This window comes from Ahaetulla prasina, chromosome 7 (assembly GCF_028640845.1).
Source record: "Ahaetulla prasina isolate Xishuangbanna chromosome 7, ASM2864084v1, whole genome shotgun sequence".
NCBI classification, from domain to species: domain Eukaryota; kingdom Metazoa; phylum Chordata; class Lepidosauria; order Squamata; family Colubridae; genus Ahaetulla; species Ahaetulla prasina.
The window spans coordinates 46,915,063-47,059,241 of record NC_080545.1 but is presented as its reverse complement, the minus strand read 5'-3'; the positions used below and the strand labels follow the sequence as shown (position 1 = coordinate 47,059,241).

General features: G+C 39.0%; 2 protein-coding genes across 7 annotated transcripts; both read right to left on the bottom strand.

Annotated features, from left to right (window-relative positions):
- Positions 1 to 36,488: 36,488 nt before the first annotated feature.
- TBK1 (TANK binding kinase 1) lies at positions 36,489 to 78,371 on the bottom strand. Of its 2 annotated transcripts, XM_058190387.1 has the most exons (21): positions 78,192 to 78,371; positions 70,575 to 70,683; positions 70,157 to 70,297; positions 68,634 to 68,763; positions 67,228 to 67,409; positions 66,433 to 66,593; positions 65,191 to 65,301; positions 62,213 to 62,392; positions 61,851 to 62,047; positions 60,917 to 60,975; positions 60,143 to 60,234; positions 56,548 to 56,649; positions 54,826 to 54,889; positions 52,062 to 52,183; positions 51,649 to 51,725; positions 51,048 to 51,087; positions 49,346 to 49,451; positions 49,143 to 49,235; positions 48,613 to 48,719; positions 47,620 to 47,691; positions 36,489 to 42,111 (listed from the first exon to the last, which is right to left on the bottom strand). In XM_058190387.1, the coding sequence occupies exons 2-21, from the start codon at positions 70,659 to 70,661 to the stop codon at positions 42,060 to 42,062; spliced, it is 2,175 nt and encodes a 724-aa protein (XP_058046370.1). In that variant the 5' UTR covers positions 70,662 to 70,683; positions 78,192 to 78,371; the 3' UTR covers positions 36,489 to 42,059. The 2 variants fall into 2 exon arrangements, with proteins under 2 accessions (XP_058046370.1, XP_058046369.1); XM_058190386.1 differs by lacking the exons at positions 36,489 to 42,111; positions 47,620 to 47,691; positions 48,613 to 48,719; positions 49,143 to 49,235 and having other exon boundaries at positions 49,310 to 49,451; positions 60,932 to 60,975.
- Positions 78,372 to 86,978: 8,607 nt separating this feature from the next.
- Positions 86,979 to 140,564, bottom strand: XPOT (exportin for tRNA). 5 transcript variants are annotated; one of them, XM_058191204.1, is made up of 26 exons: positions 139,948 to 140,268; positions 134,860 to 134,962; positions 133,331 to 133,458; positions 132,073 to 132,155; positions 130,563 to 130,619; positions 130,119 to 130,188; positions 129,756 to 129,974; positions 126,620 to 126,804; positions 125,891 to 126,059; positions 125,016 to 125,252; positions 124,856 to 124,894; positions 124,039 to 124,101; positions 121,009 to 121,133; positions 118,676 to 118,817; positions 118,467 to 118,586; positions 118,198 to 118,292; positions 117,769 to 117,838; positions 103,072 to 103,310; positions 102,119 to 102,404; positions 101,329 to 101,518; positions 95,003 to 95,119; positions 94,712 to 94,827; positions 93,990 to 94,037; positions 90,760 to 90,831; positions 89,876 to 89,932; positions 86,979 to 87,778 (listed from the first exon to the last, which is right to left on the bottom strand). In XM_058191204.1, exons 3-26 carry the CDS (start codon positions 133,388 to 133,390, stop codon positions 87,752 to 87,754), a joined length of 2,886 nt encoding a protein of 961 aa, XP_058047187.1. In that variant the 5' UTR covers positions 133,391 to 133,458; positions 134,860 to 134,962; positions 139,948 to 140,268; the 3' UTR covers positions 86,979 to 87,751. The 5 variants fall into 5 exon arrangements, with proteins under 5 accessions (XP_058047187.1, XP_058047186.1, XP_058047184.1 ...); XM_058191203.1 differs by lacking the exons at positions 134,860 to 134,962; positions 139,948 to 140,268 and adding an exon at positions 140,275 to 140,564; XM_058191201.1 differs by lacking the exon at positions 134,860 to 134,962.
- Positions 140,565 to 144,179: the final 3,615 nt, after the last annotated feature.

Here is a 144,179-nt window from a genome sequence, read left to right as displayed (position 1 = left end):
CCACCCTTTAGGACAAAAAGGATTGGGAAAAGCTGTGAAAAGATTTGCCCTGTAGTGTCAAGGGGTATCTCTGTTAGGAAAGTGATGTGCCACATTGTTTGGCAAAAGAAGAGCGTACCTGGACAGGTATTCCAAATCCTTGGAAAAATTAGTAGAAAGAATAACGTTTCTTGAAAATATGACTTTAGACTTTAAAAGATCCTAAAATTCATGCATGCTTGTAAGGCAAAATGCCATCTTTCAGTGGTCTCATATCGAATGGAGCTGTATCAGTCATAATTTTAATTTGCTTAGAAGCAGATAGGTAATCAGCATCATTGCTGTGAAAAGAAGTCATTTGTTTCTTATAATCATTCCCAACAAGACATTTTTTTTCAAAAATCTTATAACTTGTATGTTTCAATGGGACATAACTATGGCTTGTATGTCTACATCTCCAGGAAAAGAGCAGTTGCTGTGAAAATCTTTTGAAAACTGAACATCTGAATCCAACACTATAGCTGAATTGCAAATTTGAGCCTTGGACTCTAAAGAAAAAAGAAACCAGTGAAATCTTCATTCCCTAATCTGACTTCTGACTTCAAGGAATCAATATCTTTTCTACATTAAGCTTCATCTTCTTTAAGCTAGCTATGTCTGACCATACTTGTAGATCAGGGTAGTCAAACTCAAGGCCCACGGGCCGGTTCTGGCCTGCGGGGTGCTTAGATCTGACCCGCAGGGCTACCCTGGAAACAGTGAAGGACCGGCCCACAATGCCTCTGCCAGCAAAAACAGAACTCGTGAGTTCCATTTTCGCTGGCAGAGGGTTGCAGGAGGCCCTTGCAGCCAAAAACAGCAGCCCTCACAAGCTCTGTTTTTGTTGGCAGAGGGTTGCAGGAGGCCATTGCAGCTGAAAATGGAGTTTCAGAGGGGTGGCCGTTTTCATTTTTGCTCCATTTCAGCCTGCAACAAGTTGGGATAGGCCCACAGAGGGCCAAATGGCATGCCAGATCCAGCCCCAGAAGCTCTATTTCAGCCTGCAATGGCAGTCAATCTGCTGGACAAGGTCTGGGGAGGCCCAAACGGAACTGCAGAGGAACGCATATGGCTGAGAGGCTAGAGAGGAGACTGCTTGCTAGATTGTCACAAGGTAAAAGACCCAGCGCAGCAGGTTGGGTGGGAGGGAAGCAATTGTGGGGAGCATGAGGCCTGAATGGAGCTTCTTGGGGGTGGATCCACCCCTCAGAAGCTCCATTTTGGCCTGCAATCTGCCAGGCAAGGCCTCTGGAGGCCCAAATGGGCCGTCAGAGGGGTGAATCCACCCCTTGGAAGCTCCATTTTGGCCAGCAAAGTTCAGGATGAAAGTTTCAGAGCCTCTGAGGAAGGAGTGAAATGCTCCCAGTTCGGATCAGATCGGCCCATCCGGTAGATGGTGGCGGGTGGTTCAGAGAACTGGTAGCAAAAATCTCTGGACCCCCACCCATGCCCACCCAGTGCCCAGTCGCTCGCTTCCCCACTTGCCGCTTCTTTTAAAAAATGCTTTTAAAAGGTAAAAAAAAAAAGAGGCTCTGATGATCACAGCTGAGCCGTGTTATCATCAGAGGCTTTTTTTTATTTTTAAAAGCATTTTTTTAACCATCTATTCGGCTGAATAGGTTGTTTAAAAATGCTTTTAAAAGGTAAAAAAAGGCTCTGATGATCCCAGCTGAGCTGCCTGAGTCACCTTGCAGGGAATATGGGAAGTATAATAATTTAATAAATGGAAATTGTCAGGGTATGTAGATTTAATAGCTGTAAACTGATGTAAGGTTGTAAGCAGCGGCAACTGAAAGCTGATGCAATGGGAATGAGGCAGCAAGGTTACTGCCACTTTAAGAAGCTGGGTAAGAAAGTGCCTATATAAGGGAAGCCATTAGAGGGCGTCTCCCTTCTTCTCATGTTCTCTCTCATTGTGTATCTCATTGCTCTCCTTGTGTTTTTTTTTCTCCCTTGACAGACCCCAGGGCAGGAAGGAAGAAGGCAGGAGAGAAGGTGAGTGAGCAGGAAGAGAGAAGAAAGGATAGTAGGAAGGAAAAAGGTGGTTTCAGCCCTTCGGGTTTATTTTTCCCCACACCATATGCTGCTCCAAGAGATTGAGATAACAACAGTTTTTTTCCACCCTGTAGTTATTATTATTATAATCTCAACTTTACAATTAAAGACAATGTTATACTGTACATGGTTATTCAGAAGCATTCCTAAGAAAGTTGAGATAGGTTATATGGTTAATTGTAGAAGTAGGTTTCTGTTTGTTAACCTTGTAGCCTGAATGTTAAAGGAAACAAAATGCAACATAAAATGGAGCAGGAAATGTTAGTTCTATAAACTCTGCTGTAGCATAACCTATTAGACCTTTTCATAAAACATTGACAATCAAATGGGCAGGTGCCAAGCTATTCTTAAAACATTAAAAGAGTTTACATGGAGCCAAGCTCAACTTCCTTTGAATCAGTAACTAACTATAAACTATAAAGTTTATAAACTATAAACCATGCAACAAATTCTCAAGGCCAGGTTCTCTTTCAAATACCAAAGTTTTGCTTACAACCTGTCAGTGTGAGGCTGGCAGGACTTCCTAGAGAGACAGTCCTGCCTCTGGTACTGAAAGGGCTCTTCAGACAGATTATCCAGGAGATCCTCTTTTTTTTTTACAGCTGATTGACAAGTATAAGGAAATATTCAGACCATAGTTACTCAGTATTGTGTATATAGTACAGTTTTGGGGCTAACCAGAGTAATATTTTAAATTTTCTTACTGTGCAGAAGTTTTCAAAACACAGTATTCTTTGCAGTAAAAATACATTTGTTATTTTATTAGGGTATAGTGATTGAAATTTGCAATATTTTCACAAATAGTTAAAGCTAATCCTTTCTCCTGCTTTTGGGGATAGCAAGGAAATCTACAAATTGTATTCCAAACTTTTTTTTTATTAATTAGGGAATGGAGATCTACCTTCCTACAATCACCTCCAGGCATATGTATGACCCCTGCACATCATCTTCTAATTCAGAAAGCACAAAGAAACGTAGTTGAACATTATGACAATATTGCTAGCATCATACATCAAGACAACAGTCACTGCAGTTTAATATACAAAGAGAGAAACAATGAAACTTCATAGCAAGACTTCATAATTGTCCCCAAGTTATTCCTAGTGATAAGAAAGATAAAGAACCTGGATTGTTAGAATAGGCTAAAACATTTTAAGACTATAAAGAACCATGGAACAAGAAATTGGACCAATCTAGTATGTGAATCCTGGTGGCACGGTGGTTAGAATGCAGTATTGCACGTTACTGTGCCCATAGTCTGGAGTTCAATCAAAGCTGACTCAGACTTCCATCCTTCTGAGGTCGGTAAAATGAAAACCCAGATTGGTGGGGGAAATTTGCTGACATTTAAACCACCCAGAGCAGGGGTCTCCAACCTTGGTCCCTTTAAGACTTGTGGACTTCAACTTCCAGAGTTCCTCAGCCAGCTTTGCTTTGCTGGCTGAGGGACTCTGGGAGTTGAAATCCACATTCTTAAAGGGACCAAGGTTGGAGACCCCTGACCCAGAGAGTGCTGTAAAGCACGATAGGATAGTAGATAAGCCTAAGTGCCATTGTTATGAACATGGATTTAAATCTAGAAATTAATCAACCAAATTTATTTTCTACCTTTTTATGCATTTTTAAAAAAAAGCTGATTGGTGAAGATATACCCAAACTACAATTTATCTGTTATCCCTGCCTTCTTTGGAAGACCTAGCCAGTGAGAGTAGCTATTAACTCAGTATTTATTTAAAATTTCAGCCTTCAGACATATTATTGTCTCTTCCAAAAGGATGTACATAATTCTATTCCATTATATATATTTAACAATCCTTCAGTTTACACAGTCAATTCTACCTGTTAAATATTACCAGCCATGGAAAGCAAAGAACAAGAGGCCAGGAGCCTGGCCTGCTATTGATTGATTGAATTATTTTTCTTCTTGTCATCCCAAAATGGTTCCCAAACATCTTAGAAACAGACAATGAAAAAAGACAGATGCTGTTTACAGATCCGATCAGGCACTGCCACCCTCCTTTATCTCTCATGATCAATGAAAAGAAAGGGAGATTGCCTCCTGTTGCTATAAGTGAGAAAGAGAATCATGAGAAAAAGCAGATAAAGAAGAAGTCTGGAATTATGAAGAAAATACAAAAGTGCCTCAAAGAAACTCCCCCCCCCAATCCCATTGCAACAGCAGCAGTACCGGAAGGAACCAAAATAATATGCCCCAGATCAAGTAGTTCCAATATATTTGGTCCTGAAAAGTTATTGCCAAAACAAGGGGAGGAATATTTGCACTTTCTGTGCATCATCCCACTCTGTTCCCTTTTCTTCTCTCTAAAGGTTGGATAAATGCGCAACACCTGAAAAGTGATCAATAAATATTTCTCAACTGCTTCTAAATGGTACCGAATCCACATATCCACAGAATCTATTCAGCTGAGCAAAAAGTGAAATATTCAAAAACTGCATTTTTGAAAAGCGGGAAATATTTACTGAAGCAAATAAAAGATTCTCATGGTCTCTAGATTCATTTGTTGGAACAATAAATGAAAAGAAAAGCTGTACCATCTTTTAATACACCTTTGTAGATCTTGCATTACATGTGCATAGCCTTAAGATATAAGAGATGGATTAAGAGATGCATGGATTTCACCTCCCAGAATTCCCCAGACAGCATAAGAAACACTGATCTCTTCTAATATTTATATTAAAAAACTTGAGTGGATGCCAGCTGCTCAAACAAATATCTATAGATCATGAGATAATTCACTTTATGGTTGTAGGAGCGGCCTTTTGGTTGGTAGGACCTTTTTGAGGACAAAAGGTTGATAGGACCTTTTTGAGGAAAATTTAATGAATGAATGATTCAGTGGCGTTTTCTTCATCAACATCAAATACTTGCTTTCCACTTGTATATTATTATTCACAGATTTGGTGCCTGTAAAGATATAGATCCATTTTATGTTTTATTTAGGGCACAATACATAGAATTAACGGTTCTTTCAGTAAGGCTTTCAGATCTATGCTACAAACATCTCAGCCAGCCATAGTTGAGTTTACTTAACATTGACTTATTTTAATAGGATTTAAAATTTTAAGTGGATGTAAAATATTCTAAGATATAGATTTATATCAATGTCATTTTGATTTTTTACTCAGTTTTACAACAAAAAATCACTCAGAGAAGCTGAGTGGTTTTTTTAAAGGAAAATAATATTAACTATATGTTTAGGATTACATAATATGCTAAACTATCTGTGTTTAACAAATCATAATTGTGTTCAAATAACATCCTATTTTCAAACCAATAAGCCATATGCATTTTGCTTAAAATGGCTTGGTTCCATTTTAATCTAGTCTAACAATTAATACACAATACAGTACAATATATAGCTAACAGAAATGAACACAATCAATTAATCAGAACACATACCGCTGTTACTCTCCTACAATGTTACAGCAGATAACAGCACATAAATTATATTGACTGATCTCAAAAAAGCTGCACAGAGGTGGACCTAATTGTACTTGGCTAGGAAACTCTCAGAAAAGTTAGTACAATATATTAACACATTAACACATATATTAACACAATAAAAGTTTCATCTCAACATTTCTCCCCTTTATATTATATAGCTGAAAAATGGAAGGAACAAAATCTGTAAGAATAAATGGTAATACCGTTCTAAGATCAGCATCAATTGATTTGTCACATCCAGAGCTACAATCCATCAATTTTTCATTTTGCTGATAGTCCAGGTGTACTAAGCCTCGACAGTGAGAATGGCACGTGTATTTACAATCTAAAAAACAATCAGAAGAAGTTTATATTGTTTTAATGCAATCATTGTCAAGACCCTTGTCATCACATCTGTGACTCCAGCACAAATGCTCATCTTCTTAAATAGGAGTTGCACACTCACTTCCCCCAGTCAATTTGTAATCCAGTTATCCCTTTAGCAATATACAACCCCACAACCAAACAAAGGGTGCTACTTTGAGGAATGGAGCCCTAGCTAATTTCTTTCACTCAACTGTCCAAGGCTGTACCACCTCCTAAGCCACAAACTAACCACCTGTATTTTAGCCTCAAGATTGTGCAGATCCAGTCACTTAATATCTGAAAGAAATATTCAAACCTGTTTAGGGTGAGACTATTTTATAATAATGTGCAGTACAAGTCAGAAAAACATTTCAGCTTTAGGAATGCATGAAGCTGTCCCTCCTTTCCTTAACAGTAAAGGGACTCAGTTCCACGAATATCATTACAGTATGAAAGAAATATCCACATCACAGAAAATAAAACTTCCAAAAAAGTTCTAATACTAGTTGAAGCCTTTTATCCTTCTAGAACTGTTTTATATTCTCCCATATTTGGTCCTTCCTTGAAAAAAAGTGATAGACTTAATGAGATACTTCTTCACATTAAGAGCATGTGCCTCTTGGCTTATTATATAGCGTTTTACTCAATGCTGTAGGTACCTGTACATGTACTGGAACTGGGGAGCAAGAATAAAAAAAATACTGGTTGAAGCAGAGAAATCTCTCTTTCATAGTATAAACTAATTGTCTGGTCATTTACAGACCAGTCTTGATAGCCCTAGGCTATTAATACTCCTACATGCTCCTTGTTCATGAAAATCCAATCAATACCAGGATAGGAGAGACACAGCTCTAGCCTTATGGCTTGAGAGCCAGTTTGTAGTAGTTTGTAGTAGTTAAGACTTCAGGCTAAAAATCAAGACAACATGAGTTTTAGTCCCAACTAAAACAAACTGGGTAACCTTGGGTTAGTCTCTCTCTCTCTCAGCCCTAAGAAGGAGGCAATGGAAAGCCTCTTCTGAAAAACCTTACAGGGACTTGTTCAGGCAGTCTCTGAGACTCAGATAAGATTCAATGGAATAAAAATAATTATGGCTCCATCTGAACATAATTTATCATAAGTAAATGAAATTTTGTAATTCAAAAGTACAATTTATCTTATTTGCAACAGGAAGAGAAATTTGGCTAAATTCCAGGAATCAGAAATCAGTAAGCTATCTGCCAGTACCTGTAAACCTCCTTTGATTGGGTGGTAACTCAGGGTTCCATAACTGGTCAGTGTATCACTCCAAACCACTCCCCCCCCCAATATTCCAGATCCCACGAACTCTATACTGTATGTTGCCTTCATTGATCTGAAGCAGCTGTTGACTCAATTTCTGAGATAAGCTATGGAAGAAACTTGCAGCCATATCAACTGATTGTTTTTTTTATGTTTTTTTTATTTTTATTTCTTTTTGTCACAACAGTATACACAAACAATTGTCATAGATAAAACAACATATCTTGAAGAATAAATAAATATATATTCGTGCTTCTGGGAGCAATGTGTGATCGCAGCTGTTTCTTCCTTTTAACTGCTAGTGGGGGTTTGAACTGATTGGGTGGGAGCTTGGCTGTGCTCTGATTGGATGGAGGTTTTTTTGTGCTCTGATTGGCTGGGGGTGTGTCCTGTTTGGGTGGGGGCTTGGTTGTGCTCAATTTAGTCTGTGTTGCAGGGGGATTTGAGCTGGTGAGCTGCATAGCTGTTGTTTGGCTTTGTGGTGGTGCTACATCTTCATAGTGGGTGTCAGTCTGCTGCATGTATGGATTGGAGGGGTTTGAAATGGCTAATGTTGCAGCTGCGGTCTGGCTTCTGGTCCTTGGTCGTGCTTCATGATCAGTGTGGGTTTGGGTCTGCTTTCTGGGTGGATGTGCGGTGGTGACATCCTGTGTGGACCTCGTGAGTGTGGGTCTGGTGTCATTCCTCGTGTTAGGGACTCGTTTGTCAATAAGGCGGGTTTCAAATGGCTGGTAGGCGGAGGTATCATCTCGTTTGTTCATGCTGTGTGGGCGTTTTCTATCTCAATGGCTTCTCTGATTATTCTGTTGTTAAAGTGTTCAGTTTTGGCGATAGTTCTGGTCTTTTAAAGTCAATATCATGTCCTGTGACTTTAAAGTGTTGGACCAGGAAGAAGTTGGTTCCTCTTTTTGAATGAGTTCTTGTGTTCTTCAATGCGTGCACTTATTCTTCTGTTGGTTTGTCCAATGTATGTGGTGGGGCAGGCGGTGCATGGGATTTCATATACTCCTTGATTTTCTAACTCAATTTTGTCTTTGGGGTTTCTTAGGATGGTGGATATTTTTGGTTTGTGCAGAATGCTGTCTTGATGTTGTGTTTGTGGAGGATCTTGCGATTCTGTCTGTGGTGCCTTTTATATATGGGAGGAGGGCTGTGCCGTTTTCTTGTTCTCTGTCTTGGATTTTAGTGGGGGGTTCTTTTGGATTAGCTTGGTAATCTTATTTCTTTGGAATCCATTGGATGTTAGTACGTTAGTGAGAGTGTCTAGTTCGGTTTTTAGGTGTTGTTCGTCAGCTAAGCATTTTGTTCTGGAGATGAGTGTCTTGGCTACGGAGTTGATCTGTGCTGGGTGGTGGTGTGAGAGTGCGTGCAGATAGCGGTTTGTGTGTGTTTTCTTCTGGTAGATGGTGTGTCCTAGAGAGCCATTGGGTTTCCTGTAGACTAAGACATCCAGGAAGGGAAGTTGGTTGTTAACTTCTGTTTCCATGGTGAACTGCATTTTGGGGTGTAGGCTATTGAGGTGTGTGAGGAAGTTGTCAAGTTTTTCTTTCCCGTGTGGCCAGATTATGAAGGTGTCGTCTACATATCTGAGCCAGAGTTTGGGTTTGTGATCAGATTTTTCTAGAGCTTGGGTTTCAAAGTGTTCCATGTAGAGATTGGCAATGACAGGTGAGAGGGGTGATCCCATGGGTGCTCCTTCTACTTGTTTGTATTTTTGTCCATTATAGATGAAGTATGTGTTGGATAGGCAGTGGTTGGTCAGATCTAGGATGTGCTTGGGGGGGGTATATTTGTTTTGGATAGCTGTCAAGGCTTCTTTGATTGGCACTTGGGTGAAGAGGGATATGATACAGCCCAGCGACCTACTCGTGAGCTTTGATGTCATATCCCTCTTCACCCAAGTGCCAATCAAGAAGAACACAAGAACTCAGTCAAAAAAGAGGAACCAACTTCTTCCCTGGTCCAACACTTTAAAGTCACAGGACATGATATTGACTTTAAAAAGACCAGAACTATCGCCAAAACTGAACACTTTAACAACAGAATAATCAGAGAAGCCATTGAGATAGAAAAACGCCCACACAGCATGAACAAACGAGATGATACCTCCCGCCTACCAGCCATTTGGAAACCCGCTGTCAGCCTCCACTCCAATCTTCATATAGTTTTGAATGATTATATCAGTAGATAGAATGTAAAATGTTTATTTCTGTATTATAAACTGTTAAGGAAATGAGATGTATCATGCCTCCGTCCAGGGTGAGGGAAAGGAGCCTATTATGTGTGTCGGCTGACATAACAGGGGGGAGGGATGATTAACTACTGAGTGTTATCAGCGCGCGCTTTTCTAACCGACACTTCATTCCTAAGTTGACTGACATCCAGAGACCTGTGGAAGAAGATTACCACGAGGGGCCGTGAAGGAGTTGGCATTGGACCAGACCAGCCTGACCTCCTGGAGGAGGAGGGACAATTGGGGGGATATGATATGTTAGCCATATTTTGTCTCAGTTCCAGCTTTGCTTGGCTGCTATCAAGACTGTAAAAGTAAAAGTACTTGTTTTCATTCCAAATGAAGTCAAGGTGAATTCTTTCCTATTTATAGTCGGAGGTAGCCTGACATTAAGCTGGAACTCACATCATGTCTACCAACCAGGATTGCAATCGCAATACCGAGGGGGGAGAAAACCCAAATGTGATGGAAGGCCTGCTGCCGGCTGAGCTGGGGGAGGCGTCCGGAGGAATTTCTGCTGACACTTTAACCCTGAGCTGGAAGATTGCAGAGCTCGGTGGGCAGAGCAACTAAAACTGGAAGAGGAAGGTGGAAACCAAGCACAAAAGCTTCCTCTGGAGTAACTAAAAGGAAAAAGAAAAAGGAAAAAGAAAACTTTCGGAAACAGAACAAGAGATAAGGGACAAGCTCCAGTTGGAGGAAGCCTTACGTCTGTTCCGTGAAGTGAAAGTGAGGCAAGCAGCTCGCCGAAGGTATGAATCCCCTATTGGGTCCTCCAGGTGGGAGAGAGAAGAGGAGGAAGAGAATACAAAGGGGCCAGCTAAGGGTGATTTCCAGGGTGGTGAGATTTCTGAAGAGCCAGGGCTGGAAACTCTCTCCCAGAGGAGGCTGAATTGGATGAGGCGGCGCCACCTGCTGACCAAGCAAGGCCACGAGGGAAGGAAAAGCCAAAATTCCCCCATATCAGAGAAATTTGATGGAAATGCAAAGGAGTTGGGACTGTTCCTGGCGAAAGTGAATGACCACATGATAGACTGGGGGGAAGATTATTGGTCACAGGCAGCACAAGTGAGAGCTGTGACTCATAATTTGACCGGAAGAGCAGCTGCGTGGTATGTGTCGTTACATACAAACCACTCCCCCTTACTGCAAAACTACGAGCATTTTATGACTGCACTGAGGAGGAGGTTTGAGGACCCCCTGGCAGAGCAAAAGGCCAAAGGTCGGATGAAAACCATCAGGCAAGGGAGGAGGCCGGTGGCTGATTATAACCAGGAGTTCAGTGATTTAGTTCCCTTGATGAGAGGGTGGTCGGAGGTGACCCTTGTAGACATTTTCAAAGATGGTCTGAATGGAGATCTCTATGAACTGTGTCGAGCACGAGCCTCTCCAACTACGCTGTATGGCTGGTACACCCTGGCAGCAGAGATGGAAATCGAGTTAGTGAAGGACCGCGGCAGAAGACAGCGCATTGGAGGGCCATCCCTTGGCCGTTTTCCAGAAGGAACTTATAGGGACGTCCCTAGATTGGAGGGAGGAAGACCACGTTCGTCTGCGTGCTACAGATGTGGAAAAGAAGGCCACCGAGCAGCCGACTGTAGGGTTAAGTTGATGCCAAGCGCGACCTCTGGTGGTGAAAAGGAACCAGTGAAGCCAGCGGCTAAGGCGCGTAAACCAGCAAAAGTGGGGGAGGGCGTTGCCAAGAAGGGCACGCCCATCAAGGAGGATGGCAAGCACCGATACTGATGACAGCAAAACCACGCCAGAGTCCGATGAAGACCTTCTGGTGAGTTGGGCACGGGGCCCTTGGACATTCCAGTTAATCTACATGTACCCTCTTCGGGTAATAAGGGGACCTGCTAGCACTACTCGATTCTGGATGCACTAGATGTATGGTCAGTCCCGAACTAGTAGAAAAAATGGAACTAAGGTTGAGAACCTTAAGTAGGCCCATAGCGTTTGCACAGTTAGATGGCTCTGTGGCAGGGGGAGGGCCCGCCCATTTCATAACGGAACCCCATAGAAATGATAATAGGAGACCACCGAAATTCTGAACTTCATAGTAGCCCCAGGAATGGACCAACCCCTGTTGTTAGGCTTGTCATGGTTGCGAAATGGAACCCCATATTAACTGGAGAACGGGAGTCCCTCGTTTCCGTTCCAAAACCTTAAAAGGGAAAAGGAAACCCAAGAAGGGACCTACCGTGACCTTGCACCAGGATAAGTTAGGGGCAATGATTGAACGGATAGACGGGGAAGAGAGAATACCCAAGGAATACTGGGACTTGCGAGAAGTCTTTAGTGAGAAAGCATCAGACGTACTTCCTCCCCATAGGCCTATTGACTGTGCCATAGACATCCTTCCGGGGGTAAAGCTTCCAAAGCCAAAAGCTTATCCCATGACCCAAAAGGAATTGGGAGAACTACGTAAATTCATAGACAAAAACCTAGAGCGGGGCTTTATCCAACCGGCTAGGCCTCGTGGCGGCGCCAGTGATGTTCGGGAAAAGAAAGATGGCTCCTTTCGTCTTATAGTTGACTATAGGAACCTAAACGCAGTGTCGAAAACATATATCCCATGCCACTCATGAAAGATATGTTAGCACATTTAGCGAAGGGAAAATTCTTCACCAAACTGGACCTGCGAGAAGCCTACTACAGAGTTCGTATAAAAGAGGGGGATGAATGGAAAACCGCTTTCAACTGTCCACTAGGATGTTTCCAGTTTCGAGTACTGCCATTTGGACTGCAGGGGGCGCCCGCAGTTTTATGCAACTAATAAATGAAATACTCCATCAGCATTTATTCAAAGGGTTCTTGTCTACCTTGACGACATACTTATCTATACAGAAACAATGGAAGAACATATTAAACTAGTAAGAGCTGTACTCAAAAAGTTATTATCTGCAGAACTATATTGCAAGCTATCCAAATGTGATTTCCATCAAACCAAAATAGACTACTTAGGGTATCGCATTTCGGCTGATGGGTTAGAAATGGATCCAGAAAAAGTGAAAGCTGTCTTGGAATGGGCCCCCCCATGCACACGCAAACAACTCCAAAGTTTTTTGGGATTCGCAAATTTCTATCGTCAATTCATCCCCTCCTTTGCTCAAATTGCTTTACCAATAACTAACCTCTTAAAAACTAAAGGAGACACGAAACCCAAACCATCATTACCCCTCGAATGGACAATGGAATGTCAGGCAGCATTTGAAAAATTGAAACGACTCTTTGCCGCTGAACCTATTTTAAAGCACCCTGACATGGATGTTCCTTTTGTAATACAAGCTGATGCAAGTGATGTAGCAGTCGGAGCCGTCCTGCTCCAAAACAATGCTGATGGTAATTTACAACCCTGTGCTTTCACTTCTCGAAAATTGACTGAAACTGAAAGACGATGGGCTATTTGGGAAAAGGAAGCATTTGCAGTTCATTGGGCTCTACGGACATGGAGACAATTCTTAGAAGGTTCAAATCATCCTTTTGAAGTTTGGACTGATCACAAAAATCTAGAAGCTCTAAAGACTCCTAGAAAACTTTCACCTAAACAAGCCCGCTGGGCTCAATATTTTAACCGCTTTAATTTTACTTTACATTATATTCCTGGGGGAAAAAACTTCTTAGCAGATGCTCTCTCACGTTTACCCCAATACAATTGCACTCGCTCCGAGGTGGTTCAACCAATACTTCCTGCAACAGTTGGCAGCCCCAGCAATAACTAGAAGCCACTCCAAAGCTGACCCTCACTCCCAGATGAACTAACCAAGTCGTTTAAAGAAGCTTTAAACACCGATGACTGGTACTTAACCCATTCCATGAATGCACACTCCGTGATGGACTAGCTTGGATTGGAACAAAACTATATGTTCCTCTATCACTCAGAGAAACCATCCTACAACGATGCCATGATGCCAAAATGGCAGGGCATTTTGGATTTGTGAAAACTTTGCATCTTCTTAAAAAGACAATTTTGGTGGCCAAGTCTTAAAAAAGACATTCAAGCATATGTAGCAAGTTGCCCTATTTGTGCATCATCCAAAAGGCCTCCAGGAAAACCTCCTGGACTACTTCAAACTGTAGCCAGGCCAGGAACCCCATGGAAAGAAATATCCATGGATTTCATAGTGGAATTACCTGAAAGTTCAGGCAATACTGTTATATGGGTTGTGACTGACCTTTTCTCCAAACAAGTCCATTTTATTCCATGTTCGAAAATACCCTCCTCAAAGACTCTAGCAAAGTTGTTTGTACAACACATTTATAGACTTCACGGAGTTCCTGATCGCATCATTTCAGATCGAGGAGTTCAATTCACTTCTCAATTTTGGAAAGAATTTTTACGACTCATTGGCTCCGCCCAAGGATTAAGCTCCTCCCATCATCCTCAAACTAATGGAAGCTGTGAACGTTCAACTCTGTACTAGAACAATATCTGCGATGTTATGTTAACTACCAGCAAGACAATTGGTCTGATCTCTTACCTTTTGCTGAAGTTGCCTACAACAACTCAATTCATAGTAGCACAGGATTTACTCCTTTAAAATAGCTTCAGGTCAAGATTTTGTTCCTATCTCGAACTCCCAAAGGAAGAAACTACTGTTTCCTCTTTGTCAGAATGGATAGATCAAATACAAAGCACATGGAAAATGACTACTTAAGCGATCGACGACGCTCACCGTGCGCATAAAAAAACAAGCAGATAAAAAAAGGTCCCCTGAGAACAAATATCAAGTGGGCGATAAGGTTTATCTTTCCACCAAATATCTTCAAACCACTCAGAAATCTAAGAAGCTTGGACCCAAATATGTGGGACCTTTCCCCATAGTAAAAATCAACCCGTGACGGTACAACTAGATTTACCAAAAACACTTAGGAGAATCCACCCCGTTTTCCATGTCAGTTTGCTGAAACCTGAACACACGTCTACTTTCCGTCCTAACCGTACACCCCCTCCTATACCAATTCTCATAGAGGGAGAACAACACTTTGAAATAAAAGAAATTTTAGATTCAAGAAAACATAGAAATAAAATTCAATATCTTATTTCCTGGAAACATTTCCGTTATCCCAAGCTGAATGGGTGAACAAAGAAGATGTTCGTGCATCGGAAAAGATAGCACAATTCTATAAAAAATATCCTGACAAACCCTAACTTCTCTTTTTCTTTCTAGGACTGACGTCCTTGTTGCAGGAGGGCGAATGTCAGCCTCCACTCCAATCTTCATATAGTTTTGAATGATTATATCAGTAGATAGAATGTAAAATGTTTATTTCTGTATTATAAACTGTTAAGGAAGTGAGATGTATCATACCTCCGTCCAGGGTGAGGGAAAGGAGCCTATTATGAGTGTCGGCTGACATAACAGGGGAGGGATGATTAACTACTGAGTGTTATCAGCGCTTTTCTAACCGACACTTCATTCCTAAGTTGACTGACATCCAGAGACCTGTGGAAGAAGATTACCACGAGGGCCGTGAAGGAGTTGGCATTGGACCAGACCAGCCTGACCTCCTGGAGGAGAGCTCTGATCTGTCTCTTCATGTGTGGAGGGTTCATACCCAGAATAGTCTTGTCCCATTCTGGGGCCAATTTACGGATCCCCGGGGCTATGACACATGCCAAATAGGTCACTGCAACTTTATTGGTGAAGCTTTATGCCCTCTCTCAGCTAGGGAGATGAGCAGATGATGGGTGTCAATTTGGTAATCTTCTCTGGATTCTGAAGCTAACAATAGGTCGTCCATCTAGTGGACTAGGGTTGAATTTCAGGGAAGGCAGATAAAGGAGAGGTCTACTTTCAGGATCTGGGAGAAAAGCATGGGTGACTTTTGCAGCCTTGGGTAAGACAATACCTGGTATATTGCTGATCCTCCCAAGTAAATGCAAAGAGATACTGGGAGGTGGGGTCAACTGGGATGCTAAAGAAGGCTGCTCAGAGGTCCACTACAGTGAAATAGGTGGGTGACACTAGCACTTCCATTATTATGGTTGTGTTGTGGCTCCGCCCCCCCGGGCTTGGCCTCCTAGAGCTGAATGACTCAGAGAGTGAGGAGGAGGAGCTGGCAAGGCCTCCTTCCCCCCCTGGACCCTCCTCCTCCCTGGCACCGTCCCAGATTCCAGCTGCAGGCCAGGAGGAGGAGGAGGAGGAGCTGACAAGGCCTTTTTCCCCTGACCCCTCCTCCTCCCTGGCAACGCCCCAAGAACCAGCTGCTGAGGATCAATCTTGGCTAGATGCGAAACAGAGACACCGAGATAAGCGTGCGCAGTAGAGGAAAAGGTGGGGCAGGCCCAGGGAGTGCTGAGTCATGGAGCCACACCCCACAGGGAATAAAAGCAGGGAGAAGGCTCCAGTAGGCCCTTGTGTCGGACAAAGTTACGGACTACTGGCTCTTTGACTGCTTTGGACTGAAGGCTGGGATTATTTGTGAGTACTTTAGATCATCCTGCAAACTCTTGGTTGCCCTGGCAACGGTCTGTTGGCACGCTGCTACTTGATAAGGACTTGGCTGGCATGTGAAGGAATGTTGCCAGAACTTTTGTTGCCAGAAGAAACCCGGCCAAGTGTAAATAAATTGCTGAAAGACAGCCTCGGCTGACGTATTGTTTTGGGAAGGAAGGGAGAGGACAGAACAGGTTGCTGGATTTGGAACTATGGGGGCTCTCGCTACCACATAGTTATTAATGAGTCTCAAATCATGCACAAAATGAAATATTGGTTTTGTCAGGCCTGGAAATCATACTAGACTTTAGGGTTCCAGACGCTGCCACATTTTTCCCCTGAGGGGAAGAAGGGGGGTTGAGGGGTATGGTAATATTTTTCAAGCGGTCAAGGTCGGATGGTGTTCACATCTGCAGGAAGAGTGGCGAGAAGATATTTGAATGAACTGGGAGAACGTGGGACCATGTGACCAGCAAAGGGGTCAGGGGGGTGGGACTCTTGGGGTTTGTATAACTGGGAAAAGAATCCGGAAGTTCAGTTTTGGAATTTCACTCATCGTGTGCCAGTTTCCTCATGCTAGTAAAGAACTCTGAAAGACAATGGCTTCTGAGTTTTTTTATGCAGAAGAGGTTTTTCTGGAACCGTGACATTATTCCAAAACTCATAACTTTCTTTTGCTTAATGGTACCCTCTCCTCCGCTCAGAGGGAGCCCATTAGGGGGGTGCTGGGCCCCAGCCTCCGCAACCCCCACAGCGGTGCAAAGACCCAGCGAAGATGGAAGGGCAGCAAGCTGAAAGCGTGGAAGTAGCACAGAAGTTTGAATCTGAGGATTTAGTTGAAATCACCTACTTCCCATCGGAAGATATGACTCAAAAACCCAAAGTGGTAGAGCCTGCTTGTCAGCTTGGTGCACGGCCCAAAGACTCCGATTCATGGGTAAGCTGTCGTTCGGGAGAAAACATTTCCCCGGGGCAGAATGGAGAGCCCCCTCCCTCTTCTCAACCTCACTGGAGGACAGTAAAACCCGGAGAATCGGGAGAGTCACTGGATTGGGACCTGAGAAACCCCCTGAACTCCTACAACCCGTAGCCGAACCCACCAGACCCTGGGAAGAAATTGCCATGGATTTTATTGTTGAACTCCCACCTAGTGGGGGAAATACAGTGATATGGACCGTAGTGGACTTGTTCTCTAAACAGGCCCACTTCACTGCATGCAGCGGATTGCCATCGGCGAGAAAATTAGCAAAGCTCTTCGTCAAACACATCTACAGACTGCATGGAGTTCCTAAAAGGATAATATCCGACAGGGGTGTTCAATTCACAGCCAAGTTCTGGAGGGAGTTCCTACGGTCCATTGGGTCGTCTCAAGGACTTAGTTCTGGGTTCCATCCTGAGACCAATGGGGCAGCTGAAAAATTGAACTCGATGGTGGAACAATACATACGGTGTTATGTAAATTACCAACAAGAAAACTGGACAGATTTGTTACCATTTGCAAAGGTTGCATATAATAATGCTGTACACAGCAGCACGGGGTTAACCCCTTTTCAAGTAACCACCGGCATGGACTTCGTTCCAATGCCTGAACTCCCTGTGCAACCCCCCACTTCCGTTTCCCTAACGGACTGGATGAATTCATTGAAAAAAGGTTGGAAAATTCAAAATAGGCCTTAGCTGTGACAGCTCGGAATTACAAAGCCCAAGCTGACAAACACCGTTTCCTTCAACCCCCTTTTTGCATTGGAGATAAAGTCTTTTTATCTACTAAGTACCTGAGGTTGAGAATACCCAGCAGAAAATTCAGTCCAAAATTTTTGGGTCCTTTCCCCATTGTAAAAATTATTAATCCTGTTACCGTCCAACTCAAGCTCCCTCGAATGTTGGGGAAAATACACCCGGTATTCCATACCAGCTTATTAAAACCTGCTAGACAGTCTGGTCTGAGACCTCAACCTGCCGCTCCCCCACCACCCTTGATAATCCAAGGTGAAACCCACTATGAAATCAAGAAAATCCTTGACTCTAGACTATACAGAGGTCAATTACAATATTTAGTCCACTGGAAGGGATATCCATTATCTGAATCTACTTGGGTCAAAAGTTGGAAAGTAAATGCGGACAATTTGATTAAACAATTTCACGACACTTTCCCTGACAAACCTAAAAAAACCTCTTGGAGGAGGGAGAGGGGGATAGAAGGGAAGTGTGGACCACTGACACTCTTCTTTATTTATTCTTTGTTTTCTTTCCTAGGATATAGCTTCTTTTCCAAGGGGGGACGCCTGTCAGGCCTGGAAACCATACTAGACTTTAGGGTTCCAGACGCTGCCACATTTTTCCCCTGAGGGGAAGAAGGGGGGCTGAGGGGTATGGTAACATTCTTCAAGCGGTCAAGGTTGGATGGTGTTCACATCTGCAGGAAGAATGGCGAGAAGATATTCGAATGAACTGGGAGAGCGTGTGACCATGTGACCAGCAAAGGGGTCAGGGGGGGTGGGACTCTTGGGGTTTGTATAACTGGGAAAAGAATCCGGAAGTTCAGTTTTGGAATTTCACTCATCGTGTGCCAATTTCCTCATGCTAGTAAAGAACTCTGAAAGACAATGGCTTCTGAGTTTTTTTTATGCAGAAGAGGTTTTTCTGGAACCTTGACAGGTTTGCTATCTGGGTCAAGTTATGGCTTCCAGACTGGAAAAATGGGAGTATTAGAGGTACATTTGGAGAGGTGCATTTGTGGAGAACTGCCTGTTCTAAATACATTTTTATTTGTTTCCTGATCGGCTCAATTGCGTCATCCTGGATTTTATATACAGGAAGGCATGGAGATGGTCCTGCCTTAGTTTGGTTTTTTACTGGGGTGGCTCCTTTTAACAGCCCCACCTCAATGTATTTCCATCCCCACAGTGAGGATGTGTTGTGCCTCGTCTGCTTTCCCTGCAGCCGGGCCCGTCTTATCTGCTTCCGAATGCTGAGGAATGTCCTAGCATGCCTCCCGGCCCCAGCCCTGGCTCCATGCCCAGACAGGCCGAAGAAGAAGAAGTGCCTCCAGCCCCCAGCCCTGGCTCCATGCCCAGGCAAACGGAGCAACTAGACCCCTCCCCCACAGCATGTGAGCCTGAGGAAGGTCAATTACCAACAGCTGCAGACTGGAGTGACCCTCGTTTCAGGAGAATTGATAGGCGGCGGCAACAGAAGGAAGGGAGGGGCAGGCCTGGATAAGTGCTGAGTCATGGAGCCACACCCCATGGCCTATATAAAGGATCTGCTTTCTGGCATTCTCTGAGTCAGGCAAAGTCTACCTTATCTTGCTGAAGTCACTTTCTGGTCTCCTGCCTGCATTGAGAACTTTGCTAGGACTTTGGCAGAGCTGCAGAGGCACGCCTGATTCGGATTTCCCTGACCCGGCCGTCAGCGGAGGAGTGGGACACGACAGGATGGCAGATCCCTTAAGTCTTGATGCAAATGATCTTTTCTGTAGCCAAGTGTGCGGATACAAGGTGTACATGTTTTGCTGGGATGTCTAGTATCAGTCCTTCAGGGGTGCACTTAATGGTGGCTTTGAGTTTGCACAGCAGATCTCTACCCATCAGGAACAGTGAATATTGGGGGCAAACAGTAAAGCAATGATCTAGAGTAAGGCTGTCAAACTCCCAGCCCACGGGCCAGATGCATCACATGCTGGCCATACCCACGCCCAGTTTAAGGAAGGGGAAAAAAGTCCCAATATGTTATGTGACACCACCATGATGATGTGAGTTTGACATCCCTGATCTAGAGAGAAAGGGCTGACCTCTACCTTCATTTGGTTGGTAAATTCAGCAAGGATTATTTTCCTCCCACCCCGATGATGTCCCCCATGTCCACCAGGCACTCATATGTTCTCCCTCCTATCGTGAGTGTAAGAATGGGTTTACCCTCTGGCCATTCCCTAAAGAAATGACAAGGCCAGTGAAGGTGGACTGAAATTCTGTTGCCCCACCCAATAGGGTGTCTGGAGGTCACACTTGAATTGCACCCAATGGGGTTGTTCTGAGGCTCTCCGTGTTGTGCCTCGCCTGCCCCCCTCTCCACAGCCGGGCCCCTCTCATCTCCTGTTATCTCAGCCAGGGACTGATAGTGCAGACGAATGGCCTGGCATGCCTCCAGCCCCCAGTCCTGGCACCATGTCCGGACAGACCGAGCAAATAAACCCCTCCCCCACAGCATGTGAACATAAGGAGCCTGAAGCCAGTCATGAGCTGGAATTGCCGGCAGCTGGAGGGTGGACCGATCCACGCTTCCGGAGAATGGAGAGGCGACGTCAGCAAAAGGAAGGGAGGGGCAGGCCTAGATAAGTGCTGAGTCATGGAGCCACACCCCATGGCCGGCTCCATGACCTATATAAAGGATCTGCTTTCTGGCATTCTTTGAGTCAGGCAAAGTCTAATTTGGATTGCTGAAGTCACATCTTGGACTCCTGCCTGCCCTGAGAACTCTGACAGAACTTTGGCAAAGCTGCAGAGGCTTTGTGGCCACGCTTGATACAGACTTCCCCGACCCGGCTGTCAGAGGAGGAGTGGGACACGACACTCCGAGTCCTCTGGGTTGGGAGGGGCTCCTTTGCAAATGGAGCTCTTGGGGGGAGGTTGTGGTCTTGAGAGGTTTCACCTACATTCTTGCCTGTAATGCCCCTCATTGCCACACTTGAAACAATGCCTATATTTTGTATCAAGCCATCCTTCTTCCCTACATCACTAGCATCTTATCCACCTATCAAAAGGCCATATTCTGGGTTGCCTTCCATTACTATGCAGGGCTGCAAATGCCTGCAAGTCTTCTTTCCTCTCTGACATCCTCCTCCTCTCCCTCTCTCGTTCCCTTTCAATGTCCTCTTTTCCTCTTCTCTTAATTTCTCACTTTGGTCAAAAATGAAGTTTGCAATCCTGCGCAACTTCAAAATCTCCAAAGTGAACTAGTTTCAGACTAATGTCAACTTGCAAAGCATCCGTGGCCTGCTCTCGAGTTGTCATAGGCTGGGGAGATGGGAAACTGACTAAATGGCACAACAGCCAAAGACAGATGCACATTCCATGCTTATGTCTCTCAAGGCTGTATCCCAGGGTTACCTACAGCAGTCAAAGGGGAGTGACCTCTACAGCCCATGAAATTGCTCCGTTGGCGAATGTGATTAATGACACACCCTGGTGGGAGGGGGGAAACAGGGTCATAATTGGAGCATAAATTATGAAGGGTCAGAGCTGACTTCACTTGGGAACGTGTCTAACAAATAACTTGATTTCTTTTGAAGCTTGGCTCGAGACTCATGATTTAATTAGGGCATCCGTTGGAACCTTGACAACTATTTTGTAAAAATGCCCTTTAATATCCTTAGCGGATTGATCAACAAAAACAAAGGCTAATATTCTCTGGTCCTTCTGCCAATTTAGGTGTAAGTGGGCATAAGCCACTCCTGCTTCTAGGAACCCAGAAAGCATCAGGCATTTCATTTTCCCCCTGAATCGTTTGTTAAAACTCATAAATTTAGAGGTTTTTTATTAAAAAAACCTTTTTATTTAAAAAAAACTATTAGAGCCCTATTTCTTGTAGAGCCTCTAATAGGTGATGGATTTTAGGGTATTACTGATTGGGTGTCTGACTTAAAAGGGGGAATATATTTCCTCCAGATTACTAGATCAGATGGGGAGAAAGGCATGTGGGTCAGGACGTACTCAAGTTGGCCCATCCATCTTGATTTAGAGAGTTCAGCCCAGAAATATCAGTGAAGTATTTGGGTTGGCTTTAGTTTTTGTCTGAGCCAACTGGTCATGGTCTGGTAAGACTAGCAGTGGGTCTGGGTGTGGCTAGGAAAGGCACAGAGAGAGTAGGATCCAGCTGTGGTTGGAGAAAGAGCCCTTTCACACGTACACATTCTCACATCCTTTCACTCCACCTGAGGTTTCCAATAATTTTAAATTTAGCCTCCTTTCCAATCAGTTATTGAGCGCAAGACTCAAAAACGCCCTTTACTACTCTGTGCCACCAGGGCAGGGTCTGTGGAGCTCATCCACAGATTAAGGAGGTCTGTTGCCAGCAGGGTGGTGACTCTCCGGGCCCAGTCCAATGGCTGGGTTAGCTGGGAGTCTCTTCATGGTCATCAAATTGATGGAATAAAAGTTATCTCATTCTCTCCATCCAGGATAATGCAATCGGTGCTGACAGACAAAATAAGAAGCTGAGAAGTGAGCTTCAGAAAGGAGGTTTATTTCGGAAGCCAGAGATTCTTCAGTGACAACAGCAATGGGTTCCAGATCAGCTAGCAAATTGGTTTAGTGAGTGCAGATATTTTTATACCTTTTACAGTCTGTCGCAATTTTGAGGTCTGACTTCATGTGCTTTTATCATTTAATTAGTTCTATTTGCTTTGTAAAGCTTGTGATTGGGCTTAAGCGTCTGCTTCCCTTGATTTTAATCCTGTCAGGCATGTGTAACTGATTTTATCCTATTGTCTATTGCCTCTAGCCTGCCTTTCTTAATGGACCGGCAGGCTTGAGTCATTGTTTCCCTTTTTCTCAATGAAAGGGGTTACTCAAGTTCAAGATTACAACATTTTTTTTTGATTTTTTTGATTTTTTAAACAAGCAAACATAAACATAGCAGTTTCTTTTTTGGTTTTTGGTTTATCCCTTACGACTTGCTGCAAAAGTTAAAAGGGGGGCTTTTTGTTAAAGAGGGGTTATGATTTTTCTATGATTCCAAAGGAATCTATTTCCTGATCTGGCCTACTTTAAAGAGTTGTCATGGAAACTTTATCTCCCAGAATGATCAGAAATGGCCATCCTAGCTGTCAGAAACTCTGGGAGTTAAATCCATACATTAGGCAACTAAGCTAGTTCAAACCATGATACATGGACAGACACTTTAAAACTGGGAGAAGAAATAATCATTTTAATTCTAGAAGTATTGAATGTCCGTGTGAATATAATTTCAAGATAAATGCTCCTGAAGAAGCAGTGGGGTAGGTTTTTTTGTAATATTGGAAACTTAAGCTTCATTTTGCTATTTAATCAGTAAGCATTTACTTCACTTTTTTAATATGTAGGATAACAATTAAATATTATCCTATCCCCTTCTCTCCCTCAGCCTTGCCCTATAGAACCCTCTCCTATCCTATCCCCTGGTTGCTGCTGTGAAAGTAAAACTGAAAGTGAAACTCCTCTCCTCTGCTTGTGTTTTGCATTTGGAACAGATTTCTTTTCAGGTGGGAAAGGGGAGTAGAACTCCTTAACATCAGAGGGCTGGTTGGAAAGTGAAACAGTATTTGCTATGTGACCAAGAAGGAGACAGGAAGGAGCCTGGCCGTGGGTTAGCTCAATTGTCCTGTATTAAAGCTGCTGCCTGCTGTGAAAGTAAAACTGAAATTGAAACTCCTCTCCTCTGCTTGTGTTTTGCATTTGGAACAGATTTCTTTTCAGGTGGGGAGGGAGAGTAGAACTCCTTAGGATCAGAGTGTGTTAATCATAATATAGGAAATACTAATGCTGTGATGGTTGTTTCAAAAAATCCTTTCTTAGTGACCATCTAGAAGCCAAGAGGAACATATGTGGCAAATTTCAAGTTTGTAGGCTTTATGGTTCTGGAGTTTTCATGATTACGGCGTGAGTAGTTTTCGCTTCCATATATATATATAGATTCAACTCTTTTTCCTAAACATTTCTGAAAACTTTGAATGACAGTTGAAGATGACCTTACTGCGATTCATAAACTACTAGATCAATAACAGAAAATGACCCCTTTGAATATTGAATTAATGTAATAATACTATGCTGTGGTAATTGTTATTCACGTATTTGATTCTAGACATACTAATAGGACATGGCTGCAATGTAGCAAAGCATGCCTCAAAGTTTAGTTCTACCGAATGACAAGGTTGTATTATAATCCAAAATCCAAGGAGAATTATGAGAAAAAAACCTGAAAACTGCCATTATAATTCTATATATACAACCTATTATATACTCCTGGAATGTATTGTAGATGTTCACCTTCAACTGTCACATACCTGTTACCTGTTTTTTCTTCATTTCTAGATTGATTTTGCTTGATAGTTTATATAGGGCTGTTCCCATCATAGAACATCTGTAGGGCTGTAGAGACAGGAACAGACACTTCCCAAGCAGAATAGGATAATTGAGCTTGCTGGTGCTAATAAAAACAATCAGATGCTATTGCCGCTGCTCAGCAACTGCTAATTTTATTGTAGTCTTTATGAATTTATGCAGTAAAATTCTGATTTGATTTAACTAGTTTGACGTGCCCATAAATCTGCATAAGGAGAGTAAGTATTAAATATGATTAAAACATATCTACCTCTGACATTTTGCTTATCTGATCTCCTGATATATTATTTAATGCCCATTCTCCAAAGGTTTGGGAGGGCAGCATCAACCTATAGAGATTACTGACACTTTAATGCTAGGGAGTTGAATCCCCTGTTAGAATCACCTCTGAAGGGTTGCAATGCAACCTTCAGTCACTTCTTCTGTTGCCATCAAGTTTATTTATTTATTTATTTATTATTTATTCATATTTTTATACTGCCGTTCTCCGAAGACTCAGGGCGGTGTACAGCAAATAAAACAACAAAAATCCAAAACAATTTAAAATACTATAACAAGTTTAAAAATCTAATTCGACCGCTGTATACTTAAAATATTAGCTAAAATTTTTCAAAAGCTAAAACCCTGTTAAAAACCCGCTAAACCCCCCCATATTAAAATCAATCAGGCCAGCCCCGCTTGGTGAAAAAAGAAAGTCTTGAGCTCGCGTTTAAAGATCCGGAGATCAGGGAGGAGACGGAGTCCCACCGGCAGCTCATTCCATAGAGCCAAGGCCCCCACAGGGAACGCTCTTCCCCTGGGGGCCGCCAGTCGACATTGGCTAGCCGATGGCACCCTAAGAAGACCCTCACTGTGAGAGCGCACTGGACGTACCGGACAATGGGAGGTAACTGGCGGCAGCAGGCGGTCCCATAAAGTTTAATTGGTACATTAAAATTAGAAGCTTTAAAGTCTGATTAAAATCAGAGAAAAATGAGTTGGAAGTTAATTTATGAAAAAAGTATGAGTTTAATAAAAATGCATTTTTACTATGAACATTTCTATTTTCCTGTTTGACCACACCTACTTTCCCCACTTTAGAGCCTCAACATTTCCACTAAACTCACATGTGCACTTTGTTTGCCCCCAGTTCCCCAAGTAAGATTATGCTTCAATGGAATACTGTTTTAGAGGACATAGGTGTCTATATCTATTTACACGTCGCAATTAGAAACAATAACATGACAACAGAACAACTTGATGCATTTGGTGACAGGCTTGATGTCACCAGTGTGCTACTAAATTCTGCCTTTTGTATTCAGTTGTTATCAGTGAAAAACCCACCTCCTTGCTAATTAACCAGGAAAGTACAAGTGGCTCTGTGCTAATGTCTTGGCAGATGTAGAAAATAGTTCATTTGCTGATCCTTTCCCTTTAGTCAACCTGCTAAAGATTACTCTTTGTGATCTGCTCTCTGAGAAAAGGTTTTACATTTGGTCTGAGAAACTGCCTAAGGGCTAAGCAATATTTTGGGACTGGTCATGTCTGCTATAGCAATTACCGTATATACTCGAATATAAGCCGATCCGAGTATAAGCCGAGGTCCCCAATTTTACCCCAAAAACTGGGGTAAACTGGGGACTCGAGTATAAGCCGAGGGTGGGAAATGAGGCACCTACCGGTTGGGGAAACCCTCCCTCCCTCAGCTGAGAAGGCTGGCGGCTCCCCCACCCCGCCCTCTCACTGCACCGGCAGGGCTTCCCCGCGCCGTCCGGTAAAATGTGAAAAAAAGAAAAAAAAAAAACTCGAGTATAAGCCGTATATACTCGAGTATAAGCCGAGGGGCTTAAAAAAAAAAAACCTCGAGTATAAGCCGTATAGACCCGAGTATAAGCCGAGGGGACGTTTTTCAGCACAAAAAACGTGCTGAAAAACTCGGCTTATACTCGAGTATATACGGTACATTTTAAATACAAGTGGCTATTGTATACATGTATTTTCAAAATTCCAATCCCTATCCTCATGTCAGACTTATAGGGGAAAATTCTAGAGCCACTTCCTCTCCTGAAACCAAATCCCTGTTTTTTGCATATCAGTAAATTAGGGACAAGAAGATATTTGCAATCAACTCAAATGTGCTCCCGTCTTGAAGGAAATGAGATAGAGCGTACTGGTATCACATAGAAATCCATTCTTTTCTATGCTATTTTGAAGGAGCTTTATCTTGTGCCTTTTTATCTTTATTGGTAGAAAGCAATTTTTTTATTTTATATATTCATTAAAATTACTTCTACATTTTGGGGAAAACAGGGTAATTGATATAACAATATTTGTAACCTGTCTCAGTTCTTACAGACTTTGGGGGGGATGGGGACAAATTGCTTTAAGAAGGAAAAATACACAATACCACCCAACCATTAATATAATCAATCTTTTAAAGGTGATCCTCAACTTATGACCACAACTGAGCCCAAAATTTATGTTGCTAAGTGAGATATTTGTTAAATGAGTTTCGCCCCATTTTATGACCTTTCTTGCCACAGTTATTAAGTAAATCACTGTAGGTATTAAGTTAGTAATATGGTTGTTAAGTGAATCTGGCTTGCCCATTGACTTTGCTTGTCAGAAGGTCAGATCACATGATCTCGGGATGCTGTGACAGTCATAAATATGAACCACTTGCCAAGTGACTGAATTTTGATCACATGACCCTGCTGCAATGGTTGCAAGTGAAAAATGGTCATAAGTCACTTTTTCAGTGCTATTCTAACTTCAAATGGTTATTAAATGAACTGTTGTAAGTTGAGGACTACCTGTATATTATTCTGACCTTATCCTATTTTATATTTGTTACTATATTTTATATGTTTATTTTATAATTAGTTTTTAAATTATAAACTATCTTTAGAAGCTGATGTAGCAAATACACTGTAGATGTTCATAAAAATAATGATTAAAAATAAGGAATAATGATTTTGTATTTCTTAATAGACTATATGAATTGTTTGAATGGAACATTCTGTTTACTCAAAATATGTTGTTTTATACAAACCATGATTTCTGAAAACTGACAGAACTGTTTTCTATCATAGTTCTAATCAGGATGGAACAAAGTTTAAAAATAGCATTTCCTTAATAGAGTAAAACTTTTAAATTATCAAAAATAAATAGCATGTTTAGTTTATTATTTATTGCCCCCTAGTGCTGATAAGCAACATGACAACAGAAGAACTGGATTCATTTTCTTAATAAATACCCATTTAAGATTTTAAAGAACAAAATTACATTTTAGAATGTCAGCTTTAATGGGCTTCTGTCTCTTTTGGAAGATATAATGCGCATTAACTTTAATGAAATCAATAAAATACATAGCAAACCTGCCAAGAAAGGTAGAATTTATTATAGGAAGTGCTTTTTAAATTATTATTTAGAACTGATTTTAACAGGCTTAATTATAGTTGAATATAATCCTGTCTAAAAATATACACAGGTGTTTGACTACCTGCCCATTAAGAAGTATAACTTTGCTGTTCAAAAATAAGGGGAAAAATGTGCGTTCAACAGATTTTCAACAGATCAACAGTGATTGAATACTGTTCAGTAGTGTTGAATACGGTTGAGTATTCATCCAAAGGGGAAAAATAAGACAGCTGAAGAGATGCAAGAAGAAAAAAATCTGGTCCATCTAAGTCCCAAATAGTTGAAAGTTTGTGTCCTAGCAAACTGAATTACCTTTGGGGAGATGACTACCGTGAAGTTATAAAAGAAACTTAATTGAACTATATGTTTTGGACTAAAAGAAATGAAAAATAGTGTAAGTTTTACACTCTTTGGAGCCATCACCCATGGAAACTTTATATAGTGATAAAATATGACTGATATTCAGTTGTCTAGAAATACTGACAATAAAAATAGCAACAAAGTTCCTTCCATCTTATTTTATAAAGGAAGATTGTAAAATTAGAAATAGATTTTTTTAGAACTATGACTATGTCATCCCTATGATTTATTGTAGTAGTCAAACAAGACTTCAGAACTTTAAAATTCTTTTTTAGATAACTGGATTAATTTTTTTCAGATAAAGAGAAAAAATTAACAAAAATTAATAATCAAGATAGAAGAAAAAGATAAAGGGTGAAAAAGAAAGCAAAGCCAAAAGTTCAGGAAAAAAAAGAAATACAAAGACTTCTGGCTTTCCTTTACAGCAGGTATGAGTTTAAATTTATATTAAGTTCTTACTGTTTGCAACTTGTTTTCATTTTTCTATTATCTACTATTTTGTCTAGTATCATTGAATCCAAATGTCAGAATTTCATTTCCCCTATTTCATGCAAAAACTACAAAAAAAGGTTTTCAATCAGCATTAAAATTAATAAATGTATTTTCTCTAATTAAAGCTGCCAATGTTTTATCTCAGCCAGCTCCATCGATTTTACCATTTTACCATCCATTCTTCCATTGGCAGTAATTCTGAATCTTTCCATTGTATAAAGGTATCTCAAATATATGTTGGAAATATGATCAACAAGAGGGGACTTGTTATCATGCTTGGTGGACATGTAAAAAAGGTTTAAAATTGGATTTAAATACATACATTGATTCAAAAGTTCTTAAAGACTTAATGAAGACTCGCAGTTGAAATCAAAGATACTCCTTTTGAGATTGATGGACAAATAATTGGGGGAAAACTTTGTTTCTTATATATGACAACAGCAGCAAGATTTTGATATGCACAACTATGAAAATAACTTTTTAATTCTAAGATGATTTCTTTTGCATCAGCTTCAGTTAATATAGCTTAGGTTTTAATAAGAAGCAACATAGTTTTTTACTATCTTATTACAGATCAGATGGTTGATTCAGCAAAGCAGTTTTAAATTAATACAAAAAAAATAAAGGCATGTGATTAGGTAACTACTAGGATTTTCCAGAATCTTTCCAGGTTGGGATGCAGTAGTAACACACTTACAAAAGAAGTCAAACTGCAGCACAACCATTCCTGTGACGGTAACAGTAGATGAAATGCATTTTTCTTGTTTCACAAGATCTGCCATTAAGCCTAATGGCAGATCACTTTTGAAATTTCAGAAGTTTCAAATGGAGTTCCTTATATTACATAGCGATGTTTGGGCTCAAATAAAGGAGTAGATCCCTTTGGCCGTATTCAAACAATAAGTCTGTTTAGAGTAATCTGAGACCTAGAATATTATCTGAAATAGGTAGTTCAACAAAAGCTCTATTATGATCAAATGAGTATGCTATTTGTTGCAAGAAAAAAGAATAACAGAAACTTACCAGAAGTTTTCCAGAGAAGTTTAAAATGTCTCCTTCTTGGACTTGCCAGTGATTTTGGGAACAAATAAAAAAACTGAGCTATCCTTCTAATTGTTTTATTAAAATCATGTCTTATTGCCATAATGACAAGTTATCAACTGATCTTGAGTTAACAGAAGCAAACTGCAGAAAGGAACTGGGGGGTGGGCCCTTAAATCCTCAAAGCTGGGAATAGAACCTCAGACAGTGTGTCTCAGGACCACCTGTCAGTCCTAAATCCTCTCTTTTCCATTCAGGGAAGAATACATATCTGAGCTGCATTACTATATTACTATATTTACTGAGGAATACTTTCTTTTTATAATTTCCAATTTTCTTCTAAGTGTGTTAGGCTTTCCAGATGTGCAATCTTAGACAACAGCTTTAAAACATACTGTTCTTGCTGGTTCAAGAATCCACTTATGGAATAAAATAGAAAGGTCTCAGGTTGCTTTTCATGTTGCCAAGGTAAGTCTTCTTAAATGACATACTTAAATAAAAATAAAAAATCTTTTTGACGACTGAATTTATATAACAATGACAGTTTAATTAGATAATAATGAGAGTTTAATATTTTGATTATTTGATTTCAGACACCTAATTATTTAAATTAACTGCATTCAATTGAAAAAAGTTTGTAACTTTTGACATTTTGATTCTGGTTATCATTTCTTTAGCTTTTTTCATCTGGTTAATAGTCATTTGACTAAATGCAGGAAGTTATGAAGTTATGGAACTTAGGTGTTTATAGCTAAAATGGTAAAAAGTTTGACTAACAATGCGGAGTATCAACTGTTCAGTATATATTTATGTTTCAGAGACAGTAAAATATGTTAAACATTTAATATTCCACTTTCAGTTATTTTAACTTATTTTTTGCCAACTGAATCAAGCTAGTTTTTCCTAGAACATTATTCCCTGAAAACAAAGCAAACATATCCAATTGTGCCAGATGTATTACAATTGTTTCTTCAGTGTTAAATATAAGAGATAAATAACCTGCTGAAATAAATCTATTATGTGCAACACTATATAAAGAACAAGAAAGCATTTCAAGACCAAAGGCTAGAAACAAAGGATCAAGAATAAATATAACAAATGTTATTTATTATAAATATATATAAATATATTTCAGTCATGTAGATAATAATAGTAATATAAAAGACATTTAATTGACATTTCATATTTAAGAGTAATAATCCAATCAGAAATCAGAAATAAGTACCAGTTACATACTGTACATATTCAAATACTAGATTCTAGGAAATAACAGAGCCCAAACCTAATATTTTATTTAATTCTTAACTTTTGAAGCTGCTTTAGCTTTAGTATTCAGTTTATTCCTACATTACAATAACCCATAATTTGGCTTTGCAAAAAATCAGTCCCAGCCTTGAAATCCTATCTGCAAGATCTTTCCTCAAGAATATTTGAATTGTTACAAATGGCTCTGTTTGCCATCTGTGATATGCTGCTCTGTTTGCCATCTGTGATATTCACAGTGTTCATTTTAACCAGGGAAGGCCCCTGGCCTAGACTATGGAACAATGTTATAGAAGATGAGGCAGATCATCTTACAATTAGCGAACACCCCAGAAGACAAACTCAGAATCCAAAAAGATCTTGACAAACTTGAACAATTGGGCCTATCCAACAAAATGAATTTTAATGTGGAGAAAAGCAAAGCTTTACATTTAGGCAGGAAAAGGTATAAATACAGATTAGGCGAGACCTGGCTCAAAAACAGTAACTGTGACAGGGATCTTGGAGTCTTAGCGGATGATCATTTGAATATGAGCCAGCAGTGTGCAGCAGCAGCCAAAAACGCCAATACAATCCTGGGTTGTATAAACAGAGGCATAAAATCAAGATCATGTGAAATATTAGTGCCGCTTTACAAAACCCTAGTAAGACCACAGCTGGAACACTGCAACCAATTTTGGCTACCATACTACAAAAAAGATGTTGAGACTTTGGAAAAAGTTCAGAGAACAGCAGCTAAGATGATCAAAGGTCGGGAGACTAAAACTATATGAAGAATGGCTGCAAGTTTGGGGTCTGGATAGTCTAAAGAAAAGAAGTATTAGGGGTGACATGAGAGCAGTATTCCAGAGGGGTCAAATTATTCTCCAAAGCACTAGAGGGCAGGACAAGAAACAAAGGTTGAAAACTAATCAAAGAGAGAAGCAATGTGGAATTAAGGAGAAACTTCCTGACAGTGAGGATAGTTAACCGGTGGAATGGCTTGCCTCCAGAAATTGTGGGTGCTCCATCACTGGAGGTTTTTAAGAAGAGACTGGACAATCACTTGTCTGAGATGAAATTGATTCTCCTGCTTGAGCTGGGGGCTGGACTAGAAGACCTCCAAGGTCCCTTGTAGCTCTATTCTATTCTATTCAATTTAATTTTTTCAAAGCTGCTTATATTTTTTCAGCTAGCTTTTAATTTTTTTTATTTTGTGTGACTGCTCCAAATGACCTGTATTAATATTGTTTATGTCACTCCCGCCCTTTTAATCCATTCTCCTATGCCTTGTCATCAGTTGTTCCAGTTAAATCAGTTAAATCCAGTTAAATTCAGTTAAATCTTAAAATCCTCTGATGTTTAGCCAATTCAAAGAGGCACCATCCCTGGTTGTTGTTGAATAGAAGATGTGATCACCAAGTATTAACAGCTATTACCAATGCTGAAAATCACAATTCTTTTTACATTAACAAGAAAACAGCATTTGACATTACCGTATTACAGCATTTGACATTACCGTATTTTTTGGACTACAAGACACTCTAGACCAGAGGTGGGTTTCAGCAGGTTCTGACCAGTAACTGGTAGCGTAAATTTTGAGTAGTTCAGAGAACCGGTAGTAAAAATTCTGGCTGGCCCTGCCCCTATCTATTCTCTGCCTCCCAAGTCCCAGCTGATTGGCAGGAAATGGGGATTTTGCAGTATCCTTCCCCTGCCATGCCCACCAAGCCATGCCACACCCACAGAACCGGTAGTAAAAAAATTTGAAACCCACCACTGAGCATTAGTATTCAATTTTGGTTTGGTTTACTTTAGGGGGTTGACATAGGTTCTCTATCACTGTATCCCTCTTGACTGCCTTCTTTAGGACTGGGAGCAGGAGACACTGTATTTTATGGTGATGTTCTGTCTCCTTCCCCACTTCAGACCCATGAGCTGGCCTTCAGCCAGTGGATTCACGGCTCTTATCAGTCCTGGCAGAGAAATTGCAGCTGCCTGCCAAAGTTCAAACAAATGACTCACATAGCAAGACTTTCAGCTCTTTTTGAAATGGATCAGCTAAACTTTGCTTCCCGTGGAGTGAGAGCAGTCCCAAAGCTCCTTATATATCTTGTGGGGTGGGGCTCCTGCCCCACCCTTCCTTTTGATGATGCCGCCTCTCTAATTTTCTGAAGCACGGGTCAAGCCAAGCTTCATTATTATTATCAGCTGGGTCTGAAGGCGTAGCCTGGGGAAGGGAGGAATCAGGGGATGACGGCCTCATTATGTCCTCTGAATGGTCTGGTTCTGGCTCCTGGAGCTGAGCCAAAGGAATCGGTGTCCTGAGGTAAGCCTTACCGGCCTTCCCCCTCACTCTCTGAGTCACTTTCGGGCATGGGGCCAGGTTCGGGGGCTGGAGTCACAACAGGTGATCTGACTCTTTCTTCAAGTGGTCAGTAACGGTTGATGGTGGCAGGTAGGAATGGTCAATCGAATGATTACTTCCTTGAGAAAGCTAGGCAAGTAGCTAGTTTGCTCCTGCTTTTTAAATATATACATAAAACTACTGAGAGATTTTATCCTTTGTTTCACAATGAAGTTTTATCAATATGCTGATCATACTCAACGTACAGCTATTCTGGTTAGAACTGGAGACAAGATGGCAGTTTTGGCTCAGTGTGGAAGTCGCATGGGTATAGATGAAAAAATACAAGCTAACATTGAATCATTCCATGATACTGTTTATTCCAAAATCATCTGGTAGCCTGTGGTTACTACTTTCATTCTGGATAGAATTATATTTTTTAAAATAGTGCTTAATGATTCTCCTGGACTTCCAGCTACTCCTGGATTTGCAGGTTGAGACTACAAATAGAAGAAATGTTGTACAGCTATGGCAACAGCTCCTACTTGAGGCTAGGGCCGTGATGGCGAATCTATGGCATGTGTGCCACAAGTGGCTCGTGGAGCCATGTTGGTGGACACATGAGCGTTGCCCTAGTTCAGCTCTGGCGAAGCCTTTCAGGCCCACTGGAAGTCAGGAAACAGGCTGTTTCTGGCCTCCGATGGCAGATAGGCTGTTTCCAGTCTCCCTCCAGGGAGAGGCCTCCACCCTCGGGGGATGGGATGGGGAAGGCCCATTTTTCACTCTCCCTAAGCTCCAGAGCCTTTCTAGGAGGCTGGGGAGGGCGAAAATGGCCTCCCCCCACAGAGGCCCTCTGGAAGCCAGAAACAGCCTATCTGCCATCGGGAAACATGCCATTTCCAACCTCCAGTGAAGGGGTGGTGAAGGCCATTTTTGCCCTCCCCAGGCTTCTAGAAAGCCTCTGAAGCCTGGGGAGGGCGAAAAATGGGCCTACTGGGCCCACTGTGGCAAGGGGAGCATGGGGGTGGGGAGGATCATGCGTGCATGCGTGGGAGGGCAGGGCGCATTGAATTATGGGCGTGGGCATGTGCGTGCACACACACTCCCGTGCTCCCCATTTTTGGCACACAATGGCAAAAAAGTTCGCCATCACTGGGCTAGGGTATTCCAATGCACTTTATAGGTATAGTACTACCTTTGAAGGAAACATGGAAGCTGCAGTCATTGCAAAATGGGCAAGTTACCACTATCACATAACACCAAGTCTTGACAGCTGCATCGGCTTCTAATAAGAATTTAGGATTCAGTTCAAAGTGCTGAATTTAACCTCTAAAGTTTTGCATAGATTTGCTGAGGTATCTCTGGATTGCCTCTTTTAATCCCATCGCATCTCTCACCCCAGAAGGAATGCTCATAGTACCCACCCATTGTGAAAATGTTAGGGGCAGAAGCAATGTTTTCCCACTGTAGCCTCTTCCTTCTGGAATATAACCTTTTGTTTAGAAATGAGGTTACATTTTTAACAGTTCTTTACCATCATTTAAAATGGCCATTAAAACAGTTCTCAGATACAGTGGTAAATGCTTGAGATTATTTACCTACTGGTAGAATGAGTTTTGTGGTATAACCTTTTTTACTTTTTAGTGAGATGATAATCTATTTTTTATGTTATACTATAAATCACTTGGAGTCATTTTGCAATGTAGTATATAAAAAGTTGCAAATAGGAACTATTGGATAAAAAAACCCATCTAAATTGTTGTAAAACAATTGTATGGTAATTTCATTTTGAGTTGCCATTTATAGGATTAATAGTTTTATTGCAGCATTTTTTTCTGACGAAGCTGCAGCAAAATCAGAATACAATGTTTTATTTAAATATCAGTAATGTGGGATGGAATGCACTGAGGGCAGAATGCACCAGTTGAATAGTTTTATTTATTTATTACAGTACAAGCATTTTTACATTGTGCAGTTTCAAGAGACTGGCAGCTCATACAGTAAAATACAATACAAATGTTAAAAGCTTGCTATGCATACTGCAAGCTTCTAGTTAAAATCCTTACCATTCAGTAATCTTAAAACATGTAAAGTAAAACTAAAATCAGCAAAAATCTACGTTAAACAAAAAAGCATCCCAGAAGCAGGCCACCAATATTCAAATACCCATCAAAACATAAATATTATCACAACTTTACAATGTGCAAGCTATTTTACAATGCATATTGAAAACCTGATGTTTTCAACCAATGAAAAGATAGTCCTCAATTTACACCACAATTGAGCCCAAAATTTCTGTTACTAAGTGAGAAATTCATTAAATGAGTTTTGCCTCATCTTACGATTTTTCTCACCTCATTTGTTAAGTGACTCACTGCAGTTCTTCAATTAGTAATACCGTTGTTAAGTGGATCTAGTTTCCTCGTTGACTTTGCTTGTCAGAAAGTCACAAAAGGGGATCTCATGACTTCAGGCACTGCAACCATCATAAATGTGAGACAGCTGTCAAGCATCCAAATGTGTATCAGGTGACCATGAATGCTGCAATGGTTATAAGTGTGAAAAATGGTCATAAGTCACCTTTTTCAGTGCTGTTGTAACTTAGAACGCTCACTAACTGAACTGTTGTAAGTCAAGGGCTATCTGTACTTCAGAAAGCTAAGATGGTGCTGGTATTAATCCTTAGCAGAGTTAAGAATCTGTAAAATGGCCATAACACAGTCAGTTAACGAGGCAGATTTCAGTCACTTCACCAAATATTTGGGAGCTGCTTTAGAGAGAAAACAGAATAGGGTTTAGGACAGCTTGCCATGGCCATTTCACCATGGCTATCTCGCAGCGGCTACCTCACCATGGCAAACTTGTTGTGGGACAACTCGCATAGAAAATTCTACTTGGAATAACTCAGTGCAATAAAGGTTATCCTCCACTGTTTCTTTGACATCATTTCCATTGACAAAAATGGAAATTATGTCAAAGAAACAGTGGCAGATAAGATTTATTGTGTTGAATTATCACATATGGAATTTTCAGTTGCAAATTACCCTGTGGCAACTTGGCCATGGCAAGCTGTCCTGCAGCGAGATGGCTGTATCAAGATGGTCAAATCAAGTTGGCCATGGTGAGATGGCTGCAGCAAATTGTTTCATTCCAAACAGAATACAATGGAGAGCAAGGAAGTAATATTGTAGATTAGAAGGACAAATAAGGTGCTATGTGGTTCAAGAAAGTGTCTCTGGTCTTTAAGGGCAAGTTATAAGGAATCCCCAGACAAAAGAAAGGGAGATCATTAAATAAAATTCTTGTCTCAAGGGAATCCATGATAAAGTTTACAACTGAAATAAACTGTATTTCACAAAATGCCTTAATTATATTTTTCATACAGATAGTCCTTGACTTACAGCAGTTGTTAGTGACCGTTCGAAGTTACAACGGCAGTGAAAAAGATGACTTATGACCATTTTTCATACTTATGAGCATTGCAGCATTCATGGTCACCTGATACACATTTGGATGCTTGATAGCTGTCTCACATTTATGATGGTTGCAGTGCCTGGAATCATGAGATTCCCTTTTGCGACTTTCTGACAAACAAAGTCAGTGAGGAAACTAGATCCACGTAAAAACGGTGTCACTAATTGAAAAACTGCAGTGATTCACTTAACAAATGTCGTGAGAAAAATCGTAAAATGAGGCAAAACTCACTTAACGAATTTCTCACTTAGTAACAGAAATTTTGGGCTCAATTGTGGTCATAAGTTGAGGACTACCTTTACTGGGTCAATATTTCTCAAGCATTATTTGTTAGGTTGCTTGCAGAATATGGAAAAGCAAGGACAGCCTGGCAACAAAAAGTTTGCTCTATTATGTTACCCATAGCTACCTATGGATGTGAAAGTTAGATCTTAAAAAAAGCAAGACAGGAAGAAAATTGACTTGTTTGAGCTGTGGTGCTGGAGAAGGCTCCTATGTATTTCTTAGACAATAACGGGTTACTAACAAGTAAGTACTTGAGTGTATGACACCAGACAAGTCACTAGAAGGCAGAATCACAAAACTTCATCTCACTGACTTTAGTCATGTCATGCAGGGAATTCACTGGAGAAAGCCAGTGAATGTTTGAACGGGTTAGCGGTAAAAGGAAACTGAGGCGTCAAAGAACATGGCGGCTGGACACTATCAAAATTGACACCAACCAGAGCATAGAGAAGCTCAGAGAAGTAGTGCAAAATCAGAAGATGTGGAGAGAGAGCTGGCCTATAAAATCACCAAGAATCAGGCTTCAGTTAATGGATGTCATCATCATCATCTGCAGGAAGTTTAGAAGGATGCACACCATTCCATTCTCCTTTATCCATAAATATAGACACTGAAATTGTGAGCCATATTGGTTGCACTGTCTTTATAGTTAGGTCTCTTTTTTACTTAGTTTTTCAGTAATATTACCAATTATTTGGGAGCTGCTGTAGGGATTGCTGATTTAACAAAAGTTAGCTTGAAACACATTAAAATAGTTCAAGAGTCAGTACTTAAAAGGCTGAGAAACAACGCCATAAACTTGGCATGAGCTTTTCTTACAGTATTTATAATCCAAATGCTTTTGTTTATTATTACTTGTAATCATACTACAATTATCCTGTTCTTTCTAGCAAAATCTTTTATTGCTTATTTTTGAAACCAAGTATTACAGCCAATTCTACAACTTTATAGTTGTGCTATCTTTAGCTCTTGTTTATTTTCATACAATAAGCTTGCTCTCCACCAATGTTTTCTTATTCTTGCAACCAAATATTACACAAAATTCTGCAACTTTAAAATCTTGCTATCTCTATATCTCTTTCAGCTCATGTTTACTTTCATGTAATAAGCTTATTCTTTACCATGTTTCACTGGTTCTTTTTTCTACCCAAATACTCACTTCTTTGCTTGTGAGGAGCAAAGTAGTGGTGACAATCTGGAACAGGTTTTATACATATCATGAAGTCTGATGTTCAACAAAAAAAAATCTGTTATAAGTAAAGACTGGATTTCTAGTTTTTGAAAGCAGATTCTGAAAGTCTTAACTTTTTCTTTCTATAGTATTGTGTGTATGGGAAGGGAGAATATACACAATGCTTTTTAAAGTAATTATCTCATCTCTGCATTATATAAAAATTATCAAGAATAAAGAAGACAAAAATTCCCACTTTCAGTGTGTGACATCTATGTCCAAAACATCACCCCATAGCATATATAAGCATTAATTCCAGAAATCTATACAGCCCAACTAAGGATAGTTTTAAGGATAGTTTTAGTAGATGTGTGGAATAGAAGGGGAAAGTCACAAAATCTACAGCATTAGAGTTCCCATTGTTGGAATATTAAGTCCTGAAGTATGACAGGCCATTTACCCAGAACTGAAAAACATTGCAAATTCCCACTTTTTAACAAATTTAACAAATACTAAGAAAGCCATGCTTGTAGGGAAATAAGTCACTCTGAAAATGATGGTGGTAAATAAAATGGATTGACTCATAGAATATAGTAAGCATCTGTTAGCTTAAAATAGTGGCTGGGGTGGGGGGGTGAGGAGACAGGAAATGCTACTGTTTGTACACAATGAAAATTTGCCTCCTGGTTAAAGAACTGCTAAGAAATGCACCATATGGGCCTATTTGGGCAATTCATTCATTAAAGGGACCTCTGGTGGCTCAGACTGCTAAGACAGTCTGTTATTAACACAGCTGCTTGTAATTACTGCAGGTTCAAGTCCCACCAGGCCCAAGGTTGACTCAGACTTCCATCTTTTATAAGGTAGGTAAAATGAGGACCTAGATTGTTGGGGGCAATAAGTTGACTTTGTATATAATATACAAATGGATGAAGACTATTGCTTAACATAGTGTAAGCCGCCCTGAGTCTTTGGAGAAGGGCGGGATATAAATGCAAAAAAATAAATAAATTAGAGCCACTGAAACTAAAATTATTCTTGGTTTTAGATACAAAAAATATACTTTGTTTTAAATAGTTTTACAATTATATATGCATATTTATATAGGCCATAATCAGAAAATAAACATCTGAATGGACAGGTAGAAGACTTTAGTACAGGTTGATTGTCAGCCATCCTTCTTCATGGATAATGACAAGAGTAGCATAGAATTAGGGGAGCAGCGTTCATATCCATATAGATGCAACACCCTCTGAATATCGGGACAAGCACGAAAGGCAGGTGTGGACCAAGCGGATGAAAGCGGGTGTCATCTGCAGGAAGATTAGGGTGAGCAGTCTAATTTACCCATGCAGCAGTAGCTTGCCCAGCAGGTGTAGCGGTGGCAGAAGTCATAGCATGCTGTAGTCCTTCTGAATTGATGCTACCTCAGCTGGGGCCAGCGCACTTACTGGGATTCCAAAATGGTCCGAAACTGAGTATAGCGCTGCTTGTCATCAACCACCAAGCTGAAAAGACAGCAGCAGTTGCAGCTCCTTCTAAGGGTGTCCTAAGTGCTCCTGCAGATGGGGAACTAGAATCCATAGCACTTTCATCTTGGGCGCTTCTTGCTTGCTCTCGCTTGTGGAACTTGGGATCCTGCTGAGCTGTGTGGGAAGCATTTTCTCCAGCACAGTTCCCACCACGCTGTAGATAGGCTGAGCCACTTCAGAGCTGGTCCAGAAATGTCACTCTTCCTCCAACTCTTGGGATAGCCCACAATGCCTCTTGTGTGGACCTTCACCATGAACTGGCTCCAGAGCTTGTTCACAGTATCCTTCAGGATTTCTTGCCTGGCAGCAGGACTGGTGGCAGGACATCCTTGGCCATGCTCCCACTCAAGAAAATTCAAGACAGAAGCACCAAAATGTATGCCATTTAAATGTGTTGGGTTGCTGCTTACTTTAATACCTGATACTCTTTTGTATTAGGCTATTGAATAGGGTAGTTTTTAACCCACAGGTTAAATTCCATGCAATCTTGTGGTTAGTACTTGAATTACAAGATGGATGCAGATTGATATCTACTTTAAGTTTCTGCAGGCTGCAATTTTACATATACTGTACATAGACAGCTCCCATTTGCAGTATAAGCATTATAGCTGTTTTTACACATGAATTGTCTAAAATAAGGGAGATGCTTTTTTCTCTACTATATTTTGGATGGTGAATGTTGGAGAATTTAAATTAGGCATTTCTGAGTATATTTATCAGTAGAACTACTGATTCCACATTTTCTGCAGTGACATTATTACTCAACCAAATCCACACAATCTTGTGGTTAAAGCTTATAGCATCAGATATAGCATAATAATTAAATAGATTTTGCTAGCACAGTTCTCTGCATCTTTCCTAAATATCCACTTTGTTCCCCTAAAATAGAATTGCATACCATAACTTTGGAGAAAGAAGAGATACTGCAATGCTGAAAAATGATTCACTCTCTATATTTAGCTGCAACACAAAGATAAGAGTCATAATTGCACTGAATGTTGAAACTATTAGACAGATTTTTTTCTTCTGTTCAGTCATGTTAAGGTTAGAAATCAAGAGACCATGAGGAAGTTACCAACATAATAATGAAATAATTTTCCTATTTTATTTAACTTTAAAATGCCAAGTGCCAATCTATATAGAATCTATAGGTGTTTTGTTTTGCTTTTTATATAAGCTCCACTGAAAGAAACACAATGTGCATAAAGTTTCAAGCTACCTAATTCTGAAATGGTGTCAAATTAGCTAGTCTGTTCCAGGAGTGACTCAGAACAGATTGATATACCAGCCTTGGATACCTGACAAACAGGAAAACATGTTATTACTGAAGTCAACAGGATGTCATTAGCTTGGTTTGGTTGGCCTGCAAGAATTAATCACCAGAAGTGAAACTTTGAACATTTTTGTGGGTTGGAGTCAGACCTATTCAGATTCAACTCCTATAAGACTTAAAAAGATCCCCAGTATTTTCAGTGGATCTAAGCATGTATAACCATCCATCTGAATCCAGCTCTGTATGTGGGGTATCTGCATGAAACATATTTGTGCAAACTTCTGTAATTTCTGTTTTATTTAACATGATCAAATCTTAATACAGGTAGTTCTTGACTTACGACCAGTTGCTTAACAACTGTTATATTACAATGAATTTGAAAACAGTTACTTGTAATCTGTCTTTGAAGTTATAACTGCCCCACCACTTAGTCATATGATCAGGAGCATTTACGACCAGTTTCAGCATCCTGCAGTCACATGAACAAGTTTTGTGATGGTTTTTGCGGTTTTGGGCAAAAAATGGCCATTGGATGAATTAGATTTAGACTTACGACCAAATCATTCACTTAACAACTGCACCACTTACTTAATGATTGCAGTAACTCATTTAACAATCATCATAAAGACATAAAAATTGAATCTGGTCATTAGACCTATGACTTATAACTAAAATTTTGTGCTCAATTGTGGCTGTAAGTTGAGGATTACCTGTATGAATGTAATAAAAAAAAGGAAACAATTTTCTAATATTTTATTAGAATATTGGAATGACTGGAATCAATATATTCTCTGTACCAAAGTTGTTTATTATGAATCTGCATGTTATAATGTTAGGGCTAGGATTTAAAATTATATTTAAAAACACATACAATCTTTTTAACAATAAAAATGATTCACTGAATTTGAAATAGAGTGTTGTCTTAAAGAAAATAATTTTAAAAGGTTTCAAGTTTGCAATTCACTTGTGATTTAGCAAATTACCAATTTAGCAAATGAAGGCTGAATTTAGCTCTAAGTGCCAATTAGAAAATTATAATTTTAATAAAGTATCAACACATCTAGAATAGGAATGATTTAAAAATCCAGAAATATTTCTGTCACTGGTGACAAATGTACTGTATATTCACAATAAAACGGGAAATTCTAGATTATCATTACTGAGATTTTATTGAAATTATTTAAAGGAAACCCTCATCATTTTTTAAAGAACATGATAGTTCAAAAGGCCACAATTTTCCCTATAACACTTACAAAAATGAAATAAGAACTTTTCAAATTGTGTCAGCATACTCAGAATCGCCACAATATGCTGCTACACATATTTATATAGGGAAAAATCTACTTTTAACATTACCTAAACATAAAGTCTACATATTTACAGTATATACATATTTACATATTTCTGTTAAATACTGAGGAAAATGCAAAAAGAGAATATTCTTTTTGCATATACATGTTCTTGCTGTGCAAAGTCAATAAAGCTATAATGGTAAATATATAGCTACATACAATCTACATTTCGCGGGCCACCATCCATTGTCAAAGCACCAAACCTAAATAAAAAACACAATTCAGTTATTACCAATAGGAAACGCTATGCTAAATATTACATAATTTAGCTTTTAGACTATCTTAGAGAAGTAACCGCAAGGTTTTAAACAAAGTAATACCTAAAGTGATGCAAAGGTTTGAAAGAAATAATGTGCTTTAAGATGGTAAAGGATGTGGATATTTGATGGATTATCTGCTGTTTCTTGCTTTGAAGAATTCTAAACATTCCGTTTATACGTGAACAATGTTGGGAAAAGTTGATTGACGACTCCCACAAATCCCCATTCTGCCTTAAGCAGAATGCCCATGACTGTTAACACTTCAACAAACCTTGCCTATGAAGAACATCTGGGGGGGGGTGGAGGCAGTGTGGCCACTTCGTTGTTTGCTCTCACTTCAGGAAGGCTTGTTTTTTAAAAAAATTCCAGCTTGATTTTCCTTGGGTGATATTCTATATTTCCAGCAATCCATTCGATTTTATTGCTATTCTGTCGTATCAATCTACTGGTTTACAATACAAATTCTGGGCTTTGCTGGCTTATACTTCTTATGCTATTCAACCCCCCTTTTATGTTCTTCATACTTCTCAACAATTTTAGAAATAAACCATCCTGTTCTCTTTCTACTATTTGTCTTTCTGTTTTGTCTTTGGTTGTAGTTGTGTATAAACACAGACTATTCCTTTAGGTCAGTGTATTATATCTGTCATAGTAATAATATACATCTCAAATGCATTTTTTAAATAAAAAGTTGCACATACAACTTGTGCAACAGTCATTAAAGAGGCTAATCTGTCAGTTAATGGGCATTCTAGAAAAGCATTTAGTATTTAGAAAAGCATGTGCCATTCTCTGAATTTTAGTAAAAGCTTATATTTAAAAAAAGTTGCTGTTATTTAGAATCTGACCCATTCTGCACTGATTTTGCACAATGTGTCTCTAAGCTTTTTGATGGACATTCCACAGGCTGATCTATTCTTTCCATATTTCTGCTATATTTGCCCCCAAAAAATCCATTCCATAAAAAAAATATAAAGAACTACAGATAACTTTCCCATTATAGCATATACCTGAAACTTGGTTGAGTCAAAGTTTGACTCAAATATTGCCATTTTTGAATCTTGAATTCAAATTGAACTGTGATTGGTTTATATAGCTCTAATTTATGAAGCACTGATATTTACGTGATGTCTTACTACTGTTTTCCTGAAAAGAAATCTATTCCCAAAATAAGCCCTAGCATGTTTTTATGCATGCGCCTAATATAAGCCGTACTCCCAAATAAGCCCTAATTAAGAGCCAGCTGGCCATTCTGTCTGGTTGCCCGCAGTGCTGCAGCCATGGGGTGAGGTGGGTTGGAGCTGCCCCATGCATTCCGCAACACCTTACCTCAGAACTCCCGCAGCCAGGCCATCCATGTCTTGACACCTGCCTCGCAGCAGCAGCAGCCATGTGCAACAGGAACCCACATGGCTGCTTCTTCTTTTCCTTGCTCATGACCACAATGGAGCAAGAGGCCAAGTGGTGGGTGGTGCCGCGGCCGCAAGATGAGGCAGTTGTTGGGGCATGGATGGCCTGGCTGCGGGGGCCCTGAGGTAAACCGGTGTGGGCACATGGGGCAGTTCCACACCACCTCGCGTTGTGCCCATGGCAACAGCGCATCACCCAGCCTCCTGCTCCATTGTGGCCATGAGCAATCAGAAGAAGTGGGCCAGTAGCCATGCTGTTGGATCTATTGCCACAAGGCGAGGCAAGTGTCAGGACCTGTCTGTCCTGTCTGTGGGGAACCTGAGGTAAGCTAGTGTGGAGCAGCTCCATTTCCCTGCGTCACGGCAGCGGCAATAGCACACCACACGGCCTCCTGCTCTGCTGAAAGCAAGCAGAAAAAATGGGCCTCCCATACAGGGGAAAAAAAATCATCCCCCCAAAATAAGTCCTAGTGCTTATTTTGGGCCCAAAAGAAAATAAGACCCAGTCTTATTTTAGGAAAACATGGTATATGGAAGCACCTTCCCTGGCTCAAAGGTTAAGTAGGGTAAAGTTTGATTAATGCTTGAATGATAGACAAAGAATCCCTGGGCTATAGTAAAGAAAAAAGATATCCTAGAAGGTGGCAGTGTCAAGACGGTGACAAACCAGTGTCAACAAAACTATCTGGACATGTCTATGAAAACTAACACATGATTTACAAACTGTTTTTCTTCCATGAATAGTGTAATGTGAGTGCAGCCTCTTTCCCCCCACCCCACCAAAAACTGCTGGTATCAAATGAGTCTGTAGAGCTTGTAGGCAATCTAGTATTTTCCAGATATTTTGGATTACAATTCTGGTAAGACATAACTGACACAGCAATAGTTATACAGTGGTACCTCAGTACTCAACTGCTTCAAAACTTGTCAAATTTGGTCGGTCCGCAACACATTTTGAAAATGTTGTCTTGGTACTTGTTTGTTTGGTATTTGATGCACCATATTAGGAAGAGTGGGACGGCCATGGAGAATGGACAGGAAGTGACTTTTGGTTGTCGTCACAGCAAGAACGGCTTGGAAAATAGCGGGTTCTGCCGAGCCCTGCAAAATCCAGCTGGTAACCATTGTTGGGAGACCCTATGGGGTCAAAGCCGCCTTATAGGGGTGACAAAGAAAGGAGAAGCGCTTTGTAGACCATGAGGAATTCACAATTTCCTTGTTAGGTCTGAAGCAAGCTTTCCCAAACGGCAGCAGGGACAACAGCCATTTTTGGCAGTCACAAGCTGGGACAACTGGACCCATAAGATTTGTGCAGGAGCAGTCCGTGGACAGAGCATTGAAATTGGGTGAGATAACTTTCAACTCTTACTCCAAAGATTTAATTTAAGTATAAGAATTTTAAAAGATAATCTCCAAGTGTTAAGGAAGTGGCGATTAGACACATGGAGAAGATTAAAGATTGAAAATTAAGAGGTGAAAGAAATGCCCAAGGGAAGCCTTAAAAGACAGAAAGCCTAGAAAAAAGCTTAAATAATTTGAAAGGTGATTTTTTTGGGAGAAACTTTCTTGCTTATTTGTATTTCTAAACCCCCTGGACTTATTGGATGATCAGCTGTTTTTGACATACTGTTTAATGTTGGTCTTGGGAGCGGAGAGCCATCTATTAGAAGAAGAGGAGCACTACACTACAGTGTCAGTAATTAGTGAAAGTGAGGTCCAATACACATAAACTCTAATACACGAAATAGAAGAAAGTAAATAATATCTGGAAAGCAGGTGTTGGCTGTATAATTATGGGATGGACTGAATTTTACTAAGTTGGAGTTTTTAAATATTGAGACATTGGAACAAAAGAGGTATACCGAGTAATCTTTATTAAATTGCTACAAAATGGATCTACAGGGGATAATAGAGGCAAATGAAGAAATAATTTTGATGCTTAAAATAATGCATGAAATTATAAAGAACAATAATGAGACAAGGGGATTGTTTAAAGATGAAGAAATAAGTGAAGAAGCCACTCAACGATTGGGGGAAAAAGATGAACATGATATTCAGGAAATAGATGAGAAATTAGAAGAAGCTGTAGAAGGAGAAAATCAAAACAAGATGCAAGAAGATAAAAGATTATGAAGAGAAAGGATTAATAAGTAGGAATCAATCAGATAATTCCTTAAAATCTTATAATAGAACAGAGGAAAAAAAGGAAAAATCTCTTTAAAAGTGTTCAAATAGTACAGCAGAAAGAGACAAAGGGCAACCCAGAGGGAATGGTCAGTAGGTATAAAAATATCAAAAAGAGTTATAAGATTCCAAGCGAGAAAAATAAAAGGATGATTAAAAAGTCAATAAATGATGGAACTTCAAAAAGGCTAAGAGATGATGGATAATGATAAAATATATTAATAAAAAGAAAAAAAATAGAAAATACAAATGGGGAAAATAGTAGCACACATATTAACAGGTAACAGAATCTATTAGAATTAAAAATAAGCTAAGCTTAATAGATGAAAGTTTAATTTAGGAAGTTTAGGATTAATAATTACATTATTAATATTAACAGTGTGTTAAAGGCAGCGGCTCGCTTAAGGAGGGTCTCTCTGCATGTGCACACGTTCCTGGCTCAGCCAGGAGGAGCTGGCCATGGGGTTACGAGAGGAGGAGGGGGAGGAGAGTGCAGGAGTGAAGCTGCCCTGTACCTGCCTTCACACCACATTTGCATGTAGGGCAGGCTTCACTTCCTGCTGCTTTGGGCTGGAGTCCAAAAAAGAAATAAGAGGGATGGGGTGACCCACTGATGGGACAGGGAGCTGCGGCAGAGAGCCCAAAGAGCTGACCCTGCCCTAGACATTTGGAATATTGAAATTATGGTGGAATAATGATATATAAGGTAAAGGTTCCCCTCGCACATATGTGCTAGTCGTTCCCAACTCTAGGGGGCAGTGCTCATCTCTGTTTCAAAGCTGAAGAGCCTGCACTGTCTGAAGACGTCTCTATGGTCATGTGGCCGGCATGACTAAACACCAAAGGCACACAGAATGCTGTTACCTTCCCACCCCACCAAAGGTGGTCCCTATTTTTCTATTTTCATTTTTTACATGGTTGGCAGAAGCAGGGACAAGTAATGTGAGCTCACCCCATTATGCGGCACTAGGGATTCGAACTGCTGAACTGTCGATATATATATATGATATATATAAAATATTAAACATTAGTAATTTAGTAGGGGATAACAAATACATGGTGCAAAGAAATGTTATTTATGTTTAAATGAATTAATGGAAAAAAATGATAAAGAATTATAAAGAGAGAATGGTACTGTTGAAGTTGGAAGATCAGGATTATGCATACTTATTTGTATTATTACTGTTAGCATTGTTTAAAAAAGATTTGACCCAGTCAATACACTGTCCACAAAATATGTATCGTGTGTATTACATTAAAAATAAAAAAGTATTAAAAAAAAGAGAATGGACAGGAAGTCAGCCATGCAGGGAAGGTTGCTGCAAAAGGAAGCAGGAGGCGGCCACAGAGGGCAGATAGGTTGTTGGCCATGCTGGGAAGTTCGCTGACATAAGAAAAGGGACAGACAGAAAGTTCTTCCCGGACAAAACAAAAGGTCAGGTCATGTGATTTGTTTAGTACTTATCATACCTCCTGAAACCAATTAATGACAAGTACTGAGGTACCACTGTAAATAACAGACATAGATTACAAGAACTGCAATTTGGGGAAACCTGTGATTGCCTATCCTGGGGCTACATGCTCACTCTATTTAACCCACTGTTTCTTTGCATATCTCTTAAGCTACTTGTAGAAGAAAACTACTCTGAATTTTATGCAGAAATACTCCTACTATGTTCTAACAAACATTTATTCAAGCACATGGGGAAACTCCAAATATCTCTAAGTCTTCTCCAGCAGCTTTATTTCTCATCCAACTCTCTCCCTTTGTCGTTTTGTATTCCACCCAGATAATTCCCTTGAAATCTGACTTCATAATTCTCTGGATATATGCTACAGCATAATATGGATAACTGACCTTTCTAAAAGATGATTATTTTCAGCTAGTTCTTTAACAACACCCTCCATTTCTTCTTTCAGTTTCTTCATACTATAAACAGATAAATTAATAAATAGAACCATGTTAAAATAATTATGGAATGTTTCCGGTATTATTCACTAAACATTGTAGAAGTGTCTTAGGAAAAGTAGATATGAAAAAAATAAATGCCCATGTACAATGGTGATCTTTTTTTGAAAACTGTAAAATTTGAACCATTACCCTTATTCATCTGAATGTTATTATTAAAATAGATATGCTAGAGAGCTATTTAATAATTTTGTTCTCCAGCAAGTTGACAGCGGAGAACAGAGAAGATACATAAAATTCTCTATAAACTGCTGGGCAACCCCCCTCCCTCCTCCCAGATATCTAAAGTCAGCCCCAGTGCAAATTAATCTGGCAACTATAATATTTATTTGTTTGTCTATTTATTCATTCAATTTTTATTACCACCTATCTCAAACCAGAGTGACTCTTGGAGATGAACAATCAATTAAAACCAAGTACAAACACAATACAAAAAAATAAATATATATAACAGCTGAGAAAAAATTATAAACATAAATGTTAATACAACTGGCAAAGAGGGCCCTTAACACACTTGGGCCCCATGGCAAGAACATAACCAGCTCTTCCATGCCTTATGAAAGAGAAACAGGATCAGGGCTATCCTAATCTCTGAAGGGAGAATGTTCCAGAACGCAGGCACCATGGCAAAAAAAGGCACACCTCCTAGTCCCCACCAGCAGACATTCCTGCCAGACTGGATTGGGTGAGTAGAAACAACTGATGCCTCAGGTAACTGGTCGCAAGCCAGGTGGTAACAGATCACAAGTTAAGTTAGAGAACAGACTTTCCTGACATAGAACATCTGAAACTGGCAAGATCAATCAGTTTAAATTTTAGCATAATTATAATTATGAAGAAAGCATATAAAAGTTTCCTATTTGTTCAAATAAAAATTCTTACCCAAGAGTCATTTCCACCAAGGTGTTTGAACTTGGATAAACTGGATTAAATGTATGTTTGATCCCACTGGAAGCAGCAAACATCTTATGGGGCAATGTTTCATCTAACTGCAATGAATGCAAAAATCCATGTAAGTGACAAAACCACCATATTACAAATATTTATTTCCCATTAACAATCACTGGATTTTAAGGATACAAAAGAATTCCACTCTGGTGAATACTTATCACTGATTATTACTATCGTTTACATAGCCTATTAAAACAAGTACTGATCCCACGCACGTTACTGGAGTCTCTAAGCAAATTGCTCATTCTCCGACTGTATTATGGAAATGCAGTGTAATAATGATTGGATATTTTTCCATATTAAAATATTACTAAATGTTTCTTTGCTTTAATATTTCTTGTAATAAAAGAAATAACCCTAACCCAAAATTACCAAGTGAATACTGGAGTCTGTAATGCATACAATAAAAACTCAAGGTGTAGTGCAAAAGGCTATTAATTTAGAATAATCAAGAACATCACCTCATTTACATAGTCCTGGTATTTGGAAACTTCTTCTTCAATATCAAAGCATAATTTTCTAACAGCTAGTAACTGTTTCCTTAGAAGAAGCATCTTTCTGGAAAGAAATACAATTTATTTGAAAGTATTGTATAACTTTGGCTAATATGTGCTCCTATAATACAGTACAGTAATGTTAAATGTTACTCAAAAAAAGGAACAACTTGCCTCATCCAATCCTCTGCCTTGTCTAAGAAGGTTTCATATTTGTTGACACATTCTTCCTTGAACAGAGTCATAGCTTTTGTGGCATGCAAAAATAGTTTTTGCCTGTAATACCCAGAAATAAGAATCAGAATAAAGTACTAATTTTCCCAATTTATTTTAGAGTTTAAAAACCCATAGAACAGGCATGTAGCTAAAGTTCAGGAAATAGGAAACATTCAGCAATTCACCTGCATGTATATATCGAGCCATGATGGCGAACCTATGACACATGTGCCACAGGTGGCATGCAGTGCACTCTGTGTGGGCACATGAGCCATCATCCCAGTTCAGCTCTGCCATGCATGTGTGCCTCCCACCAGCCAGCTGGTCGTTGAGTCTCTGCCGCACATGTGCAGGGGGTTGGGGCATGTATGGGATCAGGGCTCGCATGAGCAAGGGGTGGGGTGCATGCGGGGTGCTGCATGTGTATGCACAGGGAGTGGGGCACATGCACAGGGGCTGTGCCCGCATTGCATTTTGGGGGTTCGGGTGTGCGCATGCACATTTGTGCGCACTTTGGGCGCTTGGTCTAGAAAAGGTTAGCCATCATTGATATAGAGAATACATTAGGCCCATGATGGCAAACCTATGGCACGCATGCCAGAAATGGCACGCAGCACCTTCTCTGTGGGCACGCAAGCCATTGCTCCAGCTCAGTTCCGCCACACATGTATGCGTGCCTCCCACTGGCCAGCTGGTCTTCGGGTCTCTGCCGCACATGCACGGGGTGATGGTGGGATGCACATGTGCATGCACGCGGGGCGTGGTGCATGCAGAGGCATGCATGCATGCGTGGTGCATGTGGGGGCCGCGTGCGTGGGGGCCGCGCACATGCAGGAGCACAGGGCGCATGCACAGGGTCGTGTGCACATTGCATTTTGGGGGTTCGGGGGCGCACACGTGCATTCATGCTTTGGGCACTTGGTCCGGAAAAGGTTAGCCATCACCGCATTAGGTCAATGTGGTCAAATAAAATATTCCATGATAATTCAAATTAAAGCACTGCTTTATTTTGAATGGACTCATCATAATGGGTTGGCTATAAATTCCTTTAGTGTGAACTACTATAACTTTCAAGACAGATAGATTGTGCCCTTCTCAATTATATATAAAGTAAAAATTAATACATGAAAAAGGATATGCATGCTCTAAAATGCAAATAAAGGAAAAGATTTAAAGAACATTTTAAATTTTCCTCTTTGGTTGGATGTTTTAGATTGTTACTATTTTCTAGTTAAATAATTTTTAACCATTGTGTTTAAGTTTATTAATAATTTAACATTTAATAAATCTTGATTATGAAGACTTCTAAACCTTCAGAGTTGCAGAACAGCCAGCTTTTTCTTCAATGACTGATTTGTATTTTTCCCCATCACCCTTTCTAAAACTCTGTAATTATGAGGCCTAGATTTGTTAAATACAGATCTAATCTCCCAATATGTCAATAGACATGCACCTTGCTTATATATGTTTTATATTTTATATGGACACAGTCCAAAAGTCTGTTAAGTAAAGGAATATTACACAGAGCAAAAGCAGCCATTTGTTACTTCATCCCTAGCTTCACAGAACTTATTCCAATTATATTGTTGAAGACAAGAAACAAAGAAAATACAGTACACTACAAATATAAAATCCTTATAAAATAAATGGACTTACTTATCAAATTTGTGAATTTGTTCTTCGTTATAAGGAAGTCCTAAAGAAGGAACCATTTATATCAGATTGGATGGCCAAGAAATTATTTCACATAATTAAATTCCCCATATTAATATACTGATTAAGTGCCAGCAAGTTGGGGTCAACTCTTCATGTCTACACAAGCCTTTTTTCAGGATGATCTGTCTTCAATTTGGATTTTTATGGATCTCAATTCTACATTCACTGCTATTATAATCTAATTCACCCATCTTTGTTTCTACTTTTCCCAGCATAATGGACTTCTCAAGAGACTGGGTCTCCCCTTAATGTGCCTCAAATATGAATGTTTGAATCTAGTCATGTAGTGACATGTAGAGATCTAGTCATCCTTTCAATTGAAAACTCTGAGTTTATATATTCCATGGTCATTTGTTTGTTTTCCTGACAAAATGGTATTCTCAATAGTGTTCTTTATTGGAATTGCACTTCTTCTACTCAAGAGAAAAACATTCTCTTTGCTTTCAGAATTTTTGCCCCACTAACTCAACCCAGAAATTTAAGAATGTTTTGTAATTAATTGAAGCTAAAACAAAAATTAAATTGGTTTAAAATCACTTACTTCTTTCTGCTTTGTCTTTTTTGAATTGATAATAAATATCTGTTATGGAAGTCAGAAGGACTTGCAACCTTTCTGGGCTAGAAGAAAACAGAATAAAATAAAAATATAAAGATAATGCTGTTATGCAGTGCTTTTAATTCAAAGGCAAACAATGACTTTAAGCTCCCGGGATATGAAATGGGCACTTTTTGCAACTTAAACATTTCTTTTCCAAGAAACATCCAACAACTGTTCAAGATACCTAAGCAATCCCAGGAAAAGCTACAACTCCTTTAAGAAGCTTCAAATGTATCCCCTTGTACATTCCAAAGCCCCATTTTGGCTTCTAATTGAAAGCACAATTATGTTCTAAACAATGATTCATGCCAGGATTTAAAAGTTAAATAATCAATTAAAATGTGAATTCTACTTACTTTCTATCTTTTGGATGTGTACCATCTTGATTAGTCCAGCTGTCAGATAGTAAACCACTAGGAGAAAGTTTGTTTTTGATATCTTGAAGACTAGTCTCTATTGCTCCCTGAGAACTAGAAAGCTATAAAAATACAACAAATTTAACAAAATATTTATAAAAATATGATTCTTTTATAATTTAATAAAAACTATAATTTGCAACATTTACACCAATAAATCCCAAGAATTAGAAAAAGCAGAAAATAGGACTATTGCCAGAGGTCAGCAGCACAACTGTATCTTGTATAAACTAAAACTTATTTTAGAACTAAAAATATTTCCAAAATATTTGGAAATTTTTTTCCCATGATATCTAAGAATATGTGTCTACTATGTGTTGTAAATATGTACATTTATATTTGGTTAATACAAATACATATAGGGCAATCTGTATGTGCTTTGAGAGACAATATAGCTGCAGATGTTGAAGTATGCAGTAAGTTATAAACCTAAAAAACGAAAAATAATGATTTCAAAAATTGATATAACATACATACATACATATATATACATACATATATATTTGTTTTCTGAGGTTTTCACGGGTGTTTGTATGTAGGTCTTTGGTTGTTCGGGTTTTCTCCCGTGTAAAATTGGAAATGTCTTGGCAACGTTTCAACAAAGTCTCATTCGTCATCTTCAGGCTTCAGCTTCGTGCTTCTGGGAGCAATGTGTGATCGCAGCTGTTTCTTCCTTTTAACTGCTAGTGGGGGTTTGAACTGATTGGGTGGGAGCTTGGCTGTGCTCTGATTGGATGGAGGTTTTTTTGTGCTCTGATTGGCTGGGGGTGTGTCCTGTTTGGGTGGGGGCTTGGTTGTGCTCAATTTAGTCTGTGTTGCAGGGGGATTTGAGCTGGTGAGCTGCATAGCTGTTGTTTGGCTTTGTGGTGGTGCTACATCTTCATAGTGGGTGTCAGTCTGCTGCATGTATGGATTGGAGGGGTTTGAAATGGCTAATGTTGCAGCTGCGGTCTGGCTTCTGGTCCTTGGTCGTGCTTCATGATCAGTGTGGGTTTGGGTCTGCTTTCTGGGTGGATGTGCGGTGGTGACATCCTGTGTGGACCTTGTGAGTGTGGGTCTGGTGTCATTCCTCGTGTTAGGGACTCGTTTGTCAATAAGGGCGGGTTTCCAAATGGCTGGTAGGCGGGAGGTATCATCTCGTTTGTTCATGCTGTGTGGGCGTTTTTCTATCTCAATGGCTTCTCTGATTATTCTGAATAAACATTATTACACTAAGCGCTCCATGGCTTAGGACCCGGGTACTTACGAGACCGCCTGCTGTTACCGTATGCCTCCCATCGACCCGTACGCTCTCACAGAGAGGGCCTTCTCAGGGTGCCGTCCGCCAAACAATGTCGGCTGGCGGCTCCCAGGGGTAGGGCCTTCTCTGTGGGAGCACCGACGCTCTGGAACGAACTCCCCCCTGGCTTACGTCAAGTTCCTGATCTTCGGACCTTCCGTCGTGAGCTAAAAACATACTTATTTACTCAAGCAGGACTGGCATAAATAGTTGATTTTAAATTGGGGTTTTAGAGATTTTAAACATTTGTAAATTTTTTAAATTATCGGCCATTTATTAATAGTTTCTTTTAATTTCTTTTAATTGTATATACTCTGTATTTTATTTCGGCTGTACACCGCCCTGAGTCCTTCGGGAGAAGGGCAGTATAAAAATCTAATAAAATAAAATAAAATAAATAAATAACACGAGGAATGACACCAGACCCACACTCACGAGGTCCACACAGGATGTCACCACCGCACATCCACCCAGAAAGCAGACCCAAACCCACACTGATCATGAAGCACGACCAAGGACCAGAAGCCAGACCGCAGCTGCAACATTAGCCATTTCAAACCCCTCCAATCCATACATGCAGCAGACTGACACCCACTATGAAGATGTAGCACCACTACAAAGCCAAACAACAGCTATGCAGCTCACCAGCTCAAATCCCCCTGCAACACAGACTAAATTGAGCACAACCAAGCCCCCACCCAAACAGGACACACCCCCAGCCAATCAGAGCACAAAAAAACCTCCATCCAATCAGAGCACAGCCAAGCTCCCACCCAATCAGTTCAAACCCCCACTAGCAGTTAAAAGGAAGAAACAGCTGCGATCACACATTGCTCCCAGAAGCACGAAGCTGAAGCCTGAAGATGAAGAATGAGACTTCGTTGAAATGTTGCCAAGACATTTCCAATTTTACACGGGAGAAAACCCGAACAACCAAAGACCTACATACATACATACATACATACATACATACATACATACATACATACATATATATATATATATATATATATATATATATATATATATATTAAACCATTTTATGTAATACTAGCAACACTAGATAATGTAACTGAATGATACTACATACAGTAATAGTTTAATAGATTCTACTGGTTCAATATTTATAGATATAATGAGAATTCATTTGCTATTAAGAGCTATTTCACATTTTTAAATTTTATTTATAAAATCACCATCTACCTGTATGGATGGTAGTTTGTACAGGGCAAATTATACATCTCAAATTTGCATAAGTTCTATAAACAATACATTATTATTGCTCTCAGCAAGAAAAATACAAATGTATGTAAACTTATTTTACTTATTAGACACTAAAAAAATTCTTTGCAGCTAAATTTCAATTCTCCTAAAATTTGAAAGCAACTTGATTGAGTGCTAGAATATTGTAATATAAAGTTTTACCAGTAAGAGTTTTGAGTGTATATCTGAAATGTCATCCACTTCTGATGGTGCCAGATTTTGGTATCTGTTCATAGAAAAGAGAAGACATATAACCTGGTTTACAATATCACATTTTTTAATGTAACATTCTTGAATAATGTAATTTTGGATCCAATTGCAAATTTATTTGTGTGTATACAAATAAACTTACTAGTATTATTTAAAAAGTCTTGCTCAAATGATATGTGGCTTTAATTAGGCAATAAAAAACCTGTGGAGAAATTCCAGTAGACATATGCAGCAGTTTTGCTGAATATTGGTTCAATATTTTATGCTAGCAGATTAATCAGTGTGTTACTGAAACAATATCTGCCATATGATTTATTCTGCTCTTCTCTGGCTCAGATTTTCTTGGTTCACAAAGCTTCCAAAACACAAATAAATAAAAAATAAATCACTGAATTCCATGTAATGATCATGTTCCACTGATGCTGTTTAGTGTCAAAGCTTTTTCCATAAATTATGTCAGCAGGCTTGTGTCTTCCAAATATTCTGATTTCAAATTGAATAACTATGATCGGGGCAATTATGTAAAAATGGCTTTAATAAAAGTAAAACAAAACAAAAAATATAGTTTATATTTTTATATTTTAAAGCAAATAACTGCTTTGATTACATTAGAAATGGGATCAAAATAGATTTACTATGCAACAAACACTATAGTAGTGAACAACCACCATGCTAACCCACTGTTGATATGCGTATGTACATATATATAAATGTACATTTATTTACATGTACACTGGGGAGATGTCAGAGGTTCACATGTATGCTCATAGATCTTCCTTCTTAGAATTATTTGTGGACAAACTGTGAAGTGCCAGAGAAATCAGGATATCCAGACAGTTCAAATGATTATACAGATTTATTGCAAGCTTAAACTCTCTGCAAGAATCTGAACTACTAAAGGTCCAAGCAAATTGGCAGTAGATAAAAGTCATGGGAATTCAGGGTGGGCTGGATTGAGATCTCTTATGGGCATGAAGAGACTCATGACTGATGACATGTCGAGCTAGCTTGATCACCTCCTACACAAACAATCCATGAAGCTTCCTTTAGCTACGGCCAAGATAACATGGTGTGTTGCTTCAATTGTGAAATATTGCCATAATAAATAACAATGACAAGAATAGTCATCATCCAGAGGTGAGCAATAGGAATAAATTAGAAACTAAGTCCCCTGAGAGACTGAAGGATCTGCCCATATTTAACTTGAAAAGACAAAGAAAGAAATAATGTTCTTTAAAAATCTGGAAAGATGTCACACAAAGGGTCAAGATCTGTTCTCCACCATATCAGCGTTTAGGACAAGGAATAATGGAACTAAAGGATGCAGAATTTAACTGAATGCAGAACATTCAGGGGAAAAATGTGTCAACAATAGTGGAATAGCATTTTGACAATGGAACTGATTATCCAGACAGGCTGGCTTTCCATTAGATGTGTTTGTATTTGAGCTAAGGCTAGACCAATATCTTTTGAGAATGAGTTATTTTGGATTTTTGCATTCAACAGGTCTTGATGACATGCTTGGACCCTTCCAACTATACAATTCTGGGATATTACACTGATTTTATAATCAGTTAGCTAGTACTGCATTTGGGTGGTCAAGAGTAGCACTTTGATTTGCTTGCTTTAAAAAGTAGACAACTGTAGTGTAGATGATTTCTCCTAAATACTCACATTTTCATAGCTTTTTCTGTATTTCTATTGCAACAGTCCAGCTTGATAACAATCTCTGTCTTTTTGTGAAATGTTTCATTGTATTCTTCTTTGATGAGTTCACTAGAAAACAGCAATTGAAGCTATAAACATAGAGATGAAAGCATCATGAATGTGTTTTTTTTTTGGTCTAATGGAAAAATTAAAATGCATATCACCAATCTCCAGAGGAGGAGGGAATAAGGAATGAAAAGAATACAACGAAGATGAAGTGACCTGGATCATCCTGCTCAGTGAGATTGGAGCTGGTTGTTGTATAACATCTCCATTATAGTATTCTATTAACTACTCTTAAGTTTTACTACATAACCACTCTTAATATCAGGACATTCTTTTGAATATTCAGTTTGTATTTTCTTTTAGTTTTAGTTGTTGAATTAGTTGAAATGATCCCAGCTTCAGGAGAGAACAAGTCAATTACTTTTCATACATGACACATATTTGGATTTTTGCTGTACTCCTGTCTTAAGTCTTTATGACATGCAATAAGAGGACTGTGAATTGTGAACACTGCAGTATACTATCATTGACAATTCAAGCCATTATATTCCTTATTATAGTCTTTCTCTGGTCTTCAAATACAACAATTTAACAGAACAAACATTCATTCAGTTTTTTCAGCCTGCCCCAAAAAGAAATGTGAAAGATATTTATTTTTGACTTGCCTAATTTTAATATTTTATTTTATTTATTTATTTAATCAAATTTATATACCGCCCTATCTCCCGAAGGACTCAGGGCGGTGTACAGGCATTTAAAAACATATAAATACAATATAAAAAACAATTAAAAAACTTATTCTAAAAAGCCCGTTAATTTAGAATTAAAAATATAGAATAAAACCCAATTTAAAACCGATAATTTAAAATCTAGCCCATTCCTGCACAGTTAAATAAATATGTTTTAAGCCCGCGGCGGAAGGTCCGGAGGTCCGAAAGCTGACGAAGTCCGGGGGGTAGTTCATTCCAGAGGGTGGGGGCCCCCACAGAGAAGGCCCTTCCCCTGGGTGTCGCCAGACGACATTGCCGCGCTGACGGCACCCTGAGGAGACCCTCCCTGTGAGAGCGCACGGGTCGGTGAGAGATATTCGGTAGCAGTAGGCGGTCCCGTAAGTAACCCGGCCCAATGCCATGGAGCGCTTTAAAGGTGGTCACCAGAACCTTGAAGCGCACCCGGAAAGCCACAGGTAGCCAGTGCAGCCTGCGCAGGATGGGTGTTATACGGGAGCCACGGGGGGCTCCATCTATCACCCGCGCAGCCGCATTCTGGACTAACTGCAGCCTCCGGATGCCCTTACTTTATACTAAAGTAATTAATAAACTCATTAATAAACTAATTAATACATCATACAATACAATTACATACATTGATGTAATTGAGAACATTAAAATTGAAAATATTAAATATTGCACAAGGATTGTTATTCTGCATCCACATTATGTCAACTATTTTGATATTTTAGATTGTGAGATAAATTGGTTTTTTTATTTTAAAGGCTACATCAGTTATGAAGAGGAATATTTGAGTGAATGGAACTAAAGTCCCAAATTTCTTCCTTTATGCACATGCATAGAAACTATCAAAGAAGCCCCTTCTTCAATTCTAAAGGAAGCTAAAGAAGAACTAATTCTTGGGGAACTGTCACTTAAAATCCCTTCAGATGCCTTGAGAAGAAACCTCCTGATTGAACAATTTTATTTCCCTTCATCTTTCTCATTAGGAATAGAAAAAAAGGATACATTTCGCTTTGAACCTAGAACTTAACAATGGGTTGAAAGAAATATGCTCAGAGTTGAATGTTTAACATCTAGGCTTTATAAACTATGGAATCTGATATTATTATTAGCAGGTACTTGATTCGTTTGTTTCCTTTCATCAGGAAAATTTAATTCAATATAAATACCACTTAATTTGCATGAAATAGTATCATTCAATTATTGCACATGATTGCTTATAACTGGATGAATAGTGCACATAGTTATTTGTCTTCCAAAGTGTTCATGACTCAGCTGATTATATAATCACTTCTCGCCTGGATTATTGCAATGCTCTCTACCTGGGGCTACCCCTGAGGTCCACCCGGAGACTTCAGCTAGTCCAGAATGCAGCTGCGCGGGTGATTGAGGGAGCACCATGTTGCTCCCGGGTAACACCACTCCTGTGCAGTCTGCACTGGCTACCTGTGGTCTTTCGGGTGCACTTCAAGGTTCTGGTTACCACCTTTAAAGCGCTCCATGGCTTAGGGCCCGGGTACTTATGGGACCGCCTGCTGTTACCTTATGCCTCCCATCGACCCGTACGCTCTCACAGAGAGGGTCTTCTCAGGGTGCCGTCCGCCAAGCAATGCCGGCTGGCGGCCCCCAGGGGAAGGGCCTTCTCTGTTGGAGCACCTACTCTCTGGAACGACCTTCCCCCCGGTTTGCGCCAAATATCTGACCTTCGGACCTTTCGTCGGGAATTAAAAACTCATTTATTCATTCAAGCGGGACTGGACTGATTTTTTAGATTTTTTAAATTTCTAAATTTTAAATTTTTAAATCTTCTGTAATTTTATATGGGGTATTTTAGGTTGGTCAATTTGACGGTTTTAATTCGGCCACTATTGAATAGGTATTTTAAATTGATTTTTAACTTTGTATACTTATTGCTTTTTATCTTGGCTGTACACCGCCCTGAGTCCTTCGGGAGAAGGGCGGTATAAAAGTTTAATTAATAAAATAAATAATAAATAATAATAATAAATAAATAAATAGCAATAAGACTTATATACCACTTCACAGTGCTTTACAGCCTTCTCTAAGCAATCTACCCCCAACAATCTGGGTCCTCATTATACAGACCTCGGAAGGATGGAAGGCTGAGTCATCCTTGAGCCAATGAGAATTGAACTGCCAAACTGCTGGCAGCTGGCATGCAGTACAGAGCATGCTGATTTTGAGACAGAAAGGTCATCTTGCAGTACATGGGCACTAAATCATATAGCCATGATGGTGAACCTATGGCATGTGTGCCAGAAGTGGCACACAGTGCCCTCTGATGGCACGCGAACCGTCATCCCAGTTCAGCTCTGCTGCACATGTGCGCGCACCTCTCACCAGCCAGCTGGTCTTTTGGTCTCTGCCGCGCATGCCCAGGGTACGTGGGGGGTGCCGTGCATGCATATGTGGGGGGCAGGGCATGTGCACGGGTGCATGCACCGGTGTATAGGGGGAGTGGGGTGCATGTGCAGGGGCAACACATGCATTGCATTTTGGGGGTTTGGCCATGCACACACATGCTTTGGTCACTCGATCCGGAAAAGGTTAGCCATCATTGTCATATAGACTTTAGCAATTAAAGTAAGCATTTTGAAATGGGCTACTGGCTTCACCAGGGTTTCACACAGTCATGGAAAAACACACATTTAATATTTATTCATTTATTTGAATGTATTTATTCGAATTTATTAGCTACCAATGGACTCTTCCCATACCTCCCACTCTTACTTAATTATCCAGAGTCAGAGCTGCTACCTGCAGGAATGACAATGAGAAAGCTGATCAATAGCATCACTCACATTAGCCATCTGATTCCTTTTCGCATGAGCTCTTGATAAAGCAGTAAGGCTCGGGCAATTCTACAGGCATAACATACAACCCCTGTTACTGCCTATAAGGAACAAATAAAATGCATTAGTTAATAAATTGCTACAGTAATTTTATTAACAGAAATTTGATATTTAGATGAAATCATATCATGAGGTAAATGGGAATATAATCCACTAAACCTAACATTAAGCAAAAATAAAGATCAATTATGTTTCTGTATTAGGTTAGAAAGTTTTAATACAAGCTCTGGAAAAAGCAAAAAGTAGACATAACTTGAAGTCTGTGTACTACATTACTGAGTGATGATAGATCAAAGTTCAGATTAAAGTATAAGACAAGCAATTTCTTATTGTATCGTCATTAAAGCAACACTATTAAAATTACTACTTATGCAATTCTATCTACATTTAATACCATTAATTTATTTCACTCCTACACATCTTATATGTTGCTGTTCTTAATGTTTGTTCCACTTAGTTGCAAGATCTTCTTGCTTTGCCTTGCACTCACCTAGTTCTTAAGAGTGAAGCTTTTTAAAAGCATGATTCAGCAGGAACTTTAGTTTCTCACACTGGTAAGGGCTGAGAAGAAATGCCTGCTCCCCAATGACCCAACTTCATTTCATGCCTAAGGAAGAACTAGAACCTGGATCTTCCCATTCCTAGCCCAGCACCGTAACCTCACACTGGCTTTGAAGTATTCATTCTTATATACATGGAATTATAATTAACTGAGATACTCACTTTTGCCATACTTACATCGCTATCCAAGTCATAACGTTGATGAACCTTAGGAAGCAAAACTGCAATAAAACAGGTTTAAAAAGAAAATTAAAAATTACAGTCATAATTAAAAAAAAGAAAAAACCCCACAACATATCCTTGAGATCTGAGAAAATGGCAACTATTATAAAGTGATTTTGGGAAAGAACAAATTCATTGTAAATAGAATATATTTTTCTAACTAATCCTTTTAGGATTAACAAATGCAATTTGTTAAAGAAAATCATATGGTGAAATGCCTTTTCCACTATTATTCCGCCATTTCTTTGCCAACAGAAATGCCATTATTATTATTGTTGTTGTTGTGATTTCTACATTATTTGTAAAGTTCATTTACATTAAGTGATACTATTACATTTCAAATTGAGTATGTGGCAGGGAATTGCCACAGGGTATTGTATCTGTCAATATTTGTAAGATGGCAGGTACAGTGTCACAAAGCATGTCCCATCCCTTTTTATATATATGTGCAACAAATAATTGAGATGCTGAGGAATGGCGCTTGGATCACAAGATAGCACTTACCTTCTTGCCATTTTGATCACAAATAATACCCCCTTTATTTTATGTAATTTCTGCTTTCTTACTGTAATATTTTGCTGTATTTACAGAACTGTTTATTTTTTATTTTGAAAATTCTTTGAATTATACCAAAAAGCAAAATAAATATTAAGAATTCTTTCTGAAATGTATGAAGATCTGGCTATTAAGAATACCTTGGGGCAGTAATTTTGAGAGATACAACACAGTAAATGTCTTGTTTTATTATTATTTAAAAATAATAATTGCTACAGTCACATAAAAATAGTATAGCTTTTAAAAGCTACAAATTTAATATAACTAAAAATATTTTAATGCTTAAGTTTTAATTAAAAAAATAATGATTCCATCATACTTTCTTCATAGAGTAATCCTATGACGTTTACAGTTTCTCTGCTTTCTACAATTATAGGATTTTCCTCTGTGGTTTTAGGGAAAGCTTGTGCCAGTCTGCTAGGTTCTAGTATTAAACGCCGTCCTTCATATATCAATTCTTGATTGTGTGAAGGTATTTTTGTCTGTTTGTAGACAAGTTCATTAAATATGGTAGCGCTGTTAAAAGAAGAAAAAAAACATGTAAGAAAGAACTCCCAATGCATTAAAATAGCCAGAGGTAAGAAGAGGGGGGGGGGAAAGGGGGGGGGAGATCTATTTAAAGGCAAACAGATCATAGATCTAGCTGTTGACGTATGAAAATAAACTTATAGAAATACTTACTTATTATGATTGTGAATATAAATTTTGTGTGCAGTCATTTGTTGAAGAGAGAAGACATGAATAATTATCCGATGCAGTATGTCACTTGTCTCTGCAAAAAACTGATCAAATCCCCAACATTTTTCTTGATCTGCTTCAAGAATATTTGCAAGGACAGGTGTAAGCAGTACCTGCAATCCCCTAAAAAGTTACATTAAAAACAAATATTACATTGGATAATGTATTTTTATTACACAAGTGGTCTTTGATTTACGACAATTGAAGCCAAAATTTCTGTTACTCAGCAAGACAGTTAAGTAAATTTCCTCCTATTTACAAGCTTTCTTGCCATAGTTGTTAAATGAATTACTGCAGTTGATAAATTAGTAACACAGGTATTAAGTGAATCTGGCTTCCCCACTTACTTATCGGAGGGTGAAAAAGGTGATCACACGACAGGACACTGCAACTGTCATAAATAGATGTCGGTTGCCAAATGTTCGAATTTTGACCATATGATCATGAGTCTTAAGTGTGAAAAACGGTCATAAGTCACTTTTTTCAGTGCCACTGTAACTTTGTACAGTCATTAAATGAATGGTTGGAAGTCAACGACTATATTATCGACAAGATAAAAGTAGCTGGGATGCACTTTAGTTAGAAAGGTAGAAGTGCTTCTAATTGGTGAAGACTGCAGATATCTTTCATGGAAATAGGCAACTCCCTATCCAATAGCTCATCATTCCTTGCAAGAAAGTAGCTGGCAGATTATGTATTCTGCACTATGAAATACTACTCTATGTACATAATATATTCCTAAAGCACAACAAAGGAAAAAGATAAGGAATGTTATCATTGTAGTGGCACTTACTTTAAAGTACATTAAAATTATAACACTTTAGTAAAATTTAGTAAATTAGTAAAATTGTGCTAATCTCATAGTTTATTTTATTAATTCAGTGCTGCTTCATTTGGTTAATGAGTGACCAAATTAGGATGTGAGCTTGCATATTATAATTTATGCCGATAAAAAATTATGTAATGCATGCTGTCTGGCCTGGTCAAAAGAATGGGTGAGCCTCCAGAAAACGAAGTTACTTGAATTAGAGGGCCATAAATTAAAGTTTGGATGGCACGGCTACTTATGGTATGATAAAAGTAAAGTTAATGTTGCTTTTAATCAATTTGTTAGATTTGTCATACTAAGAGTTTAGAATAAATATAAAACAACGCTCTATACGAAGTTGCCTCTTTGGGTGTCACCCCAGGAAGCTTTCTTTAGAAAAAAAATGGTGGCAATTATCTTTCAACTCTGGTGACCCAGTATTAAAACCGACAGAACTTGAATCAGAAGGTTATGTTTGCCATGGGTTTATTTATCAACAATTGAAAGAAAGATGAAAACTGGATAAAAAGTATTATGTATTAGACGTTAAAAATGAATTGAAAACTTTTCTATGTGGAAATGATGAACATATTATTGTTAAGATTTATAAAATGCTATTGAAATTGAACATGTAAAACATTGCATAATTCAGTGGGCAAGGAATTTTGGATATAATGTGGTGCTTGAACAATGGGAAAATATGTGGACGAAAGGTTTAAAATTTACATTAAATTATAATCTGAAAAAAAATTCTATAAGGTGATATATTGGAGTATGATTCATACACAGAGAGAGAGAGAGAGAGAGAGAGAGAGAGAGAGAGAGAGAGAGAGAGAGATGGAGAGGGAGGGAGAAAATGAATTAATTTCCCCTTTTGGGCCTAGTGGAAAAAGACCTGGAGAAAAAATTTGGAACTTTGTTACTATATATCAGTGATGGCTAACGTTTTCTGGACAGAGTGACCAAAGCGCGCATGTGTGCAAATGCATACATGCGTGCCTGAACCCTAAAAATGCAATGCATGCTTGCCCCCGTGATGCGATCCCCCATGCCCCAGTGCATGTGCGTGCGACCCCCGCCCCGCACATGCCCCCTAAATACGCACGTGACCACACCTCACACACCACACCCATGCGCGGCAGAGACCCAACGACCAGCTGGTTGGTGGGTGGTGCGCGGCCATGCACGGCAGAGCTCAACTGGGGCAACGGTTCGCATGTCCAAAGAGAAGGCACTGCGTGCCACCTGCGGCAAGTGTGCTATAAGTTCGCCATCACAGCTATATATGTTGACAGCAGCAAGACTATTATATGCACAAAAATAGAAGGAGCCAGCCAGGATGCTATTACTTGCCCCTGCAAGCTTTGGCGGGTTTTCCTCAAGGCTTTTGGTAAGAAGAACAGAGGCCAGGAGCAGTGCGCATGCACCGCCCAGCCTCTGTTCTTTGTGCCAAAAGCTTTTTGCACACAAAGCCTGCAGACAAAGAAACCGGGGCAGACAGGCTGGAGTGGAAACAGCTTGCTAGATCTTTGCAAGGCGAGTGAGTCTCCACAGGCCAAGTGGAGGGGGGAATAGGCAGGGTGAATGTTGCAGTGCCTCTGTGGTCATTCGTAAGGGTGAACTACTGCCGTGGTGTTGCAACATTTGTAACCTTGGGACTGTGTCGTAATTACGTGGGGGTGTGTGATATCATAACTTCACAGTGGACTGTTGCTAACCTGTACCATGGTTTATCTACTTTCAGGCAGAAGTAATTTAAACCTGAGAGTTTTACTTAAATGCTCAGAAAGCATTTGTGAGAACATAAGTTTATGTGAGAACATAAATTGCAATAATAAATGTAAATTAATAAAATGTTGTCATGCAAACATTTTTTATGTTCAAGCAATACAACTGAAGAGAGATTAGGTCCTACTGCAAACTAGAAATTTATTTTCCATCTATAACTCAGAAATGCAGATTACTCTATGATTCTCAGTCATTTTAAGCCCTGTGCATTATCAATTCCCCAAATTGCTAAAATCACACAAGAATTTTTTCATATTCACATGACATCTTATGAAACATGGGAATCAACATTAAATTATGTAAGCAAATCAATGACAAAACATACTTAGAAAGACTACAGGAAATAGGCATATCACGACTCCATTCAATGGGACCATTTTCTGCTTTCTGTACTCCAGATATTGCACCAGAAGGTTTTCCAGTTATAATTTTATACCTTTGAGATATAAGAAATAGCATAATCAGCAAACATACTCTATAATAAAACCATGTATGGTAATAGTAATGGGAATTACAAAGCAACCTTCGGCAGCTTTCTAGTTAAGAACAACTACCTACATTTCTAAAGAAATGGCATTTTAACTGTTATTGAACCATTTACCAACTATAACAGGAAACACAATTTTTAACTCTATAAAGTTTGGGCCCATTAAAAATATTACCTCCATCATTGGAAAAAACATACTGAGTCAAGATGAGTGGAACTCTATTATTGAACTCATATTTAATATATAACCATTTGGTTAGTTACTGAAGAAAAATGATCACAGCAGTAACTCTTTTATGTTAATTGATTTTCTGCAAAAAATATCTCTTCCTAGGCCAGCAATATTGCCATAACCAAAATGTCTTTCCGTCTCATATTTCTGGAATTGACCATTAAATTTATCCCAAATTGCTTCTTATGCCACCCAAAAAGGGTCCTTGAGTGGCGCAGACTGCTAAACAGTCTGTTATTAACAACAGCTGCCTGCAATTATTGCAGGTTCAAGTCCCACCAGGCCCAAGGTTGACTCGGCCTTCCATCCTTTATAAGGTAGGTAAAATGAGGACCCAGATTGTTGGGGGCAATGTTGACTATTTGTATATAATATACAAATAGGATGAAGACTATTGCTTAACATAGTGTAAGCCGCCCTGAGTCTTCGGAGAAGGGCAGAGTATAAATGTAAATAAATAAATAAAATAAATAAATAAATAAACTTTTTATAATATTGTCTTTGGAAGTGAGGTATATCCTATGTGTTATCAACTGTCTAATATTTAGAAATAAGCAGAAGAACCTAGCTTTATAAACATACCAAATTAAGTCTGCCTTCAACACAATTGAAAAAAACTTCATTTCTACATATCTAAACGCAGTACTTCCTTTGTTTAGCCATGTTAAAATTATATCTATTGCATATCTGAGAAAGAAAAATAAATTGCAAAGCAAATAATATTGTAAGAATACAAGAATGTAACAGAATCCCCAAATAAAATGTTCCTAGAAATAGTTAAATTTTTCAAATTTTATGTACAGTTTAGTTGGTAATTGGTGACAGAACATTTCCTCTGAATTACCTACATCACTTCCTTATTTCTGCGTGGACCTTCAAAAGGTCGAAATGGTAGACTTCCAGTCGCAGCATGATAAAAGGTCACTCCAATGCTCCACAAGTCAACTGTTGCTCCATACTTCTTTTGGTGGTCCTTCCGCAATACTGCTCGCTCATACATGTCAGGATGCTCAGGTGCAAAGAGGAAAACAGTACACATTATAAAAACCCTCTGGCTATATTATAGAGAGCACTAGAAATCATAGGTTTCGATATGCTACTTTCCGTAAAACAAGAGTATAGGATTCTATTGGGTGAAATTCTACAGGCTTGAATATTTTATTTCACAAAAATGAGCGAGTGGCAGAATACAAGTTAAATAAAGTAAACAAGATTTGCCATAAACAGAAGCTACTGATTCTCATAAAAATCACCAACTTACCCTGACAGAAGTTTTCTGTACCAAAACAAACTCTAATATGAAACTAGTTAACAATGTATATCTTTAGCAGCAGTTATCTTGTCAAAAGGAAGAATAATTAAAACCAATTTGGTCACATTTATTTTTAATCTTCTTCTCTACATAAATGAAATGAGGGAGATGTTTTTAATGGGATACTTTTTTTGTAGAATGCTTGGCAGGCTTATTTGGAGATTCAATTGTGATTTTTTTGCATAAAACAACTTTTTAATTGACCTGTGCATTCTAAAATATGATACTCAGAATCTGTGATTTGATCCTGGACTTTTAAAAACTGACTTGTTTAATAAATTAACATTTCTACTTAGGAGTCGTAAAGCAAAAGAAAAAACATTGAGCTTACCAAATATTCTTCTGTTCCATAGAGAGAGACAAACTGCTCATCATCATCCAACTCTCTAGCAGCCCCAAAATCTGTCAGTTTATAAACTGATTGACCATCTTCACCTATAACACGCATTATATTGCCTGGTTTGATGTCACGATGCACTATTCCATTTTCTCGAAGATGGTTCATACCAGCCACTTAAATATAAACAATAAATACTAAAAAATGTGTGTAGATTACAAAATTATGTAGCTTGATAAGAATATTAAGATACTTGCATCTTATTTTCAATTATTTTATTTCAACATGAATTAGTAAATGCCAAGAAGGAATGAATTATAGGCATAAACTTTTGTTTTGATAGAGATTATAGCAAGCAAATTTGGGTATGCAAATGATAAATATACAATACACACATTTTAATAATAAAATGAAAAATAAAGAAAGCATATACAAATTAAATAAAGTTTTATAGACATCTAAACAACTTCAGCAGGCTTTCAAAGCAGAGCATTTCAAATCTAGATATTTTCAGAGTGGTCTTGCTCTCTTTTATCATATCCTGAAAGTATCTTTTTTGGAGGGGAAGGCACCTTGAGTCAGTACTGGCTCCTGGTGACTGCCTGGACAAATCCCTGCAGTTTTCTTGGTGAGTTTTTAATGGAAGTGGTTTGTCACTGCCTATCTCTAGGGTTGAGAGAAGGTCATTCAAGTGGCTTTGGGCCAAAGGCAGTAGTAGAACTTATGGTCTCCTGATTTCTATCCCACAACATTAATCACTAAACAAACTGGCTTTCAAATGCACTTCTAGTGCTGTATAAACAGCAAATCCTTTCAATCAATTTTATGGAACAGTAATGTCTCTGCTGAGCTGATTAAGCTTTTAAGATCAGCAGTCTGATTTGGGCCCAGAATAATAACATGAAATTCCAACAGCAGCAAAATTCCTTTCATTTATTTGCCACATTTTGGGCTAGCTTGTATTTTTAGTCCATTTTTTTGAAATGTAGTTCCAAATAGCATTCATTCTATCTAAATATATATAGCCTGGATATAACTGAGATATGTGTCACCCTGTCTGCATCTGCTTTGCCACTGTGGAAATATGTTCTTTGAAGTTTTACATATTAGAGATAAATTCCTGTTACACAGCTTGGAATATGTGTTCCAAGCTGCAGTTAAAAGAAACTATATCCAAATTGTTATTTTAAAAATCAAACACATTCTAATTAAGTTAAGCAGATAAATATTGAATGCCCCCCAAAATCATACACTAAACTATATAGTGTTTTTAAACTTTAGGTCCTTAGGTATTATTGACCATAAATCCCAAAATGAAAATAATAATCAGAATAATACTTGGGGCTAAAAGTTGGATTAAGTGCAATAAACATATATCTAATGATATAACGGTCACATACCAACATCTCTCAAAACAATTAAAAATTCTGTTTCTGGCAATCCATAAGCATTAGACGGCTCTTCCAAAACTGTATATAAACTGCCACATGGACAAAATTCCATAACAAGGACTTTATGTCTAGATGTTGTCTAGGGGAAAAAAGTTTTAATTTATATTAAAGATTTTACAAAATCAGAAATAAAGTGAAGTATAAATTATGCTTTAGATTAATGAACTAACCTATGACCATATCTATTAGAAGGACTTGTTTAATTATATAATTCAATTATGAATTGAAATGTAATTAATTTGATCATGCAATTCTGCACAAACATCAGAAAAGGCTGCATGTTCTGGGTTTGGATTCTCAGTTAAACACTACAAAACTACTTTTCTCTTGGGATCTCTAGCTCCTTTTGTTCTTTTGAAGTTGAGAAACCTTCGTTTTTATTTCACCTTAATGATAACCTATCATGTTGTGGGAATCCAAAAAAATTCTTCTTCTTAAGTGTGCTCAAAGTAAGCAAGTCAATATAAGCAAGTCAATGTATAAATACTTCATTTTCTTTGTTTAAGCAAAATTAAGATCAACCAGTTTAGGGACTGTGAAAGATGCATTAATCTATAGACAATGTAAAGTATGCACGCATTTTCTAATCTCTTTCTTGTGGGCATTCCAAAAGAGGAAGCAGGGAGATTAAGTTCATTTATTAACATTACCATTATTATATTTCAACATATCCTTATGAATCTCAGAATAAAATTAAGAAAGTGACATATATTGAAACCTAAATACCAAATGCAAAACATGAATTGCTCCTCGGTAAAATATATCACTACATAATAATTACCTCCTCTTCTTTATTTTTTTAAAAAGTTTTATTTTTACAATCATATCAAACAGCTCATCCAATGTACAGTTATATACAATTAGTCGGGCTTGCCCAGTCACCACCCCCCTTTTTAACACTCTTCCCTCTTCTACCTTCTTCTACTTTCCAGACCTTCGTCTCCTTCTCTTATGTACATCCTCTCCTCCCTCCACCCTACACCTTCCTTCTCCCTCTTCTACCCCTCTTCCTTCCTCTTTTCCTCTTTCCTACCTCCTACTCTCTCCTCTTTTCTCCCTCCCCACCATTCTAAAATGGTAACTGGGCAGACCCGACCCTACATTAATTATATTTATACATCTTCAATAATCCCTGTACAGTAACCATCACTCCATCCTTTACCCTCAACTCCCCAATTCCCCTCCCCCTTACCTCCCACCCCGACTTCCCAGAACAAAATGCAGGGTATCAAAACTAACAATCATAATCCAAAATAATTCCTAAATTATAATCTCTAGTCACCCCACACATAATCACACTCTCAATTCCCCTCTCCTTCAAAAATATATCTAATACAAAATATTTCCTAAATTTACTCATATGCTATTCGATATTTTTTTATCTGATACTTATTTTGAATATAATCAATCCACATTTTCCATTCTAAAATATATTTTTCTTGTGTATAGTCTTTCAAGTAAGCAGAAATTACCTCCTCTTCTATGGCAAATAATTTGACGATGTTCTTGTGATTTAGTTTCTTTAACACTTCAAATTCCCTCATCTGAACATCCACAGGACGAAGGAAGCTAAAGTTATTAAATACTTTGACAGCATACAAGTCTCCAGTTTTCTGTAAGAAACATTAGATTCATTTAGAAAAAGCCCAGAATCATTAAAATGATCATCTCTGAAAAATGGATGTTCCTGTCCATTTAAATTGTAATGTTAATGACATTTTAAAAAACTTTCCATGGAATATTTATCTGACAAAAGCTACAATATCTCTGTTATTAAGACAGATCTGCCTTACATCTAGTAAGTAAGGTGATAAATGCCATTCAATTTGAGAAATTAAGAAAAAGCTAGCAGAGCTTTTTCAGCTAGCAGAGTTTTATTTTTATACAAACCTTGTGTCGTCCACGGAAAACATTCGCAGTAGCTCCTTGTCCCAGGATGTCTGATAGAAGCCACAGATAATTTGATGTGCTCTGCATATTTGCTCCCAAATAGTAAAATCTTATTGGGATTGAAAAATAAAACATAACTTCATGCATTCAGTTGCCAATATGTCCAAGACATTGTATGAATTATTCTTATTTTAGATCTATAGCAAATATTCCTGTAAGATAATTTTAACAGACTTCAGAAATCGCTTTTCTCCTGTTCATAGAAAAATACAAACACTTAATAATTCTATCTTAAACCAATTGCTGTAAGGATATTTACCTTTTTTATTAAAAACTGAAGAATAAAAAAGCATAAACTTATTGTGTGGGTATGAATAAACACCTTATTTTCTAAATAGCAAGCCACTAGGACCAGGTACTGTATATCTGAACACACAGTCATATTTAAAGTATTTAGCCATCATAAAATTCCCCTGAACTAAACTTGACCCCTACTGACGACATGTTTTCTTTGCAACAATACAAATGACTGTTTTGTCATTGCTTTTTTTCAGGATGTCCTTTGAATTACCCAATCTACTATAGTTTACAACCATAGTTTCTTTCTCCCATTCAAATACTAACGAGATCTAAACCTGCTTAGCTTTCTCAAGATCACTTTCTCAAGGTGCTGCAACCTGCCGTTACCAAAAATTTATACCTTTATGGAGTTAACATAAACGTATTTTTTTCAAATATAGGAATAATTACCAATGCTATATAGTAATCTGCATCTGCTGACTTCTCTACTTAATTAATTAAACATCTTAATACAGTTATGGGTTAAAATTATTATTAACAACAATTTTAAACTTGAATTAAAGATACTAAAAGCATATGTATCATTTTTCCATGTCTTCAATCTATGTATACCGTATTTTTTGGTGTATAAAACACACCTTTTTACCCCCAAAAAGAGGGTGAAAATCTGGGTGCGTTTTATATGCCGAATGTAGCCCCGCCCACCCGCCGCCCCCCATTCTTGGGAGGTTGTCAGCCTAAAATCCCTGCTGCTGCATTTTCCTTGAGGACACGTGGCTGTGTGAATTGCATCAGGGAGGAAAACGCGATGCATGGAGGCAACACTCTTTTTCCTCCCCGACTGCCCGAAGCAATTCGCAAAGCCAACTTTGCTTGGAGACCGAGTTAATTTTTCTTTTTCCACGCCTTCCTTGCCTGGATCCTTCAGTTCGATTCAGTCTTCCACGAGGAGAGACTGAGAAAATGAGACTCACCATTCTTCATGACAAATTCGACGGAAACAATTTTAATTTCTACCAAGCAAGGCTCGACGATCTAGGACAGCCGACAAGTCTCCACTCCAGCTCGTTGAGCATGGGAGTACCTAGCGCAGTTACAGCCGCAGCAGGAGTGCTCGCTTTGAGCCAGTCTGCCTCAGCTGCCGTCGACAGTCTACGACGCTACTCAAAGGCAACGCTTCGGGCAATCGGGGAGGAAAACACCGGAAAACGCCATGCAGGGAGGCAACGCTCTTTTTTCTCCCCAATTGCCCGAAGCATTGCCTTTTGAGTAGCTGAGGAATTCTGGGAGCTGAAGTCCACAAGTCTTAAAGTTGCCAAGGTTGGAGACCCCTGGTTTAGATGTTATTGTATACTAGTTACTATTTATATAAAAATTAACATTTTGTGTAAAAGGTAGGAGTAAATAATATGAAATAAGGAAAAAGGAATGTAATAATTAGGAATATGTTTATATGTATTGAAATGTATGATACTCAAACATTGCGCCATTCACACAATGATATGTATAAATTAAAAATTAAAAACAAAAACTTGTTTTAAAAAAACAATAAAGTTACATTCACAGCATGGTTATCTAGGTAGACACAAAGCAGACAAAGTGATGATGTGCAGCCGCTATAATGACGTATCATCACTTTTTCCATGTTATCTGCTAAGGGTAGGTTAACATAAATTTAACTGAATTTTAGTTGTTAAAAAAAACGTGGCTTTTTTCCTAAGAAAGTTCCCTCCCCCCATTAACATTCAACCTGATAACTGTATTCACAGCACTATAATTACGTCCATTAAATTCAATGAAAAGTCCTGGTTTTCTTTTCACTGAATTGAATATTCCTCCATCCACACACACACACAAGTAGTTTAGACTAGTGGTTCTCAATTTCTGGTTTGCGTATCCCTAGGGTCCACAATGTCAACATAGGGGGTCTGCAAAGGCTTGAAGAAATATTATGATTTAAATCTTGAGTTAAATCTTGGGGATCCGTGGCCACAAAACATATTTAAAGGGGGGGGCATGGTGAAGAAAAGGTTAAGGACCACTGGTTTAGATAGAAATATATTCCTATGTATATGTTTACTTATTTAATTTCTACAACACCCATATTATCTAAGTGACTTTGGGCAGTTTACAACAATCTTACTCTGTTATCAGTTTCTGAGCAAATTGGCTTTTTCTAATACACTTCACAATACACAATACATTTTTTAGTAAAAAGAAGCACAGAAATTTGTGACACAATAAAAATGAGTTCCTTTACATATTTCTGAGCAATATTTCTTTATTTTGGTTTTGTCATAGTTTGGAAGAGATACCTCCTAGCCTGAATCGAATCCAGAAACAGCATTCACAGTAAGGACAAGACAGTCATTTGAGCTACGTTTTGGCAATATGTTGCAAGGATAACCAAGCCCCAGTTTATACCAGGTATGCTCCTGCCTTTCTATGCAAGGTATGAATTCTAATCTAGAGGATACCTCGCAAGTCAACAAGCTATTGACCACATACTACCAAGTTAAAGTATAAGTAGTACACTGAAACACATTCAATAAATCAAAAAGTTTTAATGGAAAGGGGAAAAAAAGCATGGACATGGTAAAAGGGGATAAAACAAGAAACTTCCTGGAGAAGGAATAAAAGTGACAACAATATTTAGGATTTGTATGGAAGTGATAGTTATTTTTCAATCAAAGAACGAAACTGAAAGTGTTACCTTAATGACAAAGAAAAAAATGAAGAAAAGTCATTCAAACTTGTGAGAATGTTCAAAATAGTAAAGTTGAAGTGTTGACAGTATACCTGGAGAATCTGTAAAATATGGCTGTGGCAATTATTTAATGTGTGCAAAGACTCCACCTGTGCTTAACCACTGGAAAAATGCCATCACTTTTCTATATAAACAAAAAATAAAGTTGGCTTTGGAAAATATTTGGAAGAATTATTTTTTTATATTGAAAATACATGAGGTGATAATGAGCAAATTTGGGGAATGTAGTGTAACTTTATGCTATCAGGCTTTTACAAATGTTTTTGCTTTTCAGCATCTGTATGAATATGAGAAATAAAGTTTATTATATGGGCCTTGATTTAGAGAAGCATACATCCAAATTATGTAATGTTTTGTACATAAATGGACATAAATTTGATTGGTTGTTGAATGCAATATAGTAAAAGCAGTTTATGATAGTAATGGCATTGATTTATTAAATTTGTATGCTACCCATTCCCATAAGACTCAGAGCAGCTGACAAATAGATACAAAAATATTAGTAACACTATTAATAAATAATATAAAAGCAGTATAAATAGGGAAGCATGCATAATAATAAAGTGCTTAGAAAATCATTCAACACAGGAAACACAACAAGGAAGTCCGATATCCACTAAATTGCTTAATATTAACAGATAAAAATACAAAATGTTCTATAATGACCTAAGTCATGTGTTGCTTAGGGATGTGAATGTCTGTACACTTTTGTATGCTGATAACGCTATGCTATTGTCTGAGAAAAGTGAACATACACAGTAAATATTGGTGAAAGGATGTAAAGATGAAAATTAGTATATCAAATGTTAACGTATTTACTTTATTCAATCAAACTAAGAGACCACTTTATACTCACAATACAGTGTTTTTTTATAATGAAAATTGAGTGGCTGATTGCAAACACAAATTATGTAAAACTATAATTTTGGTAGAGTTTGGTAGAATGGGTGTTGAAAGTTTAAGATACGTAGACACTCGTAGAAAGGTATCAGGTCTTTTAGGTTCTATTGTGAGACATGAGCATTTAAAGAAACAAAAATAGTTGAGTATAAAAACATGCTTCTCACTTTATTATACAGAAGCACAAATAGAGAATGTCAGATAAAAGATGTAAGTTTAATGTAGTAGAAGGAGATACCTCTTACAGAGCAGGAAATAGGATCATAATTTATTGAATGTGGACTGAATGTAAAAGTGAGTGAGCAGTAGGAAGTAAGCAATATGAAATGGTTTGATCCAGTGGTTATCAATCTGTGGTCCATGGACCACTGGTGGGTCATGATGTCATCACAGAGGCTCTGTGAAGCCTTGAAGAAATGTTATAATTTAAATCTTGAATTAAGTCTTGGTGGTCTTTGGCCACAATAGGTATTAAAAGAGAGTCTGTGGTGAAAAAAAGGTTGAGAACCATTCAAGTTGGTTTTGAATGGTTTGGTCCATTCAAAAAAATGAATGAGAACAAAATTGTAAAACAATTATGGTATATGAAAGAATATGCTGTGAAGATTGAAGAAGGAGTGAAGATTGAGAAGTTTAAATCCAAATGGAGTTGATGGGAACTTCACACAGAGAAATGAGAAGTTAAAAAACTAAGAGCAATATATAAATCAGCATATGGACATGGTGAATACAAGGACAGCCTTCAAAGATCGCAAAATATAGAAAGTAATGAATGGTTGTTGGTATATTTTAATTTTATTCCTTTTTTACTTCTCTTGTTTCCTGACTTAAATTGAAACCAGTCATTAAACAAAGACTACCAGTGTTGTGCCTTGCCTGCTCTCACCGCAGCCGGGGTCTGCTTATCTGCTTCCGAACGCTGAAGAATGTCCTCCCGGCCCCAGCCCTGGCTCCATGCCCAGACAGGCTGAGGAGGGGGCATCTCCCGGCCCCAGCCCTGGCTCCATGCCCAAGCAGGCTGCAGAGGAGGGAGCACCCCCCGGCCCCAGCCCTGGCTCCATGCCCAGGCAAACGGAGCAGCTAGACCCCCCCCCTCCTCCACAGCATGTGAGCCTGAGGAAAGTTTATTTCCAACAGCTGCTGATTGGAGTGACCCTCGCATCAGAAGACTGGATAGGCGGAGGCAACAGAAGGAAGGGAGGGGCAGGCCTTAATGAGTGCTGAGTCATGGAGCCACACCCCATGGCCTATATAAAGGATCTGCTTTCTGGCAGTCTCTGAGTCAGGCAAAGTCGAACTTATCTTGCTGAAGTCACTTTCTGGTCTCCTGCCTGCTCTGAGGACTTTGCTAGGACTTTGGGCAGAGCTGCAGAGGCAAGCCTGATTCGGATTTCCCTGACCCGGCCGTCAGCGGAGGAGTGGGACACGACAACCTGTGCCACAAACTGCTAAGTTTACAATCCATCTAGCACAAGGGTCTCCAATCTTTCCGGTTTTGCAGACCAATGGGGGGAGGGGGGTGGTTCTGCCTAAACAACAGGTGCGCACGTGCACATGCAACTCCATTTACAAAAGTGCTAGGTGCAAATGGAGTTTCCCATGCAAGTGCCCACCACTCAGACAAATGGAAATGGGTGCGCTTGCCTGCTGCTTGCGCAGCCCAGTTCTGAACAGGCCACAGTCCAGTACTGGCCTACGGCCTGGGACCCCTGATCTAGTGCCATCCCAGAGAGATTTACTTAGAAGCTATCCTGGGGGAGTGAGGACATATCTAATTTTAATAATATTTTCTATTAATTAAATATATTCTAGCAAATCATAGCAGATGTTTCATATTCTCCATCTATGATTAGTTGGAGAATTGTTTCAGTTAATAACTTGAACTGTTATAAATTAAGTTGAAAAACAAATTACTATATAGTGTACATACAGTATCTTCTAAAAATGAAATCTGTATCTATTATTATGCCTGGATCCATATGTTTTAAGAGCAAGTTACCCAACAAATGGATAACTTAGAAAATTTTCTAGAAAATTAAAGAGTTATCAGACCAACCAGTCTTAATTTTCAAAAGGGAGGCCAAACGTATTCTTAGGAAAAGAATACCCTGCTAAGTGTCACTTCATATTTGCAGCAGCATTGAAAACGTAGCTTTACAAACAGTCCTCAAACTTATAGCCACAGCAGCATCTCTGTAGTCATGTAATCACCATTTGTGAGCTTCATAACTAGCTTTCAAGAGGCAAAGTCAATAGACTTACTAGCAGTAAGTTGCAAGTTGTGGACATGTGATGTCTTGCTTAACAACTTTGGCTGATTTGCTTAATGACCACACAGGAACCTACACTAAGTTTAACACGGTCACATATTGTTTTACTTAAAGACACCATTGCTCAGCAGAGTTGCCACTTTCAATTGTGGTTGTTAGGTGAAGACTATCTGGTAGTGAAGAAGTAAGGCAAGTACATATTTTCCCCAAGATTGTGATTGTGAGAAAAAAAAATTGATAATAGAGAACAAGGCTGCAGAGGGTAAGAGTATAAGCAAGGAGATATTTCACTTGCACATAATTGCACATGTTTAAGCACATGCTTAAATTTACAACTGATATATTAGTTTATATCAGTGGTGGGATTCAAGTAATTTAACAACCGGTTCTCTGCCCTAATAATTTCTCCCAACAACCAGTTTGCCAAACTGCTCAGAAAGTTAACAACCGGTTCTCCCAAAGTGGTAAGAACTGGCTGAATCCCACCATTGGTTTATGTGCAAATCATCCCTTATCTTAAAGAAGAGCCTGTGAATTATCTTTGTCATACAATATCATACTTGCAATTAGACAATATGAATCGTCCATTACAGTGCTAAAAGCATGAAAGCCGCTTCTTACAGACAGGCGGTTCCATTATATTATGCATCTGATAATAAGCACCAAGCCATGATATGCAAGAGTAAGGATACAGATGCATAAAAGTCGGAACAAGAGACGTGATCGCCTATCACAATACTGTGTACAACTCCGGACAACCAGGTCAAGCAATAGGTAGGAACCTGAGGCTAGGTGGATGGAAACTCTAATCCAGGGGTCTCCAACCTTGGTCCCTTTAAGACTAGTGGACTTCAACTCCCAGAGTTCCTCAGCCAGCTTTGCTGGCTGAGAGACTCTGGGAGTTGAAGTCCACAAGTCTTAAAGGGACCAAGGTTGGAGACCCCTGCTCTAATCCAACCAGGGTTGAGGCCACCAAGCACAAAGCGACGGAACCGCTTTAGCCGCCGGAGTCACCTAGAAATAAGTCCCATTGCTCAGGACAGACAGGCACAAGCTCGAATTAGTTCCGCAGAGGAGGTTAGTTTTGTTTCCTTGGAAAGCTTCGTCATGATGTGCAGTGCCGTCAGAATATGAGTCCCCGGAAGTGCCGGAACCCAGTTTTCTCCAAAGCCTCAGCAATTTTGCCTCCGAGAGAAACTCTCCTCCACCCCAAAGAGCAGCCAGTGCCACTGAGGCGCGGTGCCGGACTTCCCTACCTGAGGCCTACCAAACTGGCTCCCAATGCCCCACTTCCCCTCCTTTCAAAGAGATTCGTCGTTCAGTTCTGGCCACGGACAGCTAAGCTCCGCGAAGCGTTTTTGGCCCTTGGCTCGCCTTTACCTTCACGCCGTCCAGACGGTCCAAGCAAAGGCGCGCGGCTTTATCTTCTCAGGTGCCTTCGGTCAAGCAGCCCCCGCGGTGGCGAGCGCGGCAACGACCTCCTCCCCTACCCCAGAGCCCACTCCGGCTCTCGCTCGCCGCCCAGCTTTCCTTTCGTTTCCGGCTTCCTGGCCACGTAGGAGGCGGAGCGGAGCAGACCGAGGCTGTAGAGGGCTGCTCTCGGGTGTACGTCGCCTCCTCCGCAGCCTTCCCGCTGGCATGGTCCACTCTCTATCCGGCGGTCGTTGGGAATTGCGACGCGCACGTGTTCATAAGCTTTTTATTCCAGCTTTTATTTGCATTGAAGCAGACACAGAAAATGGGGTGTGTGTGGATATATCTACGAACGCGAATCTTAATACTAAAATAATATTTTTTTCTTTAGATAGGACTTACTCCCAAGAAAATTCCCAGTTAAAAATATTAGGTATCACATAAAATATACTGTTGGAAGAAATATCCATCTGGGTTCAGTTCCAAGTGGGGACAAAGACACTGGAAACATGGAGGCTGCTTGGAAAGATGGTTTAATGGTGGTCAGGATCACATGGCTTGAGTTCCTGAACAGAAAAGGGGCTGAGATCCTGTGTGCTCCCTGGTTTTATGCTTTTTCTGAGCTTTGAACTTTCTGGGGCACAGGAAGAGTATCCTGATTGGTTGTCAGACTCCCAGGGGGTGGGAGTCTTAGCTAGCCTTGCTGGCTGTCTCTCAAGCTTGCTTGAGCCTTGCCATGTGGTGAGTTTCAGTTGTATTGTGTTGCAAATCATGGGGGGATTGAGTGAGCTTGGTTGAAGCCTTAATTGCCCATTGACAAAGGTGGGGAGAATGAGTGAGCTTAGCTGAGGCTTTTAATGGCCCATTGACAAAGGTGGGGGAGTCAGGAAGTTGCAGGAGCTCTTTTGTCTTTAAAATATGTTTCTCCATTTCTCATCCAGGAAGGTATAATATTCTGCTTTTTAAAATATTTCCTAGAATATTTCATTCTTCTAGGAGGGGGGTGGGTGCTAAATTCCTACAATCCCTACTTTTTTTTTTTTTCAAAACGTGGGTTTTGAAACATGCTCTTAAAAATTAAAATTGATCAAATCAGTGGGTGCTTTTAATTTTCCTGATGCAAAGGAAGCCATTGATAGAGACAACAGAAAAAAAGATTCCTTCAGTGGCTCCCAAAAGCTTTCAACCATGAAGGTCTAGCAGCCAGGGGAAAAGTTCTGGTAAGAATTTTACAGTATCCAATTTTCTATGCCAATTAATTTCAGCTGTTAGATATCACTTTCTGAGAGCTTCCAGTCAGGTCAAGCAAGCACACATCCCAAAATTTTCACAGCCATGGTTTTCCTTTAAATTACAGGCTGTCCATTTCCAAGGGTTGGTTACTGAACCTGCCCTAGCTCTTACTTTAGTCTATCCAAGATTTTTTTCAGTCCAAATTGAGGTTAATCAGTGTGCAATCCAGGCTTTTTCCTTTCTTAACAAAATAAATTACACAATGAGCCCTGGGACTTCTACTCATGAGACCACCAGTGCAACATATCTTGCTTTACTGGGCAACTGGGCAGCATCATTTGTGAGTCATAGTCAGGGCTTGGGTTTTGGATATCACTTTTTCTGCTATCTCTTCAAGAGAGGAATTGCCTGAGGGGGATGCCCCTCCCCCATGGAATTAGCAGGGAGATCTGATTCCTTGGGCTTTTAGTGCCACAGAGCAGAAATCAACCTAAAAGTCTTGTGTGGAGGTAAGTGAAGGGAATAGACTAATTCTGAATGGTGTGTCTCTCTGTGTGTGCCTGTGTATGCAGCTACTTTTACAATACAGGCAATACAAACATTTTGGACATATTTCCCTCCCACCAGACAAAATCTAACGTGTTCAGAACTTGCTGTGGTAGCCACTCAAATACAATCCTTACATGAGTACTTTAGACTGATTACAATGTAAATGAGACAAGACAGAAAACCTTACAATGAATTTCCACCCTTCCCCATAGTCTTTCCAGTTGTCTTCTGGGAATTGAAAAGAGTCTTTTAGTCTTTACTTGTACATCTCAGGGTCCTTTCTTTCATATCTTTTGGGTGGCATGCTTGTTGGTCAGTCAGGTTTGGAAAGGTCTGCTCCAATCTGGTTGCTGTGATGACTTTCAGTGGGGGCTGGATTCAAACTCAATTCCTGGCTCCAACAAATGGAAGGTCTCCTCTGGAGGCAGCATCTGGAACCATGTGCTCTGCTTCCACAGTTGCAGAGTCATCTTTTCAGGGCTGAAAGACATTAGAACAGGATCTCCTCCCCACTTTTGTGGGTAATCTTCTCAGGAAAGGCATTGTAACAGGATTAAAGGGGGGGGGTGTAGATATCTTGAAGGCAGAGTTTGAAAAGAAACAACACATCAATATTGCAGTTACTAAAAGGTAATGCAGTTTCAACAAAATGGAGACACAACTGATGAGAAAGAAAAAACTTCACATACTTCAGGAAGAGGATGAACAGGTAAAATCATTTAAATACACAGTAAATGCAAGACTGATTTTTTTTTTTTCTCTTGTAAGTGAACTTAAAACGTTTCCTCATAAACTTATCTTGTAAGTGAACTTAAAATGTTTCCTTATAAACTTGAGTTGTTACTTTAAGATAGAGAGGAGAAAAAAAAACAGAAATAGGAGGAAAAGTCCTTTTTACTATTTTGTTGGCCGGACAAAGACAGGAAAAAGGCTCTTTCCTTTTTTTTCTCTCTCTCTTCCGCATTTTCATTGCTTCAACCTTTTGTTTTGTTTTCCTAACAATTTAAAATTCTTGTCTCTAGAGATCAGATACATTTTACAGTTACAATTACTTCAAGGGCCCACAAAGACAGACATACACACATAAAAACAAGGAGGACAGAGAGGAAAACAAAACTCTGAGATTTACACACACACTGATCATTCCCATAAATCTCAGTTAAATTAGGGAAGGCACAAATCTTAACAGACAGACCACGTGGTTCCATAGAAGACAGAGAAAGAGACAAACAAACAAACAAACAAACAAACAAACATGGTTTTCCTTTAAATTACAGGCTGTCCATTTCCAAGGGTTGGTTACTGAACCTGCCCTAGCTCTTACTTTAGTCTATCCAAGATTTTTTCCAGTCCAAATTGAGGTTAATCAGTGTGCAATCCAGGCTTTTCCTTTCTTAACAAAATAAATTACACAATGAGCCCTGGGACTTCTACTCATGAGACCACCAGTGCAACATATCTTGCTTTACTGGGCAACTGGGCAGCATCATTTGTGAGTCATAGTCAGGGCTTGGGTTTTGGATATCACTTTTTCTGCTATCTCTTCAAGAGAGGAATTGCCTGTGGGGGATGCCCCTCCCCCATGGAATTAGCAGGGAGATCTGATTCCTTGGGCTTTTAGTGCCACAGAGCAAAAATCAACTTAAAAGTCTTGTGTGGAGGTGAGTGAAGGGAATAGACTAATTCTGAATGGTGTGTCTCTCTGTGTGTGCCTGTGTATGCAGCTACTTTTACAATACAGGCAATACAAACATTTTGGACATATTTCCCTCCCACCAGACAAAAATCTAATGTGTTCAGAACTTGCTGTGGTAGCCACTCAAATACAATCCTTACATGAGTACTTTAGACTGATTACAATGTAAATGAGACAAGACAGAAAACCTTACAAGGAATTTCCCACCCTCCCCCATAGTCTTTCCAGTTGTCTTCTGGGAATTGAAAAGAGTCTTTTAGTCTTTACTTGTACATTTCAGGGTCCTTTCTTTCATATCTTTTGGGTGGCATGCTTGTTGGTCAATCAGGTTTGGAAAGGTCTGCTCCAAATCTGGTTGCTGTGATGGCTTTCAGTGGGGGCTGGATTCAAACTCAATTCCTGGCTCCAACAAATGGAAGGTCTCCTCTGGGGGCAGCATCTGGAACCATGTGCTCTGCTTCCACAGTTGCAGAGTCATCTTTTCAGGGCTGAAAGACATTAGAACAGGATCTCCTCCCCACTTTTGTGGGTAATCTTCTCAGGAAAGGCATTGTAACAGGATTAAAAAAGGAGGGGGGTAGATATCTTGCAGGCAGAGTTTGAAAAGAAACAACACATCAATATTGCAGTTACTAAAAGATAATGCAGTTTCAACAAAATGGAGACACAACTGATGAGAAAGAAAAAACTTCACATACTTCAGGAAGAGGATGAACAGGTAAAATCATTTAAATACACAGTAAATGCAAGACTGAATTTTATTTTTTTTTTCTCTTGTAAGTGAACTTAAAACGTTTCCTCATAAACTTATCTTGTAAGTGAACTTAAAATGTTTCCTTATAAACTTGAGTTGTTACTTTAAGGTAGAGAGGAGAAAAAAAAACAGAAATAGGATGAAAAGTCCTTTTTACTATTTTGTTGGCCGGACAAAGACAGGAAAAAGGCTCTTTCCTTTTTTTTCTCTCTCTCTCTTCCCCATTTTCATTGTTTCAACCTTTTGTTTTTGTTTTTCCCTAACAATTTAAAATTCTTGTCTCTAGAGATCAGATACATTTTACAGTTACAATTACCTCAAGGGCCCACAAAGACAGACATACACACATAAAAACAAGGACAAAGAGAGGAAAACAAAACTCTGAGATTTACACACACACTGATCATTCCCGCCATAAATCTCAGTTAAATTAGGGAAGGCACAAATCTTAACAGACAGACCACGTGGTTTCATAGAAGACAGAGAAAGAGACAAACAAACAAACAAAACAAACAAAACAAAAACCCAAACATTCCTATTTATATATTTCCCTTTTCTTTTAAGTACCTTTATTTAGCCAAATTTGTTTCCTATTCTCATCTTTATTACACAATTTCCTCAATTTCTTTTTCCGCATACCAGGTAAAACTGGCAGCCTCCGGGCACTCCAGGCCCCCAGCAGGTCTTCCAGGGGATTTCCCTCCACCCTCGAGCTACTGCTTCCCATGTTTCCTCTCCGATGTGAGGTTTTATTTTTCACTTTGGCTTAGCCGGGTGGATCCTCCTACAATTTTCAGAAAAAAAAGTTCTGGGAAGGACTTCGACTCCCTTCTGTCGAAGTATGGGCACCTTCCTGTTAAGGGAGCTTCCGGTTTGGATCAAAAAAGGTGATCCCAGAGGACCTACTGCCCTGCCAGTAGGTACGAGCACCTCTTCAACACTGCTTCCTGCTTCCTTTTTAGCATACCAGGCAGTACTGGCAGCCTCCGGGCATCCAGGGCCCCAAGCAGATCTCCTGCTTCCTTTTTTTTTCTCCTTTTTTACTCTCTTAATTGCTTCATTCACACTTACTTTCCTCTCGCTCGGCTTCCATTCCCAATAAACACAAAGTTCCACGTTTGGCTTCCCCCCCTTGCTTTCTCTATCCTACCGGTCACGGCTCGGTGGAGCTAGCAGTAGGCAGAGGTGCGGCTAGAGGTTGCTCAAAGAGGTGGAATCAGACTGTTTCCTCAGGTGGAATCCCACACACACACTTCTTCCTTCCCTAACAGAAGGTCCTGTGCTCTGGCAAAACCCCCATGCTCTCCAGACTTTTGGTCTTTCTGCGGTTAGGAAATGCACAGAGGATGCAAGATCCAGCTATGATTGGGAGAAGGGCTCTCTCATTCACACACATGCAGGCATACACATATTTCCCATGCTTTTCCATGCTTAAAATTAAAATTTAGAGGTACTCACCTTCTTTCCAAGCAGTCTTTGAGCTCAACACTCAAAACCCCTTTAAAACCTAGTTCCAAATGGCCAAGGTCCAGGAAAACTTACCCACAGACTCAATGGGTCTGCTGCTAGCAAGGAGGCTTACCTGGGCCAGGTCCATTGGTTAGGTTAACAGAGTCCCATCTGTGGGTGCCAATTGTTGGAAGAAATATCCATCTGGGTTCAGTTCCAAGTGGGGACAAAGACACTGGAAACATGGAGGCTGCTTGGAAAGATGGTTTAATGGTGGTCAGGATCACATGGCTTGAGTTCCTGGACAGAAAAGGGCTGAGATCCTGTGTGCTCCCTGGTTTTATGCTTTTCTGAGCTTTGAACTTTCTGGGGCACAAGAAGAGTATCCTGATTGGTTGTCAGACTCCCAGGGGGTGGGAGTCTTAGCTAGCCTTGCTGGCTGTCTCTCAAGCTTGCTTGAGCCTTGCCATGTGGTGAGTTTCAGTTGTATTGTGTTGCAAATCATGGGGGGATTGAGTGAGCTTGGTTGAAGCCTTAATTGCCCATTGACAAAGGTGGGGAGAATGAGTGAGCTTAGCTGAGGCTTTTAATGGCCCATTGACAAAGGTGGGGGGGGGAGTCAGGAAGTTGCAGGGAGCTCCTTTGTCTTTAAAATATGTTTCTCCATTTCTCATCCAGGAAGGTATAATATTCTGCTTTTTAAAATATTTCCTAGAATATTTCATTCTTCTAGGAGGGGGGTGGGTGCTAAATTCCTACAATACCAAAGGAAACAATAACACGTATTTATAATAGTTTGTTTTGTTCGTTCAATCCTGTCCAAAGACTATTTGGACCAGTTCCTGCAATTCTCTTGTCATGATTTCAGAAGTGATTTGCCATTGCCTAACCGTAACCCTAAGGCTGGAAAAAAAAATGACTGGCTAAAATCACCGAGTTCGTGAAGGCAAAGCTAGACCACACTGCCAGCTTATAGCCCAATGCCTTAAATCACTATGCCAAACTGCCTCTCCAGTTGTTTCGTGTAGAGTTTTATATATTGGGCATGCTTTCACACAGGATGGTATTGCTTTCATTTTTTCTGAGCCCTGATGTAATAAAAATTGTTTATTTCAGTCCTTTCTGCAGTCTTAGCTGGAACAATCCTATGGTCATTTGTAGATCAACCAGTTCCCAGTAGGACAATATTGAGCTGATGATTCCATATCAACACCTATGTAGAATGCAATCCATGTGTAGTATTTGAAAGCTAAGATGTTGATAGAGATATACTTAAAAAGTGCAATGACAGTGCAATCAATGGAACAAGATAGCTAACTAGAGGTAGTCCTTGATTTACAAGTTTGCTTAGTGACTGTTCTAAGTTATAATGGCATTGAAAAAAGTGATGACTATTTTTCACACTTATGACCATCACAGCATCCCCATAGTTATGTGATTTACATTCGGATGCTTGGCAAGTGGTTCGTATTTATGATGGTCATGTGATCCCCTTTTGTGACTTTCTGACAAGCAAACTCAATGGAGAAGCCAGATTCACTTAACAACTGTGTTACTAATTTAACAACTGCAGTGATTCACTTAAATCTGGCAACAAATTGTAAAGTGGGGCAAAATTCACTTAAAAATTTCTCATTTAGCAACATAAATTTTGGGCTCAATTATGGTTGTACGCTCCAAAGGGCTAAAATTGCCCAGAGGATCATTGGTTGCCCTCTTCCCTCCTTGGAAGAGCTTTATAGCTCCCGCTGCCTTAAAAAAGTTCAAAACGTTTTTAAAGTTCTATCTCAACTGGGCACACTTTTTTTGAACTATTGCCATCTGGCAGACGGTACAGGACAATAAAAACAAGGTCAAATAGGCTGAAAAACAGCTTCTATCCCAGAGCAGTAACTATGTTGCATTCTACTGTATAGTGCAATATTAATGCAGTATCAGGGGTTTTCAGTTATTTTTTTATAGTTTTATGTGTGATGTACACTGAAGATGGCATTTAATTTCATTGTATGAGGTGCAATGACAATAAACTTAAACTTAACTACCTTTATAGTAGACCACTCATAAGGTTCCCATGAGAATGTGATTGAAAAAATGTTTTTTTAATTTGTACACTGCAGTGCTAAAAGGGTGAGATTTATGCAGTGAAACTCAGCTGCAGTCCTGCCACTTTGCCCTTTTTGTAAATGTCACAAAATATAGATATGGAAATATATTGTGAAATTGTTGTACTTTTTATGATTTTACTCAGTTATTAAGCTGATCTATTTAGCATTAGTATTTTACATGTCTAATGGTTCAATGTGGCCATTTTTGAAACTGAGTAAGATGAAAGAAGAAGATTCTAGTCTTAGTCCTTTAAGCAATATTAATAATCTTCTGGGTCGTTTCACTGCAGTAGTGCAACAACTAACACAAGTATGTCTTTACAATTAAAGTAACTTTTCAATGTTTTTTACAATGACTGGTTATCCAGCTTTACTATTGTGCTTTATCTGCAGTAAACACAATGCAGCAATGGCTTCAGTGAAATTGAAAAGATACATAGCTAAAAATCATAATCCTTTGAAAATGAAAGTATTGATTATTTTTAGTTATAGGAATATCAAAACAGAATAAAGCTTTTGTTAAAAATGTCACAAATAGTGGAAGGGCTCAAGAAAACAGATTATTTAATAGAACTTCTTGCCCATAAAAGAAAAAAGTCATGGAGTTAGTAAAAACCTAATTATACTGAGTAAAATGCTAGGACAAGGGGCCGGATGAGAAGTTGAAAAGCTCATTAAGGTCTTATGGTTTTCTGTGGTTATATGTTAGAAGTTTGCTTTAGCAGACCCCCATCATCTCTTTGAAAGCATCCTTAGGATCCTGCTCTGAAAAGCAACTGTTATGGTAGTTAAGAGAAATTGAGTAAAAAAGGCAAAAGAATATGTTAAAAACAGTTCATTCTAAAAGACCAGGCAATTCTCAAATGTGCGGTTCCTCCTTTACATCATTTCCTAATAAACTGGGTTGGGGGGGGGAGGGGAGAATTAAACAATCTGGAATTCTCAAAACAGAAAGTATGACACATAACTAGAAGAAAATTTTATTGAGTCTTGTAAATATAGCTGTATGCACCCAAGATAAATTGTGTCTTTCATTAATTTGTTTACAGAGCTTCTAAAATAAATATAAAAATTCTGTTCAGATACCAGTTTTTGAAAAAAGAGTTAAACAACAATTCTATTCAGTACACAGACAGCTGACTTAATGGTCAACATATAAAAATAATTTAAGACAATTTAACAATTTCATTGAATAATGTTTATTTGTTTGTATAAAAAGGTAGTGCCACATATATTTCTTATCAATCTATTAATAACGGTTTTGATTTCCGTGTTTAGTCCATTCAAAGAAAGATCTATCTAGAAATAGAGTTTGATTGTTTTATTTTATTCCACAATACATGCACAAATGAATCTTGCTTCTAATATGCACATATTTATTTTAAAATGTACACAATTTATAACCATTTCTATTAATTTGGAATTTATATACACTGTTTAATTTCAAAATAAAAAAGCATTTTATTTTTGCTTTTTTAATTACATCTTATAGTTATCCAATGTACTGTTTGAAACAGGCAATCAGGCACCTTGTGTTATCTTTATGCCTTTATGTGCATCAACCAGCAAAGTATATAGGCAATTCTCCTGTATTATGTAAAAAGGCTAATGCACATATGATTTATGCACCGATAAACTAAAAAAAGAAAAAAAAATTGAATGGCACAGAAGTTAGCATTTCTATAAGTTAATATCTGGAGTTCCTGATTAAGGGAGACAGGCAGAAATTCCAGTAGATTCCTCAGGGTTTTGCTCTTTGAAAGAATACCTGTTTAAGAAAATATATCACAAGTTAAAAAAACTGGAAAAAATTGAATAGAAAGGGACTTTACTAATGACAGAAACAAATGTAGAACACTACAGCAATTTCTTAGATATAATGGAAGGCAATAAGTTGCACAGAGCATCCAACTCGGGCAAGATATAGTATTGCAATCTATCGATTACTACCATATTTTTCAGACTATAAGATGCACCGCAGTATAAGATGCACCAAGATTTCGAAGAGGAAAACAAGAAAAAAATTAGTTTTTGCCCTCCCTGGCCCCCAGGAGCACTCTGCAGGCCTCCCAAACCCTCTGCACGTCCCATTTTTGCAAAAAAACAGGCCTGTTTTTGGTAAAAATGGGATGCATGGGGCGGGGTTTTGGGAGGCCAAAAATGGCTGTATTGAGTATATAAGACACACCAACATTTCCATCCTCTTTTGGAAGGAAGTGTGTCTTATACTCCGAAAAGTACGGTAATAATCTTCATATATAATTTTAAAAACAAGTTTATCCTTCCAAGAAAGTGTTGCAGTATTTTGGTGTCATACATTTAATTATTTAATTAATTAAGTCCATTTAATTATGAACTTAAACTTAATATAATGCACTATGAACAAATAAATTTGTAAACTGTAATAATCAGAAATTTCTTGAATACCCTTTAGAACTAAAATATACTCATGATGTGCATTTAATTGTGTTAGATAAAATTTAAATAATAACCTAAGAGTCTACTTATACAACATTGATTTAAAACTCTTCCTTAGATTTGTTAACTGAGAAGCAATTCCAATTTAGATGTCGAGGACATAGTGAGTGAAATTGACTTCTATTATTTATTTATTTATTTATTTATTTATTTATTTATTTATTTATTTATTTATTTATTTATTTATTTATTTATTTATTTATTTATTTAATTTTATTTATTCATATTTTTATACCGCCCTATCTCCCTAGGGACTCAGGGCGGTGTACAGCCATCTAAAAACAACATAAATATACAAAGTAAAACATTAGTCTAAAAAACTTATTAAATAGGCCGAATATTTAAAATAGACATATAAATAATAAAACCCCAATTTAAAACCAAATCTAAAATTTAAACAATTAAAATTTTAAAAATCTAGTCCAGTCCTGCGCAAATAAATAGATGTGTCTTAAGCTCGCAGCGGAAGGTCCGAAGGTCGGGAAGTTGACGAAGTCCTGGGGGAAGCTCGTTCCAGAGGGTGGGAGCCCCCACAGAAAAGGCCCTTCCCCTGGGCGTCGCCAGTCGGCACTGCCTAGCTGATGGCACCCTGAGGAGTCCCTCCCTGTGGGAGCGCACGGGTCGGTGGGAGGCATTCGGTGGCAGCAGACGGTCCCGTAAGTAACCCAGCCCTATGCCATGGAGCGCATATTATTCATCTATCCTTAATCTATTTAAATTTGATCCCTTGTATGGTCTAATATCAACACAAAATTTTATAAGTCGAAATCCTTTCAATGAGTTTTCTTTATAAATAATTTTTTTGAAATTCTGTGTAGGAGTTTCACATAAACGGAAATAAAAAACACCCAGTCTCACACAGCCCTAAATATTTTGTGTATTCGAATATCTACAAAGAAGCATCTATATGTAGTTCTTCAGATACAGGTGTTCTGTGAATTGCCATGATCAGGGAATTCTTCCTTGCTAACTCTGCTGAACATGTGAATCTGAGCATCCACCCACCGAGATAAGGTGACCTATCTCATAACTTGTAATGAGGCTTGTATGACCATTTTTAAAACCATATGAAACCTCTTCATATAATACAAGAAAGCTTCTGTATTGACACACTCATTCTTTCTACAAAAAAATATTATGAGTTGAACCACATCGGTACATCTATAGCATGTTATTATGAAGCAGTTACTCATAATCATCTTCATCTCAACCATCACTCAGTTGAACCTTTTTCAAGAGCAATATGCATACAAAGACAACAAAGGCAGAGAGAAAATATCAGAGACAATAATTGCTTAAATATTCACCTTATAGTTCATGTGTTATTTTTCATGTTTACATGTGTTCAAGACTCTTAAAAGCCAAAATATGTATGAATTTAACCTACCTTTAAGTAGTTTTTAAAAACTTTAGCATCAGGCTGCTGAAGTGCTTGACAGAACTCCTATATGAAAAACATATTTCAAGAATTCTAAATTAGAAAAATACATACTTGAAAATTATCCAATCTGCTACAATCTTACCTTTTTCAAGAAGAACCAGGATTGATTAGATGCTGTTGCTTGCTATGATAATACATCTCTAATACTAAATGCAAAATATAACTAATTCTCAGTAATCTAATTGGTAAACCTAGCAGGTAAGAACACACTATCCATATTTGCACCAAGGGCCGGTTTAGCTCACGCTGGTAAAGCCTGTTATTAAGGCTTATTAAGAACATAGTAGCCTGCAATTACTGCAGGTTCGAGCCGGGCCCAAGGTTGACTCAGCCTTCCATCCTTTATAAGGTAGGTAAAATGAGGACCCAGATTGTTGGGGGGGCAATAAGTTGACTTTGTAAAAATATACAAATAGAATGAGACTATTGCCTTATACACTGTAAGCCGCCCTGAGTCTTCGGAGAAGGGCGGGGTATAAATGTAAACAAAAAAAATAAAAAAAATTAGTTCGATAGAAGGGGCAGAGGGCAAAAATCTGAATAAAAGTCATAATCAACACTTCACAAATTTTAGGGTATTTATGCACTAAACCAGAATATTACAATTGTTCATGTAATTTCGTTTTCTATTTGGAGAGTTAGTATTGATTTCTTAAAAACTCATATTAATACACTGTTCCAAAGATCAGTAACCTTCTTGCAATCACTTGAACTGATATTTCTCAAATGAAAAACTCTGTAACACTTAGAACAATTTTAACCAGATCAGCTTCAGAATATGCCCATCTACTGCCAAAGCCACATGCACTGGATTAAAAAAAAATTCTAACCTGTATAATTTCAGGGGCTACTTGCAATGAAGGGAGATATTCCTGTTGCAAATACTGGATACATTCAAGCCCCTAGAAAACAGTGACAGTGATTAGATATTTTATTATTTCAAATCTGCTCCATTTTACTTGATTACACCATGTTGATAAGATTATAGATTAAGCCTCTATAAAGCTCCAGGTCCAGACGGTCTTATAAACCAATATTATAAATGCTTCGAAGATGAACTTCTTCAGCCACTAAAGGATATAATGAACGTTATATTACAGGAAGGAAAGATACCTCAAACCTGAAAAGAAGCCAATATTGCGTTACTACCGAAAGAAAGTAAAGATGTTGCAAAGATAAAAAATTATAGACCAATCTCATTATTAAACAATGACTATAAACTTTTTGCTGCAGATTTGGCAGAAATATTAAAGAACGTTTTTACAGGCATATATATTCATGAAGACCAGCCTGGCTTTCTGCCAGAAAGTCAGTTAAGGGACAATGTTAGGACTGTTTTGAATATCATTGAATATTTACAATATCATAATAAAAAACAGATAGCTTTAATATTCCTAGAGAAGGCCTTTGACAATCTAAATTGGGCTTTTATGTTTAAAGTCCTGGAAGAAATGGATTTTGGAGAGAATTTTATTCAAGGGGTTAAAGCCGTTTATACGTCATAGCAAGCAAAAGTAGTTATTAACGGTGACTTAATCAATTCATGTGAAATTCAAAAGGGTATGAGACCAGGATGTCCCTTGTCTCCCCTGTTGTTTATTTTGGTGTTGAATAGAGATATTAGGCAAGATGAGTAAATAATAGGCATGAGTATCAAGAAGTAAGTTTATAAATTCAGGGAATTTGCTGATGATTTGGTTATATTCCTGCAAGATCCAAAAAATAATATAGAATATTTGATGAGGAAATTAAATGATATGTTTGAAACTAAATGAGTTTGGGGTTTTAGTGGGTTTTAAAATAAACAGAAAACAATACTTATCAAGAATATGATCTCTCAGGAATGTGATATATTGACCAGGAGAAAAAGGTGAAATATTTGGGGTCATACTGACAAATACAAACCTCTTCCAAATTAACTATGTGCTTCTTTGGAATGATCTCAAAAATGATTTATTAAGATGGGATAAATTGCATTTATCACTATTGGGTAGAATTTCTGTAATTAAGATGAATGTCTTACCAAAGATGCTCTTTCTGTTTCACACGTTACCAATACTTGCAACTGATACTCCATTTAAACAATGGCAGATGAATATTTCTAAGTTTATGTGGTAAGGGAAAAAACCAAGAATTAGATATAATATCTATATTATATCTGCAAGATGCTAAGGAAAGAGGGGGATTGGATTTACCAGATTCAAAACTGTATTTTGACGCTTGTTATTTGGTTTGGCTAAAAGTGGGTGAATCTCCATAGTAAGAGGCTGTCTAGAAGTTCATGAATTAAGATCTGGATGACACGATTATTTATAATATGACATTTATGAAGTTTAAAGTAAATGTTGATTTCAACAACTATCTTGTTAGACATGCCATTCTAAGAGTTTGGAATAAATATAAAACAAGGGTGGTTTTTTTTTTTTTTTGCAAATATGCCTCTTTTGAGTGTCCCCCCAAGAACGCTTTTTTAGAAAAGAAATAGTGATGAAGCAGACTGGTGGACTAATGGTAAAATAATATATTTTAATTTTAGTGATCCCACCCTTAAATCTAAGGAAGAGCTAGAATCAGAAGGACATGTCTGCCACTGGTTTACGTATTTACAACTGAAAGATTTAAATTAGACAAAAAGAATTATGGGTTTGACTTTGTTAAAAATGAATTGGAAATTTTACTGTATGTTACTGATGAATGTATTATTATTAGGTCTATAAAATGTTATTGAATTTGAATTTGGAAAGGAAATATGTAAAGTATTATATGATTCAGTGGGCAAGGAACTTTGGATATAATGTAATGCTTGAACAATGGGAGAATATGTGGATGAAAGTTTTAAAATTTACACTAAATTATAATTTAAAAGGAAATTTCTATAAAATGATGTATCATTGGTATTTAACTCCAAATAAATTGTCAAGAATATATAAAGGTATTTCAAATGAATTCTGGAATTGTAAATGTAAAGAAGGGACTTTTTATCACTTATGGTAGACATGTGATAAAGCAAGGAAATATTGGAGTAGGATTCATATTCTAATACAGAAAATTCTTAAATTTTAAATTCTTAAAGTGAATATAAATATAAAACCAAAAACTGTTTTTTTGGATTTAATTGAAAAAGACTTAGATGTTGTTGTTTTTTTTGAACTTTGATGTTATGTATGTTGACAGCAACAAGTCTGCCTATGCACAAAAATGGAAGGACACTTCGATCCCCACAATGGATGAGTGGCTGCAAAAGTTGATGGAGTTAGCAGAGATGCCTAAATTGACTGCTTTGATAACAGAAAAAAACATAAGTATCTTTGTTTCTACTTGGAATCCGCTCCTCGACTTTATGCTTGAGGTGGAAAAAAACGAAACTTATTTTGGATTTTACCAATTAGATAGATTTGTTGTTATAGAAATTTCTAGTTTACACTAATAGGTAAGAGTAAAAAGTTGAGGTTTGATATTATCTTATTCTATTGCACCAAAGAAAGTCAGAAGTCAATGCTTTTTTTTTCTTTTTCTTCTTTTCTACACTCTTCTTTTCCCTTTTTCCTCCCGTATTTTTCCTACTATTTGCTTTTGTATTCTTGTATTTTAAATTATAAACTAATAAAAATGTAAAAAGATTATATATTATATATTAATAATGCCAATCAATGCCAATGAAGACTACAAAAACAAATGAAAAGATATTTCAGTCACTTTTAATAATAGTTACAGATTGGAAATTTACGATCTTTAATATAAAAATTCTAAAGAGATATTCTGACAAAAAGTGATCCTTGCACCATATTCAACAATTCTGGCATGATAAATAAAATTTACTAGTTCTGCAATTAGCCATTATGCAAATTAAGCTTAAACAAACTGGCACTGAGTATGAGTAATTTATTTCAAAAAGTTACATTGAGGAAGTACAATTTCAGTTTTCTATGATTCAGATTTCTGATGGTGCTATTGCCAGAACAAAATAAAATTAACATGGAGAGAAAACTGACAAAATAAATAATCCAAAATTCCTGAGTAAGACAAGTTTCAAATAAAATACTATTTTCAGGATCCTTACCCTTTTGAGATGAATTGTTTTTAATGTCACTGCACATTCTGATAAAGCCTATTAAAACAAAACAAAGGGATTTCAATTCAAATATTTGAATATTATAGTTTAAATGTTTGTAATTTAAATCTTAGGGGACCAGTACAAATTATGTGAAAAAATTATGTGTTCAACTTTAAAAGATCTAAGATATTTAACAACCCCTATATGTGTTTCTATGGCAGCCATCTGTTTCATCTATTCAGATGAAATTCTACCATCAGATTATAAAGTCTTCCAGACAAAGGGTTTTCTAGGTCTTTAAAGCCATGCTTTGAGGTGGAAATTTAATTTCCATGAATCAGGAATATCATTTGAACTTAAAAGCCCAATGTTTTTTGAACAGGGTTTAGTCTACAAAGAAATCCTGGTGAGATTTGGCAGTTTGAAATTCAGCAGAAGTCCTGACATGTGTACTTAGTAGCATTTAAAAAATATTTTAATGCCATTAAGTAGTTGTGAATATACCTCATACACAAAAAAAATATGGAAACCTACAATACTTTGAGATAACTCTTTAAGCTTTTGCATTTGGGCAAAATTCAAAAATCATGAAAATTGACCGCCATATTTTCTGGACAATAAATGTTAGCCAAGATTCCTAGTTTTCATTTAACTCCAGATAAATAACCATTAAATAGCACAGACACATTCAGCAATTTCTCAATAAAATCAGATTATAGAATACCTACCAATACTGTCTGTGCATCTGCTAAGTCGAATGTTTGTTTCAAAGGTGCTAAGAAACATGCAGGAACAATATGTTTATAGACAAAGTCAGCAAAACCCACCGGTCCATCTTTGCCTCCTGCAAAAAATATGAGTGTTCTTATCAATTTGTTCATCCACTATTTAATAAATAGGCATGCAATAGTGCATTATTATATGAACTTACTATTAGCATACTTCAAATATGCTGATTTGAATGCACACAGTAAAAAAGGCATTCAGTTTAAACCATTAAAATATAAATGGAGGCTTACCCCAAAGTTCTACCAATTTTGAAAGAATGATAAAGCAAGTTTTCTGAGCAATAGGATCAGGATAGTCAACTGCTCCTTGGATGATTGTAAAGAGTACATGCTCTACATTCTCTGCACCTAGAAGCAAGAAAACAGTGTAATTTAGTAATACGTAATTAATTCTTCTGAATCATAAAAATTATTTACAAAGACAGAGATGTTTTCTATATATAAATAGATGCCAAATGCCCCTCCTTCAAGCAACATACAAAAATAAATTTAAGAACTCCATCTATATTATTAAATAGTTCAGTTCAATACTGTTCTAAATTATTCACTGTATCATCCAGGGTTTGGTTCTCTTTTAATGTTAATCATATTGTGCTTCCAGAATTAAAAATCCTAATTTTCAGCCTTATTCAAATAATAAATTTACATTTTGGGATAATTCTGGTTTCAAAACTGCAGGTAAATCTTTTAATAGAAATAGTTATGCATCATAAGGTACAAATAATATTAAATTTAGGGTGGCGCAGTAGCTCAGTGGTTTAAGGACGGTGTGGTGGCTCAGTGGTTAAGACACTGAACACCATACGATGGTGTGAGGCCCCATCCAATGGTGTGAGGCCCCATCCTTGCCCAAGCTCCTGCCCACCTAGCAGTTTGAAAGCATACAAATGTGAGTAGATAAGTAGGTACCCCTTCAGTTGGAAGGTAACTGTGCTCCATGATGTTATGGTGGCCACATGACCACAGAAATGTCTTTGGACAGCACAATGAGCATTCTCCTCCTATAGTTGGCAATACCAGTGGAGTAGATCTGCAGGGACTCCTTTACATTTTACCTTAGTATTTTAAAATGACATTAATTCAATGCATTTTTTTGTTCATAGCACACTTCAATGAATATTTGAAAAGGAGTAGTTGTCATCTTTATGTGTAACAAGTGTAAAAATATGGAGGGGATAAAAAACTAAAACAACAGGACTAGCCACTGTGTAACATGAAAAATATGTTAATACGGTTTTGGAAAAAGTAATACAATTTAAAGATGTGAAAATAATTTTGATTATATTCTTCAAATTTGGAATATCAATATATAAAGAACTATGTAGATGATAAGCATGTAGAATTTTACAATATATCTTTTATGATGGAAACATCATCATTCTGGATTTGCAATTTTAGACTGCTCTTTGCCTGGAAACTGGCTTTCTGATCTTAATGGATTAACACTATTCCATAGCAACCATGTTAAATAGCATTCTTAAAAATGTAAACATACACACACACACATTGAAATTTATGTGTGTATATAAACACGAACACACACATATACAGTATATCATAGAAGTGAGTACACCCCCTCAAATTTTGTAAATATTTAAGTACATCTTATGTACTTATGACAACACTGAAGAAATGACACTTGGCTACAATGTAAAGTAGTGAGTGTATAGCTTGTGTACCAGTGTAAACATGCTGTCCCTTCAAAAAAACACAACACACAGCCATTAATGTCTAAACTGGTGGCAACAAAAGTGAGTACACCCCTAAGTGATAATGTCCAAATGGGGCCCAAAGTGTTAATATTTTGTGTGGCCACCATTATTTTCCAGCACTGCCTTAACCCTCATGGGCATGAGCTTCACAAGTTGCCACTGGAGTCCTCTTCCACTCCTCCATGACGATGTCATGGAGCTGGTGGATGTTAGAGACCTTGCGCACCTCACCTTCCATTTCAGGATGCCCCACAGATACTCAATAGGAATTAGGTCTGGAGACATGATTGGCACCTTTATCCTCTTTAACAAGCCAGTGGTCGTTTTGGAGGTGTGTTTAGAGTCTTTATCATGTTGGAATACTGCCCTGCGACCCAGTCTCTGAAGGGAAGGGATCATGCTCTGCTTCAGTATGTCACAGTACATGTTGGCATTCATGGTTCCTTCAATGAACTGCAGCTCCCCAATGCCGGCAGCATTCATGCAGCCCCAGACCATGACATTCCCACCACCACGCTTGCCTGTAGGCAAGATACACTTGTCTTTGTACTCCTCACCTGGTTGCCACCACACATGCCTGACACCATCTGAACCAAATAAGTTTATCTTGGTCTCATCGGACCACAGGACATGGTTCCAGAAATCCATGTCTTTAGTCTGCTTGTCTAAAGTAAACTGTTTGCGGGCTTTCTTGTGCATCATCTTTAGAAGAGGCTTCCTTCTGGGACAACAGCCAATTTGATGCAGACCAATTTGATGCAACGTGCAGGATATGGTCTGAGCACTGGCAGGCTGAACCCCCACCCCTTCAACCTCTGCAGCAATGTTGGCAGAACTCATAGGTCTATTTCCCAGTCAACCTCTGGATATGATGCTGAGCACGGGCATTCAGCTTCTTTGGTTGACCATGGCGAGGCCTGTTCTGAGTGGAACCTGTCTTGTTAAACCACTGTATGGTCTTAGCCACCATGCTGCAGCTCAGTTTCAGGGTCTTGGCAATCTTCTTATAGCCTAGGCCATCTTTATGTAGAGCAACATGTCATTTTTTCAGATCCTCAGATCTGATCCTCTCATTGCCATTAGGTGCCATGTTGAACTTCCAGTGACCAGTATGAGAGAGTGAGAGCAATAACACCAAATTTAACACATCTGCTCCCCCTTCACACCTGGGACCTTGTACCACTAACGAGTCACATGACGCCAGGGAGGGAAAACGGCTACTTGGGCCCCAAGTGGGGTGTACGCACTTTTGTTGCTACCAGTTTAGACATTAATGGCTGTGAGTTGCATTATTTTGAGGGGACAGTACATTTACACTGTTACACAAGCTGTATATTCATTACTTTATATTGTAGTCAAGTGTCATTTCTTCAGTATTGTCACATGAAAAGATATACTTAAATATTTACAACATGTCATGGGGTATACTCACTTCTGTGATGTACTGAGCCCTCTGGAGGGCTCGGGACAGGGGATGTTCCTCTGTCCTGGTCCTATTAGATCTGTCAGCGGCTTTTGATACCATCGACCATGGTATCCTTCTGCGGCGGTTGGGGGGTTTGGGAGTGGAGGGCACCGTTTTTCAGTGGTTCTCCTCCTACCTCTCTGACCGTTCGCAGACTGTGTTGGCAGGGGGGCAGAGATCGACTGCGAGGCACCTCACTTGTGGGGTGCCACAGGGGTCGGTCCTCTCACCGCTCGTGTTCAACATTTATATGAAGCTGCTGGGGGAGATCATCCATGGTTTTGGGGTGAGTTGCCATCTATATGCTGATGATACTCAGCTGTATATCTCCACCCCGAACCACCCCAACGAAGCCGTCGAAGTAATGTCCCGGTGCCTCGAGGCCGTACGGGTCTGGATGGGGAAGAACAGACTTCGACTCAACCCATCCAAGACTGAGTGGCTGTGGATGCCGGCATCCCAGCACAGTCAGCTAGTTCCATTGCTGACTGTGGGGGGGTGAGGAGTTGCCCCCCAGGGAAACAGTTCGCAACTTACGTGTTCTCCTGGATGTACAGTTGTCGCTGGAAGAGCATTTGACAGCCATCGCCAGGGGAGCTTTTTATCAGTTGCGCCTAATACGCCAGTTGCGTCCCTTCCTGGACTGGGATTCGTTATGCACGGTCACTCACGCCCTCGTCACCTCTCGCCTGGACTACTGCAATGCTCTCTACATGGAGCTCCCCTTGAAGAGCACCAGGAGGCTTCAACTGGTCCAGAATGCGGCTGCACGGGGGATAGAGGGAGCGTCTTGTAGCTCCCATATAACACCTCTCCTCCGCAAGCTGCACTGGTTACCGGTGGTCTTCCGGGTGCAATTCAAGGTGTTGGTTCTCACCTTTAAAGCGCTCCATGGCTTGGGACCGGGTTACTTACGGGACCACCTTCTGCCACCAATAGCCTCCCATCGACCTGTGCATTCCCATAGGGAGGGCCTCCTCAGGGTGCCGTCAGCCAAACAATGTCGACTGGCGGCTCCCAGGGGGAGGGCCTTCTCTGTGGGGGCTCCTGCCCTGTGGAATGAGTTACCCCTGGGGCTACGCCAACTCCCTGATCTCCGGACCTTTAAGCGCGAGCTTAAGACTCTTCTTATTCCATCGTGCAGGGTTGGCCTAATCGCAATTTTAATATGGGTGGTTTTATTAAGGTTTATTTTATATTTTATTAGTTTTAAATTATTGGGCCAAATTTGGAATTAGATTTTTAATAATGTTCTTAACGTTTATTTCTGTGCGATATTATCTTGGCTGTAAACCGCCCTGAGTCTTCGGAGAAGGGCGGTATAGAAATGTGATATACACACACACATACACACACACACACACAAACACATTCACACATACATGTAGAGTTTGTAAATCTTCTTTTTCCACCACTCTTTCCTTTCTGCAAGTTAATACGTAAAAATAACAACCCCTAAAGTCTATTTAGAAAGGAGATACGATCAGCTGGAGGGTGTGGAAGAAGAGGGCAGTAGCAAAGAGGAATTAGAATCTAGAAGTCAGAAAGACCAGCAACGGGAGCTAAAAGAAATATAACTGGAGATAGAAAGCAAGGAAGAAAAGGGACAAAGGGAAGGAGAAGAAGCAGGTTTGAAAACACATCCACAAAAAGATGTTAGAATCAATAGAAGACAGAAACCAATATATAAGTAGAATAATGGAAGAAGAAATTAGGCTAATATTGATTAATGTTAACGGATTAAATACCCCTGCCAAAATAAAACAAATATTAACAAAATTAGCAAAACAAAGTATAGATATAGTGTGCTTATAAAAGAACAGCATAGAAAATGTTTGGAATTCCTGAAATTAGGAATACTATACACAGCACTAGCAGAACAAAACAGAGGAGAACAGCGGTATATATCAGGAAGGAAATAAAGGCTAAATTAAAATATCAAGATATAGATGGAAGAGTTTTAATGATAGAACTACAAATTGGGCAGAAATCATGGTTGTTGGTGACAATTTACACCCCAGATGAGAATCAAAAAATAATTTAGAAAGGACAGAAAAACGTTAGAAGGTGGACACTGAATCCCCAAATTTTAAAGGAAAAAGAATTTATTTTAAGGATTAGAAAAGAAATGGAATTATTTTTTAAAAAAAAATACAAAGCAACCAACATCATTACTAATTATATGAGATACGGCTAAAGCGTACCTAAGGGGTATAGCGATAGCTTATATAGCCAAAAAAAAAAAAGGGAGAAAAGGCAAATGCAAAATACACTTCAGGAGGAGATTAAAAAAATTAAAATCTAAATTACAAAGGGAGCCCGAAGATGAAAAAATTAAAGGGAAAATGGTTCTGGCTAAACATAAACTAAATATAATGGAGCAAGAGGAAAGGGCAAGGGAATTGAAAGCAGCAAAACAAAAAAATTTTGAACATGCAAACAAGCCCAGGAGGTGGCTAGCCTATAAATTAAAAAAGGATAGGGAAAAAAGATTGATTCAGGAACTACAGGATGAAAATGGAGTTACATTACAAAATGGAAAAAAATAAAAAAATAATCCAGAATTACTTTGAGGTGCTATATAAAAAAGAAGAAACAGACGAGGAGAATATAAAACAATACTTAAAGGTTAATGCTTTGCTGGAACTAAAAGAAGAGCAGAGGGAAATATTAAAGAAATAACAGCCATAGAACTAAGAAAAGCAGTGCAAAAACAAAAAAGTAATAAAACCCCAGGGCCAGATGGATTTCCAGGGGAGGTATATAAGAGCTTGTATGAGGATTTTGAAATGATACTACTGGAAGTGAATAATGATATATTGGAGAAAGCCAAATTACCAGACTCCTGGACTGAAGTCTACATATCCCTTATTCCAAAAGAAAGTACAGACCCCAAACAAATAAAAAATTACAGGCCAATCTCGTTGTTGAACATAGATTACAAATTTTTTACTACTATAATTGCAGAAAGTTTGAAATTAATATTAAATAAAATAATACATTCGGACCAAAATGGTTTTCTACCTACAAGGCAAATTAAGAACAATATAAGAACGGTGTTAAATGTCTTAGAGTACTATGAAGTACATCCTGAAAAACAGGTGGCACTAATATTTTTAGATGCTCAGAAAGCATTCGATAATCTTAATTGGCAGTTTTTGTTCCAAAAGATCAAAGATATAAGATTTGGAGGGAAGTTCAAGAAAACGATAAAGGCGATATATACGACGCAAAAGGCCAAAGTAATAATCAATGGGGATAACACAGAGAAATTTGACATAAATAAAGGAGTAAGACAGGGATGCCCAATGTCACCTCTGCTTTTCATCTTGACATTAGAAGTGCTGCTAATCCAAAATGAAAACGGACTCTTATCTTACCCTGATTTGCTATGACTTCACTCATTCCACTGCCAGTGACTGTTTGTAGGAAGGCAAAGTAACTCCTTCGCAACATTTGTTTTTCTAAAGCAGCAGATTGGTCATTATCTTCAGCAGGTTGGTGCAATACTTCAAAAATAGCATGCAGTAATGGCATAAACATTTGCTGGAGAAATGGGGAAACCTGGGTCTATAGATACGAAAAACATGGCTAATTAAGTTTATGAGCAAATACATTACAATAATAAAAACGGAAAAAGTTATAAAAACAGAGTCTGTCACTGCTCCATAAAATTAAGTTCAGCTGTAACTTCATCGCTTGTATTAACTTTGTACTCTTCAATCATTTCCTAATTATGTGTTAATAGTTTACTATTATAACCAGGCAAAGCTGGAAACACTGTGGTTTCCAGGACATCCTGGACAGTAACATCATGGTTAGCAGTGGGTTTCAGTCTTCAATGTGGAAGCATTGCTAGATACTCATAAACTTACTATTTGTTTCTCATTTAGTCTCAACAGCAACAAATGGTGGATTCAGAATAGAAGTTTTGTATTTTGATAATATATGAAGGTCAGGTGCTGTATGTGCCTTGCATTCTAACTGGCAATTTTTCTTTTAGGAGGAAGATGATGATGATGATGATATGAAAATGATGTTTTGTAACTAGCTGTAACCAATGTAATAGCCATTTTTTAAATGGCCATTTTTCCTCAAAGCAGCTATTTTATTAAATTTGAAATGATCAGTAGATACAAAAAGTCTGAGATATTTAAGATAGCCTCTTACCTTAAACTTTGCTGTGATCTGGTTTATGAGGGGAATAAATTCTTGAAGATCTTTTGCTTCACAATCCTTGAGCATATGTTCAGAGGCCGAAGGAATGTATGGGAGAACTTCTTCCTCTAAACAAATAATCATTCGGTGAAGAAAGGTGCGTACACCACTTCTAAGAACTTCCTTCTGCAAGGGGCAGCTAAGAGCTGGTAGAAATGTTTGTAAGCAGTCCAGATACACTTCTGAGCATCCACATTGTTTGACTGTCTGCTTGTTGCTGAAAGCTTTGCTAGTACGGCTATGCAAATTTAAAAAAAGTATATTACACTATGGTTTTGGTATGCCATATAAAATAATTTCCTAGGATGAATTATTTGAAATGATAAATTGGATTCTCTTCTCCATTACCCCAATGATTTATTTCATATACAGTAGCAGCAAAGAGGTACTCAGCTTGGTTCAGGAGAATATAAATTTCTCTGAACAAGATGTACTAAAATTTCATTGAATTCAGAAGATCTGAACAATTATAGCCTTATTTTATCATAATTATAGCCACCATACTTTTCATCATTATAATTATAGCCAACATATACTTCCTGGGCAAGAGGTGTAAGTGTGTCATGGTTGTTTAGAATCAGACACTTCTGGAAGAAATAGATTTCCTAGTTCCATTTCAGCTGGGTTTGAACACTGCCGTATTAACCCCAATAGATGATTTTTATCAGAAAACTGATGGAGGACAGTAGCCTTCTTAATTCTCTTGGACTACTCAGTGGCTTTCACTAGCATCTATCATAATATCTTTCTGCAGAGGTTGTCCAAGCTAAGTGTAGGTAGAATACCTTGAAGGGAAGAGCTAAAGTAATAATTAACTAAATGTAAAAAGAAGCCTAACTTGATATTTTTAGGTTGACAACTACACTGCTTTTAAATATAATTCAAATAGGCTCCATAAATCCTACCTTGCAAAGCCTACAGCATGATTTAGGCAATCAGCTAATGCCATCTGTCTGTCTTCATCTTGTGCCATCACAAGTTTTTCTAGCAGCACTTTGAATCTCTCCATTAGAGGAGTCAAGAGGTTCCTCATTAAAGCCTGCTTACGTTCCGTAGAGTATTCACTATTCACAATTAATACTCCTGCAGTCTCATAAATAAATAGTTGATCATCACTGGTTAATAAAGCCTGGTAACCATTCTCCTGGAACCAAGAAAAAGAGAAGAGTGCTCTGTTCAATATTAAATATTTTCTCCTAGAATTAGAGTAATTTTCTAATTATTCTGCTTGCTGAGTTCTACAGTCTCCCCAAGTTTTATAACAAAATCCCAAACTAAATTGCACAGAACATCCTAAATCATTTTGCCCCAAATGCTGTGTGATTGTTAACAAGTGTAGCTATGCTTTCTTTGAAAATGCTCCCTTCCAACTGCATATTCTAATTATAGTAACTTAATTATATAAATATTACATTTCAATACTCTACTGATGTACTATGGATTGAGGGTATAATCCTGTAAAATTGAGATCAGTTTTACTGTCTCTCAATACTTTCATATATCACTGCTGCTCATTGAACTAGATTGGCATGGGACCAGGCTATTTGTCTCCTATCCCCATTGTTTCTGCCTGCTCCATCAAATCTAGCAGGGGTCTTCCCCATCAAAGAATGTCATCTTGTTAAGATGATTCTTGTAAGAGTCATTTATTTTCTGTGGATGTGCCTGATCTCTGGAACAGCACCTACACAGAGACTTAGATGGTTCCAACCCTCTTCGCCTTTTGTAAGCCTCTGAAGATCCAGCTGTTGCCCCATGTATTTAGGCAAGCAATTAGATGAACTCTATTGAAATTGTGTCTTTTTTCTTTGCGGATTAATCAGGGTGTCATAGGTTTATATTGTTATGTGATATTATGGTGCATTTAATTTTTATACGCCATCCATAGTCACTGCTATTAGAAAATAAATAAAGAAATCTTGATACAATAGGTTCAAAATGGAAGATTTGACAGTTCTTGTTTAAGTGACCTTGAGCCAGTCCTTATAGGGTACAGACAGTTATATATATATATATAAAACATATACATATACATATGTTCGGGTTTTCTCCCGTGTAAAATTGGAAGTGTCTTGGCGACGTTTCGACGAAGTCTCATTCGTCATCTTCAGGCTTCAGCTTCGTGCTTCTGGGAGCAATGTGTGATCGCAGCTGTTTCTTCCTTTTAACTGCTAGTGGAGGTTTGAACTGATTGGGTGGGAGCTTGGCTGTGCTCTGATTGGATGGGGTTTTTTTAATGCTCTGATTGGCTGGGGGTGTGTCCTGTGTTGGTGGGGGCTTGGTTTAGTCTGTGTTGCAGGGGGATTTGAGCTGGTGAGCTGCATTGCTGTTGTTTGGCTTCGTGTTTGTAGTCGTGCTACATCTTCATAGTGGGTGTCAGTCTGCTGTATGTATGGATTGGAGGGGTTTGAAATGGCTAATGTTGCAGCTGCGGTCTGGCTTCTGGTCCTTGGTCGTGCTTCATGATCAGTGTGGGTTTGGGTCTGCTTTCTGGGTGGATGTGCGGTGGTGACATCCTGTGTGGACCTCATGAGTGTGGGTCTGGTGTCATTCCTCGTGTTAGGGACTCGTTTGTCAATAAGGGCGGGTTTCCAAATGGCTGGTAGGCGGGAGGTGTCATCTCGTTTGTTCATGCTGTGTGGGCGTTTTTCTATCTCAATGGCTTCTCTGATTATTCTGTTGTTAAAGTGTTCAGTTTTGGCGATAGTTCTGGTCTTTTTAAAGTCAATATCATGTCCTGTGACTTTAAAGTGTTGGACCAGGGAAGAAGTTGGTTCCTCTTTTTTGAATGAGTTCTTGTGTTCTTCAATGCGTGCACTTATTCTTCTGTTGGTTTGTCCAATGTATGTGGTGGGGCAGGCGGTGCATGGGATTTCATATACTCCTTGATTTTCTAACTCAATTTTGTCTTTGGGGTTTCTTAGGATGGTGGATATTTTTCTGTTTGTGCAGAATGCTGTCTTGATGTTATGTTTGTGGAAGATCTTGCTGATTCTGTCTGTGGTGCCTTTTATATATGGGAGGAGGGCTGTGCCGTTTTCTTGTTTTCTGTCTTGGATTTTAGTGGGGGGTTCTTTTTGGATTAGCTTGGTAATCTTATTTGTTTGGAATCCATTGGATGTTAGTACGTTAGTGAGAGTGTCTAGTTCGGGTTTTAGGTGTTGTTCATCAGCTAAGCATTTTTTTCTGGAGATGAGTGTCTTGGCTACGGAGTTGATCTGTGCTGGGTGGTGGTGTGAGAGTGCGTGCAGATAGCGGTTTGTATGTGTTTTCTTCTGGTAGGTGGTGTGTCCTAGGGAGCCATTGGGTTTTCTGTAGACTAAGACATCCAGGAAGGGAAGTTGGTTATTAACTTCTGTTTCCATGGTGAACTGTATTTTGGGGTGTAGGCTATTGAGGTGTGTGAGGAAGCTGTCAAGTTTTTCTTTCCCGTGTGGCCAGATTATGAAAGTGTCGTCTACATATCTGAGCCAGAGTTTTGGTTTGTGATCACATTTTTCTAGAGCTTGGGTTTCAAAGTGTTCCATGTAGAGATTGGCAATGACAGGTGAGAGGGGTGATCCCATGGGTGCTCCTTCTACTTGTTTGTATTTTTGTCCATTATAGATGAAGTATGTGTTGGATAGGCAGTGGTTGGTCAGATCTAGGATGTGCTGGGGGGGGTTATATTTGTTTTGGATAGCTGTCAAGGCTTCTTTGATTGGCACTTGGGTGAAGAGGGATATGACATCAAAGCTCACGAGTAGGTCGCTGGGCTGTAAGTTTTGTTTCTTTATGATCTCTGTGAACTGGAATGAGTTTTTTACGTGTGAGGTGATGGATTCTGCATAGGGCTGTAGTTGTTTGGCGAGAAATTTGGCTAGGTTTTGTAGAGGTGAGCCTATGGAGCTGACTATGGGTCTAAGTGTGGTTCCTTCTTTGTGTATCTTCGGGAGACCATAGAGTATGTATGTATGTATATATATGTATGTAGGTCGTTGGTTATTCGGGTTTTCTCCCGCGTAAAATTGGAAGTGTCTTGGCGACGTTTCAACGAAGTCTCATTCGTTATCTTCAGGCTTCAGCTTCGTGCTTATGGGAGCAATGTGTGATTGCAGCTGTTTCTTCCTTTTTAACTGCTAGTAGGGGTTTGAACTGATTGGGTGGGAGCTTATTTATTTATTTATTTATTTATTAATCATATTTATATACCGCCCTATCTCCCAAGGGACTCAGGGCGGTTTACAGGCACTAAAAACAGATAAATAGAATATAAATACAATATAAAACATTTAAAAAACTTATTCTAAAGCCCGTCCAATTAAAAATAGAAATAAAACCCAATTTAAAACCCAAAATTTAAAATCTAGCTCAGTCCTGCACAATTAAATAAGTATGTTTTAAGCCCGCGGCGGAAGGTCCGAAGGTCCGAAAGCTGACGAAGTCCGGGGGGTAGATCGTTCCAGAGGGTGGGAGCCCCACAGAAGGCCCTTCCCTGGGCGTCGCCAGACGACATTGCCTCGCTGACGGCACCCTGAGGAGACCCTCTGTGAGAGCGCACGGACGTTGGGAGGTATTCGTCGCAGTAGGCGGTCCCGTAAATAACCCGCCCAATGCCATGGAGCGCTTTAAAGGTGGTCACCAAAACCTTGAAGCGCACCGGAAGGCCACAGGAAGCCAGTGCAGTCTGCGCAGGATAGGTGTCATATGGGAGCCACGAGGCTCCATCTATCACCAGCGCAGCTGCATTCTGGACTAACTGTAGCCTCCGGATGCCCCTCAAGGGAGCCCCATGTAGAGAGCATTGCAGTAATCCAGGCGACGTCACGAGTGCGTGAGTAACCGTGGATAGGGCATCCCGGTCCAGAAAGGCGCAACTGGCGTACCAGGCGAACCTGGTGAACGCTCTCCTGGAGACGGCCGTCAAATGCTCTTCTAGAGACAGCCGTTCATCCAGGAGGACGCCTAAGTTGCGGACCCTCTCCATCGGGGCCAATGACTCGCCACCGATGTTCAGCCGCGGATTTAGCTGACTGTACCGGGATGCCGGCATCCACAGCCACTCTGTCTTGGCGGGATTGAGCTTGAGCCTGTTTCTCCCCATCCAGACCCGTACGGCCTCCAGACACCGGGACAGCACTTGATAACCGTTGGGGTGGTTCGGTGTGAAAAGTACAGCTGAGTATCATCCGCATACAGCTGATACTTCACACGAAACCACTGATGATCTCACCCAGCGGTTTCATGTAGATGTTAAACAGAAGGCGAGAGAATCGACCCTGCGGCACCCACAAGTGAGGCGCCTCGGGGCGACCTCTGCCCCCTGTCAACACCGACTGCGACCGGTCGGAGATAGGAGGAGAACCACCGATAAACGGTGCCTCCCTCTCCCAATCCCCCCAACCGGCGCAGCAGGATACCATGGTCGATGGTATCGAAAGCCGCTGAGAGGTCTAATAGGACCAGAGCAGAGGAACAACCCCTATCCCTGGCCCTCCAGAAATCATCTACCAACGCGACCAAAGCCGTCTCCGTGCTGTAACCGGGTCGGAAACCGGACTGGAACGGGTCTAGATAGACAGTTTCATCCAGGTGCAAGGGAAGCTGATATGCCACCATACTCTCTACAACCTTCGCCGCGAAGCGAAGGTTGGAGACCGGACGATAATTACCTAAAACAGCCGGGTCCAGGGAAGGCTTCTTAAGGAGGGCCTCACCACCGCCTCTTTCAAGGCGGCCGGAAGACACCTCCACCAAAGAAGCGATCGTAATCGCCTGGAGCCAGCCTCGTGTCACCTCCCGAGTGGCCAGCACCAGCCAGGAGGGGCACGGGTCCAGTAAACACGTGGTGGCATTCAACCTACCCAGCAACCTGTCCATGTCCTCGGAGCCACAGGGTCAAACTCATCCCAAATAATGTCGCCAAGACCACCTCGAGCGTCTCACCCGCATCACCGCAATCTTGGTCCAGACCATCCCGGCTGAACGATTTTATCGTATAGATAACCGTTAAACTCCTCAGCCCGTCCCTGCAACGGGTCATCCCGCTCCCCCTGATGGAGGAGGGAGCGGGTCACCCGGAACAGGGCGGCCGGGCCGGTATCTGCCGATGCAATGAGGGAGGAGGCGTAGCTACGCCTCGCTTCCTCAATGCCACTAGGTAAGTCCTAGTATAGGACTTCACTAGTGTCCGATCAGCTTCCGAACAGCTAGACCTCCAGGAACTCTCTAGGCGTCTTCTCCGGCGCTTCATCCCCCTCAGCTCCTCGGAGAACCAAGGAGCCGGTTGGGCCCTGCGCCGGGTCAGAGGCCGCAAAGGCACGACTCGGTCTAAGGCCCCCGCCGCGGCCCGTTCCCAGGCCGCAACAAGTTCCTCGGCCGAGCCGTGAGCCAGACCCTCAGGAAATGGCCCAAGCTCCGTCCATCCGGGTCCATCAGGCGCCTGGGACGGAACCAACGTATCGGCTCCGTCTCCCTGCGGTGGTGAATGGCGGTCAGAAAGTCCAGGCGAAGAAGAGAGTGATCTGACCATGACAAAGGTTCAGTGACTATTTCCTTTAAGTCCAGATCTCTCAACCACTGACCAGAGAGAAAAATCAGGTCCAGAGTGCCACCCCCAATGTGAGTAGGGCCATCAATTACCTGGGTCAGGTCCAAGGCCGTCATGGAAGCCGTGAACTCCCGAGCCGCTGTCGATGACAGGCCGGAAGATGGCAAGTTAAAGTCCCCCATGACTAAAAGTCTGGGGGTCTCAACTGCCACCCCGGCCAGCACCTCCAGGAGCTCGGGCAGGGCAGCTGTCACGTAGCAAGGAGCCAGGTACGCGATCAGCAGACCCATCTGACACCTATGACCCCATCTCACAAAGAGGGATTCGCACCCGGCAATCTGAGGCACAGTGGTCTCCCTCGGCTCTAGACTCTCTCTAATCACAACCGCCACCCCACCACCCCTACCCTGGGCCTCGGTTGATGGAATGCACGAAAACCCGGCGGGCACATCTCCACGAGGGGCACACCCCCTTCCGTGCCCAACCAGGTCTCCGTAATGCCTATAAGGTCCGTGGAACCCCCCTGAATAAGATCACAAACAAGGGGGGCTTTGTTCACCACGGACCGAGCATTGCACAACATCAACCGAAGGCCCGGGCTCTGAGGATCCTGACCATCCGGGAACGGAGAAGTCCAAGGGGTCGGAGCGTGATCGCTTTCAGACATCGAGCACGCTCCCGAAACTTGGTATGACCCTCGCTTCCGCCATATCTGCCTCTCCCACTTACCGTGTCAATAGAACCACCCTCATCAATAGGAACACCTCCACCCCATAACCTCCGAACCTGATAAAGAAAGACCGCCATGAGCATGTGCAGAGACTGGCCTCACCCGACGGGTTACCCCATTGCCCGCCTTACCCTCCTACCCCTTAAAAGTTCCTCTCTAAAACCCCACAAGCTCTTCTTTTCGCATGCCACCTCTGTGGGTCCCAAGACCGTCATGGAGGCCGGCCCTCGTAGTGAGGAGGCCATTCCTGCGGCGGGGCACCTCGCAGGCGCAAGAGTTCCTCATGAGTATAGTGCGTAGCAGCTGAGACTAAGAATCGGCAAAAACAAAAGCTCCATCTCCGAATGGCAGGTGGTAGCAGATGGTACTAGTCCAGAATGAGGACGGACGCAGAATGGAACAGCGATAGGCACCAAATGACAGTCTAGGTGGTATTCTGTCGAGTGTATAGTCCAAACATCCTGGAACCGGGGGTGAGGGGAGATGGCACTCCAGTCCTTGGGCACATCCTCCTCCGTCTTCCTCTGTCCCCAAATAAGTCCCATTGTCTCCCCCAAAAAGTCCTAATAGGACCAAAAACGGCCATAGAAGTCCCAAAAAGGCCGAGGGGGGCATGGATGATGTTATCACAGTCACAACCACAGACTGGTTACAGGGGAACCGCTCCGGAATGCCTCCATCATCTCCCCGCAAACCTCCAACAACCCCCTCCAGACATGGCCAGGAATAAATCCTAACCACCCCAGAGGCCAGGTCTCTCCAGCCTTATCCCCCCAAGAGGCCAGGCCCATTGACTGAGTTCTTGTGTTCTTCAATGCAGAAGAATAAGTGCACGCATTGAAGAACACAAGAACTCAGTCAAAAAAGAGGAACCAACTTCTTCCCTGGTCCAACACCTTAAAGCCACAGGACACGATATTGACTTTAAAAAGACCAGAACTGTCGCCAAAACTGAACACTTTAACAACAGAATAATCAGAGAAGCCATCGAGATAGAAAAACGCCCACACAGCATGAACAAACGAGATGATACCTCCTGCCTACCAGCCATTTGGAAACCCGCCCTTATTGACAAACGAGTCCTTAACACGAGGAATGACACCAGACCCACACTCACGAGGTCCACACAGGATGTCACCACCACACATCCACCCAGAAAGCAGACCCAAACCCACACTGATCAGGAAGCACGACCAAGGACCAGAAGCCAGACCGCAGCTGCAACGTTAGCCATTTCAAACCCCTCCAATCCATACATGCAGCAGACTGACACCCACTACGAAGATGTAGCACGACCACGAAGCCAAACAGCAGCAGTGCAGCTCACCAGCTCAAATCCCCATGCAACTCAGACTAATCTGAGCACAACCAAGCCCCCACCCAAACAGGACACACCCCCAGCCAATCAGAGCACAAAAAAACCCCATCCAATCAGAGCACAGCCAAGCTCCCACCCAATCAGTTCAAACCCCCACTAGCAGTTAAAAAGGAAGAAACAGCTGCAATCACACATTGCTCCCAGAAGCATGAAGCTGAAGCCTGAAGATGACGAATGAGACTTCGTCGAAACGTCGCCAAGACACTTCCAATTTTACGCGGGAGAAAACCCCAATAACCAAAGACCTACATACAAACACCCGCGAAAACCTCAGAAAACAAATATATATATATAGTTATATATATATATATATAGTTATATATATGGGTTGGGAGGTGGGAGGGAAAACCCATCGGGGAGGGGGCCAGTTCCTGTTGGTACTCGTGGCGTTACTATAATAGGTCCGGAGGTGACGGGGGACAATCACGTTCCAGTTCACCAGGGTTATTCCATCGACACGGTAAGTGGGAGGGGCAGATACGGCGGAAGCGGGGGGCCATATCGTGTTTCGGGAGAGCGCGCTCGCTGTTTAAGAGTGATTGCTTGCTCCGGCCCCTCAGACTTTTCCCGTTCCCCGAGTGACCAGATTCCTCAGAGCTTGGACCTTCGCCTGATGTTATGCAATGCGAGGTCCGTGGTGAACAAAGCCCCCCTGATTTCTGATCTCATTCAGGAGGGGGCCGCGGACCTTATGGGCATTATGGAAACCTGGTTGGGCACGGAAGGGGGGATTCCCCTGGTTGAGATGTGCCCACCAGGTTTCCGAGCATTCCACCAACCGAGGGCCCAAGGTAGGGGTGGAGGGGTGGCGGTCGTTATTAAGGAAAGTCTAGAACCGAGGGAGACTACTGTACCTCAGATATCTGGTTGTGAAACCCTCTATGTGAAGTGGGGCCGTAGGACTCAGGTGGGCTTATTGATCACGTACCTGGCTCCTTGTTACGTGACAACAGCCCTGCCCGAGCTGCTGGAGGTGCTAGCCGGGTTGGCGGTTGAGACCCCTAGACTTATGGTCATGGGGGATTTCAACTTGCCATCAACCGGCGCTGCGTCTTCGGCGGCTCGGGAGTTCATGGCCTCCATGATGGCCATGGACCTGACTCAAGTAGTTGACGGCCCTACTCACATCGGGGGAGGCACACTAGATTTGATTTTTATCTCGGGTCAGTGGATGAATGATCTGGAACTGGGTGATGTAGTCGTTGAACCTTTGTCATGGTCGGATCACTCTCTCCTTCGTCTGGACTTTCGGACTGCTACCCAACACCGCAGGGGGGACCAATGCGTTAGTTCCGTCCCAGGCGCCTGATGGACTCAGAGAGGTTCCTGACGGAGCTTGGGCAGTTTCCTGAGGATTTGGCCCGCGGCACGGCCGAAGAACTAGTCACGGCCTGGGAATGGGCCGCGGCTGGGGCTCTGGACCGTGTCGTGCCTTTGCGGCCTCTGATCCGGCGCAGGTCTCAACCAGATCCTTGGTTTTCTGAGGAGCTGAGGGAGATGAAGCGCCGGAAAAGACGCCTAGAGAGTGCCTGGCGGTCTAGCCGTTCCGAAGCTGACCGAACACTGGTTAGGTCATTTATTCAGACCTACCTAGTGGCATTGAGGGAGGCTAAATGTACATACGTTTCCTCCCTTATTGCATCGGCAGATAACTGCCCGGCCGCCCTGTTTCGGGTGACCCGCTCTCTCCTGCAGCAGGAGGTGCGGGATGACCCCTTGCAGGGCTGAGCCGAGGATTTTAGTATGTACTAAAATCGCTCAGCTCCGGGACGGTTTAGACCAAAATTGGGTAGATTCAGGTGAGACGTCAGAGCCTCGTCTTGTTGAGACTGTTTGGGAGGAGTTTGATCCTATGACTCCCGAGGAGATGGACAGGATGCTGGGAAGGCTTAATGCCACTACATGTTTATTGGACCCGTGTCCTCCTGGTTGGTGCTGGCCACACAAGAGGTGACACGGGGCTGGCTCCAGGGAATTATTAATGCTTCTTTGTTGGAGGAGGTTGTCCCTCCCGCCTTGAAAGAGGCGGTGATGAGACCCCCTCCTCAAGAAGCCTTCCCTGGACCCGGCCATTTTAGGCAATTACCGTCTTGTCTCCAACCTTCGCTTTGTGGCGAAGGTTGTAGAGAGTGTGGTGGCATGTCAGCTACCCCAGTTCCTGGAAGAAATGGTCTATCTAGACCCGTTCCAGTCCAGCTTTCGGCCTGGATACAGCACAGAGACAGCTTTGGTGGATGATCTCTGGAGGGCTCGGGACAGAGGTTATTCCTCTGCCCTAGTCCTATTAGACCTCTCAGCGGCTTTTGATACCATCGACCATGGTATCCTGCTGCGCCAGTTGGAGAGTTTGGGAGTGGGAGGCACCGTTTTTCGGTGGTTCTCCTCCTACCTCTCTGACCGGTCGCAGACGGTGTTGGCAGGAGGGCAGAGATCGACTATGAGGCGCTTCATGTACGGGGTGCTGCAGGGGTCGATTCTCTCGCCCCTCCTGTTCAACATCTATATGAAGCTGCTGGGTGAGATCATCAGTGGCTTTGGGGTGAGTTACCAACTGTATGCTGACGATACTCAGCTGTACTTCTCCACCCAGGCCACCCTAACTAAGCTGTCGAAGTGCTGTCCCGGTGTCTGGAAGCTGTGAAGGTCTGGATGGGGAGGAACAGGCTCAAGCTCAACCCCTCCAAGACGGAGTGGCTGTGGATGCTGGTGTCCCGGTACAGTCAGCTACAACCACGGCTGACTGTCGGGGGCGAGTCATTGGCCCCGTTGGAGAGGGTGCGCAACTTAGGCATTCTCCTGGATGGGCAGTTGTCTTTTGAAGACCACTTGACGACCGTCTCCAGGAGAGCTTTTTATCAGGTACGCCTGATTCGCCAGTTGCGCCCCTTTCTTGACCGGGATTCCTTATGCACAGTCACTCACACTCTTATTACCTCTCGCGTGGACTACTGCAATGCTCTCTACATGAGGCTCCCCTTGAAGAGCACCCGGAGACTTCAGCTAGTCCAGAATGCAGCTGCGCGGGTGATAGAGGGAGCTGGTCGGAGCTCCCATATAACACCAATCCTGCGCAGACTGCACTGGCTGCCTGTGGTCTTCCGGGTGCACTTCAAGGTGTTGGTTACCACCTTTAAAGCGCTCCATGGCTTAGGTCCGGGTTACTTACAGGACCGCCTACTGCCACCGCTTGCCTCCCACCGACCCGTGCGCTCTCACAGAGAGGGACTCCTTCGGGTGCTGTCAGCCAAGCAATGCCGGCTGGCGGCCCCCAGGGGAAGGGCCTTCTACCCTATGGAATGAACTTTCCCCTGGACTTCGACTACTTCCAGACCTTCGGACCTTTCGCCGCGAGCTTAAGACCTATTTATTTGTCCGCGCGGGACTGGCATTTTTAGTTGTTTATGGGTTTTTTTAGTTGTTTATAGGTTTTAAATTTTTAATTAGTTTTTTTGGGATTTTAAATGCATTTTAAATTTGGGCCAAATTTAAATAAGTTTTTTAATTAATGTTTTATTTCACTGTGTATATTTGTTATTTTTATTCTGGCTGTTCACCGCCCTGAGTCCTTCGGGAGATTAATTAAAATTAATATTTTAATTTTAATAAAATTAAAATATTATTATTATTTTTATTTTATTATTATTATTATTATTATTGTTGTTGTTGTTGTTGTTGTTGTTGTTGTTATTATTATTATATGTTTTTGTAGGTTTTCACGGATATAGGTATGTAGGTCTTGGCATTTTCAGGTCTTTTCCCGTGTAAGGTTGAGAGTATTTTGGCGATGTTTCGATGAGGTCTTACTCATCATCTTCAGGCTGGTGTCTTCGGCTTCGTGCTTCTCGAGCAAAGAGTGGTCGGAGCTGCCATCACATCCAGAAGCCAGACCATGCTGACACCAATGCTGCTGCGCCCCCCCCCCCTCTGATCCCCACACAAAGCAGGCTGACATGCACCAGGAACACATGACAGGACTTCAGACTCGGAGCCAAACCAGGGCTCGGGATGCTGCATCACAGACATCTGCTCAAAACATCATATCACAGAACTTCAGAGGCCACAACACCAAAGCTCAGGAACAAAAGGACCACACCCACACAGGATGCTACGAAACAGCCACCCAATCTGCAAATACCCACTCCATCTACCAATCAGGATGCAACCACAGAGCCAACCAACCCGTTCACAGCAACACGCCCCACCAGTATTTATAGAGAGACGGCAGCTCCGACCACTCTTTGCTCGAGAAGCACGAAGCCGAAGACACCAGCCTGAAGATGATGAGACCTCGTTGAAACATCACCAAGATACTCTCAACCTTACACGGGAAAAGACCCAAAAATGCCAAGACCTACACACACACACACACACATATCTGATAGGCAGGAACAAATCACTTCTGTAAATCTTACCAAGAAAACTGCAGGAATTTGTCCAGACAGTCATCAGAAATCAACACTGACTCAAAGTCACACATGTGCACACAAAGAGAGACATAGATGTTTATAGAAGTACCATTCAACATTACCTTCTACATCTTTTTGTCCTTGCAAATCATACTTGGTTTCATCCTGACCTTCTTCAAATATTACTTTTTGTTCTTTAAACTTCTCCCAGTCTTCCTGAAAATCTTACCAATTTCATTCATCTACATCTTCCTTGATCTTTTCCTTCTTGACCCATTTTCTATTTATTTATCTGATTTATAGAGCAACCCAACTCACAATACTAACTTTCTATATGTTCTTTTGCACTTTGATCCTTGTTAATTCATTGTATATAAACACCTGAAAATATTGTTTTTATACTGGCTGCGTCTATCTTCATTCAGCCCTATGTATTCTTGTTTTATCAAGAAACATTTCCACCACATTCAATTTACTTTCATGTTTCTCTGACATACCCAATTTTTAGTGTTATGTAATACCATAAGCAGAAGGATTATTATGGTTTATTTCAACAATCATTCAGACTATAAAGCAATCTTCTGACATTTGTAAATATTAACAATTCTTCATCCATTTTCCCATTTAATTAATATTCTACCAAAATATTCAAATTCATATACTGCCTACATTTTTCCCATTGATGTATAACTTGCACCCACTCTTAACAGTATACATACACTTGCAACCCCAAACAACACATCTCTGCTGTCACCACAATAATTCTATATATTAAGCAAGGAAGATATTACACATCCTTGCCTTCTGCTGGTTAGTGCTGAACCATTTGCTAAGTAATGCAAAGTAATCTATTTTCAAACAAAGGTTTTTCCACTGTAAACTGTTCCTATAATCAACAATGGACCTTTAAACTACATACCTATACAAATCTCTCTACTATTCAACCCTAGTCACTTTCAACTTTTTTAAAATCAGAAATTACAATAACATGGAATCAATCACATGGGTAAATTTCTCCATGACTTACTAAAAATTAAAAAATATAAAGAAACTATCTCTATGATGTTTCTGCATTCTATCTGCTATCTTTTTCTTTTGTGCAAGGGAATAACAGCATTCTTCCAACTGTCAAGGCGCAGTTTTCAGACTTCTTAAGTCAGTCACCCAATTATTGTATAAATAAACCACATTCATATTTTAGCATTTCTTATATTTTACTCTCTAGAGATGACTTGAAGGAGTCATCTAGTGTTTTTAAGAATAAGGAGCATATAATGTGTTACTCCAGAAAAGTCAAGGCAATCTCCACTTATTTTCATTTTACCTTTATCTTAAAACAGACTAAACTAAGATACCAACTAAGCTTGTGGGTATCTTCTATATTTATAAAACAAAAGTAAAAATTTAAGCCTGGATCCAGGACCACCAGGACCACTTCAGATGAAGTAGAGACCTGACACATTCTATGATAATTGAAAGAACAAGTCAAATATTATCATATGTGACTAATGAGATAATGGTCTTACCTCATGAACTTATAAATCAAATATATGTACCGTATTTTTCAGACTATAAGACATACTTTTTGTCTCCCAAAAGGGGGCGAAAAGCGTCTGTGTGTCTTATAGACCAAATATTGCCGAAGCCCTGTCCAGCCGCCAGCCATTTTTTGGCTTCAGCACGCCTTGTTTTGGGGCCTTTTCTCTGCCTTTTTCAGGCCTTTTTTGGCCCATTTTCAAGGCTTTTTTCATCCTGTTTTCAAGGCTTTTTTTTGGCCCATTTTGGGGCCTTTTCGGGCCATTTTTGGGGCTTTTATCAGCCCATTTCCAAAGCTTTTTTGGGACCATTTTCGAGGCCTCAAAAACGGGCTGAAAAAAGCCTCAAAAACAGGCCAAAAAAAGCATCAAAATGCCCTCCAAAAAGCCTCAAAAATGGGCCCACAAAAAGGCTAAAAATGGGCCAAAAAGCCTCAAAAGCAGGCCAAAAAGCGCCTCAAAAATGGGCCCCAAAAGCCTCAAAAACAGGCCAAAAAAAGCCCCCAAAAAGCCTTAAAAATGAGCTGAAAAAAGCCCTCAAAACGGGCTGAAAAAAACCTTGAAAATGGGCCGAAAAAAGCCCCAGAAATAGGCCAAAAAACAACAACAAAAAACCCCACAACTGGAAAAGGACGAAAAAAGGGCGGCCAAAAACTTGTTGTTGATTTCCTCTTCTAAATTTAGGTGCGTCTTATAGTCTGAAAAATACAGTATATATTAGAAGCCAATATAAAAACAGGCTTGACGGAGGGAGGTCCAGTTTCAAGTCCATTCTTATTTACAGATTTCATCAGATGATTACAAGACAACACTCTCTTAGTTCAACTAATAGGCTGTATTATGGAGATATTACACGGGGAGATCTATCACCTTGAGTTTTCAGAGAAAAGATCTATTATAATTCATAAATTCGTTTAGCTATCTTCAAACACTTAAGTGGCAACTCAGTAAACTAAGCTCTCCCTCCCTCCTTTAGCAGTCTATAAATCTGCAGTCGTCATTAAAGATAATACAAAATACTTACAGGTGGAGAAAGCTCTAGCAGGTCTTGTATTCTGTTCAATACATCTTCAATAAAAGGGTTCATTTGTTTACTAAAGCATAAGAATGTAAACCACATTACACATTTACAAATATGTTAAATAGTTCCAATATTAAAACTCAACAATAATCATATCACATTAGATTTTCACTAATGTGGAGATAAGAAAATCATGATTTATAACTATACCACTACAGTATTTATAAATCTCAGAATAATTTATAGTTGAAGAGAAAGATAAATTATAAATTAATGATTTAAAAATCAGTCTTAAAAATTAAGATATGCTTCTATTGTTTGTGCTGGAGAAACATCCTTCTGAGTGTATTTAACAGTCTCCTTTAGGTACCAAACCCATCATATTCTATTCAGAATATTCATTTTTATTAAATGACTTGTCATTAAGCTTACTTGAGGGATTTGACAAATCTGGAAAAAAGGTATGCTATTCTGCTTCGTACTTTTGGATTAGTATGGCGAAGACCTCTGTGATCCAAGAATGCTATCTGCAATTAAAAGGAAAGAATTTAGCCATTTGAATTTTTAACTAACCAAGCAAACTGATTAGTAAAATAATATTGAATATTATTAATTTTCAATATTATTCAATATTATTTTAAAAGAGAGATACAATATTATGGACAGTTTCATAAATAAATAGCTATCTAGTATGAACTTACTAAAACATTTGGAATGTGCTGAGGTTCCAGAGAGAAAAATTTTTCATATCTGACCACAGTCTCAAAGAATTCCAGAGTTACTGACGTATGCTGGTAAGTGCTAATACCTGATGTAACCAACTAAAAAGAAAAGAAAAAGAGAAAAATGACTGAGTCAATTTTGTTGATATAAAAATTGTAACAAATTACAGATTTTGATTCACACTTACAGTCCGCATCATATCTTGCAGAGCACTAGCTTTTGTATCACCTGTAAAGTGAGCACTATGAGATACTGGAAGAGCTTCAGCTAACATGTATAACAATCTTATTGCTACTTCTACTTCCATAAATGGTTTGGTTTGCCAATTTCTATAAGAAAGAATAGATAGAAAACAAATTAACAAAATATGAAATTATTTTATGAATAATTTATTAGAATTCAGCTGAATTAAATATACCTATAAGAACATGAATGTTTCATCAACAGATAAATTACTGTATTTTTCGGCATATAAGATGCACCTTTTTACCCCCAAAAAGAGGGTGAAAATCTGGGTGCATCTTTTTTGTTTTGTTTTGTTTATATTTATACCCCGCCCTTCTCCGAAGACTCAGGGCGGCTTACAATGTATAAGGCAATAGTCTCATTCTATTTGTATATATTTTTTACAAAGTCAACTTATTGCCCCCCCAACAATCTGGGTCCTCATTTTACCTACCTTATAAAGGGTGGAAGGCTGAGTCAACCTTGGGCCGGGCTCGAACCTGCAGTAATTGCAGGCTCTGTGTTTTAATAACAGGCTTCTCTATTGCCTGAGCTATCCCGGCAACTTATACGCCGAATGTAGCCGCCCCCCACCCTTCAGAGGTTGTCAGCCGAAAATCCTCTGTGTGGAAAGTGGGTAGGCTGTAGGACATGATCTGGACCACCACCACCACCACCTCCACCTCCTCCTCCTCCTCCTCCTCCTCCTCCTCCTTCTCCTCCTTTTGGCGTCGTTGATGCATTTCTACTTCGCTTGCTTCTTGGAAAATGCTTGCAGGCGCTGCTTGGCTTTGAGGAGCCGAGGCAGAAGAGAAAGCTGTCCTTTGCTGCTTGCGGAGTCGCTGCCATGAGTCAGGAATTGAGGGGCAGCGGACTTCAGGAACCGGCTTGGCTGTTGCGTTACTGTGGGAATTGCTTCAGGCAATGGGTGAGGAAAAAGTGTCGCCTCCCTGCATGGCATTTTTTTTCTCAATTCTCCGAAGCAAATTGCTTTGAATTCAAACAGCCGACCCACAGCAGCGTCTTTTGCCCGGCGGATCAACCAGCAAGTGCGCTCTGGAGCAACTGCATATCCTGCCAGGATTTTAAGCGGGTGGTACTAAGAGCGCTTGGTGTAATGACTAACTCACAGACAAAAGACGGTACCCCGCGTTGCAGCCCATGATGTTTTTTCAGGAGAGAACTAAGCAGACCTGTGCTTTAATATTTATTCGTAGTCTGCTGCCTTCTTTTCCTCATGGGACCACATCCTCTCTAATCCTTGTCAGCTATGCATATTTATCAATGTATTCGACTGCTAGATGAGTTAGGATGGCATGTAAAACGAATTATGAGTGATAATATTAAGAATTATAATAATAGTATTAATATAATAATAATTATATTGTTATTAATAATTATATAATAATTATAATAATTATTATTATAATAATTATTAATAATATTAAGGCATTGGAAGTGAGGATGCCGCTGATCCTGATGCTGGTAGGCAGAGATAGAATTCTTTTTTTCTTGTCCCTCCCCCCCAATTAAGGTGCGTTTTATATGCCGAAAAATACGGTAAGCATTAACAATTAATTTCTGGGATTACCAACTACATCAACCTTCCCCAAACCTCTCTTCTATCTTTTGGACAAACTTTCTCCAAGTCACCAGTCATTACTTATGGTGATATTGGATAATAAAATTTGAAATTTAATTGATTCATTTGGTATAAACTATATACTGTAGTTTTACTATAGTATGCACTACAGAATATGAACCCTAAAAGAGCCAAGATTATTCAAGTATTTTTTTTTGTGAACAAGAAGAAACTTAATTTGGTGTTATATTATAATAAAATAAATTCTTCTTGTTTGTTATATGCAATCCTCTTTTCCCCACATTAAAATTCTGTGCTTGTGTTTTAAATTGCCAAGTGTTTTTGAAGCTGATACCACTTAATTCTTTCCAATTTACTAGCAAAGCACTTCTTTTTCTTTCTTCCAGGAGAACACAGTGGAGACATAGTGGGAGAAACTTACTGCCTTTAACAAGTTCCCCCCCCCTCATGTTAATGAAACCAATAGACTTGCAAATGTATCAACAATTAACAAAGGATCTACATAGCAAAAAACCCTATGAAATACGTGTCTACATTATAGTTCCAGCAATCAGATTTTGGCTACTAAAATGTAATCAGTCAATTTGAAAGCAGGTCTTAAGTATCAGTGGAAATTGTCACTAAAAAGAAAGAAGCATTTTACCTAATTATTAGAAATGAAAACTTCTATCAGAAATTCATTTGAAACTTACTGCAATGTAGTGTTAAAAACTCTGCGAACAGAAACTAATAATAATTCAGGTGAGACTTGTGCAAGTCTATCCAACAAGAGTTTTAGCTGTTTCCGATATTCTACGAACATGGCTTCATCTTCACCCTGTCAGCAGATAGTATGAACAAATTAGTTCCATAATATACTAGCATTTGACTATTACAAGGCATTTCTTGCTAGATGATTAACAACATGGAATCTATCATCAACCAATCCATTACCTCATACTTAGAAACAAACAACCTACTCTCCAACAAACAATTCGGTTTTAGAAAATAATTATCATGTAACTTACAACTTCTGCACTGCAAAAACATATGGACTTCAAATCTTGATCAAGGCAAATCAATAGATGCAATCTACATAGACTTCTGCAAAGCTTTCGACTCAGTAGTACACGATAAACTTCTCCTAAAACTAATATCCTATGGCATCTCTGGACCCCTCCACAAATGGATATCTGCTTTTCTGTCTAACAGACAACAAGTGGTCAAAATTGGCAACGCTCTATCAAATCCTGTTCCTGTCAAGAGTGGCGTTCCTCAAGGCAGCGTTCTTGGACCAACACTCTTAAACTATACATTAATGATCTTTGTGACCATATCTCAAGTAATTGTGTTCTCTTTGCTGATGATGTCAAACTATTTAACATCACAGACAATACTTCTATCATTCAAAATGACCTTGATCATCTAACTGCTTGGTCTAAAAATTGGCAGCTCCAAATTTCAACCAGCAAATGCTCAGTCTTACATATAGGAAAAAAGAACCCAAACACTAAGTACATACTAGATGGACATTACCTTACAGATGACCCCCATCCCATTAAAGACCTTGGAGTTTTCATGTCAAATGATCTAAGTGCCAAAGCCCACTGCAATTACATAGCAAAAAAAGCTCTAAGAGTTGTAAACCTAATCTTGCGTAGTTTCTTTTCCAAAAACACCACACTATTAACCAGAGCATATAAAACATTTGCTAGACCAATTCTAGAATACAGCTCGCCTGTTTGGAACCCTCACCACATCTCTGACATCAATACAATTGAACGTGTCCAGAAATATTTTACAAGAAGAGTTCTCCATTCCTCTGAAAACAATAGAATACCCTATCCCACCAGACTTGAAATCCTAGGCTTAGAAAACTTGGAACTCCGTCGCCTTTGACAAGACCTAAGCTTAACTCACAGAATCATCTATTGTAATGTCCTTCCGGTTAAAGACTACTTCAGCTTTAATTGCAATAATACTAGAGCAACTAATAGATTTAAACTTAATGTCAACCGCTTTAATCTAGATTGCAGAAAATATGACTTCTGTAACAGAATCATCAGTGCTTGGAATACTTTACTGACTCTGTGGTCTCTTCTCATAATCCTAAAAGCTTTAACCAAAAACTTTCTACTATTGACCTCACCCCATTCCTAAGAGGACCATAAGGGGCGTGCATAAGCGCACAAACGTGCCTACCGTTCCTGTCCTATTGTTTTTCTTTTCTTCTTTCTATATATACATGCTTATACCTCCTTATATTTACCCATATATGTTTATATACTATAGAATCTTTTGTATGATTCCTACATATATTGTTGTGACAAAATAAATAAATAAATAAATAAATAAACATTAATAGATCCATCTTCCTTGTTGCCTACAATCTTATTATCTGTGAAAGTAGTCCTGCTAGACTGCAACTACATAAATGCCTTTATTATTATCACTCACTCTTACTACCTTTTGTCTCACTCTTGATTCCTGATGACTAGGGGGACAACTCCGCTTACTTTTATTGACCACATATTTGAATGCGATTTGTTCTTGCCTTGTACCCAAGGCAGGAAAGAACTCGTGGTCTCCTGGTTTCCAGCCTAGTACCTTTAACCACTACACCAAAATGAATGTTGTTATTCCTGTTCCTTTTATTGTTATTTTAAAGCAGGAAGAGGAACTTGACCATGCATGCTGATGGAGTGGTGGGTGTGAAATAGAAGAAGAAAAGAACTCAAAGGATCAAATACTTCTCATTTTTAAAAAACTCTTATAAAAATTATTTAAAAGTTTGTGGTAGATGAGAATGTTAAAATAAATAATTATCTACAAAGTTGTTTCTACCTTTATAAGAAACATACTAATGAAAAAGTCATAGTTTTCAAGACTACTTACAAGCATACGCAAATCTAACTTCCCAAAAGAAAGCTTTACATATTATTGCTTCTAATTCAAATTATTGGTCTCCATAAGCATTTGACAATTGTCTAGCTTAACAATGTCCTGAAATTCTGAACATTTTCAGTGACAAAATTGTATATGTATATAGTTTTATTAGTTTATAACATACAAACAGAATACAAAAGCAATTAGAAAAATTAGGGAAGGAAAAAGAGAAGTGAATAGTGGGGGAATGGAAGGGAAAAAAAAAAAAGATTGACTTCTGACTCCTTTGGTGCAGTTGAAAAGGCATTAAGATCTACGCTCAACTTTTTACTTTTTTATAATAATAGAAACTAGCCATTTCTGTAACAACTACAAAACTGTATAGAATGTGGTATTGAGACAGTTTTGCCCGCCAGTGGAAACATACAATGTAAACCATTTATCCCTATTTATTATTCTTGATCAACTGTTGCATTCTTCAGAATCATTTGACAACGCTGGGGCGCTGTTTTGCAATGGTCATTATCCTTCTTGCTGAAATAGTCAGTATATTTTGGACAAAGCTACAATGCTTTGAAGAATGCCCCTTCATTTTTAGCTCTCTAGAATGACATTGGGAAAGATGGGGCAAGAGCACTAATGAGTCCTCTTGCCCCTCTTGTAGGTTCACAATGAGTTCACAATGTGGTTATATTTTATTTTGGACCAATGCAGCATAAGTTATAATGGGGTATCTCTGAAAAGTATCCAGGTTAGTCCAAAACTACGATTTCTGGAGCTAGACGGCTAACTGGAATAAGAAACAGGTACCACAAGAACTGAAATTGCCAATGAATTATTTAAGGGTGACTTCTAACCTCATTTTCAAAGTTGTATTCTTCATCATATGTTAATTTTTTCATTACTGCCAGCATAATTGCCTAGAAAGATAAATCAGTGATAAAATTATCATCTAATATAAGCTTCTATTTATTAAAATAATAAAAGCAGTGAGAAAGATTCAATAGAAATAAGGCAGAGCGGAAGTAATTAAATGTTGTTAAAGTAATCTGTACGTGCACTGTTTTATACTATACCATTATAAATGCAAGAAAAGAAATAGTAATTTTAAGCGCAAGATATTCAGCTGCATAGAACTCAAAATAAATCCTGTTTAGCATTTGATTTATACATTTTTACTTACTTGGACATCAGAATAAATATTTTTTTTTTTGAGAATAACTTTATCTTCCCCTCTCCTCTTGACCATTCTCTTCTATGTTACCCTCCCTCTCCCAGTAAGTAAACTTCCTCTTCTCCTCTCATAATGCTAAAAACTATGACTTGAAGGGTTTTTTCCCCAATTAGTCATTGTGTTCAACTGGTGATGGAAGGACAGTGAAAGAAAATACCAGTTTTATCATATTATTAAAATGGCACGCAGTTGCATTTTGGGGAAGGGGTCCTCCTCTAAATTAAAGAACATATAATTATTTCATGACTTGTGGTAAAAAAGTTATTATCTGATAAGGATTTAAATAACTTTGGGGATTATTTCATTTTTTAATTTACAATTTTAATATTTTAAAATATGTTTGCTTTACTGCAGATCTGAAATGGTTTCCCATGGCAGTTTTATTGACTAGTAAAACGAAATGAAACTAGTAAAATGAAAAGGCATTTCATTATTCTTACCTCTACATTAGCTTTTTGTTGTTCTGAAAGCACAGGAAGCTACAAAATAAAAGAAATAAAGCCTAGTTTTGAAATTTCTCAAGCAACGTACCCATATTAATGCTGAAAAGGTTGAGAGGAAAAAATAGACTTTTCAAAATGGAAAATTTCATAAATTTACCTGTTTCAATATGTGCAGATAATCATAACAAAACCCTATTATATTTGAAGATATATCATCATCTTCATGAATCAAAAGTTGTAGCATTAGAGCCACTTTTGCTTCAATTGCTTGTAGACTATCTTGAGCATTTTTTAAATCTCCAATCTTCACAAGTTTAGACCAGCTAGCTATCAATGCCTGCCCCATTCCATTTATCAGTTTAGAGAATCTAGCTAGAAAGTCTACATCTTCTTCCTGTAAAGGTTAAACATTAATTAAACTCTTTTTTAAAAAAATGAACAATTTGAAACACAGTTTATATCCCTGAAAAAATTAAAATCACCATGATGGATATATAGTAGATTACTGGGGATCAAAATGATCATTTGGACAGCAATACTGGTTGCACTTACTAGATGAAATGGCAATAAATAAAATCTGTTAATGTTGTTATTGTTATTTTCCCAAAGATCACTTGCAAGAATTGAGTTTTATAATGATGTTAGTGGCTATGGCCTAGATTCACAGTACTCCTAATTCTTTGGGAGTGAATACCACCCCACCCCCCCGTCACACACACACAGTCAGCATGTGAAAATGCAAAAATTTAAATACCCCACCCCCACCCAAATCTATTCCGCTGACAAGCTTATAAAATTATACAATGTGGAGAAACAACAGACGGAGTATTATACCCTGAAGCTGGATAATGGGGAGCCTTACCACCGATGAAAAGAAATGCTTTATCATATAAGCACAGTTAAACTACCGGGTTAGCTACTATAAAATGCAGTTTAGAGCAAACAACACAAATGACTTTTACAAGTACTGAAGACACGAATAGTCATACAAATCATAGTAATGTAACATTTCTTTCACTAAAAGTAACAAACCTGATCAACTATAAATAGGCCAGCAGACTGCAACACTTGACACAAAGTTTCTACCAACTTAGTTTTATCAATTGGATCCATTCCCTTATTTACAATTTCAAACAAGCAGTCACATGCTTCCTCTCGTAAAACCTCTATGGACATGTGACCTAGCAGCATATTTATAAACCTAAAAAAAAAAAAGACATAAATTTTGCTTTCTGAGTAAAAACAGAAATTGACAGTAAATTTTACTTTATCAGCCTATGCTTATATTCTTGTATAAGAAATACAAAAGCTATACGTATTAGTGAAAGTGAATCCTCATTTTAACAATCCTCATTTACTAAATTCACATATACATAATTAAGTCCATGGCACTGAGACAGTCTGGACAAGATAGTTAAATTTAGATTACTTCTACTTTAACTTTACATCTGTATCAATTTATGCTATTTGTATAATAACATGCAAATAACATAAAATGGTATAATTACAGTGTTGTAAATTGCCACAATGAGATACTGTTATATTGAACAGCTATTCAAAAATAATAGACAATCTCCTCAAAAATAGCCCTTTAAAAGTAGGTTTCACTGTATTTGCAAGACAGCTAAGAATTATTTTTAAAGTGGCTGATTTTCCAAACAATTACAAAAAAGACTTTTTTAAAATGGTTACCCTAAAATTTCACTACAGTTTTTTATGCAGTAAGTTCATTAGTGAATTTTGAATCAATAAGAGCATTACCTTTCATTTGCAATTAGACTCAAATCTATCCAAGAGACATATGCTCCTACTACTTCAAGGCACTGACATGTCAATTCTGAATTTGTATACTGATATGTTTGCAAGATCTGATACCATGATTCAACCAAACTTGGAATGCATTGCTCCCTCATAGTATCCTTTAGTAGAGTATTTCTGCGAGCCTCCTATAGATATAATAAGAATGTTAGTCTTCAAAAGCAAAAACTGAGATGCCTATTTCTGTTCTTTGAAAATTGAAAACGTTGGGAAAGTTAAGAGGAGTAGTAATGTAATATTCATCATAAAATGCATCTGTATGGTTGATGTCTCTTCATCACTACTCTGTAATTTCAAATGTTTAATATTTCAAACTTTGTATGACATGTTGCTTAAATGTTAAAAAAAAATCACATATTAGGGATGAAATGTATTTTTAAAACAATTTCTAAGAATAGTCTGTGCTCTTTGTTAGAGAAAAAGTAGTCTTTGTGTTAGAGAAGAAATCTAAAACTCCCTTCTTGGAGCCTCATGCCAAACACATACGCTTGGGTCAATTTCCCAATGTGGCCGTACCCAAAAGCAACATAGATTATCAAGGAGCTCTGGTATTGATTGGTTAGCTGTACTCACAACCCCAACAATCTTTACATTCCTTCTCCACCATGCTGTATGCTTTTTCGTATCTCTTACTTTTTTTTAACTACCTGTCCTGCTTCTAATTGGTTTTTTTTAATATTCTCCCTTAACTCATGCCTCTATTGTGCCTCACCAGCCCTCCTCTCCTCAGCCGGGCCCCTCCCTCCTCCTGCCGGGCCTGCTATCAGATTCAGAGTCTGATAATGAAGAGGAACGGCCTGGCATGTCTCCAGCCCCCAGCCGTGGCACCATGCCCGGACAGAATGTCAGGAATGAACAAACAAACTTCACTCCTACAGCGTGTGAGCACGAAGCCAGCCACGTGTTAGAATTGCCGTTAGCAGATCCAGAGGAAGGGAATTTACAGTGGACGGATCCCTGCTTCCAGAGAATTGAGAGGCGACGTCAGCAGAAGGAAGGGAGGGGCAGGCCTGGATAAGTGCAGAGTCATGGAGCCACACCCCATGGCCTATATAAAGGATCTGTTTTTTGGCATTCCTTGAGTCAAGCAAAGTCTTATTTGGTTTGCTGAAGTCACACCTGGATTCCTGCCTGCCTGAGAAATCTGAAAGGAATTTGGCAAAGCTGCAGAGGCTTCGTGGCCACGCTTGATACAGACTTCCCAGACCCGGTCGTTGGAGGGGGAGGGGGACACGACAGCCTCCATGTTTCTGAATATCTTTCTCTCCCTGCCTTGCTTTCCTCTACTTTCTCATGCCTTCTGCCTTTTAATTCTCTGACGCATTTCATCATCCTATGCTTACCAATCTTTTTTCCCTTGCTACTGCAGCCTGTACATCTCCGTATTATTTTTGTTCGACTGTATATGTATGCATTATCTTCTGCTTTAGAGCATGTGAGGAGTATCCATCTATGTATTATGTTATGTTTGACTGTTGCAGTCTATGCAGTTGGTGAATCTAAGTGAATTAGATTGTCTTTCTGTCCATTCTCTTGCATGCCCTTTTATTTATGTTTCATTTATTTATTTGTCAAATATGTATAAGATAAAATATGTAAGTATAAATATGATTTTGAATACAGGATAAGGATAAGAATAAATGGGGACAGTTGGATAGGGACAGTAGGCACATTTGTGCATTTATGCACGCCCCTTACAGGCCTCTTAGGAATGGGATGAGGTCAACAGAGACAGTCTAAGGTTAAAGTTATGGGCGTGTGGGGAAGTAACCACAGAGTCAAGTAGTGCATTCCAGGCATTGATCACTCTATTGCTGAAGTCATATTTTCTGTAATAAAGTTTGGAGTGGTTTACCTTAAGTTCTATCTATTGTGTATCTATTGTGTGCTCGTTATTATTGCGGTTGAAGCTGAAGTAGTCATTGACAGGTAGGATTTTGTAGCAGATAATTTTGTATATTATGCTTAGGTCAGGCCGAAGGTAGTGTAGTTCTAAGTTATGTATACTTATAAGTTATACTTGTAGCTTATAAGTATACATAACTTATACTTATAAGTTATACTTAGGTTATGTATACTTTTTACTTTATTGCACTGTATATATTTTTATTTCTGATTGGGGTGTGTGTGTTACATTTTAGTACACGTGACAACGTATTTTTAGTTCTATGTGGCTGAATTGCAGAATGTTTAAATTTTTGCCTGCATCATTTCTTTTTTATTTATTTACTCTAATTAATTTGTATGCTTCCTTAATAACTTACCTAATATTAGACAACTTACATATTAAAAAACATAGAATTTCTTTTTAATAATGAGTATTATTGTCAATATATGACAGATATCGCTACATCAGGTACAATTGTAAGAAGTGACTTTGAATGGACGGAGGATCTCTTGTATTTCTCCCTATAGAATTATTATAGTATTATTATTATAGTAAGGAGGCTGAAATGATTCATAACTGCATTAGGCAAAATTTCATCAGAGGTATTTTTAACATGACTTTAGAAGCTAAATCTTCTTTTCTACCCATTGTTAACTGAAAGACCAACGTGAACTGTGAATGTAGGAACCCTGGTGTCTAAATCCGTAATCCGTAATGTAAATCTGTACAACTGAACCAAGCCTTAATAGCTTCTGTGGTTCAACACATAAAATATTTTTTTTCCAGTTTCCTCTGTTTTTAAAGTAGAAATTAAAACAATCATTTTCTATAATCTAAAATTTAACAATTACTTCTATTAAACATATAACCATGAGCTCATATTGTATCATGAGCTCTATTGTAGTTTCTCCCAACCTATGTTCTGCAAGTGTGTTGGGACTTAAATTTCTTGAGCTCCCCAGCTAGCACAAAAATTCTGAAAACATTGCAGTACATCTGGATGGTACCAGGTTGAGAAAGACATTTCTACAGTTTCTAAATATGCCATTTTTAAGACATGGCTTCTAAACCTGCCTTATTTAACAAAACAATTGATTATGAAACTGTTACCAAAAACCAACTTATTATGTCAAGATTGTTGCATAACATTTAAATCAATGGGCACATTTATCTTATAAAAAAGGAACTTACCTCTGAAGTATGAACAACATCCCTATCTACCAACTCAGCATCAACCGCCATAAGTATTCTGAGATAAAGGTCCACACCTCGAGGATTCAGGCCTACCACAGACAGAATATCAAAGAAAAACTTGGGCCATTTTGTAAGATATTCTGTAACAAACAGCAAAGCAAAGACCTGAGCTGCTTTGTTTCGTATAAATGTTTTCTCTGACTGAGAATTCACCATCTGGAAAAAAAATGCATATTTATCATTTTTCAAGATATGATCATATATGAAATAAACAGTTATATTTTTAAAGATAAAGTAATCTATTTGGAAAATTATTGAAGCACATGGTAAATAATAATAAATTATATGACAAAAACTTACCTGTGCCTGTAGCCATGTTATTAGTGTTTCCCTAATTAGCTGTTGCTGTACTTCAGTTAGTTGAGAACACCTGAAACAGAGCATTAATATTAAAATATTTACAAACATTTTAGAGAAACATTCCTGCAGAAGCTTCCAGTATCCTGCTGGCTACATAAGGTTTTGGGTTTTTAAATACAACTGCTAGGGATAGGAATTTTTGCATTAGAAGATTACACAGGAGTTGAATATGTAAAATAAAATACAGAAACAGAAACAAGTAATTTGATTTACATATGTATACTTATATGTGTATGTATATGTGTACATGCACATGTGCTAATATATAGTTCCTCGTAAGTTTCTCCCACCTCCAATCCAGACCCATACAAAAACTGTGAATTTGGAAAGGACTGCAAATATTATCTACTTCAACCTTTCATAAATATAAAGCAAGTATCTCACTTGTATTTAATTTGATGTTCCAAAACTTGAAAGCAGAAGAACTTGATGTGATCATCACTGAAATAGAAAAAACAATCTAATAAATCTGAAACAGTTTGATATGTTTTATCTGAAGATGGTTGGGATAGGAATCAAATCACTGATTAAAATTTTGCTTTCTTTATAATTATAATAGTACACAAATATAAAATTATAGACAAATATGTACATATGTATTCTGCTGATTTCACTTACATTTTGCTCTTCATTTGAAAGCCTAAATTGATATCTGGATTCAAGGCAATCTCCTTTTAAATAATAAAATTGCATACTTTTTGCAGCAGAAATCATTGTTCCAAACCATTTCTGGTTTAATGACAGGTTATAAAATTTAGTTATAACTACTACAAACTAGACATTGCTTCTGACACTACAGGCAAAGTAGTAAAATGTTATTAAAAATAGTCCAATTCAAGCAAAAGATTTTACATTTAAGCTATATTCCTAGAGATTGATCACATAGTTGGGTGTAAATACTTCTGACTATCACACAGATATCTCAAGACAAACTAGAGATTATGGGCATTCAATTCATATTATAACACAAGTTATGTTTAGCTGTCAGCAAATGGCTCAAACTATTCAAACTCTAGCATGAGTGAACTAATGTGAATAATTTCTCCTAAAACATCTAAGAGATTGTTAAGTCTGTTAAAGAGACAGAAGTAGTATATATTCAAACATGTAGGTTATGTTATGGCTATGCTGCTACAGTATCTGTTTAGACTAATAGCAGATTAGTTTGTTAGACTAATAACAGATTAACCTTTGGCTTGAATCCACACATGTAAAAGGAGAAAATGCAGCGTTCAGTGGCATAGAATAACTTTTAACTGAAAACACTAAATATAGCAGCATATGTGAAAATCACAAATACCACACATAAAAACAATCCAGGTTTTTGCTAATTAAACAGTTGTTTCCACTATAATCCTAGCCCATAGCTTCACAAAGCTATGTGAAGAACTCTGTAAGGCTGACAAACTTCCTGAGAAACAGAAGAGAATTCAGCTTCCATTAGTTTCACTATTTGTGTTGATCATGATATAATCACATCAAACAATAATACAGCTGGTTGCCTGAAATTTATATTTACAATTATTGTATGTGAGGAGTAGTGTTTCTATTTCATATGCAATTTCAATATGACTACGAAAATATAAACTAATCACAGATGTCTAGCTGTAAGGAATCAAGGGGTCCTTGGTGCTATCTGAGCTTGGTTGTTTTCTTGCAGACATTTCATTACCCAAACTAGGCAATATCAGTAGAGTTAATATTACCTAGTTTGGATAATGAAAAGTCTGCAAGAAAACAACCAAGCTCAGGACCCCTTATTTCAATCCTGAACTACAAATATTCCCCTTTATTGGTACTATTATGAATTATATGATATGTGAGAATGGCTCTTATGCAATTCATTATCTCTTATCATTCTACTTAAGTAAAGAAACAACTTAAATTTTGTTACCTGTAAATTCTCTGGGCTAAAGCTTCAGCACACACTTGCCAAGCATCAGGAGATATTTTCAACTGTTCAAAATAGGCCAATGCCTGAAATTATTTTTAATAAACAATTATTGGCATAATAAAAATAGCTGTTCTGATTCTCTACAACTTTGAAATAAAGAAAATTTTAAAAGCCTTGTTATTTTAATCAGTGCAAAGTTACTAAAGGAATAGGGGAAATCTAAGAGAAAGTAAGTAAATTAGAGGTCTGAGGAATAGCACTTTGGTAGAAAACTGGGGGGAAAAGAATTAAATATTAAATATTAATGATAAAAAGCACAGAAAAAACAAGATGTTTGACCATGTGAAGGCTTAAAAATGAGTGGAAAGCCTGACCTCTATTCTCTCTATCACCCATATTGTCATTTGTGAGATCTGTTTACAATTCCTTAAATATGGATAGGTCTTCATATGATCAAGAATCCTGCAAATAGTGCAGAAAGGTATATTTGCAGACCAGTATCTCCCTTTTCATTTTCTAATCAAACATGGGGAGGGTGAGAAAGAACATTGGTTACAACTATGATCACTATCACCTCACATATTTTTATGAAAATCTGAGGGAAGAATTAATTTAATGCAGGAGCTGGAAAATGTCTTCCTATTGTGAATCAAGTCCCCTCCATCATGATCTGCTGGGGATATGGCAGATGGCACTAATTCCAAGCCAGAGAGGGATCCAAAACAAAAAGTGTGTGGGAAAAACTCATTCTATATTTAACACATATTTTAAATGTTTTGACATTGTCATCTGCTTCTCAAAAAAAACCATATTGCCAGTTTAACTTAACCCAATACTACCCATATCTTAGCTGGACTTTGAGGGATAGAGAAGAATACCCAGGTCACAAAAGGAAATAAACCAAAAAGAAAAAGGACAAAATTGGGTTGATGACAACGCAGTAATATAAAATACTGTTGTAAAAAAAAAATAGGAATGTATGGATGAGAGAGGAAGGATCTCTCAAGATAAATATGTTAAGGTGACCAGGACTATGAAAGCACTTGATGAAATCTTTACAGAGCAATGAAATGGTAAGGACTGGTTTAGAGAATCATGAAATAGAGATGAAAAGATCTTGATAAATGTTATATAGCTTTAAAAAACAGCCATATCTTGGCTATGTCAGAAATATTTATACCAAGCTGAAATTAAAGTGCTCTTCTTACTGAACCTCTTATAAAAACAAAAATTATGAGAAAAGCATAATTAAACTTACTCGCTGCCTGAAATCTAAATCAGCATTTGGATTTAATCCTAGAAGAGCTTGCTCATCCATTTCTGCTGCTATTCTCCAGCTTCTTTAACAGGATTATCCCATTCATACACAATCAGAGATACAAACATCTATAGATAAAATAAAATTAAGATGGTAGCAAAACTCTAAATTAAAGCCAAGGTTTAAAAGTAATTTTGTAGATGAACTAAATCTTAGACAATGTAGATGAACTACATCTTAGACAAAAAGATCCGATATCAGAAAATCTTACAGCCCAGCATATCTGGAAACCTGAAACAGTCAATACTAGGCAAGATTTTAAAAAAATCTTCTAACCAGATATGAAGCAAAATAAAAGTATCATTCTCCTATGTTGTTAGCAAAGGTATAGGCAATATGTTCTTGGCCACTAGTCTCCTTGCAGATACCTCTTATGGTGACTGGTGTGATTAATTTTTAACATACAATTTTAAATATAATAAACAAAATAGAAAGCAGACATATTACAAAGCAACAGAATCATATTTATTTCTAAGATTCCATCTGGCTACCATAGGTATTATTAGAAAATGAAAAACATGAATACAGTTCTATGATTTCTTTCTGCAGACTTACCAAGAAAAAATAGAAAGGATAACTTGGGAAATACAAAGCATGCTGGGAAGATAGATGAAGTGATAGGAATTAGCCACTACTTTGCCTTCAAGAGAATGTGTTTTGTAACTGAACAAAAGGAATCCCAAAGATGCTTTTTCAGAAGGCAACTGGACTTTCTTGTTTTTTCTTTTGAAGACGTTTTGCTTCTCATTCAAGAAGCTTCTTCAGCTTCTACAGGATAGTGGGGAATGGAAGCATTTATATTCCTTGCAGACAACTGCTAATCTGCATACTTTTAGAGAGTCCTTGAAGCACTTGGAGGTTTAGCTGTGTCCTCAGGGTCACTTGAGTAGTGCTCCTGGTTCCACAGTCTCAGGTGACCCTGAGGACACAGCTAAACCTCCGAGTGCTTCAAAGACCCTCTAAAAGGATGCAGATTAGCAGCCGTTTGCAAGGAATATACATGCTTCCATTCCCCACTATCCTGTCGAAGCTGAAGAAGCTTCTTGAATGAGAAGCAAAACATCTTCAAAAGAAAAAACAAGAAAGTCCAGTTGCCTTCTGAAAAAGCACCTTTGGAACAACCATGACCTGGATAAATGAGAATCTCTACAAATTGAACAAAAGAAACTTTGAATCTTAATCTGATAATGAGAACTGTTATGAATGCAATATGAAGATCTTATATTTTAGTGATCTAACTATTTTAAATGTTAGTAAGTAATAGAAATTTATGAATAACCTTAAGAAGATGAGAAATACTTTGGATGCTGGTAAGGAGTAGAACAGGAGCTCACATGCACACATTCTTTCTTTCTTATTCACATATCTCTCTAGCCTCAAACCCTGATAACAATCCAAATGCAAGTACCGATAGGCCTCAACTTATGACCACAATTGGAATCACAATTTTGATAATTAAGTGATACAACCATTTTCTTAGGGTCTAGCGGAAAAATCAGGTGGAACTGATGACTTCATTTTTCCGGTCTACGATAGAAAGCATCCTTACAGTATGGTATGTTGGCTTGATAGCTGTGGACAAAAAGGCATTACAGAGGGTGATGAGCAGAGCATAAAAAATTATGGGCTGTCCTGAAACTACTGGATGAAATCACCAGGACCCACTGCCTCAACAGAGTGAGGAAAATCCTCAGGGATGATTCACATCCTGGTCAGCACTTCTTTACTCTCCTACCATCGGGCAGGAGATATAGAACCATAGCCAGCTGAACGAACAGGCTAAAAAATAGCTTTTATCCTTGGGCTGTCAGACTTCTGAACGCAACAGTTAGGTTTAATATGATAGACTTCCAGGGCCAGCGCAACATGCAACATGTTCATACCGATGTAATACAATATAAGGTTACATACATATAAGTATATGGGAGTGTGTATTAGTTATTACTTATTTGGGTTTAGGGATTCTATTTCTTTCATTTATTGCGTTATTGAGATGTATTTTGTGTTTTGAGGGGGGGGGCTGCACCAAGGGGGGCTCTTTCAATTTCCTTGTATACATGTTGTGCATTGACAATAAAGGTTTGATTTGATTAAGTAAATCATCATGTTACCAGACCCGATTTTACAACCATTTCTATCATGGTGGTTAAGTGAATCATGTGATTAGGTGCAGTCCCAAATGCATGTTCCCAATTGACTTTGCTCCTCAGGAGCCTCCTGAGAAAATTGCAAATTGCAATTATGTGATCACAAGATGCTTCAGCATCTTGTAAATGCGAGCCAAGTGCCTGAATTGCAATCACATATTGTATATGTGTATATACACACATGCTCATCCAGCTGTTATAACTACGAGGAAAGGTAATAAGTCGTTTTTTCAAAGGCCATCAAAACTTCAACTAGCATTAAATGAACAGTTGTAAATTGAGGAATATCTGTAGAAAACATCAATTGACTGACATACCAACTTTTGATCAGGTTTTCAGGGGAAAGAGATTTATTTACCCATATTCCTATGCCATATTTTAGGGTCCAGCCCATTTCAGAGGCATATAATTTAAAATTCAGCACAGGTACTAATAAAACATCAAATTAATGGTATTCATTACTTTTAATAAAAAATAGGAGAAAGCAAAAATATATTTAAAACTATTTTAAAAACTGATCAATAAGCCAAATAAAGAAAAAGCATACGAAAATTCTGTATAACAATCTATAAAAAGGATGAATAGATTATAAATGACAATCCTGCCAACAATGTTAATTCAGAAGGTGAGAAACTAAGGACTCTTGACCTAAAATGAATGTGACACAACAGAACTCTCTAGGCACCTATGTCCTGAAATATAATTCAGAAGAATTCTGTAATAATTGTTCTCAGATATGGAAATATAAGATTGTAACCTGAGTTGTTAACTGTGTGATGAGTCAAGTATTTACAAATGTATTTACTACAATTATATCCACTTTATTAAAGAACACAATAGTTTAGTTTGAATAGGTTAGGCTTCTTAATCAAGACATATTGCCTACTATTGTCATACACGTTTTTCAACAGTCACCCAACACCCTCATACAATTTTCTCTCTGAGTAGAAAATGAATGCATGAGCTCACTTTCTTCTTTAAAAAATCTGGCAAAGAGCTTTGCAGTTCATGTGAAGAGTAAGTAACCAACCAATGGAGAAACAGGTAAAACTTGAATACTATCTGGAAAATGTTCTCAGAGTTGAACCACCTCCACTGATTCAGTTTTCTGTAGGTTCTAAATGGTCACATCGAGAGTGTCTGTCATGCTTTTCTTTAGCTCCTTGCCTCTGGTCTCTGGGTCACCACTGCTATTAAAGAGAATGAAGGAACATTTAAATGCTCACCTAAGTGTCATTCATAGGTTATCAGGAAGATTTTTGAAAATCCTACCATTTATTGGTGTTTCAAGCTGATCTGAAAGGAAGGGTAGGGGCAGGAAATTCCTAAAAATGCAATATTGTCTGCATTAAAATAAATGCAAAGGGATTCTAAAATTCAATGACAACAAAACATCAACCTATTTCAGTTCTATAAACAATAAACTCAAAGGGCCGGATAGCTCAGGCTGGTAAAGCCTGTTATTAAGAACACAAAGCCTGCAATTACTGCAGGTTCAAGCCCGGCCCAAGGTTGACTCAGCCTTCCATCCTTTATAAGGTAGGTAAAATGAGGACCCAGATTGTTGGGGGGGCAATAAGTTGACTTTGTAAAAATATACAAATAGAATGAGACTATTGCCTTATACACTGTAAGCCGCCCTGAGTCTTCGGAGAAGGGCGGGGTATAAATGTAAACAAACAAAAAAAAAATCATCTAGAGCACAGGTGTCAAACTCGCATTGTCACATGACATATCAGGACTTTTTTTGCCTTTGCTAAACCGGGCGTGGGTGCAGCCAGCACGTGACGCATCCGGCCTGTGGGCCCTGAGTTTGACAGCCCTGATCTAGAGAATGCTACAGTCAGCCCCTTGTCTGAAGCTTGTATACAATGCTCATCTATATAAATTACAGCACTTGTTCTGTGAGAAGTCCTGTGGGCTTTCCAGTGGTCCATTGGCTTGTTGGAATTAGATCACTGATTTTCTGCTGCCAATGATAACAGAAAATCAGCAATTGCCATTGAGCTGATAGGAAGAAAGAGAAAATGATGATATATGAGAGTTACAATGAATAAAGAAATTCCAACCTATCTTCTAAAGCAGGGGTTCCCAATCTGAGATATTCCAGGGGGTGCGAAAACTTGAGTTTTGAAGCTTCAAAATTATAGTGTATATGCATAATTATATGAAAATTATATGCATATGATTATTTTTGTAAGGGGTGTGAGAATATATCAGAAGCGTTCTAGCGATGTGGGATATAGAAAAGGTTGGGAACCCCTGTTCTAAAGGTTCAACTAGGATAGTTGTTCCATTTATATTATTGCTGGGTCCACATTTCAAATTAGTTATTGTTTAATGTGGTTTGTTTAGTTTTTGCAAATCCATGTGCTATAATTTTTAACCATTATTTATCACTTATAATTTGTGAATCATTGAATTATCAATTATCAATCAATGATTAAACAAATTATAATTTATTGTAGTTTAGAAACTCACTATGTATTAGTGATCATACCAATGGCAGAATGCTTTATAAATATAAAAGTACAATTTATTATTGTACTTTTTATCAATTTGCAAATAGTCACTGTAAATAAAGTAATACGTAACAAATTTTTTTCTTACTACATTTCATTATCTTAACTTCACTATTTACAATCTTTTCAAAAAGACAAGTTTGTATATATTATGTGATTGATGAAGTGGACTGTAATGTCATAAAATTTTTGTCATAATAGTTACCATAAATCTCTTTGATTTTCTATGATTCACTCATACATGCAGGTTATTGCTAATGTAGATGTAGAGTAGAAAAAGAGTGTTGTTGTTTTATTTGAGAATATCATCAAGAAAAATCTTATATTTAAAATTATCTATTAGTACATTGCAGCTATGTTCTAGATCAGCGATAGCGAACCTTTTCAGCATCAAGTGCCCAAACCGGAGCACGCAAGCGGATACGCACACACCCACCAGCTACCTGGTCATTGTGTGTGCTGGAGCACCAGACGCACCAGCCAGCTGGTGTTCGGGTTTCCGGTGCTCCAGCGCACACGAAGAACAGCTGGCATGCATGCCAGAAACCAGAAGAGCAGTTGGTGATGGCGCACGTGCCCCAGAGAGGACTCTGCGCACCACCTCTGGTTCTAGATTATGATATTAGGCAACAGGATATTAGCTTCTACAGTACTTTCCCATTAGATAACTACTTTGTATAGAATAGGACGATGATGCTTGGCGTTAAATAGTTTTTCACTTATGACAGATTGGTCAAAATGTGTTAGAATTATCCTTCCAGTTAACAGGAATGCTGTATGTGGCGCAGATACCACTAAGCCTGGTAACTAGGTCTCACCTTCTCTATTTTACTGAAAGGCATGATGTGAAATTCTCAATTGATAAAACCATTACGGACATCAAATATCTTTGAGCCAATCTGATAATAGTGATCACACAAAGAAGATTTAGTTTTGGAATACTAGAGGAGTAAATAATAAAAATAATGCTTGTGGCAACACCAGAGGAATATTAGAATGTGAATGAACATGCATTTCTGTAGACATTGGCAGGATTGTTGGCTAATATTTGAATAATTTACAGTGACTTGTAGATAAGCATATTTATTACTTCTTGAACTGCTACCTTTATTTTGTATATTCCTATTCACCATTTGGCTGAACTATCATCAAATGACTTGCATATATATTATTTTAAACAATGCTTTTCATTGTCAATTCAATATAAACACAGGCATAAATTTATCATGAAATAAAGTTGATTGCCAATTAAGGTAGGTGACCCAAAAAGAAAGCAACGGAAGAATATGAGACAGAAACTACGTTTCAGTTAACAAGTAAAAGAAAAATCTGTTTTCCATTATAATGCACAAATAATTTATTTTCCCCATCATAACACCTTCTGGTATTGGTAGTGATAAAAGTGAGCTGATCACTGGGGGACTGATGCATGGCTATTCTACATAGGTCTCTTCCTCAAATCCTGAATTAGGATAACTAATCAGACTTTCCACGCAGCTGGCTAAGAATTGTGGAAACTAAGAAGCCAGAACCCTAATAGAGCCCCAAGTTGAGCAGTGCCAGAAAATACTTTAGCAGATGCGGCACGGGACGAAATGAAAGGCAATGAGGCACGGGCCAAGGGACAGGAGGTAATCTATGCGGCTTTAGGTTAGTAAGGGGCTAAGAGAAGGAGGATCCATCCCCAAAGAGCACAACCTCCAAGCTTGATCGCTGGACTTGGAACACGAGGCGGCCACGCCACTGCACTATGGGGCCTCCTGGGCCAGGCGATTTCTCCTTTCTGCATTTAAAGGAAAGTTAGTCCCCATCCCCTCCCGAATTTGCAAATACGGCCACCCTGGAAGCGCACTCAGCCTTCCAACAGCCCCCCTTCCCATTTCATTACCTTCCCAGCTATTCCATTAAGGAGGGCTTGTGCCTTCTCGCACTAGTGGGAGGCCGCAACAAAGCAGGGGGCCCGGGCAGAGGAAGCCAGGGAAGGCCACCCGCGGCAGACTTGCCGCTCCGCCAGGAAACACGCAACACGGCCAACGCGCCTCTGGGGGGTTCCGCAGCACCCCGATCTCTTTTCACAGAGTTCCGCTCGGGAAACTGCTCCAATCCACGAACTACATCACCCAGCATATCCCGCGACACCCAGCCCCAGATTCGCCAGGCAACAAACTGCCTCAAAGGAAATCTGGAAGCCAGAAACAGGTTTTTCGATCCTTACTTTAAGTTCGCCAATCAGGGGAAGAAAGCGCGTTGCACACTGGGTAAAAAAAAGCCTTTCGGCTTAGGCGCATCTCATGATGGGAGGCGTAGTTCTCGAGCTGTTGCCCAAGTCAGAAAAGACGAGATATTCCCCAGCCTTTCTATTCGCGTTGCGTCCTTATCAATAGCCCAGATCTTTAGCTAGGCTCAATCACTATGTTCGTCTTGAACGAAAAAACCTCTCGCGTTGAATCGCTTTTTCATCGACCGGCAGACAACTGACATACTTGGAATACGCCAACGCTACACATAACTTCTATTTAAATATCATGCCTTGTCTAAAGGGATGCTGGGAATTGTAGTTGTGTAAAGCGCTCATTTAATTGGCTTCAAGTCTTTAAATGCAACGTCCACGTAAACTTTCCTGGAAGAAAGTACTGAATCAATGCAACCGTTAACCTATCAGATTATTTCCATGGGGTTTCACTTCCAATATAGTGTATGTACAATTGTAACCTAAAACTAATGTAAAACAAATTCGTACCTGGAGTTTTAGTCGGAAAATAAAGCAATACGAGGCTGGGACAAATCTTCAGTAAAGAAGCTTATAGTACTTCTAAGTATGATAAGATATATTTCTGCAGATATACTCCTGCTTCGTTAATTCCATATTAACAGATCAGGAGTCAGCCGCATCCATCTATCACCTAAGAGAAAGCATAGGCTAATTGTGTTTATTCCCAATTCCTTATTTGCACAAAAATGCCCCCAAAGGGGCAAATGCTAGTGTATACAGACCTTTTCCTATATAAATATCAGAAATGAACAAAAATGAAGCACAGAACTAAAGATGTGACCTTATAAACAACCTTATAAACAACGATCTTTCATTTCTGGACTGGCAAAATTTGTTTGCAACCTGCATAACCGCTGAAGACCACTATAGAGTCTTCCTACTTGAAATCAATAGAGTCATTAAACTATATGTACCACAAATGACTATCATGATCAAGAAAAACAAACTACCCATATCAATAAAAAAGCTTCAATCAAAAAAAAATCCCTCTGGAAAAGAAACAAAAAAGGCTATGTTACAAATTTCAAAAACAGCTACAGAAACATATGCAACCAAATAAAAACTGAATGCACAAATTACCACACCAAACAAGAAGAGAATCTTCTGCGCACAAATTCCAATCGTGCCTTTTATAATTTTGTTAACAATAAACTTAAAGACTCTAGATCCATCCCACCACTAAAAGATTCTAACAACAAAGAATGCAATGACGAAACAGTTAAAGCAAACCTCTTCAACATTTTCTTTGGCTCAGTTTTTGTTAACTCCGATAACACATATCCGACATTCCACAAACGTACCAGCAATGATTATGATGATTTAACTCATATAGATTTCACAGAAGACAACGTTGGAAAAGCTCTTCACAACTTAAAACCATCGCTATCTATTGGACCCGATGGACTGTGTGCATACTTCTTAAAAAAACTTTCCATTAATATAGCAGAACCCCTAAGTATTATCTTTGATAAAGCTTTCACTACCAGTTCTCTTCCCAAACTTTGGTCACTAGCCACAGTCATCCCTATCTTCAAAAAAGGAGACCCTAGCTTAGTCGAAAACTATAGACCGATCTCCCTTTGCTGCGTCACCTGCAAAGTCATAGAATCTATCATCAACCAATCCATTACCTCACACTTAGAAACAAACAACCTACTCTCCAACAAACAATTTGGTTTCAGGAAAAAATTATCATGTAACTTACAACTTCTCCACTGCAAAAACATATGGACTTCAAATCTTGATCAAGGCAAATCAATAGATGCAATCTACATAGACTTCTGCAAAGCTTTTGACTCAGTAGTACACGATAAACTTCTCCTAAAACTAATATCCTATGGCATCTCAGGACCCCTCCACAAATGGATATCTGCTTTTCTGTCTAACAGACAACAAGTGGTCAAAATTGGCAATGCTTTATCAAATCCTGTTCCTGTCAAGAGTGGCGTTCCTCAAGGCAGCGTTCTTGGACCAACACTCTTTATACTATACATTAATGATCTTTGTGACCATATCTCAAGTAATTGTGTTCTCTTTGCTGATGATGTCAAACTATTTAACATCACAGACAATACTTCTATCATTCAAAACGACCTTGATCATCTAACGCTTGGTCTAAAATTGGCAGCTCAAATTTCAACCAGCAAATGCTCAGTCTTACATATAGGAAAAAGAACCCAAAACTAAGTACATACTAGATGGACATTATCTTACAGACGACCCCATCCCGTTAAAGACCTTGGAGTTTTCATGTCAAATGATCTAAGTGCCAAAGCCCACTGCAACTACATAGCAAAAAAGCTCTAAGAGTTGTAAACCTAATTTTATGTAGCTTCTTTTCCAAAACACCACACTACTAACCAGAGCATATAAAACATTTGCTAGACCAATTCTAGAATACAGCTCGCCTGTTTGGAACCCTCACCACATCTCTGACATCAATACAATTGAACGTGTCCAGAAATATTTTACAAGAAGAGTTCTCCATTCCTCTGAAAACAATAGAATACCCTATCCCACCAGACTTGAAATCCTAGGCTTAGAAAACTTGGAACTCCGTCGCCTTCGACAAGACCTAAGCTTAACTCACAGAATCATCTATTGTAATGTCCTTCCTGTTAAAGACTACTTCAGCTTTAATTGCAATAATACTAGAGCAACTAATAGATTTAAACTTAATGTCAACCGCTTTAATCTAGATTGCAGAAAATATGACTTCTGTAACAGAATCATCAGTGCTTGGAATACTTTACCTGACTCTGTTGTCTCTTCCCACAATCCTAAAAGTTTTATCCAAAAACTTTCTACTATTGACCTCACCCCATTCCTAAGAGGACCATAAGGGGCGTGCATAAGCGCACAAATGTGCCTACCGTTCCTGTCCTATTGTTTTTCTTTTCTTCTTTCTATATATATGCTTATACCTCCTTATATTTACTCATATATGTTTATATACAATATAATCTTTTGTATGATTCCTACATATATTGTTGTGACAAAATAAATAAATAAATAAATCTCATTCTTTCTCTCTCTACACACACACACACACTAGACTGGGCAAAATGCACCCCATCACACTCAGCTGGATTAGGATTTCCAAATCCATTAAATAAAATACATTCGCCAAAAGTGAGTGGACAAGTGGTTCGGTGTAATCAGGAATGCAGTTAACTCTTGGTATATTTTAATATTGACTAAATTATAATTACAAGTCCAAAGATCTCTGTCAGGTGGGAGATTACGTTCTCTATATATATTATCATAATTATACTCAAATTACATTTAAATTTAGAACCCATTTAATTAGGCTAGTTATTGATGAAGTGGAGATAGATTCCTGCTGGATGTAGCATATTTGCATTTTCTCATAGGATTCTTCATTTTCTGTGACATAACTAGAGCCAACAACTGGTAACATTATCCAGTCTATAGGGAAAGTTGGATTTTGAAAAAGCTGGATAGGAAGCCTACCAAAACTCTTCTGGTGTTGGAGAAGACTTCCTAGAATACCATGGACAGCCAAGAAAACAAACGGATCACTGAACACATCAACCCATTCTTAATCAAAGCACAAATGACCCAGTTTAAATTATTATCCTACTTTAGATGTATTATGCAAAGACCTAGCTCTCTGGAAAAGGCTGTAATGCAGATTTTTTTAATTAGAAACAGTATTCTAGTTATAAATATAGTTACCTTTAAGCGTCACTGGGATTCGTTCAAAAGGAGAGGTAAAGCTATGCAAACGTTTCCGAATTACTTATACATTTCTTACATTGATATACTATCTTTCCTTCAAGACCTTTGAGAAGCATCGTGTTCCCTCCAATATTTCCCCAAAACAC

What these genes read in the sequence shown, in the direction of transcription:
- TBK1 (XM_058190387.1), bottom strand. Translation starts at nt 70,661, where the DNA reads ATGCAGAGCACATCAAATTATCTGTGGCTTCTATCAGACATCCTGGGA. An exon ending in AATTGTTTTGAGAGATGTTG is followed by an intron (nt 67,410 to 68,633) that starts GTATGTGACCGT and finishes TTTATATTTAAG; the next exon opens with TGGCTGGTATGAACCATCTT. An exon ending in GCGATGTAAGTATGGCAAAA is followed by an intron (nt 60,235 to 60,916) that starts GTGAGTATCTCA and finishes TGTTCCTTATAG; the next exon opens with GCAGTAACAGGGGTTGTATG.
- XPOT (XM_058191203.1), bottom strand. Translation starts at nt 133,390, where the DNA reads ATGGATGAGCAAGCTCTTCTAGGATTAAATCCAAATGCTGATTTAGAT. An exon ending in AGTCTAATTGCAAATGAAAG is followed by an intron (nt 126,060 to 126,619) that starts GTAATGCTCTTA and finishes TTTTTTTTTTAG; the next exon opens with GTTTATAAATATGCTGCTAG. An exon ending in CAGATGCACAGACAGTATTG is followed by an intron (nt 94,038 to 94,711) that starts GTAGGTATTCTA and finishes TTGTTTTAATAG; the next exon opens with GCTTTATCAGAATGTGCAGT.